General features: G+C 44.7%; 1 protein-coding gene across 1 annotated transcript; it reads right to left on the bottom strand.

The window, feature by feature from the left end:
• Positions 1–28202: 28202 nt before the first annotated feature.
• On the bottom strand, positions 28203–93174 carry LOC115078264 (receptor-interacting serine/threonine-protein kinase 3-like). The gene is made up of 8 exons (XM_029581073.1): positions 91812–93174; positions 77117–77438; positions 63728–63867; positions 50016–50065; positions 49734–49892; positions 34623–34723; positions 32753–32819; positions 28203–31075 (listed from the first exon to the last, which is right to left on the bottom strand). The coding sequence occupies exons 1-8, from the start codon at positions 92015–92017 to the stop codon at positions 30810–30812; spliced, it is 1311 nt and encodes a 436-aa protein (XP_029436933.1). The 5' UTR covers positions 92018–93174; the 3' UTR covers positions 28203–30809.
• Positions 93175–121333: the final 28159 nt, after the last annotated feature.

Genomic DNA, 121333 nt, shown 5'->3' with positions numbered 1-121333 from the left:
TCTAGACTCCTCTCCCAGGGCATGCTAGGAGCAGTATGCAGATGAACCTTCCAGTCTTCTTCTACTGCAAAGGGTGCAGGGTCTCTGGAAGCTGGGGCCATGGAATTCAATCCCTAGCTCGCTTGCTGTGACCTCTGGACTACTCTCCCTGGGGATGCTGGGAGCATTATGCAAATAAACCTTCCAGTCCTCTTCTACTGCAAAGGGTGCAGGGTCTCTGGAAGCTGGGGCCATGGAATTCAAACCCTGGATCCCTTGCAGTGACCTCTGGACTTCCGGGGGATGCTGGGAGCAGTATGCAGATGAGCCTTCCGGTCCTATTCTACTGCCCATCGCTAGGATTTTCAAAAGCATGTACATAAAATTTCCTGAAAGGTTTCTGCATACAAATTATTAGGTATAATTGCATTCAGGTCATTTTGGTGGGGTAATTCTCAAAGCTAATATATACACTTAAGTTTGCTTTAAAAAAAAATTGGTGTACCTTATGCGCATGTTTACCAACTTTCTAATGTGAACTGTCACAAAATTATTCCTTAATCTGTTTGCATTTACAGTATTTTTAAATGGTTTGACTAACAAATATAATCTTCTCCTGGATCTTTTCTATGGGAAGTGGGCTCACACACAATACCAGGGCTGAGTATTTCTTTATTCCTTTCAACCCAGCTGGCGATTCTCTGCCAGAAGGAAGGATTTACCTTCAGGGCCCAAGGTGTTACTTGACTTCTTAGTTCTTTTCTCTCCCATAATTAAGGTACACACAGTTGTGGTGTTCCAACATAACAGTCTTTTCTGAAGTACTTCTTCAATGAAACTAACTTACATCTGGTACATTTCATTGGTGTGGCATCTGTATTACATAAATGAAACACTGAGAAGGTGAACTGGAGCTTCCCTGGATCATTTCTGAGGTTACTTTTCTTCTCTCCTAGATTTTAGGACCTCCTTTGGGCAGAATGCTAAGGTTCCTCCTTTCTGCTAAGGATTCCCCTCTATACCTGGGCCCCACTGCTTGATCTGTGTTGTGTTTTCTTCTCTTCTCCTTTTCACTGTACCATGTTGGCATCTCCTCTGTTGTTTCCTCTGAGTGAGCAGTGGATGGGTAGACCTCTCTTCCTGTCCTCCCAAGTGTTGTGACTAGGCGCACACTCCTCCAAAAGATTTCTGCCGTCTTTGGCACTAGAAATGTGCACTTCAAAACCTTTTGTTTTGTTTACAGTTTTGTTTAATTTTTCTTTTTTTGTTTTTCTTATTTCATTGTTTTGTTTCCTCAAAATGAATTAAAAAAAAACAGAAAAAGACAAGCAAACAAAAAGGTCCCCCACCTCACCCACCAAACCTGCTTAAAGAACGACCCCTTCCCTGGCTCCAAGTACCCCTCCAATTTCCCTCCCACAGTCCTTACCCCACTGATTGGTCTTCAGGAGCAGGAGCGATTCCTAGTCACTCCTGCCCCACATCGCTGGCTTTTCAAAATGGCTGCCGACTGATCTGAGGCTGGTGCCATTAACCTGAAGTAAAAGTACCCTTGGCCTTTGCATCAGTGTGGGCACATTAGAAACTCCCCAAAATGTTCTATGGCTGTTTTATATATAACTTCAACATTGAGCTGGACTCAGGAATATCAGAGTCATTAGCTAAAAAATGCAGTCAGTGCTGAAAATAATTAAAAAAAAAATTTTTTTTGAAAACAGAAGTGTGATGTGATATTTGTAAAATAAGTTGAATAAAAGGATAAAAGTAAATAGGCTTAGGCATGAATGAAAATGAATGTGACTAAATAATAGAACTTTTTGTGTGTTGGTAAATGACAAATTAGCTTTTTCTTTATGAGAAATGCGTAATATGGGCAACTACCAGAAGTATCCGCATCGATGCAAAGATTCCTGGATATTTTTCCCATGGACTTGACACCTATTGTCAAAAGGAAAATATAAGCATACTTCCCCCTTGAAAACTGTCCTGGAAGAAAGTAACTACAGTGATCTGCACCTCCTTTTTCTGTGGTTACTTTGTCCCTTCAAAGCAATGTGTGTATATCCCTGTTGTTTCCCCTTCCCTCGCCTAACCCTAAGCTCATATACTTTTTGCCTCTGTAAACCACCGCTTATCTAGGTAAATTATTTCCGAAAATAACGTCGATAATGACAAAATCAAATGTCTGCAGATTGTAAGCAAATCATATGAAGAGGCTGATGTACTAAACAGTGAAAAATTTCATGCGCTCTTGGTGAAACAGCATGTGCTGTTTTCCTGCTGGGATGTTTATGCAAATAAGCCCAAGAGAAAAATCACATGCATAGTTTTTCTATAAGAAACTTTGCAAAAAAAAGTAACTGTACTTCCTTGAGCTGTAGTTATAGGTTTTGCGAACTCAGCCTTGCGAAGCAAATTTCATGTGCCAATAGTTAATGAGCTGCTTTACATAATTTAGTCTCACTAGAAATTGTAATTATACTCAAAATTTTACTGTTTCTGAAACTGAAAAGATTAGGAAAGTCCGTTTTTTGCGCTAAAGGAGAAAATAGAGTGCGCTATCGCAAACAGCACATACTCGGGTAGATTTTATAAATTTACGCGAGCCGCACCAGGCGCAAACAAAGGTATGCTGGATTTTATAAGATACGCGCGGCTACGCGCGTATCTTATAAAATCCGGGGTCGGCGCGCGCAAGGGGGAGCGGCCTCGGAGGGAACTTTCTTTCCACCCCCCCCCCTGCACCTTCCCCTCCCTAACCCCCCCCCCTGGCCCTATCTAAACCCCCCCCCTACCTTTGTTGGCAGATTTATGCCTCCCGAAAGCAGGTGTAAATCTGCGCGCGCCAGCGGGCTGCTGGTGCGCCATTACCCGACCCGGGGGCTGGTCCGGAGGCCTCGACCCCGCCCCCGGGCCGGCGCCATGCCCCCGGTCCCGCCCCGAACCGCCCCGGACACGCCCCAGACACACCCCCTCCCCACCCCTTTTACGAAGCCCCGGGACTTGCGCGCACCGGCGGCCTATGCAAAATAGGCGCGCCGGCACTCGAGTGCCCTGCGCGTGTAAATCCAGCCGGATTTACGCGCGCAGGGCTTTTAAAATCCGGCCCACTATGTGCCATTTTTACATGCAAAGCCACTTTGAAAAACATCTATCAATTAGTACATGGGCCTCAAATAAAAAATTTAAAAATGAAAGGAAATTTTTGAACTTTGGAGAGTGTGGGATACAATTGATTTTAAATAAATAATAATAGAAGGTTCTTTGCTTATGAAAAATGTATAATGGGTAACAAAGTGTAACTAGGGAAGTTGTGTAAAGCGACTGGCTAATGTTTGAATGGCTCCATGTTGAAAGGACCAAACTGGAAATTATGAAAAGCTGAAGAATAAAATGCATAGAACGAGAGAGACCAAATAGATACAATGGAAGCGCTAAACCAAACAGGACAGAGCCGAGAGAAAAGAAGAAAATTCCCTCACAGGAAATGATCTACTAAGCTTTTCTCACATAGACACAGAACAGCCTTAGTGGTTCAAATTTACCTTTCATTTCTAAAGTGATGGAAAAGATGGTATTTCAGCACATTCAAGATTATCTGGGAAAAATCAATACTTTTCAACCCAGACTATCAAGCTTTTGTCAAGGACGCAGTACCAATTCTGAGTTGCTTGCGATGATCAATGAAATTACATTCATTATCTCTTTAGATATCAGTGCAGCATTTGACCATTGATCACTTGATATTGATTCAATATTTATTTATTTATTTATTTTATTTATTTAAGTTTTTTTTATATACCAACATTCAAGACAGTAGTCCCATCATGCTGGTTCACAAGAAACAGGGGTGCAATAAACTTTACAATTTGAACAATGGTGCAGAAAAGCAGTTACATGTAACAGGGAATCAATAACTAGGAGTAAGAAGGAAAATGAAGATCAGATAATTATATATATATATATAATAACATTATTATTATTATTATTATTATTTATCAGAGCTGGGCTTTGATGGTACAGTTTTAGATTGCTTTAGATCATTTTTGACTGATCACACTCATTGAGTTAATTGGGTTGCCAAGCTCTCCGTAGTTAGACCTTTACTATAGGATTTCCCTTGCAGGGAAATCCTATAGTAAAGGTCTAACTACGTATAGTAAAGGTCTAACTACGTACTAATCCTATAGTAAAGGTCTAACTACTTTACGTATAGTAAAGGTATAGTAAATTTACTATAGGATTTCCCTTGCAGGGTTCAGTTTTGGCACCAATGTTTTTTCATTTATACCTCATCTTTTTGGTGATATTAATCCAAGGCCTTCAAGTTTTGCTAGGGGTTTTTTTTGTGGATGGCATTCAATTATTTATGCATAGGATGTTGTAAACTGCATTGAAAAATATATTTTTGGATTCTGCGGTATATAAGATTTTAAAATAAATAATAAATAAATAAATTAGTGGAGTATGTTGCTTTAACAGTAAAAAAAAAAATGTGAATAATTTTAATTCCTGATTAGATTCTGTTTCTTCTTGGCTTGTGACACAAACTAAAACAAATTGAATCCTCAAACATCTGATACACTTTGGGTGAGTAGCGGAAATGGTTCTCTCGCAATTCTTTCCTTCCATCTGAGGGTGAATATTAACCCTAAGGATGTAGTTTCTTGTCAAGTTATTTCGACTGTAGTTCATGCTTTGGACATCAGTTACAGCCTTTACTTGAGAAAAATGACCTTGAAATGATTGTTCACACCTTGATTTTATATTGGTTAAGGTCATTGTAATGTATCAGGATGTCACAGTTGCATCTCCTAAGCATCCAGGTACTAAAAAATGCCATTGCTACACTATTTGGGGAAAAACAAAAAAAGGATTACGTGACCCTCTTGTTGCTTGAACTTCACTGGCTCCCCATTTCTTAGATTCTGACTTTTGTGTTTACGTGCTTACATAAAGGTTGTCCTATGTATTTGTCAGGCTAACTGCTCCTTTATAAGACCGTACAAATGCTATATTCTTCATAATTAGGCCTGGTCTCCATCTGTAATCAAACCTGGTTATTTAGTGCTTTCCCTCTGGAATGCTCTTCCATTGGATCTCTGACAAGAGAATAATTATCCAAGGTTTCAGAAGGAAACCAAGGCTTGGCTTTTTAGACAAGCATTTGGTGTTTAAAAATTTAAGAAGATGTTTCTTCTCAGACTATTGCTATTCTATTCTTCATGAGATGATTTTATTACATGGCTTCATGTTACTGTTATTACTATTTTAATACAGTTACTGTTAGTTTATAGAAACATATAGAAACATAGAAATGACGGCAGAAGAAGACCAAATGGCCCATCCAGTCTGCCCAGCAAGCTTCCCTCATTTCTTCTCTCATACTTATCTGTTTCTCTTAGCTCTTGGTTCTAATTCCCTTCCACCCCCGCCATTAATGTAGAGAGCGGTGATGGAGCTGCATCCAAGTGAAATATCTAGCTTGATTAGTTAGAGGTAGTAGGGGTAGTAACCGCCGCAATAAGCAAGCTACACCCATGCTTATTTGTTTTTACCCAGATTATGTTATACAGCCCTTATTGGTTGTTTATCTTCTCCCCTGCCGTTGAAGCAGGGAGCTATGCTGGATATGCATCGAAAGTGAAGTATCAGGCACATTTGGTTTGGGGTAGTAACCGCCGTAACAAGCCAGCTACTCCCCGCTTTGTGAGTGTGAATCCTTTTTTCTTCTCCCCTGCCGTTGAAGTTATGCTGGATATGCGTGAAGTATCAGTTTTTCTTTCCCCTGCCGTTGAAGCAGGGAGCTATGCTGGAAATTCGTGATGTATCAGTCTTTCTCCCATGCCGTTGAAGCAGAGAGCCATGCTGGATATGCGTTGAGAGTGAAGTATCAGGTACATTTGGTTTGGGGTAGTAACCGCCGTAACAAGCCAGCTACTCCCCGCTTTGTGAGTGCGAACCCTCTTATTAGAAATCCAACAATACCATATCTATTCAAGGTTCTGGAAGGGAACCAAAACTTGCCTTTTTTGACAAGCAATGGGTGTTTAAAAATTTTGCATGATGCTTATTCTTTGAATATAATAATCTTCTTGATGAGATGTTTTATTGAATGGTTTTCATGTGACTGGTTTACTTTTGGTTATATCTCTGTCATGGTTTCGCTTGCTATGTAGTCTCCCTGTGCCAAGGTTCAGCCTGCTGTGAAGTCTTCCCTTCACCAGGGGTCCTCAGTGGGCCCTGCTCACTGCCTTGTCTGTTACCTCCTCTCTGTTCACATGAAGCTCCAGCCTATTTAACCCAGCCTGTCCAATACCCCAGTGCCTTCTCAGTAAGTCACCTCGGCTCCTTGATCTGGCCACTTCCTTGCTATCCTGCCTTGCCTTGTGGCCTACCCAGGCCTCCTGCCTTGCCTTGTGGTCTCTCTGGGCCTTCTGCCTTGCCTTGAAGCCTACCCAGGCCTCCTACCTTGCCTTGGGGCCTCTCCTTCCTTGCTCTGTGACCTCCCAGGTCTCCTTGCCTTGCTCTGTGGCCTCCCAGACCTATCTGCCTTTCCTTATGGCTTCCAGGCCTGCTAGGTTCTCCTAGCCAGTCTTGTGCTCTGTTGGGCTTCCCTTTTTATTGTTGCCTGTTTGTCCTGTTCTTGTCCAGTTTTGTCTTTGTCCAGTCCTTGTTCTGTCTTGCACCACCCTGTCCAGTTCTTTTGTCTGTTTCCCAGCCCTTGCCCTTATCCCTGGTTTAGCTCCGTCTGTGTCCAGCCCCTGCCTTCCCTCAATACCTGGTCCCAGCTTTCAGCCACTCCTTGGTTACAGTTCCCAGCCTATGCTCTGTATCTAATCCTAGTCAGTCCTAGTATTCAGTCTGTGTCTGTATCCATTCTCAGCCAGTCCCAATACTCCATCTGTGTCTGTATCCAGCCCAGCCAGTCTCAGTACTCAGTCTGTGTCTCTATCCAGCCCCAGCCAGTCCCAGTATTATGTCTGTATCTATTTCCAGCCCCAGCAAATCCTGCATCCAGTCCCAATTGTTGGGTTCGTGGCATATTGTGGACTCTTGGTCGAAGTGGAGATGACTCCTCCCACAGGGAGGGGCCCCGTGGGGACCCATAATGATTGGCTAGACTCTTAGTAAGCAGACACTGAGGAAAGAAAGCCTTATTGTACTGATGTAGATGAGGTTGAATCTTGCCCAAGGAATGGACAGTACTGTAGTCCAGCGAACACTCAGTAAGCTCAGACAGTCTTTGTAGTTGATGGTCTCACCCAGATGTAGCACAGGTCTGGTAGTGTCCCGCAGCGCGGGATAGGCCGTGAACCTGAAGGGTGGAATGAGGAGAGCTGGAGTGTAGAGGTAGTCACAGAGTAGCAGTGCTGATAGCTTCCTTCGGTAGCAGAATGCAGAAGGGACCCGAGGTCCGAGGTGCAGGATACCTTGAGCAGAATAGGACGAGGCGCGAGTACCTAGGAGTGCCGAGGGTTCCTGAAAGAAAGCAGACAAAACCCCCGAGGGGCAGGTGTCCTTAAGGTTAGGCAGGTTAACCCCAAAGGGTAGGTAAAAGCGAGGGGCCCCCGAGGAGCGGTTACCCAGAGCTTCAGTAGGAACGAGATACCCTGGAGGGTAGTGAGGAATCCAAGCGAGCAGCTTAAAAGTGGTCAGAGTAGCAAAACTGAAGTCCTTGCTAACTCGTTGAAATGGAGCGGAGTGGAGGTTTAAATACCCGGAGGTACTGACGTCATGCGGTGGGGCCGCCCCCGAGGTTCCCGCCATGACGTGGTTTAAGAATGCAGTCAGCGTGTGCGCGCATGCCCTTGAGGCCTCAGGAAGAAGCATGGCGGACGGGGACGCCCATGCTGGCTCGGAGACGCCGAGGGGTTCGGCAAACAGCAGCGGAGGCAGCCATCTTCCCTAGGAAGGAGGAGAAAGGCAAAAGAGAGGTGAGGCAGAGCGACCAACGGATGCCACACCAATCTGTCTAAGTCTGCATCCAGCTCCTGCCAGGTCCTCAGTTTGGGCTCAGCCTTCAGCCTGTCTCTATCCAGCTCCTGCCAAGCCCCAGTAGTAGCCCAGCCTCCAGCCGTGACCAGCCATTCTGTTCGCCAGGAGGCAAGTCCTGCCAGCCCCCAGAACCCACAGGCGCAACCTGTAGGGGAGGGTGGTGGCTAGGCAGAAGACCAGCTTCAGACCAGCCCTACAGCCCTGTGCCACTTCAGCAGGTGTATGTACTGCCTGACTCCAGCCCAGCACCCCATGACACTGTCTCTATGCAACGTTTTGTAAATCGCTTTGGTGTTTTCATTGGAAACGCTGTTAATCAAGTTAATCAACTAGAACTAGTATTGTCAGCACTATTTCTACCATGATGCTGGTAAGACTCTTGTGTGAGGCCGGGGGGGTGGTTTACCTTGCTCAGTTTAGTTCTCCTGCCATTTCTGCAAATGCATCTCCGTGCACGGCCTTTGTTATTCAACTTTTCATAACTCTTACATCAGGCGCACGGGGGGACTGCTGAAGTTGGTGGTGCACCATAAAACTATTACCCTGTGAGCACTACGTTCTTTGACGGAAAAAGCCTATGAATGTTATTGCTCACAGCAACCCAATTTTTAGATGGAAAATGAGCTAAAGCCATCCCTTAAAATAAGTGCCTAATCTACTAACAGCAGTTACAAAAAAATGCGAATGAAAAAAAATATGTTCTGCAAGAACATTCAAAACCATTTTCTGCATGCAAATTAATCAAGAGCACACTTCTGTTTAAAATAGAAATGAGAACGAGAGGACCATGATGCCATAAAAGCCAGCGATAAGTACCATAATTTTCCCAGCAAAAATTCAAGTTCCACAAGAACTGAACCTTTATAATACAGACAAACCCTTACCAAATACAAAATAGAAATGTGCCACCAAAAACTTTATTGGAAACCAGAAGCCCCACTGTTATATTATTCCTCGCAAAACATCAAGCAATAAAATCAAGAGATATAAAACATCATTCATAATATTAAAGCCATGATAATAAAAAGAATAAGTGTCAGGGGTCACGTGATGTGGTGAGCTGAGATAGATGTGTCTCTCTCGGCTCTAGGGGCCACGCTCCTTCAATAGTTGGTAATCTGACACCCTGAGCGATTTAAGCTGTCTCCTTACTCTCCTCTCCTAGCCTGGACTTATGTCAATAGTCCAATTTATGCAAAAATCGCCCACTGTTATGCCATCTAAGGCTGGAAGAAAAGAGAAAGATAAACAGCGCGGCACAGAAGCTAAGATGGTGACTGCAAAGGGAGGGCCTAGAATCAGGTCAGATGGCGGAGTCTCTGTTAGCAGATATTAAAGAAGTGATTCATGCGCCTCTTGTTGAAAAGGTAAGAAGCATTTCGGGGCAAATACACGACCTGAAAAAGCTCTTTCTGAACTTAACCCAAGACTGGAGCAAACAAAGGGTCATGTTTTTTACTCGAGGACAATATGCTTGTGCAGACGAATAAAGTTGCAAAATTGGAGAAAAGCATGTCAGACCAGGTTCTCCAGCCAGCCGCTTTTGGGACCTTGCATCGTTGAATTTCATCGGCTTTGCCACGGCAGGGGCGGATTTTAAAAGGGTTACGCGCGTAACCCCGAAAACCCGCTCCTGTGTGTGTGCCGAGCCTATTTTGCATAGGCCCGGCAACGCGCGCAAGCCCCGGGACGCGTGTATGTCCCGGGGCTTGAAGAAAGGGGCGGGGAATGGGCGGGACAGTCTAGGGGGGTGGGACCGAGGCTTCCGGCACAGCAGCCATGTCGGGGGATTGCGCGCCGGCACCTACGCCTGCCCAGAGGCAGGCATAAATAAAAAAAATTAAGGTGGGGGGGGTTTAGGTAGGGCTGGGGGGCGGGTTAGATAGGGGAAGGAAGGGGAAGGTGGGGGGGGGGGCAGAAGGAAAGTTCCCTCCGAGGCCGCTCCGATTTCAGAGCGGCCTCGGAGGGAACGGGGAAAGCCATCGGCTCCCCTAGGGCTCGGCGCGCGCGTGGGGGTGCACAAGTGTGCACCCCCTTGCGCGCGCCAACCCCAGATTTTATAACATGCGCGCGGCTGCGCATGTTATAAAATCAGGCATAGATTTGTGCGCGCCGGTTTGCACGCATAAATCTACGCCCGTACGAGGCTAATAAAATCTGGCCCGCATTGTATAAGAGGAAGCATGGCAGACTTCAAGACCTCCTGGCTTACTATTGATTTGACTCTTAGAAGGCCTGACTTGTTTCTTCTATGGAGTGTGTTGCTGGAACTGGTTCACTTCAGTTTTGTTTGCTAACTGTGGTTTGCTTCTTTAGTTGGGTTGGGTTGGCTTGTTTTTACAATGAGCTGTGGAATTACATATTTCAGGGGAGGTTAATTATGTCTGTGTTGTTGTGTTGTGGGAACATGGCACCTGCTCACATTAAGCATTGACCCTGCTCTCTGAGTTTCAGAGACAATTTCATTTTGGGGTGGGGGATTGGAATAGTGGATGGAGTGGGAGAGGTTAGTTTAGAGGCAGGGGAGGTTTTAGTTGAGTGTCAAGATAGTATTTCTCCTTTTCTTTTTTCTCTTCCCTTTGGGGGCAGACTAGTACAGGAGTACTAGTACTGGAGTGCAGGCTTCTATAGACCCAAATCTGAAGGGTTGCACAACATGGGTTGGGTAGTTTAATTTTCTTGGGTGCTTTTTTTTATGCAGGATTATTTCCTTTTTTCTGTTTCCAATGGGGAGTAATACACAGATAATTTCCTGGAATGTAGATGGGCTGGGCTCTCCTATTAAGCAGAAGAAGGTTTTTCAAGCTCTTAAACACATTAAAGTTAACAAAGATTGTCTCCAGGAGACTCATTTATCTGAGACAATAAGTAAGACATTGAAAAGGGAGTGGGCTTTAGCTTGTTACTATACTCCAGCCAAAGGGAAGGAAGGAAGGTAGGGTGGCAATTCTTATACATAAGAACACTACCCTTCAGTTGTTAAAGGAAATTAAAGAACTGGAAGGAGGGGGCGGATCCAAGATGGCTACCGGATGAGTGTGTGTGTGTTGAGCGTCCTCGTGAATTTCTAATAGAAATATTTTCCTGCAATTTTATTCCTCTAAAATGGGAAGGAAGCGTAAACCAAGGGCTTCTTACCCCGCAGAACCATTGGCGAGCGCTCCGACCGGCCCGATGGACGCCCATGTCACTCGCAGTGCCAGAGAACCGGGAGACCAGCCGTTGCAGAGTGGGGGAGGGGAAGTTGAGCTCCCCTCTCTGCCAGGCTCACTTTCACCTTTGAGTCCCGGTGAGAGGATTCCACCGATTAATCCAGCTGCCGGGAGAGAGGCGTTCTACCCTGGGGAAGGAATTTCCAACCTAAGTGTGCAGGGAATTTCTCCAGCGAGGCCGGGAGAAGCCCCGACGGCAGCTTCTAGCCCCATAGAAGTGCTGGGGCAAGTCGGTGAGGAAAATGACGCCACGAGAGGAGAAGTTACAGCTGCGACTGCTACTATTCCCGCAATAGAGATACCATCTCTGGTAAGACCGCATGTGTTTTCTTTTGAGACTTTGTGGGAAGCCATAAATGAGATGAGAACAAATGTTTTACAACAACTTATACCGGTAACAGAACAGATAAAAGGGCATGAAATGAAACTGGAAGTGCTTGAAAAGGCAAATGTGGAGTGGGACCAACAAACTGCAGCTATTCGAACTGAGATAAAAATAATTCAACAAACACAATCAATGTTGATGAGAGACAATAAGATTATTGTTTCAAAGATAGAAAATTTGGAAAACTATGCAAAGAGCCGGAATTTAAGATACATAAACTTTCCTCAATTACCTATGAGATCACCTAAGGAAGTTCTAAATAGATATATGATGGAAATACTGAAAATTCCAGAGGACCAAGTACCATCGGTTATAAAGATATTTTATTTGCTAAAAAAAGATGCAGTAATTCCAGAAGGAGAAGTTGAAAACATGGCACCTATTGTCGAGCGACCGTTGAATATAACTGCACTCCTAGAAACTTCAGATACGGAGATGGCTGTTCCTGCAACCTTAATTGTGACTTTTTCCTCAGAGATAGACAGGGAAAAGATTCTGAAATTAAGTATTAAACATAGAAATGTAAGATTTTTGGGGCTTATGGTCAGAGCCTTCCCTGATCTTTCTCGTGAAACACAAAGGAGAAGAAAGGCTTTTCTACTCCTGAGACCGCAGGTTTTGTTAATTGGGGCAAGATATTTCCTAAAATACCCTTGCAAGTGTGTGGTAAAACACTCACAAAATACATATGTTTTCTTTGATCCACCCCAGTTAACCCAATTCCTAGTTGGAAAGTCCCTGGTAACAGCTGAAACACCTCATGAAGAGGCTCTAAGTCCTCTTTAAAAATGTACTAGCACTGTATTATTTGGTAATACTTATTTAGTTAATTATATTTTCCTTGAGTTTGGATGATCCTCCCCCTCCATTTTGTGGATCTCAAGAGGAACCGTAAAAAGAATTTTTGTGGGACATGGTTTAGTTATGAAAAAAAATTGTATTTTGATACAGTTTGTATAATTGTACGGTTATCCTTTTTTCTGTACAAGATTTAAGTTCTTGAATTATTGTAAAAATTGCATAAATATAAAATAAAAAAAAAAAAAAAAAAAAAGAACTGGAAGGAAGATATTTGATTCTTATTGGGAAATTGAGGCACAAGATTGCCCCATTGTGCAATGTGTATGCGCCTAATGTGTACCATCATGCTTTTTTTTTTATATCATCACTTCCCAAGTGTTAACGCATTTACAAGGCTCCCTGATACTCGTGGGTGATTTTAATTGTGTACACGATTTTCAGTTAGAAAAATCATCTAACCCATGGGGATTAAGTGGGAGAACTTCTAAGGGTTCCACTTTCCTATGTAAGCAATTACAGCTGCTCGATGTATGGCGAGTCCTCCATCTGGAAATGAGGGAGTAAACGCGTCTCCCATGCTCATATGACAATGTCTAGAATTGATTATATCCTAATTTCCTCTGATCTTTTTGAGAGCGCTAATGAAGCAGATATTTGAGCTCTAGCAATCTCTGTTCACACTCCTATTTGGGTGGACCTTTTGCTATCGAACGAGGGCTCAATTTCGACATTGGAGGCTTCCCAGGCATTTAGGAGATGATAAAGAATCTCACACTTTCTTACTGAGTAGATGGGAAGACTTTGAAATGCACAATTGGCAACATAAGGATAATCCTACCTTGTTTTGGGAGACATGCAAGGTCGTTTTAAGGGGGGAGATTATAGCGTATTGTACTAGTAAGAATAAACAACTGAATAAAACCATACTGTATTTAGAAGGTAAAATGCAGGAGGCCACCAGGCACTCATGGGTTGCCTGACCCCACGTCACAAAGAGGGCTTCCATACTGCTCTTGAGAACTTCAACTCTTATCTCCATTTGAGAGCTCAGCGATCCCTACGCTTCTCAGAACATCATTTTTTCAGGTTGGGGATTAAGTCCGGTAAACTGCTAGCCAAACTAGTTAAACTTTAGAAAAGGAAAACCTTTATAGAAAGCATGAGATCTTATAACAGGAATCGGGTGACCAATAGCAAAGAGATTGGTGAAATGCTACAGAAATTTTATGTCAATTTATATTTGGAAGACAGAGTGGGAGCCCTAAGGAGGAAGATGCTTTTTTCAGGGGTATTAATTTGCCCCAAGCCTCGGAAGCGCAGCTGGAATTTTTAAATCACCCTCTTAGTAGTTTTGAAGTCATTAAGATGATTAAATCTAGTAAGGAAACCATATAAGGTACACAAAATGGGTGATATTTACCACTCTTTCAACACTAATGTAAACTATATATGCATCAAAAGAGAGAGCAGATCTTTATTATCAAAACTTTTACCAAATTACAAAACAAGTATGTCATAAAGGTCACTCACTCACACATTCACTCAATTAAAATCACAATAGAAGCCACAAAGAAGTAGCCCACCAGAATTTACATGATACAACTTTTACAAAATGTAAAAAGATATTTAGGATGCAACAAAAAACATGTATTTATACGTCCTGTGGTTATACGAAACCACTTACAACTCTATAAATGATTTCTCCTTCTGGTGCAATTACCTAATTGTTCCCTATGGTCAAATATACTAAATACATGTGTGCACCTATATTTAAAAGTACTTAAAAGATTGAAATTATCCTCATCTAGCACTCTTCACTGTGTGCTTATTCTTTCATCAAAATTTAGAGACAGTGCTTCATTTTTCACCACGGTATAACCCCTACAAGAGGCCCTTGTTTTTCTGTTACCAGCTTCATAAGAACATAAGAAAATGCCATACTGGGTCAGACCAAGGGTCCATCAAGCCCAGCATCCTGTTTCCAACAGTGGCCAATCCAGGCCAAAAGAACCTGGCAAGTACCCAAAAACTAAGTCTATTCCATGTTACCATTGCTAATGGCAGTGACTATTCTCTAAGTGAACTTAATAGCAGATAATGGACTTCTCCTCCAAGAACTTATCTAATCCTTTTTTAAACACAGCTATACTAACTGCACTAACCACATCCTCTGGCAACAAATTCCAGAGTTTAATTGTGCGTTGAGTAAAAATAACTTTCTCCGATTAGTTTTAAATGTGCCCCATGCTAACTTCATGGCGTGCCCCCTAGTCTTTCTACTATCCAAAAGAGTAAATAATCATTCACATCTACCCGTTCTAGACCTCTCATGATTTTAAACATCTCTATCATATCCCCCCTCAGCCGTCTCTTCTCCAAGCTGAAAAGTACTAACCTATTTAATCTTTCCTCATAGGGGAGCTGTTCCATTCCCCTTATCATTTTGGTAGCCCTTCTCTGTACCTTCTCCATCACAATTATATCTTTTTTGAGATGCGGCGACCAGAATTGTACACAGTATTCAAGGTGCGGTCTCACCATGGAGCGATACAGAGGCATTATGACATTTTCCGTTTTATTCACCATTCCCTTTCTAATAATTCCCAACATTCTGTTTGCTTTTTTGACTGCCGCAGCACACTGAACCGACGATTTCAAAGTGTTATCCACTATGACACCTAGATCTCTTTCTTGGGTTGTAGCACCTAATATGGAACCCAACATTGTGTAATTATAGCATGGGTTATTTTTCCCTATATGCATCACCTTGCACTTATCCATATTAAATTTCATCTGCCATTTGGATGCCCAACTTTCCAGTCTCACAAGGTCTTCCTGCAATTTATCACAATCTGCTTGTGATTTAACTACTCTGAACAATTTTGTGTCATCTGCAAATTTGATTATCTCACTCGTCGTATTTCTTTCCAGATCATTTATAAATATATTGAAAAGTAAGGGTCCCAATATAGATCCCTGAGGCACTCCACTGTCCACTTCCTTCCACTGAGAAAATTGTCCATTTAATCCTACTCTCTGTTTCCTGTCTTTTATCCAGTTTGCAATCCACAAAAGGACATCGCCACCTATACCATGACTTTTTACTTTTCCTAGAAGCCTCTCATGAGGAACTTTGTCAAACGCCTTCTGAAAATCCAAGTATACTACATCTACCGGTTCACCTTTATCCACATGTTTATTAACTCCTTCAAAAAAGTGAAGCAGATTTGTGAGGCAAGACTTGCCTTGGGTAAAGCCATGCTGACTTTGTTCCATTAAACCATGTCTTTCTATATGTTCTGTGATTTTGATGTTTAGAACACTTTCCACTATTTTTCCTGGCACTGAAGTCAGGCTAACCAGTCTGTAGTTTCCCAGATCGCCCCTGGAGCCCTTATTAATTATTGGGGTTACATTTGCTATCCTCCAGTCTTCAGGTACAATGGATGATTTTAATGATAGGTTACAAATTTTTACTAATAGGTCTGAAATTTCATTTTTCAGTTCCTTCAGAACTCTGGGGTGTATACCATCCGGTCCAGATAATTTACTACTCTTCAGTTTGTCAATCAGGCCTACCACATCTTCTAGGTTCACCGTGATTTGATTCAGTCCATCTGAATCATTACCCATGAAAACCTTCTCCATTACGGGTACCTCCCCAACATCCTCTTCAGTAAACACCGAAGCAAAGAAATCATTTAATCTTTCTGCGATGGCCTTATCTTCTCTAAGTGCCCCTTTAACCCCTCGATCATCTAACGGTCCAACTGACTCCCTCACAGGCTTTCTGCTTCGGATATATTTTAAAAAGTTTTTACTGTGAGTTTTTGCCTCTACAGCCAACTTCTTTCCAAATTCTCTCTTAGCCTGTTTTATCAATGTCTTACATTTAACTTGCCAACGTTTATGCTTTATCCTATTTTCTTCTGTTGGATCCTTCTTCCAATTTTTGAATGAAGATCTTTTGGCTAAAATAGCTTCTTTCTCCTCCCCTTTTAACCAAGTTTAAATATACAATCCTCATACAGACATAAAATGCCATTGATGTTTAAAATATTGTTGGGATGAGGAGGAAGTAATGTCACCGATGGTGGAGGCAGCCTAATTGTGGAGCTCCCCACTTCACCTGGCAAATCTGCCCGCATCCAAACATCCACAGACCACTTGCACCTAAATTTACCAGCTGATCATAAGGAGAAGTGGTGAACATGACCGCCATGCAAAAATCTGTCAATTTCCTTCAATTCTCATATTCCAAAGGAGAGATTGCGGAGGGCAGAGATGGAAGCGTGGATAGGCCTGAAGAATTCGCCACAGGCCCCGACTCTGCTGATAACATGCTCCCAGCCACTGATATGCCTTCTAGAGAAGAGTTTCGCGATTGGTTTTGCGAGTTACGTAAAGACCTGAAAAATAATAAAAAAGAACTGCTGGACAGAATGGTGGAAATTAAAGAAGAGATTGCGTCGCTGGGACATCAGGTGGACGAGACAGACACTCAATTAGATGGCCAGGAGGAAGCAAGCAAAGTGCTACTAAATACTTGCACCTTGCTTCAGGAAGATAATTCAACTTAAAAGAAAAGCTAGCAGACTTAGAAAATAGGACCCGGCGGAACAATCTGAGATTCTGAGGCTTTGCAGAATTGCCAGATAATAAGAACTGCGCTGAGACGGTGGTGAGATTTGCCAGCACCTACTTACTACTACTAATATTGAATCCGAGGTACCTGTATCTACTGTGAAACTTGATAGAGCTCATTGCGCACTGGGGCCGATTATAGCTAACCCCCTGAGGGACGTTTTCATCTGCTTTCACGACTACAGCATGAAAGAAAATTTGCGCAGGCAGTTCAGCAGCGCCCTAAGTGGGCCTGGGAAGCTCAGGAAATAGCTATATTTGCAGATTTGTCTCAAGTGACCCTCCCAAAGGCTTCAAGAAATGAAAGAAGTCACTTCCTTTTTACATAAAGAGGGCATAAAATATCAATGGTAATTTTGAGCTGTTTACTATTGACGGAGTTAACTCTAAAATCCACTCTTGTGCTGGTGCGCAGCCATCTTACAACTACGTGGATACACCCCTACCAAGCAAGCCATGAAACAAGACAAAAATCAGCTCCTTAAAAGCATACTCTTCAGTGTCTTCACTGTCTCTTACAGCAGGATACATCGCTGGTGCTTGCCTACCTAGGGTTTAGAGAAGGCTCCAGGTCTTTGATCCCGTGGTGAAAGCCCTTTGCCTCTAAAGGGTATCAGGCTCAACTATCTCTTTGTAACTTAACATGAGAAGGACTCTGGCAATGAGTGCACGGTGAGATATCCCCTCTGAAAGAAAACTCCTTAAGGCAAAGCCGGGAGGCCATACCAGAGCATGGAAAAAAATTAATTTTTACTCTGCAGCAGTTCTATCTAACTGAACCCTCTGAGTATTAAAATGGCTGAGCTAAATAAGACTGAGACATCTGGATGGCTCCTACCAATTATGCTCTAAGGAATGAGATAGTGGCATCTAGTGGCCAGACCGGGAGGGTCTGCCACAGGAAGTTTCTCAATACTGGCTCCAAAGAAAAAAGAAAAGGAAACATAAGTAAATACATAACAGACAATTGCAAATTAAGGGGGCACTTTTAAATAGTGCCCATTGTTGCAAAGTACATGGTTACTTTTTCTGCACTGATTTTTTATGGTAATTTTCAAAGAAAAACTGCCCAGGTCTGCTCCTGCCCACAGTGAGCCAGTCCCATCACATCACGTATACTTGCCTTAAAGTCAATCAGCTGTTGGAGGAGGTCAGAGGAGGCGGCGTGAAGGAGAGAAGCATGAAGCCACTGGTAACCCAGAGACTTAGGGGGTTGACCCAGAGAGGTGGCAATCTTGGTTAGCAGGGAGTATGTTTATTTCCTGGAACTAGCTCTTAGAATCACAGAATTCTTTAAAAGCTACGCATAACATAGCAACAGAAAAGTCTATATCATAAAGCACATCATTTTTTAATTGACTGATATTGTTAGAGCCCCTGGCTTGAGGACAAACACAAAAGAAGTCATCATGAAAGAATTTTGTAATCTTAAGGCACTGCTGCCCCCTGGTAGCCAGAGGGAGCACTGCAGATCTGGAACAGAAATGAAACTGGCAAGGATAATTGTACTGTACTCCTTAGCAGTGCTTTTCAATTTTTTTTTTTTATTTACACATACACACATAATCCACTCCCATCTCCCTCCAGATGGCAGGAAAGCGCAGTGCTTTTTTTTTTTTTTTACCTTACCTCCTTCACAGGCTTCACTCTGATGCACGAATGTGCGGTGGTGCCAGCAGGACCAACAAGGCTTAAGGAGAGCTGCAGGTTCGGACTTCAAATCCAAGTCAACAGAGAGCGATGCAGATACAAGCAAGAAGCATCGCCCTCAACCTCCTACCGGCCACGGAGGTTGGCTCCGCATCAAGAACTTTGCTGCAGCACACCGATGGAAGTACTGCTTTACTATATATATCCTGTAATGCCAGGAAATAAGAAAAGCTCATCTGTGGAGGCAATTGATATCCAGGCTTAGAGCTGGAGTTAAAAAAGTTTGTGAAGCTGCCAAATTCTTCCATGTTCAAACCAGTTGCCTAGCCGATGAGGCTAAGAAATGGGTAATGTAAGATTACAATCAAATTGCAGACTGGGCATGAGAAATGTTTCTTGCTTGCTCTCTGCCTGGTGAACTGGGCGCCTGGAGATAAATAGAAATGAAAATCCAGCAAGGCAAAAATCAGCCTCAAAAATTCAGGTTTCAGTTTCCAGTCAACTAAAAAATCCAGACAATCCCTCCAGGCCAGGATATAATCAGTGCACCAGTTCTAATTATAGGTGGAAAGTACAGTGATTATGGGATCATTATAGTCCAGCACATGGTGGAACTCAAGAAGTCCAGGATTTCATATCTATCAGGACTCTGTGTCCACTAATGAGTTGCATCACAAGACAAACTATAAAGGAGGAGGTCAAACTGGAGAGTCCCCTGTCAAGGTGGAAAACAGATTTACTGATTGATTTAATTGTTTGTTAATTTACTGCACTATCAACCTTACTATTGCTCTAGATAATATACAACTTAGAAATGAAGCATCATATACACGACATAACATATAGCCAATCTTACAACATCCAAAATTCAAGAATGCACCTTAACGGACGTTATACTATTACCAAATATTTCTTCCAGGCAGACAGACAGACAGCAAGGGGGAACTTTTCCTTCCAAAATGCTACCGACAACCTTCTTTCCAAGTGAAATAATTTTACAACAACCCGCCTATTTTAATGCTTCCCAACACACATAAGTCTGTAAATGCACTTTACTCATAAGTGAGCTTTTGAAAATTGCTATAATATATGCCACTGAATTATCGATAAACTTTAACTCTATTAAGTGCACTTAACGCAGGTAAACGCTTTTGAAAATTGCTAGGATAGTATGTTACATTTATATGTGTTAACCCCTTTGAAAATTCACCTGAATATGCACAAGGTTACACCTGCTCTTTGTAGCACATAACTTGTGTGGATTCATTTTCATACTAAAAGGATAACTTTAAAAGATCTCCTCACCGCCCCATACATGCATGTATATGGGCACGTGGAAATCTTACTATTTTATAATCTGCGCGTATCTGGTCTGTGCAGAGTATAACATATGCAAATATCTGCACTCCAACCTATGCGCATATGTTTCAGCATGTATAAATATTTGCAATGCATTGAAAGCACATATTTTCTCTACCTATTTTATAAACATACATGCATATACTTTACGCACAAAAAATATAGAACTTGTATGCATACTCACGGAAGTCAGTAAATTTTATGATATGCAGGCATACTTGAAATCACCAGTTTGCCAATACTTCCATCAATTCACCCAGTTCGTCTCCAGTTCACCAAGATCCTACTACTACTTCACCCTGAACTCCCCCAGTTCAACCCAAGACCTCCTACTCAAAAAGAGCAAACAATAGACAAGCCTAATATTAATTCCGCTAGTTAAATAGCAGGGGTGTAAACCTGCGCGAATACGTTGCTTAATCTCTTTTAAAATAGCAGCTTACGTGCAAAAGTCTTGGCCCTGCCGCAGAATGCTCCCAGACCACCTCTTTTTTTGCGTACGTAACTGTACACGCGACAGCGAAAATCCACCCGTATTTTCAATGTTTATAAAATAGCACACAGCAAGTACAGGGTGCTTACACATGTAAAGGCTACTTTTCCACGTGGAACCCCCTTTGAAAATCTGCTCAAAATTATCTAAATTTGAAAGTATGCATGTAAAACCCAGCTCCATTCCCTAGAATACCTATTCTTGTGTTCATAAAAGAATGTGCAAAACCCTTGCAAACTCCATGCAAATATATGAGGGGCTATTTACACACATAGACCCATGTTTTATGCACGTACATGGCTTTGAAAATTAACCCTTAATTGTGTAATTAACAACAGGTTAAGCCAACCAACCTATGGTCCCCCCCACTGGTTGGGAAAGAAATCTAAGGCAGAAAGGTGTTACAATACTTAATACAAGTAGATTGTATCGAGGCAAGATTCAGTATCTTAATAATTCTTTACAATTAAATCAATAAAGCCAAGATGTTATAATAAAATGCATCTCTTTTATGTTGGAGTGCTTCATAGGTAGCTGTTTGAATTAGATATGTATTGTATATAATAATTTTCTTGGAGGTCAATATTTGGATAAAATTTGAGATTTAACTGGACAAACTCCAGGATTTTAAAATTTCTGATGGATAACTGCCTCCAAGTTATCTGGCTAAGTAGTTAGCTGAATAAAATTTAGCCAGATAACTTGGATGTGTTCCAGGGTCATTTCAGGGCAGAATTAAATTAGCTGTATAAGTTATCTGGACATGCCATAGAGCAGTCTTAAAGACAGCCGGATTAACTTATCTGACTTTATGATAATTGGGTATGTTCAGTGGCATGGCCACACCGATGAATATCCCAACTAAGATAGCTGAATGACTTTATCCAGCTGATTTTGCTGGTCAGATTGTGCCTGAAATGGATCCCTTAGATGTAAAGAACGTAAGATATGCCAAACTGGGTCAGACCAAAGATCCATAAAGTCCAGCATCCTGACCTTAATAAGAGGCATACCCAGCAGGCTCCCAAAGAATAGCCTCAATCTTTCTTGCTTATAACCGGGATAAATAGTGGCTTTTCCAAATCTACAGAGCTAATAATGGTTTATGGCTTTCCCTCCAGGAACTTGTCTAAATTGATTTTAAAACCAGCTACTGCTTTCATCTAGGGCCAGATTTAAGATTTTGGCACCCATAGGCAGAGTGCCATGCTGATGTCCTTTTGAAGCTCTGCCAGCCCTGGTCTTAAAGCAAGGAGAAGCAGGCTCCTCTTTGTCCTTAATATTTTGGTTCCCTAAATCCAGGTCTGCTTTCACCACATCCTCTGGCAACAAATTCCACAGTTTAATAGTGTGCTGGGTGAAAAAAATACTTTCTACGATTTATTTTAAACATGCAACCTATTAATTTCATGCAATGAACTGTAGTTCTAGTACTATCTGAAAGGATAAAATAACCATTCCCTATTTACTCGTTTCACCATACTCAGGATTTTCTAGACTTCTCTCAGCCATCTCTTCTCTAAGATGAAGAGCCCTAATCTAGTTAACCTTTAACATTTCCATTCCCTTTATCATTTTGCTTGCCCTTCTCTGTTCCTTTTCTAGTTCCACTATCTCTTTTTTTGAGAACGGGTGACCAGAACTGCACACAATACTTAACACAGCATGAATCAAGGCATTATGATAATTTGTGTTTTATTTTCTATTCCTTTCCTAACAATACCTAACATTCTAATTTTTTTACTGCCACCACAGACCAAGCCAAGGATTTCAAAATAGTGCCCACAGTGATTCCAAGATGTTTTCCTGGTTAGTGATACCTAACATGAATCCCAGCATCATGTAGCTATAGTTTGCAGCACTAAGATATGCAACAGATTGAAAAGTGGTCAACATTTTGGCAGTGGAATTCGGTGCCAAGAAGGGCAAAGTCATGCATTTGGGTGCAGAAATCCAAAGAAGCTCTATGTGATAGGGAGTGAAGATTAATGTGCACGGACCAGGAAAGAGCCTTGGAGTGATAGTGTGTGATGATCGGGAGGCAGCAAAGCAATGTGACAAGGCAGTGGCTTAGGCTAAACGAATGCTGAGCTGCATAGAGAGAGGCATAGCCAGCAGGGAAAAAGGAGATGATACTGCCTCTGTACAGTTCCTTGGTGAGGACGCACCTAATGTAGTCAGTTCTGGAGACAACTCAAAAAGGATAGAGACAGGAGGGAAGCAGTCCAGAGAAAGGCAACCAAAATGGTGTGGGGTCTGCTTTGAAAGACTTATGAGATGAGACTGAAGGACCTATGTATTCCCTGGAGAAGAGGAGGGACAGGGGAGATAGGACACAGACTTTTAAATACCTGAAGGGTATTAATGATGCATGAGAATCAAACCTTTTCCAGGGGAATGAAAGCAGAACTAGGGGACATAATTTGAAACTCCAAGAGGGTGGACCCTCAGGGAACTTATTTCTTCACAGTAAGGGTGGTGGATGCATGGAATGCCCCCCCCAGAAGATGTAGAGAAGACAAGAATGGTCATGGAATTCAAAAGGGCATGAGATAAACACAGAGGATCCCTAATGGCTAAAGGATGGACATGAAGAAAAGAGGTAACCTGCAGAGAGCAGTAGTCACTAGGGATGTGAATCGTTTTTTGACGATTTAAAATATCGTCCGATATATTTTAAATCGTCAAAAATTGTTAGGGCCACGATACAATACCAATTCCCCCGATTTATCGTCAAAAAATCGTAAATCGGGGGAAGAGGGAGGGCAGGAAAACCGGCACACTAAAACCCCCTAAAACCCACCCCCCCCACCCTCCCGAACCCCCCCCAAATGCTTTAAATTACCTGGGGATCCAGCGGCAGTCCGGAACAGCGGCGGTCCGGAACGGCCCCCTCAATTGAATCGTGTTGTCTTCAGCCGGCGCCATTTTCCAAAATGGCGACTCAAAATGGCGGCGGCCATAGACCAACACGATTCGACTGCAGGAGGTCCTTCCGGACCCCCGCTGGACTTTTGGCAAGTCTTGTGGGGGTCAGGAGGCCCCCCCAAGCTGGCCAAAAGTTCCTGGGGGTCCAGCGGGGGTCCGGGAGCGATTTCCTGCCGCGAATCATTTTCCGTACGGAAAATGGCGCCGGCAGGAGATCGACTGCAGGAGGTCGTTCAGCGGGGGTTCCGGACCGCCGCTGAACGACCTCCTGCAGTCAATCTCCTGCCGGCGCCATTTTCCGTACGGAAAACGATTCGCGGCAGGAAATCGCTCCCAGACCCCCGCTGGACCCCCAGGAACTTTTGGCCAGCTTGGGGGGGCCTCCTGACCCCCACAAGACTTGCCAAAAGTCCAGCGGGGGTCCGGAAGGACCTCCTGCAGTCGAATCGTGTTGGTCTATGGCTGCCGCCATTTTGAGTCGCCATTTTGGAAAATGGCGCCGGCTGAAGACAACACGATTCAATTGAGGGGGCCGTTCCGGACCGCCGCTGTTCCGGACTGCCGCTGGATCCCCAGGTAATTTAAAGCATTTGGGGGGGGTTCGGGAGGGTGGGGGATTTAATTTAAAGGGTCGGGGTGGGTTTTAGGGGGTTTTAGTGTGCCGGCTCACGATTTTAACGATTTTCACGATACTTTACACACCCAAACGGCAACAATACGATTCCCTCCCCCTCCCAGCCGAAATCGATCGTTAAGACGATCGAGGACACGATTCACATCTCTAGTAGTCACACTCTTAAACGAAATAAAGAGGTAACCTCCATTTTATTGCCACTTCTTTTTAATATTTTTTTCTCTCTTGCTACCATTATTCAGAATCACAGCTTTCGGCCATCTTTCTATGCCAACAACATTCAAATCACTGCTTTTGTAAAAGACAGTTCAACAATTGCTTGGATCAAGTGGCAGACTGGCTCTGTGCTCATAAATTGAGGGTCAGTCCTTGAAAATCAGAAGCCTTGAAATTCTGAACCAGTCACTGGCTCCAATCCATGAGCATATATCCTTTAAGCTTACTGTGCACTGCCCTTGGTGTCCAACTGGACTCCAAACTGTCAAGAATTCCATAAATGTTGATCATTGCCCAAAAATCTTTTTTTCCACCACTATATTCACCGCCAGCGCCCTTATTTTGACCCTCCTGACTTGAAATTGCTGGCTCATGCCTTTATGTCATGTCAAAGAGGGATTATTGTAATTCTCTCCTCCCACAATATTAGCTTAGGTGGCTGCAACTATTACAAAATACAGCTGCCAAGGTTATTTTTGCTCTTAAAAAAAAATACAATTATTTGTCACCAGTACTTCAGTCGTTATATTGGTTACCTATCTTTTTTCGTATCAGATTCAAAATGCTTTATTTAACCTTTCGGGCTGTCCACTCTAATATGCTTCTATATCTGTCTAACCTTTTGATCCCATATTCCCCTTCTCACTCTCTGTGATCTTTGTAAGTCTCTTTCGTGAATGCCCTCTCTTTCGGTTATTAGATTGTGCTAGAGAAATTCTTTTTCTTACCAAGCCCCCTCTTGTGGAATAGTCTCCCTCCAGATATTTGAGCAGAACTCATTTTCCTAAAATTCAAAAAGCAGTCAAAACAAGGATTTTTTTTTACCAGGCATGTACTAATTAACAGCTAATGTGGCAGATCTTTTTCATTTACTCTAGCTCTATATTTTGTTTGTCCCTGGTTTTGTGCCTTGTCTTATTTGTTACATTTGTTGTTTGATAAGAACATAAGAAAATGCCATACTGATGACATTTATGACATATGTACTAATTGTATTATATGCATTACATTTCAACTGTATTTTATGTTTATTTTAAATCTAAATTGCTTGGGTATTGTTATGGTTTCAGCTGCTATGCAGCCTCCCCTCCACCAGGGGACCCTGAAAAGCATATCCTCCAGGTTGGCAAAACTCCTCACAAAATGAAAAAAGCATTTATTGGTGGGGTTTCTGGTTCCTTATATGGTGGAAGGTGGTAAGTTGATGATTACATTATAAAGCAAGACCATACGTTTAACTGCCAGGATGGTGGGTTATTAAATGGTCAAAATATGAAACTACCACTTTTCTACTTCACAAATTTTGTTTGGCTTATAAAAATATTTTTTGAACAGAAGTATCATACCTATTTTTTAGTTGACAGTGGGGATTAGAAAAGAGAGAGAGGCATCACCCTAGCTCCTGTTCCTGGGGTTGGGTCGGCAAACCTTCATTGGGAGGCTTAGGAGGTTCTACCACCTGAACTTGCGCCCCTTTTGGGCTGTCTGGGATGAAAAGACTGAGACCTACCAAAAGGCCAAGTCTTCTGAAAGGTCACTCCTCTATGGGGTCGGAAATGCTTGGATCCCCTAGCATGACCTCTCATGCTAAAGGAGTGTGGCGTCTGCTTCTTATCCTCTGGTAATCGAGGGACCGGTGATTTGCCCCACTTACTGGCCAGTTTCTGCAACTCACTCCCAAACAAGAGCGAGCCTTTAAAGGGGAATTTCATGAGGTACGTCTTGGAAGTCACATCAGCTGACCAATTTCTTAGTCATGACCGACGCCTGGCCGCCGTTATGGAAGCCACTTCTCTGGCTCAGGTGCGAACCAAATCGCAGCTGCATCTGCCAAGGTGGCAGCCGCTAGCTCCATAACTGCCCTAGAATTCACCCAAGTCATCAAACTCCTGAGAGAGAAGTAAACAAGAGCAAGCCATCAGGGAACAAGAAGCTATTTGCAAAGTCATTGTCACTGCTTCAAATGCCTGCTTAAAGATAGTTTCAGTTCTATCATGCACATTCTTCAAGATTGCTCCTCCCTCCTCGAGGATACTGCACATACAAGTGTATCCACCTTCCGAAAATGTAAACGCTCTCTCACCACCAGATCCAGAGAATACAGCCTTCCAAAACCTGGCCTCCTTTAAAATTAGCCTCTGGGGTGCCCCATTCAAGATCAATTAATTCTTGAATGGCCTCTATCACAGGAAAAAAAAACCAAGAGGCTTTACATGGAGAAACCAAAATGGGATTTTTCTTTGGTTCACTCATGAAATCTGCCCCAGGTACTCCCAGCATATTTAAGGTCTAGGAAATCAGGGCCGGCAGTTCATCTTTATGGAAGAGCCATAGCACAGTCCTATACAGTTCTATTCCCAGGGGAATTACTCCATCCTCTAGAGAGTAAGGATCAGCTTCATTATCCGTGCCATTCAGATCCCTATCGGGCAGACTCGCTGCCAATTTCGGTGTACTCCGGCCCTTAACAGTAGGTCCAAGTGAGATTCCTACCTGCGACTCTGCCCTGGGAGTTAAGAATTGCACCTGAAGGATTGTAATCCCTGGAAAATTTCTACCCATGAAAATGAAGGATCCATGCCAAAACCAGAGGATATCTGAGGTGTACTCATTGAGCTACCTTCCCCTGTTGACAAACCAGTCAAGGGAGTTCCAATATCAGGTGCCCCACCTGATGTGTCTTTACCCAGACCCAAATCTGGCTGGGAAGAACCAGGCACTGGCACAAGTTAGCAGCACTGGCACAAGTTAGCAGGCATCCAGGCAGAGATGTCCGAATATGACAGGCAGCGCAAAGGGAAAGGCACTTAGGCAGAGGTTGACAGAACGCTGGAGCAGCGACTGAAGGCATGTGTCCAGCTTTTGGGTTTTTTGTAGGCATCCAAAGATTCTAGGCGTCAAACCTGGGCATCCAAAAATTTAGACATTCAATACTTAGGAGTCCCAAACCCAAAGAACTTAAGCGCACAGCAAAAAACACCCAACCTGTATGCACAAGTAAGCGGACAGCCACTTGCAATGCTACTTAACTTGAATGCTTAACTGAGGCCTGACTAGGCATCCAAAAACTGGATGCACAAGCTGAACCGACAATCCTGAAGACGGCAGTCTAACACATAGACAAAACGCGTGAAAAGCCATTGAGGCCTTAAGAGCGGGGCCTAACCTATAGGCTGCACAACCTGCCAGGCTGCCCATGTCCCTTAACCTCCCATAGAGTGGGACGAACGTCATAACAGTGCGCCGAGCACGAAGACCACGGGAAGGAGGAAGCCCTGCCCCAAAAACTCTCCTTCTGTCTCTGTATTCTATTTATTTTTATAACTTACCTGAGCTCAGCCTTACCTAGCTGAGTACAAAGACAGTCTCCAGATGCGGGGGATGAGGGCATATGCCTTCACTGCTGTGCTCAGCTTCCTGCACCTGCTGCCTTTCAGCTGTGTGAAAAATCCAGCTACCGGACCAAGGCACACATCTGAGGGACCACAGAAATCACCTCAGGAATTCTCAACTGGGGGAGGACTATTTAGTATCACCACAAGAGAATGGGAAGAATTAATTTTCCTTATTTCTCCTTTTTTCAACTCAAAGCTCCCAGTTGGTGAGCTGCACATCTACCATCTGCCTTGTATTTATGTATTTTTCAATCTATTTCCAATATAATAATCACGTTTATATTATTCTTTGTAGATAAAACAACTTTAAATCTGATTTGGATGTTTCCCCAATAGTTTGTCATAAACACTGGGTTTGTGCTACAGCATATCTGGTTGTTTTACACATATCCCCTGAGGAAGCCTAGATAAGGTGAAACAAAGAGAATTTTATTTGTTGGGACTCATCTGACATATCGGCATAGTGAATCTCTCACACAGGAAAAGAATACAGGGAGACCAGTTTTTTTCATCATCAGCTTTAATAGTCACAACAGCACATGTACTTACATCAATAGGAAAAGTCGCCAAGGACTTACACATATCCCTTCAGCTTTCAAATGGATACATTTCAATAACTGACTTAACATATAAAAAACCAAGTATCTTTTACTTCTTGCTACCTGTTTAGAACACTGTCTAGAATACTGCATGATTGTACTGGAAGTAACACAATGTTTAAATGTGTATGATACATTATAATATATACATGGTAACTTTTTGGGTAATAGATCAGTTAGTAGTGCTCTGTGTGTGAGTATATATATGAGTATTATTTTTAAGTGTGTATATGAATGGTTAAGAATTGATGACATTCACCGAATGTAATTTCATTGTATCCTGATTGCTTTTTGACTTTGGAACATTTTAAAGTTTTTTGTAACCATTTATTAAAGATATTTATAATATATTTACTGTATTCTATGATTCCTTCATGTTTTAGATATTGTTTTTGGAATCTAGGTTTTCTACCTTTGATGGTTTGTACCTTATAATCTCCCAATCCTGCCGTTTGGAAGCTTAAGGGGACCAAATGTGTGAATCCCATGTCTATAGGTATTTGTCAGGTGCCTAAATCATTTTCTGATAAAATACCGGCTCTTCCAAAAGCTCCAGCTCCTAGATCACTGCCTTATCTCCCTTGTTACTGGAAATGCAATTCCTGCCAGTGCATGAGCCCACCATCTGAACTAGTCTGTTGTCATTACAGCCTTCCTAAATCCTGCAACCCCCTTTCAGAAATGTGAAAAATGCTGTGTGAATATAATCACTTTGAAGTAACATTTTCACTGTGCTGATACTAAACCAACTTCTAAGACACAAGATCCAGTTACTGCACAACTGACCATTGAAGAGGTAGGTCCCTTGTAACTTTAAAGCTAAGCTATATCTGTGTTAAAAACTTCTGGTGTCTTCTTTCCCACAAGGAGAAAGTAAAAATCAAGCCAGAATCTAGTCTGTGTTTAGACTAGATTCTGATGAACCTGATTTACAATCATTCAATGATCCTCTTAAAGGTAACCTCTCTCCTCAGAAGGCAGTGAAGAGAAATGCTGCAATCAAGTCCAAAAGGCCTATTCTATAAAGGAGGACTCTAGTACTGCTGATGACATTAGGACCAAGAGGGAAGCCTTGCAACCGAAACCTGTTTCCACCTTGGCTTCAGTTAACACAAGTTCACAGAACCCTCCATATTGCACAGAAGTTAATTCACAGTACCAGACACTGGAAAAGGAAAAGCAGTTTCACTCTGCTCCTAAGACACCTGCTTTGACTTTTTTCTAAAGGCAATCTCTCTTTGCAGAAGTCAGTGGAGTAGAAATAATACTTTTCTCTTTTAAGTTGATTGCAATATCATTCAGTTATAGGGGTACCTGTTTTAATGAATGATTCTTGCGTTTCTGCTTCTTCTAACACCAATCTAACCCTTGATTCTACCAAGTTAATGGTTACAACCTGTCTGTATTTCGTCTCCAGCTAAGGTTAACTTACCTTTAAAACCAGCATTTAAAAAGAGGATTTGGTAAGATCCAACTCAACTGCCACTGATTTTCCACTCCGTTAAAATACTGAAAGTCTTGCCCTCAGACCTGAAACTCCAGCTGTAGCTAATCGAAGGTTAACTGGAGCTCGAGCACCACAGAAAGCCATCCTGTTCATTTCCCCCCATATTAGACCCCATATTAGAGTGGGGTCATCTTGCTCTAAGTCTATGTGGAATGATCCCGTAAAGATTGCTTCAGTAGTGGAGGTTATTCCCAGCTCTGATCCTGTAGCAGCATCTGAGTCAGCTAAGGATAATTACCTGCTCAGAGCCTGTTCGTTTTCTATTTATTTATTTATTTATATAGTTTTATATACCGACATTAGATCAGTGATGTCACATCGGTTTATAGATAACGGAAAGGAAATAAGCAGGGGGGTACTTATTTCTTACTGTGAAACGTATTTCTAACCATGCAACGTAATGAAACTTAAATTCTTGAGTATTTCTAACGAGGCAACATGATAAAAAAATAAAAATATAATAAATATAACTTGATACGAATCTCTTCTAATGCAACTTAATGAGACTTGAGTTCTTATAACGAAAAGTAATGAACATAATCAGCATGCGACATGGGACTTGGAAGCAGAAAAATGTGTGTAACAAGGGTCGGACGGGAATATGATGCTAAAAAGAAAGGTGGGGGGGGGGGAGATAGGATCATTGGGGGAAGGCTTGTCGGAAGAGCCAGGTTTTTAGGGTGTTTTTTTGAAGAGCTGTGTTGAGGGTTCAGATCTTAGTTGTGCTGGAAAGTTGTTCCAAAGTGAGGGTCCGAGTATGGACAGTGCGCGTTCTCTTGTTACGCTTGGATGTGCTTCTTTTGGGGTGGGGATGCGGAGAAGACCAGTGTTAGAGGATCGGAGGTTTCGTTGCGGTGTGTGGTATCGTGCTTAACCAATTCAATTTGTCGTGGTGGAGTGACTTACGGATGAATGATAGGACTTTGTGTTGTATTCGGAAGATGATGGGGTAGCCAGTGTATGCAGGATGCTGTTCATAAACGGGGGACGCGGTAACTCCTGGTGGCAGTCACTCAGCCAGTTCTTGCAGAGACCGTACAAGGAATGGCTCTCTCTCCTCTAGCAGCTGATAGAATCTGGCTGCGCTAGCCTCTCCTTTACGTGTGACCGCGCTCAGGGTTCTTCGGTTCTTCTCTGCAGGGTCATCCTTGGACAGGATGAACTGCTGCTCTTGTCTAGTAATGATCTCTTCCTGAAGGAGGCATTTCAAGATAGGGTCTACGCTCTGGAGTTGGCTAACAATAGCCGCCCAGTGTTTTACAAGAAAAGGCCCTCCTGGAAAAACGAGAGAGGGAATAGGGGTTAGCATATCTTTATACTGTACGTAAGTTAAGAAAGTTTGGTGGGATTTTTTGCTAATTTACTTAAAAGAAAAATGCAATATATTACTTAAGAAGAATATCACATCACATAGCAGATTTCATGGATTAGCTCAAAGATAAGTGTATATCACAAATACTCAAAGTAGCACTCTTCACCATTTTAGCACCAAAAAGCACAATTTCAACGTCCTTCTGATGTCCCCATTCCCCCAATTTATTACTTGTACGTGGCTGGAAGCATGTAACAGCTGAGTTCACAAAGACATCCCGGGATTAGGAGCATAATATCAAAGGAACCTGCCTTGTCTTTCTAATACAGGATAGAAAGAGAGAACATGACAGCAGATAAAGACCATACAGCCATCCAGTCATATCTCCTCTTTCCCTCCTTTCTTCCAAGATATTTAGATCTTTAAGTCTGTCCCCATATGTTTTAAAATGAAGACCATTGGCCATGTTAGTAGCAGCATTCTATTCGATAAAGCCAATCCTTTTGAAAATAACCTCGATCCGGTAAGGGTGAGGTCATTTTCAAAAATTAAAAAGCACTAGAAAAGTCATGTATAGGCAAGAGTTTTACATTCTTCCTTGTTTAATTCTAGTCTAGATTGAAATTAATTTGCTTTTAGTTCAACACCCATGCAATTAATTGAGAAAGCATCCCTCTGAATAGTACAAGAACTCATAAGTGGTGGAAAGAAAGACAAGTGATAATTTTTAAAAGTTACACCATGATGATGAGATAGATTTAATTCCTTGATAAAATGTTACATAGGAGGAAAGGAGAGCTGTGGACAAGTTTGCTGCCTTTCATGATGTGTGGATACCATTTGTGAAGAAACTTCAAAAATGGTACGTTCCAGGGAAACATCTGACTCTGGAGAAGAAGCTGGTACTTTTTAGTCAGGATATGCCCAGCAAGTCCTCAGAATATGTCATCAAGATTTGGTGATGCTATGCTGTGCGCCAGCATCCTACTCCCAAATGTGATATCTTTTCAAAAATAATGGAACAGATTGGTGAGGTAAGACATGCCTTGGATAAATCCATGTTGGCTGTGTCCCATTAAACCATGTCTGTCTAATATGTTCACTAATTTTGAATTTTAGAATAATTTATAAGATTTTTCCTGGCACTGACATCAGGCTCACCTATTTATAGTTTCCCAGATCACCCTGGAACCCTTATGTTTAAACTGTTTAATAAATATCAACAATGTACATTCATTCCTTTGAAGCACAGTTGTTTCTTATGCACGCCAAAGGTGTGACAACAATCCTATAAAGCAGTATACATTTTAGCTTATAGTTCCCCCCTTTTTACTACTTTCCTTCCCTTCCCATTATGACTAATTCAAACGCAACATCTTCATTCCAATATCTGAAACATCTTAAAAGCAGCAGATACCGCGACTTCTTGAGCAATATCAGCAAGGATACCTCCCCACTTTCCTCCCCCTAACCTCTCACCCTGCAAGCCCTTTTTAAAGATTAGTATTACGTTGGCCACCCTCCATCCAAATGTCCCCCTACCAGTATTAACGGTTTTCTTTTAATCATGGCTGATGAGGATTAATCCAAAATATTTCCCACTGGAAATTGAGAAGAAAAATGACAACCAATGCACTTACTTGAGCCCGGTGGAGAATTCTCCATTTTGTACTGTGTAGAAGTAGAACGGGCTGTCATCTCACCCTCCTGAGACAAAGAAATAAAAATAAGTGCAACAAGAAAAGCAAGAAGGGGGCTGATCGATAGACATATATATACTATCGGTATAGACACATATACACACACACATATATAGATTATTAGATAATATACATATACTAGATAATAATATACATATACTACATATAATAATATACTACATATAATAATAATATACATATACTACATAATAACATACATATACTACATATATATACAAGCCGTTAAGCCTGTTAAAACGGGCTACATCCCTCTGTCTCTCACCTCCCCCTCATTCTCTCTCCCCTCCACCCCCTACCTCCCCTCCCTCTCACCCACTCCTCCCACTCCTCTCTCTCCTCTCCCTCTCACTCTCCCTCAGTCCCACTCCCTCCACTCCCTACCTCCCTCCCTCTCACCCACTCCTCCCACTCAGTCCCTCCCTCCCACTCAGTCTCACTCCCCTCCCTCCCCCCTCTCTCCCTCCCTCTCACTCTCCCTCAGTCCCACTCCCTCCCTCCCTCAGTCCCACTCCCTCCTCCCTCCTTCTCTCAGTCCCACTCACTCTCCCTCAGTCCCACTCCTTCCATCCCACTCCCTCCCCTCCCACTCCCTCTCTCTCCTCCCCTCTCACTCAGTCCCTCACTCTCTCTCCTCCCTCGCTGCCACCGCCGTTAAGCCGTTAAAAAGGGCTACATCCCTCTGTCTCTCACCTCCCCCTCATTCTCTCTCCCCCCCCCCCCCTACCTCCCACCCACTCCTCCCTCTCCTCTCACTCAGTCCCTCCCTCCCACTCAGTCTCACTCCCTCCCCCCTCTCTCCCTCCCTCCCCCCTCTCCCCCAGTCCCACTCCCTCCCCCTCTCCCTCAGTCCCACTCCCTCCCCCCCCTCCCTCTATGTCCCACTCTCCCTCAGTCCCACTCCCTCTCTATCTCCCTCCCCCCCTCACTCAGTCCCCCCCCTCTCCCTCCGTCCCACTCACTCAGTCCCCCCCCTCTCCCTCCGTCCCACTCACTCACTCCCCTCCCACTCACTCAGTCCCACTCCCTCTCTCCCTCTCACTCAGTCCCCACTCCCTCTCTCTCCTCCCCCCCCTCTCTGTCAGTCCCTCCTTCTCTCTCTCCTCCCTCGCTGCCGCCGCCGCCGCTGCCACCGGACGCCACCGCCACCCAACGCCGCCGCCGCTGGACGCCGCCACCCCGCCGCTACCACCCAACGCCGCCGCCGCTGGACGCCGCCGCCGCTACCACCGGACGCCGCCACCACCCAACGCCGCCGCCGCTGGATGCCGCCGCCGCTGGATGCCGCCATGCCGCTGCCACCCGCCGCCGCTACCACCGGACGCCGCCACCCAACGCCGCCGCCGCTGCCACTGGACGCCGCCACCCAACGCCGCCGCCGCTGCCACCGGACGCCGCCACCCAACGCCGCCGCCGCTACCACCGGACGCCGCCACCCAACGCCGCCGCTGCTACCACCGGACGCCGCCACCCAACGCCGCCGCCGCTGCCACCGGACGCCGCCACCCAACGCCGCTGCCGCTGCCACTGGACACCGCCATTGTTTTTTCTTTTTTTCTGACGCTGGCTCAGAGCGACGTGCTCGCCCGCACATGCGCGGTAGAGCTGGTCTCTACTGCGCATTTGCGGGCCGTCGGTCACAGGCCATTTATAAGGTAGATAGTATATTAGAAACAGGCTTTGGACAAAAATAATACGTGGGTACCTAAAACAGAATATCATACATACATACTCACACACACATACATACATACATATATATATATATATATCGATGGGATATGAATGTTACCTCAGCTGATAGCTTCTTCAGTCTATCCAACACGGTACATACTGCATCCTCTATTTCAACTGTATACACAGCAAAAATCTCCTGGGTTTTCAAAACACAATCTAACAAAAACAAACACAAAATCTTGATTTACTGGACTAGATGCAGTTTCTGCTGTTCTACTTAACATGTCTAATTATGCTGGATACTGCCAGTCTCTCTACCTTATTCAAGGTATGTCTCATTATACTAGAAATAGAAATAAAACAGAGTCCTATATAAGGTAAGTCTCTAGGCACTGAATATAGAAAACGTTTTTTCAAGGCTTGTGTAATACATCCACTACTGTCTCACTAAAAGCGTATTGTGCAGAATTCTTGATTATACTAATCTAGGAATATTGCATACTCTGGAAGTGAAGAAATGACTGAAGAAATTTACCATAATAAGAATGTGACTTCTCCGCTCCCATAGAATAGTCCCTGGGAAGGGCACCAGACCCATCAACAAAATATCCAAGCAAGATAAAAGATCAATTATTTATCTAAACAAAAAGGACCTGGGCATTTAACAGGAGACATCTGTTTCTCCATGGACATGTACGCAATACAACCACACAAGTGGGTAACATCAGCCTCCAGCGTCGAGACCGGCATGCTCTTCTTATATGGCTCAGAAACATCTAAATCTTTAACTGAGCATGTGCGGGTGTTCCCAACCAAACGTCATCGCTCCAAGCATCCTCAGTTTCTTCTTGTCCACTAAAGCTTCAAGACAGGCTACCGCTCTCTCTCTAACAAGATGACTTTGAGAAAAGGAGAAGTGCCGTTTAATCTCTGCGACAGAGGTCGCAAGATGTCTGTTCGGGACATCCATAAAATATGCCTAAGATGTTTCGAAACCAAACATGACTCCACAAATTGTAAGTCATGTGGTAGCACGTCACCTTGAGTGCATGTCTACCAGGAACTGAAACTGAGGTATGCGATAGAACATGACAAAGATGCCTCAAAAAAGAATAAGTCTAGAAAATGATTGAATTAGAAGAACAAAATGTCTAACCATTCGCATAACAAAAATTAACTGAGACCAAGTCACAAGCTAACAGAGAATCACCTTCGCATTCCTCTAGCTCAAAAGAAAAAAAGAAACGAAGTAGTTTGTGGGACAAAGAGTTGGCACCGTCAATTATCTAAGCAGACAGTTGCACCGAAATATACTGTGCTAAACCTGTCATCCCCAAAAGACTTAGCACCGAAGATATTGGTGCAGAAATCATCGGCCCCAAAGAAGCTCAGCACCAAGCCCATTGATCCATTAGGCAGTGCCAAAGCAATGGCACAAACCAAAATCCCCTGCACCTCTAAATTTTTTTGGAATATTAAATGACTAGCACTCCCAACTCCAAAATATATCCAGTACAAATTTTGTTAGAATTATTTTCCTACAGTTTCTCATCGCTAAATGTATAATTTCTTTTTGATAAAAAAAGCAAAAACTAAAACGAAGCATGTATCTACACTAGCCGATTCCGACTCAGAATCATCAGAAGGAGAAATCACTACAAAGAAATCAGATCATTCATATGAAATGGATTATGACTCTGATGGAAATATTCTCCTCCTTTTTCCACATCGAGACCAACTCACATTCTTAGAAGAATGTGGTCCGATTTTGTTAAAAAATACATGACCAGCCCAACAAAAGAGAAAAGGTGTACAATCCAAGGAGGCAACAAGAAATAATCAGTCCCACAACATATTTGGAAATGATGATGATTTAGATGTATCATTTGTAGTCACAATTTCTTCAGATCATTTAAGCTCTTCACTGGACTCCTTAGATAAATCCCCAGATCTACCACTGGCTCCTTCTCCTAATATTTGATGCAGTGTAATGCCTCCAGAATGGCCAAGGTCAACACATTCACACTTGAGGAAGAGCAAACCTCTTCTAGAGAGATGGAATTCTTACAGTTCATCAAGCCTAGGTGAATGAACAAAGCTGTACCCATGCTAGAGGCTTTCTTAGATCTACAAGATAGTAGATGGACCACACCTCAGACCATCGAACCAGCACCTAAACCACTGCCCATGAAATACGTGATAAAACAATGTCGTGGCCATACGAAAACTCAGCATTCACGTAAATCTTTTATTGGCGAGTTTGTGATGAAGAAATCTAAGAAAACAAAATTGTAATCTAGTACACCTTCCTGAGAAAGACCCTAGAACATTAGACAAAACAGGAAAGAAAGTTTTCCAGGCCTCAACTTTACAAGCAAGAATTGAGGCACACCAAATTCAAATGGTGCAGTTCATGTACAACACCTTAAAAGGTATGAACGAATATTCATCATACATACCAGATAAGGACAATTATAATCTATTGTCTAAAGATGCAGACAATTGTGTTAAGCACTTAACCAGGCCTGTATACGATGCCATCAAGAACATAAGACATGCCATACTGGGTCAGACCAAGGGTCCATCAAGCCCAGTATCCTGTTTCCAACAGTGGCCAATCCAGGCCATAGGAACCTGGCAATTACCCAAATATTAGACAGATCACAAGCTACTGTTGCTTATTAATTACCGTAATAGCAGTTAATGGATTTAACCTCTAGGAACTTATCCAAACCTTTTTTAAACCCAGTAACACTAACTGCAGTAACCACATCCTCTGGCAATGAATTCCAGAGTTTAACTATGCGCTGAGTGAACAAGAATTTTCTTCGATTTGTTTTAAATGAGCTACTTGCTAACTTCATAGAGAGCCCCCTGGTCCTTTTATTATGTGAGAGAGTAAATAACCGATTTACATTAACCTGTTCCTTTCAAGATTTTGCAGACCTCTATCATATCCCCCCGTTTAGTCGTCTCTTCTCCAATCTGAACAGCCCTAACTTCTTTAGCCTTTCCTCATAAGGCAGCCATTCCATGCCCCATATCATTTTGGTCGCCCTTTTCTGCACTTTCTCCAGTGCAGCTATATCCTTTTTGAGATGCAGTGACCAGAACTGACCACAGTATTCAAGGTGCAGTCTCACCATGGAGTGATACAGAGGCATTATGACATCCTCCATTTTATTTTCCATTCCCTTCCTAATAATTCCTAACATGCTGTTTGTTTTTTTGATCGCCACAGCACACTGAGCCAATGAGTCCAATGTATTATCCACTATGACACCTAGATCTCTTTCCTGGGTGGTAACTCTTAAGATAGAACTTAACATTGTGTAACTACACCAAGGGTTATTTTTCCCTACATACATCACTTTGCACTTGTCCACATTAAATTTCATCTGCCATTTGGGAGCCCATCTTCCAGTCTCACAAGGTCCTCCTGCAATTCATTACAATCTTTCTGTTTTGTGATCAAAATATCCAAAAAAGGTAATTGTTCTATATGAAAAGACAAACAGGTCGATACTGTAAGACCGCGGGAGAGCGGACGAACGCCCGCTCTCCCGGCGCGCGCACTGGCCCCTCGCCGGTGCGGGCGATTCAGTATTTAAATGAGGTGACGCGGGAAAAACGGGGAAAAGGAGGCGCTAGGGACACTAGCGCGTCCCTAGCGCCTCCTTTTTGTCAGGAGCGGCGGCTGTCAGCGGATTTGACAGCCGACGCTCAATTTTGCCGGCATCGGTTCTCGAGCCCGCTGACAGCCACGGGCTCGGAAACCGGACGCCGGCAAAATTGAGCGTCCGGTTTTCGGCCCGACAGCCGCGGGCCGAATTCAAATTTTATTATTTTTTTTTTTTTTACTTTTGGGGACCTCCGACTTAATATCGCCATGATATTAAGTCGGAGGGTGCACAGAAAAGCAGTTTTTACTGCTTTTCTGTGCACTTTCCTGGCGCCGGAAGAAATTAGCGCCGACCTTTGGGTCGGCGCTAATTTCTTAGAGTAAAATGTGCGGCTTGGCTGCACATTTTACTTACTGAATCGCGCGCGCATACCTAATAGGGCCATCAACATGCATTTGCATGTTGAGGGCGCTATTAGGTGCCGCGGGTGGGCCGCGTGTTTTCCTCCCCTTACTGAATAAGGGGTAAGGGAAAACACGCGTCCAGAGCAGGCTGACAGTGCGCTCCGACGGAGCACACTTTACTGTATCGACCTGATAGTAAATTACAGATGCAAATCCAACAAGTTAAGCCAAGTTAGAAAAAGGTATAATTGTTCAATAAACAACTTCCATAAGAAAAAAAAATATCATCAATATATCTAGACCATCTCACAAATTACAAACTTCCTTATTTAGAAAACCTACAGATTGCAATAACTTTTAAAGTTTTGACAGCTTTCACCCATATTCCTTATGATCAAGTTTACCTGTTGGACAATTCTTGCGCCTTCGGAGAATATGTTCTACCAAGGAGGATTACATCAAACATACTAATATACTTTGCCACAGATTTATACAACATGGTTATCCCATGCAAGTTTTAAGACCAGCCTTTAAGAGGGCATTGAATGCCCATAGACATTGGTTACTCAATCAACAGGCCAATAAAGAAAATAAAAAAAACCTAGTTTGTGTCATCCAGTTTTCTAATAAAGCACAGGGTTCAGTTTCCATTCTCTATAAACATTGGCATGTGTTACAACTTCACCTTATTATTTTTAAGGAGCCCTCCATATTCGCATATACTAGGGGAAAAAGCTTGAGAGATACACTTTGGTTAAATCTAACTATAATGTAACAGAGGGAAATCTTTCTCTACTATCATTAGGATATGATCCCTGTGGCCAATATACAGTATGTGGTACAACCAGTCATATTACATCTTGGCAGAATGCAAATTCCAGACAGATTTTTCAATTGAAAGGTCATACAAATTGTACATCCAAAAGTGTTATATATGCTATCCACTGTCCTTGCAACTTACTATATAATGGGCACACCTGCTCATTCATAGACAAGTTGTTTGTCTACGAAAAAGCTACAAGCTCCTATGGTCCATCACTGTTTAGATAAATCTCACTCTTTTTCAGATCTTGTCGAATGGGTCCTGTCTTATGGCAACTGCAGCCCCTGTAGAAAATATGCAGACACTATGGCTTGCTTAATCCATCTTGAGATGTTCGCCTTTGAGGCGGTCTCCCCCGTTATGTGTGCCACTTAACACAAACTATCAATTAAGAAATTCACTTGTCATCTTTAAATATTCTTTTATACCTCTCCTGACATCTTAGAACTTTAAAGATTGTAGGCCCCTGCAATCCTGCTCATCAAAAGATGCATTGTTTTAATGTTTTTATTATTGTTTTATACTGTACTTGGCATCTATCTTGTTATGGAGACTGTGGAATATAAAATATGCTTTATATTCCGCAGTCTCCATAACAAGATAGATGCCGAGTACAGTATAAAACAATAATAAAAACAATAATATATATATATATGCTGATTTCAATAGAATGCTGAAGTTACCTTATGTAATAGGTCTCAGCATTACAGAATCCTTATTAAACTTTAGAAAGGGAGTCTTGCAAGTCAAAGACTGCCATCCCGAAATGCATCTTGCTGAAGTAATTGACAATAAAAACACAGTTTTCTATGTCAAGGCCCTTCAAGTTGCTTATTCTAATGGCTCATAAGAAGGGCACTGTAAAGGGGTTATTGTGTACTCTGTTGTATGATTTGACGTATCCTGTTAATGTTACATTTCAAAAAGCAATAAACCAAGTTAAAAAAAAAAAAAAAGGGCTTGCTAATGCATTACTACGAAATTTGAATTCCAGAACAGTATCATAGACCACAATGTAGGATTAAGGCGTTACTCCTTGTCGAAGAGTGACACCTCCTTATGAGACAATATAGATGTCCCATTAAGCTTTCCCCTTAATGCAAAAAAAAAATAAAAAAAATCGTGGCAATTTGTACCTTTAAAGAATTCAAGGTCAAGACCTGTAAGAATGTCATAATATCTCCTATATGTAACACCACAGAGTTGTGTTCCACGGCCACGGCCCTCTTCCTGACCCAAGGCGGCGGGCCTCCGTGGCAGCATCGGGGATGCCGCGGGAGTCGGGTGCCTGTTGTTCCCCGCGCACCGGTGCAGGTCTCTGCAGTGGACGCCGGGTTGGGAGCCGTCCCTGCTCCTCCCTCGCGGCATCGGGCAGCTCTCCTCCATGGTCGGAAATCCAAGATGGTAGCCGCCATCTTAGGTGCGAGGCCGCACCTCTACTGGATTTAAAGGGACCTCGTCCCTTTCATTGCCTACACCCGTTTCCAATGCACCAGACCAGGGGAAGTGTATAAGGAGACTTCCTCTGCTCATTCCTTCACTTGGCAACTTCCTTGGTTGTTCGAGTCTGCTTGCTTTGGTGAGTCTTCTTGTGCTTTGGATCCTTGCTTCCTGTTTCATCTCTGTGATTCCTGGTATCTGACTTCGGATTGGCAAGCAGTGATTCCTGGTGTGTGACTTCGGATTGGCAAGCAGTGATTCCTGGTGTGTGACTTCGGACTGGCAAGCGGTGATCCCTCGGTGTGTGACCTCGGACTGGTAAGCGACGACCCTCTGGCGCTCGTCCTTGGACTTCTTCCGGACCATCGTCTCCAAGGGCCCACCTAAGTCCCAGCGGTCCGGGTCCCTACGGGCTCCTCCCGGGGGGACAGCAGGCTTCCAGTGGCAAAGACCCAGTTGGTTTCTCCGACGTCTCGACTCTTCGCCTTCTCCACAGTTGCCTCAGTCTTCAGTGCCGAGGGTCAGCCGGTCACATCTTCTGTTCTGCCTCGCCTCCCGACGGGGGAACCTCAGGATCCACCTGCTAAGGTATACCATCCTCCCGTTGGTCCAAGGGTTCACAAGCCTGATCATAACACATAGCAAACAGTTAATCTGTCTACAATATATTACAAAATCCTGTCATATCCCCAAGTAAATTCTCTTTGTGGAATTCTCTTTAAAACTGAATCTTGTTCTAATAACTGGTGGTTTGTATCCTTTCTTGGCTATTCTCGCCTGCTCAATAGCCATGCCATAAGCAAGAATGAAGATGGGTTTCCCATTACTACTTATCCCTGGTGAAGGAGACCCCCTATGCCTTGAAAATGCAATCGTCAATCCACAATCAATCAGTTTGCTTAGATCAGCATACCATGGTGTTCATGGCCATGCTGATGCCACTAGGACCTCATATACCTACTCTTTCCTGAGCTTCTTTATTACATGGCCTATTAACGGCCAAGGTGGAAAGAAAACAAAGCAACATTTCCCTTGGCCACTCCTGTATTCATAATCTTTTCATTGGCTGAAGAACCTTCTTGCCTTTGCATTCTTGTGGGTTGCTGTTAGAACCATCTATGGTTCACCCCATTTTTAAATTTTCTGCTTGCATGCCCAATGGCCTAGCACCTTGCCTTTGTATTTTGGCTGAAAAAAATCTATTTGTCCATTCTTCTGACCTGCAATGTGTAATGCTGAAAGCTGTAGCAGATTTTTCTCCAACCATGCAAATAGTAGCTGCGTTTCCTTTGAAACTCTTTGGCTCCGGGTACCCTCTTGTTTATTTATGAATGTTACTGAAGTTGCATTGTTGTATAGTACACTTACTGCTCCTCAACTAATCACTGACTGAAAATGGAGTAATGATAGCTTTATGATCTTTGACTCTGATTTTTGTACCCTGTACTCTATCACGTTGCTCAACCTTGAGCAAAACGATTCTGGCAAAAGGCACCCCAATCTTTTAAAATGGGCATCTGTTGTCTTAATATCCAATCTAGAAACTCTAGTGATATTCCCCCTCTGCAACATTCAGGGAGTTTGAACACCAACAAAAACCTTACATTCATTTTTAGGTGATTTTTTTTTTAATTATGCATGCAAATATAGCATACTATCATAGTAATTTACCTAACAACATATGAAATGCCTTACTGGGTCAGACCATCAAGCCCAGTATCCTGTTTCCAACAGTGGCCAATCCAAGTCACAAGTACCTGGCAAGTACCCAAACAATAAATAAATCCCATGCAACTAATGCTGGCAACAAGCAGTGGCTATTCCCTATTGATTAACAGCAATTTATGGACTTCTCCTAATGCGGGCAAATACTAGTGACAAATCAAAGGCATGTGTTATAGCAAATTCCATAAGCCTACTTCCATGGATAAAGTGCTTTTACATGAATAAAGCTCAGCATTAAACATATAAATGCTCTTGAGCATCAGGCCACTTGCATTAAACAGTTTTCTCTGTGACTCCAACCAAAGACAAAACATGAAAATGTAATTCTGAATTTAAAAGGAGCTCGAAATCAGATTGCTGACCCCATATTTTTAAATGGGTATTCAGTATTATAGTCTATTTTAATTTATTGCTCTGATAGGTCTAGCAAATTCAGATACATATGAAACCCAGAATTGGTCTGTAAGGGCCAATCCCCTTTTATTTATTTATTTGTTATAGCTTTTGGAATTTCAAAATATAATTAATATCCTTGCTTTTGCAATGAAGCAGGATATAACAGTATTGGCTTTATTAATTTGTTTAGTATTGCCATTATAGCAATTGTCTTCGCTGGTGATATACATGGAAAAGAAATACATGGAAAAGAAAAACATGAATGTATTGTAGAAACCAGTTCTAGAGCATATCAAAGATCTATTAGTCTCTGGTAATGTGGATCCACTTTTTGAAAAAACATTTGTTCTAGGTTTTCTGGCACCCTCTGTAAACTCTAATATTTAACCTATCCTCAGGAAGTCTTTATGTTTTGATTCATCTTGACGCAAGACTAGTCTTTCACATATCTCACCAAATTATCTTTCTTTGCAAGGCATTTGCAGAGATGCAATTTGAATCAGCAGCCTAAAGCATGAGTCATAGAAGTCTTCTAGCACCTAATATGCTAGAGTGGAGGAGTAGCCTAGTGGTTAGAGCAGTGGGCTATAAACCAGGAGATCAGGGTTTGAGTCCAAATGTCACTCCTTGTGACCTTGGCAAGTCACTTTACTCTCCATTGCCTAAGGTACAAACTTACGGGCTGATACAGTAAAAATGCGGGAGAGCAGGCGAGCGCCCGCTCTCCCAGCACGTGCACAGGCCACTCTCCTGTGCGCGCGATTCAGTATTTTATTAAAATTAGGCCCGGCGGTAGTGTCCCTAGCACCTCTTTTTTGACGGAAGCGGCAGCTGTCAGCGGGTTTGACAGCCGATGGTCAATTTTGCCGGCATCTGTTCTCGGAGCCCGCTGACAGCCACAGGTTCGGAAACCGGCAAATCCCCACAGGGCTCCTCCCAGTGGGTGGAGACATTTCTTGTCACGATCCACGGTTCACTAACAAGCCATATTACACAGTAACCACACAACATTGATCTATGTCCCTGTGGTCCTACAAGATACTATAACACACACACACACACACACACACGCGATCTTTCCACACAGCAAGATCCACGCAAGCACAGACCATTGCAAAAGATCCCACCAGAGATACAATAGACCAACACATACACGCATATGAACCTGAAGAAAGAAGATTCAATACAAGACTCCCATAAAGCCACAACCCTGAAGAATTCCTGCTATCACTATTTTCTAAAGTTAAAAATTATTTACCATAAAAAAGAAAAACCATTACCATCTGAAGCATAGTTTCCCCTAAAGATTCCAGAAGAAAATTTGCAGGCATTTAGATATTATATGCTCATTATATAATACATTGTGATAAATGTTTATTGTTATTATTACACTAAATTGCTGATGTAGCATCTTCTATAAACTCCTGTTTTAAGCAAAGCCTACTTCTTTACATTTTAAACCATCTGCTGCCATCTAGTGGCTGTTGAAATGTACACAGTCTAATTTTAAACATTTATAATCCCTTAACACAAGGTACTGAAGTTAAATAATAGTCATTGTGCATTTTATAAATACCTGCCTCTCATTCATTACACAGCTGCCACTACTGTAGTGGCCCCAACCATTCAACAAGTAGCACTGAGGATGCGCATCATTGGAAGTCAAGCTGGCAAGGGTCTCCCATCTGGGAGGGAGAACAATAAAGACCACAGAGAGAGAAAAACAGGGAAAAAAACAACAAAAAAGATATTAAGCAGAATATCAGCAGAATTTCTCAGATAGCAGAGTTGCTTACCTGTAACAGGTGTTCTCCCAGGACAGCAGGATGTAGTCCTCACATATGGGTGATGTCATCAGGCGGAGCCCTATTAAGGAACAGTGTTGTCAAAGTTTCTAGAAACTTTGACTGGCACACCGAGTACACTGAGCATACCCAGCATGCCTTGATCCCTGTGTCCACAGGGGTCTCCCTTCAGTCTTGTTTGTAGCAAAAAGCGTGAGCTAAAAAATAAAATAATAAACGTAAGCGGACCCAACTCCGCGGGGTGGCAGGTGGGTTTTGTGAGGACTACATCCTGCTGTCCTGGGAGAAACACCTGTTACAGGTAAGCAACTCTGCTTTCTCCCAGGACAAGCAGGATGGTAGTCCTCACATATGGGTGTTTAGCAAGCTACAGGCTGACTCATATTACAACAGGCCAATAGCAGACAACTCGTGCAGCAGGCATAATAATTGGGGTGCTATTGGCAATGATGAAGCTGCCTGAAATCACAGCAGGTGGTTGTAGAAGGAGTTGGGGATTATACTGGAACAAAGTTTTTCAAGACAGATTGGCCAAAGGCTGAGTTTTGACGGACTTCCTTATCTAAGCAGTAGAGGGCTGCGAATGTGTGATGAGAGCTCCATGGCGCAGCCTAGCAAATGGTACTGAGCGATAGTGTGCTACCAATGTTGCCATGACCCTTACAAAATGAGCCTGCACTCACCCCTGGAGAGGAAGGCCTGCTTCCTCATAGCAGAATTCGATACAGTCTGCTAGCCAGTTGGAGAGAGTTTGTTTGCCCACTGGAACTCGCAGCTTGTCTTTGTCAAAGAAGCAAAGAGTTGGGTGGATTTCCTATGGAGTGCAGCGCGGTCTAGATAGAATGCAAGTGCACGCTTACAGTCCAAGGTGTGCAACACCCTCTCACACTGGTGAGAGAGATGCCTTGGGAAAGAGTGGGCAGACTATAGACTGAGTAAGATGAGAGGCTGTGTCCACTTTAAGAAGAAATTTAGGGCGAATACGGAGGACCACTCGGTCACGGAGGAACCTAGTGTCGGGTGAGTATCCAACAAGGGCTTGTAACTCACTGACCCTTTTAGCAGAGGTGATGGCTATGAGGAAAATAATTTTCCATGTTGGAACTTTAATGTTATAGGAATGCAAAGGCTCGAACGGGGAATGCATGAGCCTTGTCGGCACTACATTGAGGCCCCATTCAGTAACCATAAAGGAGGCTTAAGTTGTAGAAAACCCATGATAAGCCGACTCATAAGGGGTTGAGCTGTTAACAGGGCATCTCCTGCTCCCTGGTGGTACGCTGAGATGGAACTGAGGTGTACCCGTGCGGAGGATGTCTGGGGACCAGAATCACAAAGGTATCCTAGATAGCCTAATAGAGATGGAGTGGGGCAGGGAAAAGGGCCAATACCTTTTTGTGCACACCATTTGGTAAATCTTGCCCATTTTGAATGGTAAGATTTACGTATAGAAGGTTGTCGTGAAGCTACAAGTACCTGAGAATATCAGTGAGTCTGTGTTATGAGACTGACCTGTGGGCAGGCGAATTGGTTCCTGGAGTGATAGGTTGAGATGTATGGGGAAGCATACTTGTCGAGGTCAGTATGGGGTTATGAGAATCATTGAAAACCTGTCCTGCTGTAGCTTCACGAGAGTTTTGGCTATGAGCGGTATCGGAAGAGACGGATAGAGGAGGCCTTTGTTGCAAGGGCGAGCAAAGGCGCCCATGGCTAATGCATTTCGATGCCTGTCTAGGGAGCAGAATCTGTCCACTCTGTGGTTCGATTCGGACTCAAGAGGTTGATGGTTGGTTGACCTGAGCGGTAGAAGATTTTGCTCGCTAGACATGAATTCAGAGACCACTTGTAGGGATGGAGACATCGATTGAGATGGTCTGTTAGTATGTTCGGTATGCCTGTTAGATAAGTGGCCCAGAGATGCATGGAGTGTGCAAGGGCCCAGAACTGTGCGGCTTCCTGGCAGAGCAGATAAGAGCCTGTGTGTCCCTGTTTGTTCGAGTACCACATTGCCACTATGTTGTCTGTCTGTATCCTACAGTATCTGAATGTAATCCACTTTGAAGCACTGAAAAAAGTGCAAAAAACGGAATATAAACCTAAATAAATAAAAAAAATATCCACAAAGTTTTGTGTGAGAGGCAGTGTTTGAAGGCATAAAGGGCATAAACGCATGGCTTGAAGCTCCAGGAAGTTGATCTGAGACTTTTCATGGAGCAGAGGTGGCACATTTTGGGTTTGGAGGGTGTTGATACGAGCTCTCCAACCCAAGTTGGATGCAATCGTGGCCAAGATCATCTGAGGATTTGGTACTGGATTGGTGATATAGATCAGAGACGAAAGTGGTTGAACGGCTTAGAGCTACTGAAATTTTAAAATCTGAGTTTTTCTCATGGCTAGTCTGGCCACAGGAGTGACGTGGATTGTGGAAACCATGTGGCCCAGCAATGAAAGAATTGATGGGTTGAGGCTATGTTGCATGCGCGCAGAGATGTGGACAATTTGATAGGATGTCTGCACGGTTGTTGGGCAGGAAGGCCGTTGCGACTGTAGTGCCCAGATCTGCTCCACATGGGATTTATGGTAGTTGATCAGAAATCCCAGCCAAAGTTAGTAGATTTATAGTGAGTCTTAGAGAATTTAGAGCTCCTTGTTTGGATTGACTCCTTATTAGGCAGTCATCCAAGTAAGGAAACGCGTGAATGCTGCTGTTCTTTGTAGATGAGCGGCAGTCACTGCTAGGCATTTGGTGAAATACACAAGTTGCCGAAGCTAGTTCGAAAGGCAGAACTTGACATTGAAAATGTTGACGACTCACTATGAAGCATATAGAAAGTCCAGAGAATAGAGGCAACCCCCTTGTTATAATTAGGAGAAGCTTGGTGCCGAGACACACCATTCTGAACTTTTCTTTCTGAAGAAATTTGTTGAGATTTCTGAGGTCCAGGATGGGCGGAGGTTGCCTGTTTTCTTTGAAAGTAGGAAATAGCGGGATTAAAATCCTTTGCCTTGTTGCATCCGGGGAACGGTATCCCGAGCCCTGGTCCTCAGTGGGATGGCCGTTCTGTTGTCTGGCAAGGTTAAAAAATCCAGGAGCCTGCTCGACTGGCAGAGCTGGTGTGATCTGGTCTCACACGGAAGCTTGAGCGGTAAAAGGTCCTTCTAGCATCCCTCTTTGCTGTGCAAGAAACGTAGAGAGCTGTCGCAGAGTCTCGTGGTGGTCTTGCAATTGAGCCACTGTCTGCTAGACCTTGTGCACGAAGAGATTATCTGCGATGCATGGCAGATCAGCTAGTTTATCTTGTACTTCGGGCCGTAAATCAGGGGCCATAAGCCAGGTTACTATTTAGTACGGAGTCCTGTTGCTGGCCACGGGAGGACGTTTTGATGCAACTACATGTTGCTCGAATTTCATGTGGATGGCAGAGAGGTTCCCTTGGTGTTGTGTCAAACATAGCTGGTAAATAGCAATATGTGATACCAATATGATTCTTAGAAGATGTTACGACCTAGAACCTCCCGAAAACGTCTGGTCCTGTTTAGTGACCAGGTCGAAAGGGATGGTTTCAGACACGTCCTGTATTTAGGTCTCAATGGGATCGGTGCAGAAGCGGGATTAGAGTGCCCATCGCCCGAGGATCCCAGGATAGGTATAGGGGTCCATGAAGGCTCAGAAGGACGAGTCGGCATCGATGACTTAGGCTGTCGTTGGTAGGTGCCACAATGAGGCGGTGCCACAACGGTGCGAATATTGATGACTCTGGTGTTAGTAGATTCCGGAAGGCATCGAGGACAGCCTGACGGATGAAGACATCCAGCTCCTCCTTGGAAGCTGGTATAGGTAGCGCAGCTACAGAGGGAGACAGGCTAGGCATTACTGGCACTTCCACATGAATCTGTGGTGGCTCAGTACCTGGCACCGGTGTCAGCGGGGAACGCCTCGGTGCCTCGGGTGCAGAGAAGCATAAAGACTCTTGTACCCAGGCCCGCTTAGCAACTGGCTCAATGGACATTGATGCCGGTGCGGTATTAGTGCCGGCACCGAACGAGGAACCATGTCGGTGCTGGCAACGATGTTTCCCTTGGTGCTCGGCCCGGTCATTCTCCAGCACCGAGGAAGCTGCCACCGATGTCCAGAATAGCGTCAGCGACAGATGGTTACCATGGCAGTAACGATGTTTCCCTCGATGCTCGGCCCGGTCATTCTCCAGCACCGAGGAAGATGCCCTTGCTGTCCCGGATGGCATTGGTGATGGATGGTCACCGTGCCTCTACTGCTCCTGGCATTGTTTATCACCCAAGGATTACATGGGGCTCTGGTTTAGAACCCGAAGTATGAAGCGTTTTCTTTAGTCGAGGGCATCGATGGAGGTATCGATGGCAGCTGCGATAGTATCGACGGCGGCATCGACAAATCATCGACAGCGGCATGGACAGCATCGGCGGTGGCCCTGGCAGCAACGGGAACCATGGGCCCGGAAGATCACAGCAAGGACACTTGCAGGCATCTTGGGGCGGACCGAGCGTGATAGACATAGGGAGCAAAGAGGGCCGCAATTCGGTTGGTTACCCGGGGGAACCGATAGTGAGGTGACAGGAACTGACCGGAAAACAGGGCATAGTACTCACCAAGCGTCATTGAAATGTACGCAAAGGGAGACCCGTGAAGGGAAATTATTTGTGAAGTAAAACTTCAAGTGTTTCCGTGAGGTAAAGTTGAGAAAAGTCTCACAGAGCTCCTAAACGCGAGGCAAACTGCAGTGCAGAAAAAAAAAAGAGACTAAAAGGAGACCCCTGTGAACACAGGGATCATGGCATGCTGGGCATGCTCAGGGTGCTCAGTGTTCCGTAATAGGGCTCCGCCTGATGACGTCACCCATATGAGAGGACTACAATCCTGCTTGTCCTGGGAGAAATGCAGAATATGGAAAGAATGAAGTGACATGAAACAGAAAAATACAGATCTGGAAATTTTAAAGGGAAGTCAATATAACCTTCGCTTCTGTATATTACCTTGAAAAGAAGGTCTGGCTGTTGGCACTCCTTCCCAACATGATACCATTAAATTTCTGGCTTCTGGCAGCATCTTTATGTCACCAAGCTGGTCCAGTACTCTTTCATCAGGCCGTTGTCCTTTAGGTATGAGATTCTGAATTCGTTCCGCACATGCACCTGAGGAAAAATGAGGGAAACTAAAAAGGATCAAAGAGAAAGGCAAGTGAGTTCAAAGACAGACAGACAAGCAGATGAAAAGATGGATGGATGGTATACAGCTTACAAAATTAAGGAACATACCTGGGTATGGTTCCTGGGCTGCAAGTACAGACCAAATTAAAATTCCATAACTGCAACAGAGTACAACATTAATTAATCAATTTAAAATATTTGTAGTCTGCCTATCTATAATTCTAAGCAAATAATAATACTACATTCATAATAAAATACAACATAAACATAACATTTCAAAAGCTCTCATCATTTCATAAGAACATAAGATATGGATACTAGGTCACACCAAGGGTCCATCAAGCCCAGTATCCTGTTTCCAACAGGGACCAATCCAAGTCACAAGTACCTGGCAAGAACCCAAACATTAGATAGATCACAAGCTACTATTGCTTATTAATTTCAGTCATAGTAGTTTATGGATTTATTCTCTGGGAACTTATCCAAACCTTTTTTTAAAACCCAGTTACACTAACTGCCGTAGCCACATCCTCTGGCAATGAATTCCAGAGCTTAACTATGCGTTGAGTGAAAAAGAATTTTCTTCGATTAGTTTTAAATGAGCTATTGCTAATTTCATGGAGCCCCTAATCCTTCTATTATCTGAGAGTGTAAATAACCGATTTACATTAACTTGTTCAAGTCCTTTCATAATTTTGCAGACTTCTATCATATCCCCCCTCAGTTGTCTCTTCTCCAAACTGAACAGCCCTAACTTCTTTAGCCTTTCCTCATAGGGAAGCCATTTCATGCCCCTTATTTTGGTCACCCTTCTCTGCACTTTCTCCAATGCAGCTATATCTTTTTTGAGATGCGGTGACCAGAACTGCACACAGTAAGCGCAGTTGTTTATCTGTAACAGGTGTTCTCCTAGGACAGCAGGATGTTAGTCCTCACATTGGGGTGACATCATCCGATGGAGCCTGGCACAGAAAACTTTTGTCAAAGTTTCTAGAAGCTTTGACCAGGACGCCACTATCCGCATGTTCAGGCGAAGTTCCGCTTCAGTCTCGTAACAGAGAAAAAACAATAAAAAAAATTAAAACAAACCGGGGTGGTGGGCAAGATTCCTGAGGACTAAAATCCTGCTGTCCTAGAAGAACACCTGTTACAGGTAAGCAACTGCTCTTTTCTCCTAGGACAAGCAGGATGGCAGTCCTCACACGTGGGTGAATACCAAGTTCCAGGCTGTCACCATTTACAGATGAGACCAACAAGTGCCGAACAAGGTGCCAACGAGCACAACAATAACTGCAGCTCTGTTGGTCAGCAGGGGACTGCCTGGCTCCAAGCAGGGGTACTAGGCAGGAAGAGTTAGGTGCAGGTCTGGAAAAGATTGCGCAGGACGGACTGGCCAAAGGCACTGTCCTGATGTCCATCTTTGTCTAAGCAGTAGTGAGCCGCAAAAGTGTGAAGAGAACTCCACGTTGCAGCACGGCAAATTTCAACGACGGGGACTGCTTACAGATAAGCCACCAATGTCACCATGGCCCGCACAGAGTGAGCTTTGATGCGGCCTGTCTGCTGAAGGCCCGCTTGCTCATAGCAGAAGGCGATGCAATCCGCCAGCCAGTTGGATAAAGTCTGTTTATCCACTGCCACCCCCAGCCTATTGGTGTCAAAGGACACAAAGAGCTGAGTAGACTGTCTGTGGCCGTCTGTGCAATCTAAATAGAAAGCCAAAGCCCTCTTGCAGACCAAAGTTTGAAGAGCCCGTTCCTCTGGATGGGAATGAGGCCTAGGACAGAAGGTGGGTAAAACAATGGGCTGATTGATGTGGAAATCAGTCACTACCTTAGGCAGGAACTTAGGGTGTGTATGCAAGGCCACACGATCATGAAAGAACCTTGCGCATGGTGGGTACGTAACCAAGGCCTGAAGCTCACTGACTCTATGAGCCGAAGTGATTGCCACTAGGAATATAACTTTCCAGGTGAGGAACTTCAGGTTGCAGGTACACAATGGCTTGAAGGGAAGACGCATGAGCCACGCCAGGACAATGTTAAGGTCCCAGGACGCAACAGGAGGCCAAAGAGGGGGCTTCAACTGGAGTAGGTCCTTAATAAAGCGACCTACTAAAGGCTGCACTGATATGGGTGTGGCAGCGACGCCTCGATGGTACGTACTAACAGCACGAAGATAAACCCTGACTGAGCTGGTTTGAAGCCCAGACTCGGAAAGGTGCCACAAGTAGTCCAACAGCCTGGGAAGGGGGCAGATGAATGGATCCAAGTCATGCTCCGCACACAAGGTGGAGTTTTCTCCATTTCAAACTGTAGGACTTCCTGGTGGAAGGCTGTCTAGATGCCATCAGCACCCGGGAGACATTGTCTGAGAGGGCCAGGGGCTGAAGAACTAAGCGCTCAACATCCACGCCATCAGGGCCAATGCCCGGAGGTTAAGATGGCGCAGGGTACCCTGGTTCTGAGTTATCAGATCGGGCGTGGTCCCTGATCGACAGATCCGGGAACCAGACCTGACGGGGCCTAAAAGGTACCACAAGGATCGTGGTCCCTCTGTCCTGTTGAAGCTTCAGCAGGGTCTTCAAGAGGAGCAGGAGAGGAGGATACGCTTACAACAGACCCCTCCCCCAGTGAAGGGAGAAAGTGTCGCAGGCCAGAAGTCCACTCCCCGGCAACAAGAGCTCATCTTGTAATTGTATGGGGAGAAGAAGAGGTCCACATCTGGGGTACCCCACCGATGAAAAAGTCTGGCCGCCAACTCCAGATTGAGGGACCATTCATGTGGCTGAAAAAAGAAGATCAGCTGGTCCGCCAGTACATTCAGAGTCCCAGGCAGGTACACTGTATGCAACACAATTCCCTGAGACAGGGCCCAGGCCCACCCCTGTACCACCTCGTGATAGAGAAGGGACAATCCTGTGCCTCCCTGTTTGTTGATATACCACATGGCAACCTGGTTGCCCATTTGGATCAGGACATCCTTGTGCAACAATTGGTCCCGGAAAGTCCAGAGGGCTTAATGGATTGCCTGAAGCTCTAAAATGTTTATTTGATAGCTGGCTTTGTGGGCGGTCCAGAGACCCTGCTTGTGGAAGCTGTTCATATGGGCTCCCCAGCCCTGAGGGGAGGCGGTGGTGAGGACCACTTGAGGAAGGACCACCTGGAAGGAAATGCCCCGCTCCAATTAGAGAGGTTTTCCCACCAGGACAGAAATACCCTCAGAGGTTCCGTGATTGAGGGACAGGCCTCGAGGTCCTGGGAGGCCTGTTGCCATTGCGAACACAAGATCCATTGTGCCCTCAGCATGCATAAGCAGGTGAGAGGGGTAACGTGGACAGATGCCGCCATGTGGTCCAACAAACAGAGCAGAAGGTGGGCAGTCACATGCCAGCTGCTGCAGACAAAGGCTGCCAACGAAGCAAGGGCAAGAGCCCAATCGCGGGGGAAAAACGCTTTTTCTTGCACCGTGTCCAGCCTGGCTCCTATGAAGTCCAACTGGTGAGACTGGCAGAGGTGAGACTTTGCGTAGTTGATCACAAACCCCAAGGATTGTAGAGTCTGCACTGTCAGGGCTAAAGCACTTAACACCCTGTGCGGGAATCGCTCTTGATCAACCAGTCATCCAGGTATGGGAAGACGTGCACCGCACAACACCAGAGATATGCAGCCACCACCGTTAGGCATTTGGTGAAGATGCATGGGACTGAGGCTAACCCAAAGGGCAGTTCTTTGTACTGGTAGCGAGTCTTCCCCACCACAAAGCGGAGGTATTTTCTGTGGTCGGGGAAGATGGCTATGTGAGCGTATGCCTCCTTGAGATCGAGGGAGTAGAGCCAGTCTCCTCTTTTGAGGAGGGATATCAGTGTGCCCAGAGAGACCATCTTGAACTTTTCTCTTAAGAGAAATTTGTTCAACGCCCTGAAGTCGAGGGTGGGGCGCAAGCCACCGTTCCTCTTGGGAATTAGGAAATACCTTGAATAGAACCCTTGGCCCTGCTGAGGGCGAGGACTGGACTCTACTGTGCTTGCTGTGAGAAGGGCAGAGAGCTCTGTCCTAAGTATTATCTGCTGGGCAGATGAATCCCATGATGGACATGGCAGAGAGGTCTCTCGGAAGCCATCTGAAATTGAGTCGGTACCCCTAACAGATTATGGTAAGGACCAATCGGTCCGAAGTGTTGCCCTCCCAGTGATGGGCAAAGCCAATGAGCCGGCCTCCCACTGGGAGATCTGGTGTCAGAGGCATGGTCAATTGGCTCATGCTCCCTCGCCGCCAGTCAAAACCCCGTAGCCGGGGCTTTCTGGGGCGCTGGTCGAGGTCTGGGTGCTCGCTGCTGATGAAAGCTTCCCCTGGAGCTAGTACGCGAGCTCAAGAAGCAGGAGGATAATATTTCCTCTGCCTGTAAAAGGACTTCTTAGAACAGGGCCTGGAAAATTTCCTGGCAGAAGAAGGGGGCATCAGAAGCGCCAGCAGAGAGATGCTGTAGGATTTCATGGTGGTCCTTTAATTGAGCCATTATGTCCCAGACCTTATCCCCAAAGAGGTTGTCCCCTGTACAGGGAACGTCTGCTAGCTTCTCTTGTACTTCGGGACGAAGGTCAGAAGCCCAGAGCCAAGCCAATTCTGCAGGCGCCAATGCCTACGGCGGCTATCTGGGCCACTGTCTCAAACACGTTGTAGGTGGATCTCACCTCATGTTTGCCAGCTTCTAGACCCTGCTGTGGCATGCTCTCTGCGAGGTCCTGGACCCGTTTCCACAGATTCCGGTTCTATTGGGTCATATACAACTGCTTGTCCTAGGAGAAAGAAGAAAAAGCAGTGACAATACCAGTGGGTGAAGGAAGAGGGGTTGGGAGAGAGGGAAGGAAACAAGGTAATGTTAGGAGAAACGGAAGAGAAGCTGTTGATGATGCCAGAAAAGTGAAGGGAGAGGGAAGAGATGGTGGTGGTGATGCCATATGGGTGGAAGGAGAGGGACGGTGATGATGCCAGGGTGTGGGGGAGAGACAAGTGAAGAGAAAGTGATGATGTCAGGGGGAAGGAAAAGAAGGTGATAATGCTATGAGGGTGTGGAGGAAAAGGAAAGTGATGAGGTGGTAGGGAAGAGGAAAGAAGGAAGGTAGGATAAGCTGATGATCCTAGGGGGTTGAAGGAAGAGAGGAGGTGGTGATGGTGCCAGGGGTGGGGAAAAGGAAAGAGAGTGATAGCAAGGAGTAGAGGGAAGGTGATGATACCAGAGGTGGGGTGACAGGGAAGAGAAGATGATTATAAAGGTGGTGGTGTGCTATGATGAAATGAACCCTATGCCGGGTGTGCCAGGACACAAAAAAGGTTGGGAATCACTGATTTAGATAACCGGATATCTTTGAATATTGGGCCCTCAATTTTTAAATGAGAACTTCCAGGTCATGTCAGTTTGAATTTCTAATTGGTATCATTTTTTATACTTCTACACTGCCAATAGACTGTTCAGTTGAGCTCAGGCTGTGTTCAATACCATCAGGCAATGAATCACGAGCAGGAATAACAAAGAATCCAAGACCAAATTGGAGAAGTACATGCAGATGCATTTTATGAGCCATATTTAATATATTAGTTGCTGATTCTGTTGTCTATTTCAAATGTATGTATAACTTAGCTGAAACTAAAAGCTAAACTATTTAAAGATTCCTGAAAGAGCAAAATGAACTGAAGCAACGGCTTCCCCTTTCTACTGTACATAAACTTTGCATAGCTCTTTAACAGTAATAAAACCATTGAGAAAGGCTGACTGCATAGCTCCAAGATAACATGGGAACTATGCTTGGCCAATGTGAACAAACTTCCTGCCCTGGCTCCCCAGCATTTTACGGTACTGAAGAATAAGCATCAGTCTCAGTTTACACAGAAATAACCAGCAAGCAAACAGGCTGATTAAAAAAAAAACAACAAAACCCCGCGGGAGAGCCGGCGCTCCGTGTTGAGTGCCCGCTCTCCTGCGCCTCTCCTGGGCGCACGATTCTGTATTTAAATTAGGGCCCGCGCTAATAAGGAGGTGCTAGGGACACTAGCGCGTCCCTAGCACCTCCTTATTAGCAGAAGCGGTGGCTGTCAGAGGGTCCAACAACCAATGCTTAATTTTACTGGCGTCAGTTTTCGAACCCGCTGATAGCGGGCAGATTTATTTTTTTTTAAGAAGTTTTTGTTCTTTTTTATTTTTGGGGCCTCCGACTGAAAGGAGTCAAACACATCCGACCACCCCTAAAGTGGCCGGTACCTCTTTGGAACTTCAACCTGGTCCTGGAGTTCTTAGCAGGAGCCTCGTTCAGACCCCTTCGAGGCCTGTCTCTCCAACTGTTAACATTGAAAACAGCCTTCCTTCTGGCAGTCTGCTCAGCCCGTCGTATATCCGAGCTACAAGCACTGTCCTGTCGTGAGCCGATCCTCAGGCTCACCCCTGGAACCATCCAGTTGCGCACGGTTCCCTCATTCCTCCCCAAAGTGGTGTCTTACTTCCACCTTAACCAAACCATCTCGTTTCCATCGCCAGATGAACATAAGAATTCGGAAGAGGCCAAAAGTCTACGCCACCTCAATATCGGCAGACTCCTCGCCAGATATCTGGAGTTGTCGGAATCCATATGAAAGACAGACCACCTATTCGTCCTTCACAGCGGGAAGAAGCAAGGGGAAGCAGCCTCGCGAGCAACCATAGCCCGCTGGATCAAGGAAGTCATCAAGGCAGCCTAGGTAGCAGCAGGCAAGCCGCCGCCTCTACAAATCAAGGCCCATTCTACTAGGGCCCAGGCAGTGTCCTGGGCAGAAACCAAGATGCTGTCACCCGCCGAGATCTGCAGGGCGGCGACATGGTCCTCCATTCACACCTTTTCCAGGTTTTACCACCTGGATGTTCAGGCTCGGGAGGACACAGCATTCGCAAAGGCAGTACTAAGTGGGTCACAGGCAGCCTCCCACCCGGTTCGGGAGTAGCTTTTATACATCCCATTGGTCCTGAGTCCATCTGCTACATGCTAGGAAATGGAGAAATTACTTACCTGATAATTTCGTTTTCCTTAGTGTAGACAGATAGACTTAGCATCCCACCCTCGGCTGCCGTTACTCATGAGAGCCTCGGGGAGACAGCTCCAAGAGCAAGAGCATCAAGGGTAAGCCATGCTTTCCTTCATCTAGGGCACCTACCCTACAGAGTGTCGACGTTTCCTGGTTGAGGGCACTGGCAGTCTCCAGCTATAGCCAATTCAACCAATTCAAGTTAATCAATTTAACCAATTTATAAAGTTAATCAAGTTATTCAAGTTATGAAGTTACACAAGTTATTCAAATTAGTCAGTCACACATATGTCCACAATGCTTTTCGAGGAGAATACTGAAGAGCTGCACTTCCTGCAGGGGTATATGTACTAGGGCTGAGTGCTTTTCTGTACACTTATCCAGTGCCATCTATGGTTAACGCCTGCCCTTACAGTATAAGGGGTAATAGACACGCATTGAAATCATGCGGCCAAACGAGTGCTCTACGGTGCGCTTGGCTGAGCACGCCGTACTAAATCAGCCTGATAGATTGATGCAATCTGGGGAGCTCGGCGCCTTTCTGTCCTGGCTCCCAGAACTCATGCACACCCTTTTCAACACATTAAGTTTGGCAAACTCAATAAGCCCAACACATTAACTTAAAGACATAACCTATACATGTTAAAATAGAACAACCAACCTAGCATTGCAAGAATAAAAAGATAATATGCTTCAGAAAAGCAACTATGAGTAGTTACAACCAGCAGGTTTGGCTGCAGTGAAAACAATACTTTCACAGCCTCCGCACCCGAGTTGCTGCCTTTTCTTTGACTCTTCTCTCTTGCACATATATAAAACTGGCGCACCACAGATAGATTTCTGTGAAATATGGTAGAAGATCTAAATTCTCAGGAAGAATCTTACCTATCAAATTTCATCCAAATCCATGCATGGAGAGAGTGTCCCTGATACATGCATAAAGAAGCACAACCAAAGAGACATAATAAATGAAATAGGAATATTTGAATGAAGAAATACATCTAAAAATATAGAGATTCATATTGAATAAGCCAGGAAGTGGGAAAGTTACCATAGTAACTGTACCTAGATAACTTTACTTGGAAATTCTGCAAAACATAAATGGATATACATTCCACTGAATATTCCAGGCCAAAAGTCAAAGTTACCCAGATAAATACCAGAGGGCTGTCCTAAAGTTATCTATTTATTTATTTAAAAGTGTTTTACAAATATAATTTTGTCAAAACTGTTTACAATAGCAAAAAATAAAACAAATTAATGGTAAGAAAAATAAAGAGAAAATAAAATTACAAAAAACTAGCAATTAAAATAAAGTTTATAAAATAAAAAAACACAATATTTAATATAAACCTCAAAGGTGTCAAGTGCCAGAAAGAAGCCACAGAGAGTATTACAATTCTAGGGAGAGAGGGGAAGGGAGAAGTAGGGGGGGGGGGGGGGGGGAAATGGGGAAGCAGGACAAAAAGTGGGTCTGTGAAAGGAAAGAAAAATGCTCTTTTTCTAGTAATGTCTAGTCTAGCTAGACGAATTGATGGAATATCTAGAAGGTTTTTTGACAGGGATCTTAAATGTCTTGCAGATTTATAAATGCAAAGTGTGGAACATAATCAGGTGGTTGAGGCAGTATATATAAGAGAATGAATTATAGTCAGGATTTTGTATTGAATTCTGAATTTGATTGGTATGACTAGCCTCACCTGGAAAACTTTATCTGAATATCAGTGCTACCTAGCTGAAGTTAAGCCCTGCTCCCCAATGCCCTATCAATACCTCTTTTTTATCTGGACAAATATCTGCAGGAAATGAGTCATCTGGATAAAATGTAATCAGAGAATGTGGGGGTATTTTTAAACACAAAAGAAGAAGAGGGTATAATGGTAAATATGATACTGTCTAAAAGAGGCAAAATGTCAGTCAAAAAGTCTTCACAAAGGTGCAGGGACATGAGACTGGGACCAGGTTAGATCGACACCATTTTGCAAAACGGCGCCAATCAGGCCCACTTGCAGATTTTCGTGGATTTTAAGTAATGGGGTGCGGAAGGAGAGTACCTCACTAGAACACGATTATTTTCTGAATTTGGCGGGGGGGCTATGGGAGTCCACTATACTTGATTTTTTGTTTTTTTATATTTAGGCTATTACAGTAAATCTTTTGTTCTCTGTATCCATCTGCTAGTAAGGGAGAAAAACCCATCTATCTGGACTGGTCTAATGAATGATAAGGAAAGTGGTTTGGCTTTCAATCCAGCAAGTTTGTGAACCAAATTTTCAGAGGTTGGAATAAAACTCAGATGTCTAAAATAGAAACATCGATGTGTTAAATGTCTAATACATTTTTAAAAGAAATTGAGCATCTAACCACAAATACCCCAAGCTAGACATCTAAAAATTGGATGTTTACCACTGTGGCCTTACAATGGATGTACTGTACTAATTTTCAAAGCTATACGCCAGTGATTCTAAAATCCAAGTTCAAATCCTCCACATAAGTCTGGCTCTCAAGATACAATGAATATTTATGAGGAATATCTACACATTTGATCTAAGAGACAGGTTAATTAGTGCATTTTGCTTAGCACTATCTCCCTAGCAGGGTCGGTGCAAGGGTATTAGGCAACCTAGGCAAACCTTACAGTGTGGCGCCCCCTCCCCATACACAATTTTAAATTATGCATTTATAACATATTTTACATGAAAAATGACATTCTGAGGTAAAATTAATATATACATTATTGTGATAATTTCATGCACTGTTGTGATGCCAATAAGAAAACTTTGCATCCTGGAATTCATACGGCATCATACCTATTATGATATATTTCAGTATGGTCCTCCCATATCAACACAGTACTATTTGCCAACAGTCAAAGAATAACAACCCCCACCTATGAAAAGAATACCACAAATATTACACCAGAATCTAAAATATCAATACACCTCCTATCAGGAAAACAGAACAGGCCAAGCTACTACAGATCCCTACAGAGAAACCACATGCTAAAAGAATGCTTCATCTCAGTCTTTGCATGCAGAACACAAATCCTCACCAAATACAGAATAAAGCCACATAAAGTATAAATAGAAATGTGCCGACAAAAACTGACTGTAAAACGCATCACACCAGACTCTATACAGTGTAACAATGGAAAAACAAAAATGTCACCATTCCTCGTGAAACAAATCAATAAAATCAAGATATATAAATCATTAAACATAATTATAAAATCATACAAATAAAATAATTTCAAAACAGTTGATGAATAGAATATCCAATAATTAAAGACTCATGCAAATTTTGAAAGCTTTACCAAACACCAATAAAATATTTCAAACAGCAGACACATCACATACTACCCAATAATTAAAATGGTAGTCAATCAAGAAAAATGAACTTAAAAAGCCCCCTTTACTTACCCTCTCCAGCAGTTCTCCTACTCCTTTCCCTTGCAGGCCACACCAGAAGCAGCAGTAGCTGCTGAAGCTGTCCTCACTGTCCTCTTCCTTAGGGACCACAACCAGTCTCTTCTCTCTCTCACACCAGTCACACCCTCAGGACCAGTTTCTGTCTCTCACACACCAATCATCTCCCCAACCAGTCTCTCTCTCTCTCTCACACACAAGCACACACATACCAGTCATCTCCCTGATCAGTTTCTCTCATACATACACACATCACCTATCTGGCCAGTCTCTCTCAATCACACAATGCTCTCGCTCTCTCTTACTTACACACAGGCTTTCAATCACACACATGCTCTCTCTATTTTACTTACACACAAGCTCTCAATCACACACATGCCCTCTCTCACAGCCACAAGCCAAAAACATTCTCCATCCCTCTTGCACACACACACACACACATTGACACACACAAGCACCCTCCCTGACTCACATATATACCACACACATACAGAAGCATCCTCCCTGTCTCACACATACACCACACACATACAGAAGCACCCTCCCTGTCTCACATACAGATTACACTCTCACAGAAGCACCTTGCTTTCAGACTTGCAGCATTTTTCACTTTTACTAAAAGTGAAAGTGATGCTCCCAACTGTTAAATAAGAAAACCACATTCCTATCAGAAGGCGAAATGACACCCTTCCTTCAGGTTCTGTCCTTCCAAGGGACAGCCACCCACACAGTACAGCTTCTCTTGTTTTACGCTTTCAGGCAATAAAGCAAGTGTCTTTCTTTAAACTATCAGTCGTATGATTATTCATGTGGGAGATATGGAACAGAAAGACATCCGTAGTCAGCTTCCCTTTTAAATGGGAAGATTCCAGTCTTCGTCATTTAAAAATATACATTTTCTAAAGGCTTAAAAAAAAAAAAAAAAGCAAAACTGTTTCAGATTGGAACTAATCTAGATTTCATGCTTAAATTATGCTTCCAAAAAAAAAAAAAAAAAAAACCCAAACCCCACCTGGCATCAGTATCTTAAATTTGTGATTTTGCTGAGATGAACATTTTAAATACTTTAATTTTTTTTTGCTTTAGTATTTGTCTCTACTCACTTTGTTAAATTTTATTTTCCAGAAGAGGGATGCTTAAAATTCAATAATTTCATCTTTCATCCAACTTTTCAAAAGTTGCGCTACCGGTGCCATTGGTTGGCCCCTGTCACATGGCAGGGGCTAAAGGTCACCGGCGCCATTTTGCTTAGAGGCAGCCGAGGGTCCCGGGAGCAGCAGATCGCTCCCGGGCCCTCCGCTGGACCACCAGGGGAGGCGTCGGGTGGCACTGGGGGGAGGCAAGGCGAGTCAGGGGCTGGCAGAATTCTGAAAGAGCACTTTTTGCCCTTTCAAAATTCTGCTGCCTGCCGCAGCGCCCCCTAAGTCTTGGCGACCTAGGCACAGGCCTAGCTCGCCTAGTGGTTCCTCTGGCCCTGCTCCCTAGTCAGGCCCTGCTTTTCCTTTAACAGGAGCGTGGTGTAAGAGTTTTAAATATTAATCTTTGTTTTGTCCTCATTATTTATTTGCCCTGGGAGCTTTGCTTCTTCTTGTAATATTTTGCATGTTTATGTAAACCGTTATGATGGAGAAACCAAATGACAGTATACAAAACACAATAAATAAATGAATGAATGAATGAATGAATGAAGACTCTGAAGTTAACATGCCAGTGGTATCTTGATCATGTATCATTCTGCCAGCCAAGATTTAAAAAGTTAATTTTGAAGCTTTGGTCCAAACGAGACTAAACCTTTCAAGCTGTGTAGTTGACAGAAAGAGAAATCCATTACAATGCGACAGAGTGTGTGACGCTACATGAGCAGGATACTGACAAAGGAACTGTAGAAAGCCAGCATTGATACGCAACTGATTTCATAAAGCTAGCCAGAAAGGCAGTCTGTGGGTTTACCAGAAGTATTTTCAGTTCTGAATGGGTAATTCACCCCCCCCTCCCCCTTGTCTCTTGTTCTTCAATTTTTGCTACACAGCCCTCTATCCAGCCCGCCTCAGCTGATTCCCCCTAGCCCCCCCCACCCTATCTCAGCTCCCTGCTAGAGTGCCCCAGTGACTGTTTTGTCACCAACCTGTTTACCAAGTTATTTAAGTTATATAAGATGTTATATTCATATTTGTATAAGTTACCAATTGGTCACCACTATGTATAAGTTGTTTATCCTGTAAACCGGAGTGAAGGCATCCCGCTATACTTCGGTATAAAAAAGCCTCGAAATAAATAAATAAATAAATAATTGCAGTGATGAAGTCTGCAAGCAAATTAATTCTAAGTATACTAGTTAGTTTTTCTGTTTAATCCATTTTACTTTTTCCCTTCTTGTTGTTCATATATTGAATCTTTTTATGCTCATTGTTCCTCTTGTTAATAAAAAACCTTTTAGTTTGTTAGCTCTGGGTCCAAGACCTATGGAGTAAGTTATCTCATTATTTTTGGTGTGTGCTCTGTAGGTGTCCTTTCTAGGAACTGTGTGATCTCAGGATTTTAGTGGGGTCACAGTGTCCCCAGAAAACATCAAGGGATTAATTGTGGACAGGGTACTTCCCCCAAAGGTAAACGGGAAGGTGGAAGGTTACATGAATAGAAGTTCATGCATGGGTACAGGTGAGGCCAAGTTTCGCGGTTCAAAAACCGCTGCCTCAGGGGCTTCAACACTCCACAGTTATGAAAAAATCTCAGTAGTGTATTTCTCATCCGATGTACAGTCAATTACTGTCAGCAATGCTTCTGCAAACAGCACTTCACTCCCTGTCTCTGCTGCTACAGATGTACAGTAATTGACTGTACATCGGATGAGAAATACACTACTGAGATTTTTTCATAACTGTGGAGTGTTGAAGCCCCTGAGGCAGCGGTTTTTGAACCGCGAAACTCGGCCTGAGTCGGGCGATTTTTGAACACGTCTCTGCTTAATAAACATTTGGAAAAAGATCAGGCATCTATTGTTTGTGTTTATCCTTACGGCTATCATAGATCGCCTACCTCTTTGTTTTCTTGGGTACAGGTGAGGCCTATCAGGACCCTTGAATGATCAAGGATTTAATCTGGCATTACGTGACAAAGAGGTTTAATTCTCCTAGTTTCGCTGAAGTCTAAACAGTTATGTTCTCATTGGGTTTAGAAGACATAATGTTAAACTCCTATCCCCACTCATTCTACAGGTTCACAATCTCAATTAAAAATCCAAGAAGAGACCATCCTCATTTCAAAGATCAAACTGTACTTATGATCTTAGCTAAAAAAGAGGCTGGAGATGACCAGCAGAAGAAGAAATAAGGAAGTTTCCTACCTGTATACATCAAAGGGTTCTTGTGGCTTGCTGTGGACGTCACTTAAAGCTTCTGGTGGCATATATGCACACGTGCCTCCAGTGACTGTCCCGGAAGAGGATGTAGCATCTCTGATCTTGGATAACCCAAAGTCTGTCACCTAATAAGAGACGAAGATAAGACCTTCACCCATCAAGAAGGATGGAAAGCAGAGTTGCTTACATGTAACAGGTGTTCTCCTAGGACACCACACGTGGGTGACATCATTAGATGCAGCCCAGCACGGAAAACGTATGTCAAAGTCTCTAGAACTTTGACTAGGCACACTGAGCATACCCAGCATGCCCTTTACCAAGCACCCTCGTGGGGTCCCTCTTCAGTCTCGTAACATAGAATTACGATAAGAATTAAAACAAAAAATTGGAGAAACTCAACTCTGCGGGTAGTGGGCAGGTTTTGTGAGGACTAAGATCCTGCTGTCATAGGAGAACACCTGTTACAGGTAAGCAATTCTGCTTTCTCCTGGGACAAGCAGGATGGTAGTCCTCATACATGGGTGAATCCCTAGCTACAGGCTACTTCCCAACACAAAAGGGGACCAACAAGTACCAACCAGGTGCCAATGGGTACAACCACAGTGTTGATGGTAACAGAGGGGGAGACAGCCTGAACCCAAACAGGCCCTAGGTTTGGAGAGTTGGGTTCTACATCTCAATCAGGTTCCAGAGGATAGACTGGCAAAACCTACTGTCACATCAGCCATCTCTATCCAGACAGCAGTGAGATGTGAGTGTGTGGAAAGAACTTGCAGATCTCCTCCATGGAAACTGCTCACAAGTGAGCCACCAATGCTGCCATGGCTCTGACAGAATAAGCCTTGACATGACCCCCAAGATGCAGTCCTGCCTGGGCATAACAGGAGGAGATGCAATATGCTAACCAATTAGATAGTGTCTGTTTGGCAACAGCAACTTCCAATCTATTCCTGTCAAAAGAAATGAAAAATTAGGTGAAATGTCTATAGGCTTCTGTCCGGTCCAGGTAGAAGGATAAGGTTCTCTTACAATCCAAACTGCAGTACTCGCTCACCTTGGAGAGAATGGGGCCTGGGAAAGAATGTTGGCAAAATGACTGACTGGTTAAGATCAAAATCCGTCACCATCTTTGGCAGGAATATAGGGTGCATATGCAAGACCACTCTGTCATGATAAAACTCGATATAAGGTGGATAAGTCATTAAGGCTTAGAGCTCGCTGACCCTGTGCACTGAAGTGACCGCCACCAAAATATGACCTTCGAGGTCAGGTACTTTAGGTCACAGGTATACAGCGGCTCTAAAGGAGCTTTCATCAGCTGAGCTAGCACCACTTTGAAGTCCCAAGACATAGCAAGAGGCCTTAGGGGAGGCTTCAACTGAAGCAGGCCCCGCATGAACTGTACATCTATAGGTTGTACAGAGATGGGCGTATCATCTACACCTTGGTGGTATGTGTCAACTGCACTCAGATTAACTCTAACAAGAATTGGTTTTAGGCCAGTCTCCTATAGGTGCAGAAGGTAATCAAGCAGTTTTTGTATGGGGCAGGAGAGAATATCTAGGGCCTTTTGCTCACACCACACGGAAAACATTCTCCACTTCAGTCTGTAGGACTTTCTAGTACGAGGCTTTCAAGAAGCTACCAGAACCCGAGTCACATCCTCAGAAAGATCAAGTGGCTGCAGAATCAACCTCTCAGCATCCAGGCTGTGAGCCACAGGGCCTGGAGGTTGGGATGCCGGAGCCTGCCCCGACCTTGCTGATGAGATCTGGGGAAGTCCCAAGACTGATCGGTTTCTGGAAGGACAACTCCCAAAGAGTAGAAACCAGATCTGTCTCGGCCAATGAGGGGCTATGAAGATCATAGTCCTTCGGTCCTGTTGAAGCTTCAGGAGAGTCTTTGTTACTGGAGGAAATCGGAGAATATGCATACAGAAGGGCCCTGCCCCAATGGCAGGCAAAGGCGTCAGCGGCTGGTTTGCCATCAGACCTGTACTGGGAGAAGAACTGAGTCACCTTCCTGTTGCAGGGGGAATGCGAACAGGTCCACATCTGGGTTTCCTCAGAGATAGAAGATTGGATTCGCCACCCCCTGGTCCAAGGACCACTCTTGGAGCCTGAAAGCTCGACACAGTCTGTCCGCTCCCACATTCTCCATTCCAGCCAGATACATGGCCCAGAGCACCATCCTGTGGGACAGAGCCCAGAACCAGATCTGGACTGCTTCCTGACACAGGAGGTATGATCCTGTGCCTCCCTGCTTGTTGACATACCACATGGCTACTTGGTTTTCTGTCTGGATTAGAACAATTTTGTTGGACAACCTATCTCTGAAAGCCCATACAGTGTACCTGATTGTCTGGAGCTCCAGGAAGTTGACTTGAGTTTGTGCTTCCTGGGCAGACCATAGGCCCTGGGTGTGGAGCCTGTCTACATAAGCACCCCACCCGAGGTTGGACGCATTCATGGTAAGGCGTAGTTTGGAAGGATATTCCCTGCTCCAAATTCGAGAGAACCCACCACCAGGACAAGCAGTCCCAGAAAGACAGAGTATTGTAGATGCAAGCTTGGAGGTCCTGGGTGGCCTGGCATCACTGGGATCTCAAGGTCCACTGGGCGCTCCGCATGTGTAAGCGTGCCAAGGGAATAACATGGACTGTTGCAGCCATGTGGCCCAACGCCTCAAAATGTGCCGTGCTGATACCTGGCTCTGTTGAATCACCTCCACTATGGACGCCAAAGTGAGTACCCTGGAGCGTGGCAGAAATGCTTTTGCCTGATCTGTGTCTGTCAGGGCTACAATGAAGTCCAAATAAGGTGATGAGCTGAGATGGGACTTCAGGTACTTGATAATAAATCCTAGTGATGCCAACACCCAGATGGTCAAGCACAGGGACCGTTCTGCCCCTGCCTAAGAGGTGCTCTTGACCAGTCAATCGTCCAGATAGGGGAAAATATGCACTCCCAGCCTGTGGAGGTGCGCCCCCACCACAGCCAGGCACTTTGTAAAGACACTTGGGGGCCAATGTTAGCTCGAACAGCAACACACTCTGCTGTTTTCCCACCACAAATCTGAGATACTTCCTGTGACCTGGAAAGGTCTCAATGTGAGTGTACATATCTTAAATCGAGAGAGCATAGCAGATCCTTTTTTACAGGAGGGGAATCAGGGTGCCCAGGGAAACCATCTTGAGCTTTTTTTTTTTTTTTTTTTTTTTAGAAACTTGTTCAAGGCCTTCAGGTCTAGGATAGGAGTACCCCTATTCTCTTTGGAATGAGGAAGTACCAGGAGTAGAATCCCTGCCCTCTTTGCCCTGGTGGGACAGACTTGACCGCTCTGGCAATTAAGAGGGCGGAGAGCTCCCTTAACAGTACCTCCTGATGTACTATGGGACCCCAAAACAGGCATGGAGGAGAATTAGGAAGGATACCCAATAGGTTAAATCAGTACCCTTGACAGACTATGAACAAAACCCACTGGTCTGAGGTTATACTGGGCCACCAGTTCTTGAAGAACTGTAGTCTGCCCCCAACCGGGGAGTCCAGCATCTCAGGTACATATGATCCAGTCAAAACCCCATCCTGGGATTTGGCTGGGGCACTAGCTGGGGCTTGGGAGCTCACTGCTGCCTGGGTTGGCCACGCGAGCTCGCCCTCTGGGAATGGAAGCAAGGAGCTGGAGGATAGTATTTCCTCTTGCAGTAGAAAGATTTCCTCTGCCCATGCCTCACTGACCTTCTGGCTGAGAAGGGCAGGTCTTAAATGCTGGCGGACAGTTGCTGGAGGGTCTCATGGTGATCCCGCAACTGAGCCACCGTATCCCTCATCTTATCTCCGAAGAAGTTCTCTCCAGTGCACATCAGGTCAGCAAGTCTTTCCTGTACCTCCAGCTGGAGAGGCCCACAGCCATGCCATTCTGTGGGTGCCGATTCCCGCTGTAGAGACCCTTGCTGCTGACTCGAAAACATTGTAGGTGGAGTGCACCTCATGTTTTCTGCACTCCAGGCCCTGACGCATCAGCGACAGAAAGGTGTCCTGCTGCTGTTGAGACAGCCACTTGGCCATCTCCTGCACCTGCGTCCAAAAATTGTGAGAATATTGGCGTTAAAAGCGCCAAGCCAGCAGGCACTGCTGAGGGGGAGAGCTGGCCACTATCTGGAAATTACCTGTTCACATCTGAGGTAAAAAAGACAAAAAAAATTGAAAAAAAAAGAAAAGAACAGTGCTGAAACTGGGAAGAGATGATGAATTTGAAAAGAATAAAAGGTCTGAGGGACCCGCCCCTCCCCCGATGTCATTGCTCACGGAACTGATCCGTTAAAAGCGCCAAGCTAGAAGGCGCCGCGCGAAGTGCGAAGGGGCGCGACGAAGGGGCGCAACAAAGGGGAACTCCCCTTTGTGCACCCCTTCGTGCATCCCCTAGTTTTAATATTCCCCTTGTTATCTTTATTCCCTTGTTAACAATTTCTACTTTATAATTTACATTTCTGACAAAGGTAATGTATGCTTTTAATATAATTTGTTGATTGTTCTATGAAATGCTCACAGGCGAAGTTATGTTTTTATTGTAAACCGGTGTGATTTGTATTTTATACAGGAATGTCGGTATATAAAAGTTAAAAAAATAAATAAATAAATATAGAATTTGTAGGAGACAATGTGGCAATGAGCTTAGCCCTCTGAAAAACCTTTCTGCCAAGGGCATCCAATGCTTCGTGATCTCGCCACGGGGGCGCCGAGGCATGGGTCCAAGAGCGCTTGGCCTTCTTGAGAGCAGATCTGACGACCAGAGATTGGTGTTCCAGTTGATGCTTTTCAAATTTGGCAGCCTGTTAGATAAGGTAAACCCCATCCGCCTTTCTGTTCACAGGAGGATCCAAAATCTTCAACAGCAACTCCTTAAAGATCTTATGCACTGGGACCCCCACGATCTCTTTAGGAGCATCCACAAACTGGAGCATCTCCGGCATCGTGTGTCTGGCGTCCTCCTCCATCAACTGCCGCTCCGTGCAGGCCACCCCCATGTTTCTGTCAAGGGTAGTAACTAGCGATGATCACCGCGCATTGGTCGGGGGGAGCATCTGTGCCCCACTGGGCATCAATGGCTTCCCAGAAACCGATGCCAGCTGGGTCGGTAACACACCAATAAGCACATTGAGATGCTCCAGCAGTAGTTCCAGCAGGGCGAGCACAGGCACTGACACCGTCGATGCCACTGGCTCGATGCCCTGCAGCGCCCGATCGACCATCAGCTGGATTCTGCACTCTAACTCCTCCTCAAAAGTTCCCGATGCCAACACAGACTGGGAAACTGAAGGGATGGCCAGATCTGCCTTGGAGCTTCGAGGTGGATTGGCACAGACTCCAGCAATGATGAAGGATAGGCATTCCTTGCTGCGGGGTCGCTTTGGGGGAATCATAGCAAGCGCCAGTGCGAACTTGAGCTTGGCACCGTGCATAGAGTGCGACCAGTACCAATGCTTCCTTAGCTTCCCTCAGTGCTCAGCCTGGTCTTTCTCCGGTGCTGAGGTCGAAGACAACGAACCCAATGTCCTTGACCTGGAAGAGACCCACAGGGGCCGGTCTCCAGTGCCCCTATCCACCAGCAGCATCGACGGCTCGGTGTCCATCGGTGTGGCTCCATGGTCCTTCAGCGTCGATGCCACCTATGCCGTTGTCTCGGACTTTCTCACCCTAAGAGATTTTCCATCTTATCGAGGTAAAAGCAACGTCCCTTCGAGGTCATTAGATCACACATGCGGCACCCCAAACATCATGCGATGCTCCCAGGCAGAGGACACACACCTCGTGTGGGTCCGTAATAGACATAGTCCTCAGGCACTGAGGGTATCAGCGAAAACTTGATGAGGCCACTACGAGACGAACTGAAAGGGACAAAACAACAACTGAGGCGGTGGGCAACTGCCGCCAGCAGGCACCAAGGTACTTCCACCTCAGGGGAATGGAGCGAAAGAAAACTTTGCAAACCGGCAAAAAAATCTGACTAGGGAGAAGAAGGGAACCGGAGAGGGACCCGCACCGAGAAAAAACATGAGAACCACCGAAAAGGATCAGTGAAAATGTTTCCAATACTTTTTTTTACTCAAAAGAACACGAACTCAAAAACACCAATGCGAAAGTTCCACAGAAATAAAGAAACTGAAGAGGGACTCCATGTGGACGCGCGGTATAGATCATGCTGGGCATGCTCTGTGTGCCTAGTCAAAGTTCTAGAAACTTTGACATAACTTTTCCATGCCGGGATCCATCCGATGATGTCACCTATTTGTGAGGACTACCATCGTGCTTGTCCTAGGAGAATCATAAACTCAAATTGTATACCACCTCTGTACTAGAATGTCTCCACAGAAAGAACATGGCTGAACAGGTTGAAAAAGAGGAATTCTGAGTCCAATCTTCTTTTGTCTAGCAGATATCTCTGCATGGTAATTCAGAAGAAAATGAGAACAAAAATTGTGCATTTGCACCCAATTATGCAGTCAGATGAAAATCCCACTTCTCCCACGGATGGCCCTTGTGACCTTAGACATCATTTTATCCTTAATTGCCTCAGGTGAAAACTAAGGAGGTAATTTTCAAAGGAGTTACAATATATACTACTTTATGTGTGTATCAATTTTCAAAAGTCCATTAACGTGTAAAATATTTTGACAATTAAACCCTATGTAGTAAATTTTCAAAGGAATTAAGCACAAACATTTTCAAAAGTCCACTTACACATGTAAAACCCAGTTTTAAGTGTAAATCCTTTGGAAAATAACCTCCTTAGATTCTTAACCCGCTGGCAAAGGGAAAGACATACTGTACCTAATTTGAAACCTGCTTTGGGTTCAGATTTGGAAAGGCAAATAATTAATTAAAAAATACAAATACAAGTAAAAGAAGCAATTTTCTCTCTCGTCTCAGTTCTAATCCCAATGCATTTCCTATAACAAAATGTTGCAAGCATGATTGTCTACTGGCAAAATGTTTCATAATTTGATCATTCAAGAAAAAAATCCCTACTGATTTTATGTCTCCTTACCCTGAAAAGACCACCTCTTATTTGGTTTCTTGGTTTTAAGTAAAAAGAAAAAAAAAATACTTGCAAGATCCACAGAAAGAGTATTATGGCAAAGATCACAAGGTCAACCTAGTTTGCATATTTTCCTTTCTTGTTTACCTATCCTTTCGCACACCTAGAAGAATAAAATAGCATACCCAGGAATAAAACCAAATTAGGAAGCAACAGAGACAAGAAACAAGCTAATTGGTTGACTTTAAAAGCCCTATATGTGCCAAAGCGGGGAGATATGCGCGTGACTCAGCCCACACTGTGCGGATTTTAAAAACTGCACAAGTACGCACTCAAAAATGTTTTTCACAAAGGGGCTAGGCCTGAACCATGAGGTCTGTGCACAAGCGTGTGCCGGGATCCCCTGCCCCTTAACTTTATGTCTGCTATGGACAGCATCTAAGTTGTAAAATAAAAAAAAATAGGGTAAGCAAGGTTTTAAGGGTCGCGGCTAATAGGGTAACAGGGAGGCGAGTTAGCTAGGGGGTTTAGAAGTGTTCTTCTTTACTGGAACGAACTGGGAAATGAGAAATTACTAATTACCCAATAAATTCCTTTTCTTTAGGACAGTGAATCCAGAACCAGTGGGTTAAGCACCTCTACCAGCAGATGGAGATGCAGCAAACTGACGTCACAGTACATATAGCCATGCAGTGACATCAACCTGCCAGTATTCTCTTCAAAAGCAACTGTGGACAGATTAGCAAAAAACGATTAAAAACAGACAACCAATACTGTACTAAAACAACAAGAACACTGAGTCAGACAAAGAATATATTAACACTTGTCTAGGGATTGGATTAACACTTACCAGTAATCCCTGGAAACTCATAGCCTTGCAGGACGAAAATAACACAATCATTTGACAGCCAACGGCAGGAAGATGGATTCATCTGCCTGTCGTAAAGAAAAGGAAATTATCAGGTAAATAGTAATTTCCAATTTCTTAGCATCCAGACAGATAAATCCAGAACCAGTGGGATGTACCCAAGCTACTCCTGAACAGGACGGGAGACTGCCTGCGGTCCCATCAAAACCGCATGTGCAAAGGCAGAGTCCTCCCGGGTCTGCAAATCCAGATGATAATACATGGAAAAGGAGTGTAAGGAGGACCAAGTAGCAGCTCGGCAAATGTCGATGGGAGACAACAATCTAACCCCCACCTATGAAACTGCCTGAGCCCTAGTGGAATGAGCCCTAACCTAAGTGGGCAAAGGCTTTTTAGCCGCCACATGCGCAGCTGTGACCACTTCCTTAATCCAGCGAGCTATTGTAGCCCTCGAAGCTGGTTCACCCTGTTTTCCTCCACCATGAGGATGACCAGGCGATCCGTCTTTCGGAAAGATTTTGAAACCTCCAGAAATCTCACGACATATTTCTTGACATCCAAGGGACGCAACAAGCAGTATTCCTCTGCATGTCTTTCCTTATCCAAGGACGGTAAGGAAATGGACTGATTCAATTGAAAATATGAGACAACTTTAGGCAAGAAGGAATAGCTCCCAGCATGACAAGGCCTGCAGCTCGGAAAGTCGACACTGCAGAACAAAGTGCCACTAGAAACATCGGCTTCAAGGTCAATAACCGCAAGGAAAGTCTATGCAGTGGTCGAAACACATGGCCAGCCATCCAACACCAGGTTAAGACTCCACAAAGGAACTGGAAACCATAAGGGAGGACAAAGACGTTTCACTCCCTCAAGAAAGGGGCCACATCAGGATGAGACAATAAAGATTCACCATTCACCTGGCCCCTGAAACAAGCAAGAGCCACTACCTGTATCTTCAAGGAATTAAAGGCCAACCCTTTATTTAACCCATCCTGCAAAACTTCCAAGATGAGCAGGATCTTAACTGAATGAGGAAGAACATTTCGATCTTCACACCAAGATTCAAACACTCGCCAAATCGCATATAGGCTAAGGAAGTGGAAAATTTACATGCTTGGAGCAAGGTGGCAATCACCACAGTAGAATATCCATGCTTCGACAAGTGAGCCCTCTCAAGGGCCATACTGTAAGACAAAACCGAGGTGGATCTTCATGAAGAACAGGTGCCTGCTGCAACAGGTTCCTGTGTGGCGGAAGACAAAGGGGAGTTTCTACCAGAAATCTTCGCATACCTGCATACTGTAGCCTTCTGGGCCAATCCAGTGCCACCAGAAGCACCATCTCGCTGTGATCTTCGATCTTTCAAACCATTCTTCCCAATATGTGCCATGATATTATCTATCATTATCATGATAGATAATCAGCTTAACTTCAAAAAATTTATAAGCACCACCACTAAAGACTGTTTCTATAAACTTCTTGTCCTGAGAAAATTGAAACCACTTCTCCACTTCAATGATTTTCGGATGGTTCTACAAGCCATTATACTAACAAAAATTGACTATTGCAACTCACTCCTTTTTGGCCTACCAACCTCATCCATCAAACCCCTCCAGATGATTCAAAACTCTGCAGCTAGAATCCTTACCAATACGAATAAAAGAGACCACATAACCCCCATACTAAAACTCCTCCACTGGCTGCCTATTAAGCAAAGGATTCTCTATAAAGTATACACAGCAATTCATAAATCTATTTACAATATATCCCCACTCCACTTAAGCACCCAACTACATTTTCACTCTTCAACTAGACCTATCAGAGGAGCTTATAAAGGCACACTCTATGTTCCTTCAACAATATCCTTACATCAGAAACGTACCATTTCTTTAGCAGGACCTGTCCAATGGAACATGCTCCCACCAGACATCCGCCTTGAGATCTGCTTTGCTTCCTTCAAAAAGAAAATTAAAACCTGGCTCTTTAGCCAAGCTTTTCCAGAACTTTGATTATTTTTACCTCCAGCTATCAAGATTTTCTCACCATCGCAATCCCTTTTGCAGATCACATTTATCTTAGACAATTACGCCTTATTTTATGATTTGATTTCTCAGAGACTTTGCAAGTTTATCAGTGTTATTATTCGAATCTGTTTTCCATGTTTTCCAAGTTCTATAACCTTGTTATATGTACCGCCTCTTGGCATAATTTTTATGTTTCAATGTAAACCGATGTGATCTGTATTTTAATACAGGAACACCGGTATATAAAAATCTAAAAATAAATAAATAAATAAATAGAGGGAAAGGCATACAACAGCTTATCTTCTGGCCAGACCTGCAGTACAGCATCGGTCATCAAGGACTTCAGATCTCTCCTGCGACTGAAGAATCGAGGAACCTTCGTATTACGAGAAGTAGCCAGCAGGTTTTGAAACGGAAGGCCCCAGTGATCCACTATCAACTGGAACCTCTTGTTCGACAATGCGTATTCTCCTGGGTCTAGTCTAATGAGAAAGTCTGCTCTTACATTGTCTTTTCCTGCAATGTGCAGGTTGCCGCGGTGTTGGAACACGGCCCGATGTGGTGAAGGAGGCGGGCCTTTTTTTGTTTTTTAAAAGCCCTTGGATGAAAACTGATATATCAAAAGATTGTTCTATCAATTTATTTACAATAAGACTGCTGAAAGTTTATTTTCTTCTTTTTTAATACAAATATCCAAAAAATGAATTTGATGTAAATCTGATTGCACAGTAAATTTTAAATGAGGCTCATAGAAACATAGAATTGATTGCAGAAATAGACCAAATGGCCCATCTAGTTTGCCCAGCATTAATTCGATTCACAGACCATAGTCTGGGCTCTCTCAGTCATTAGGGTTTCATTTCTCATCTCCTTACTCTTTTGAAGCAGATAGCTTTGTTAGGAAAATTTCTCAATGGAATTAGCATCAGCAAGTCTCCACCATGCTTGTGTGATTACCAGACTGCCCCTCATGTTGTATGTTATGCAAGGTTTTGTGTTTTTTGTTTTCCCAGACTGTATATTCTCACCCACTGTCATCTAATTGTTACTGCTAACACACTTGACTCTCCCAATTGTTACTATTAACCTCCAAGACTTTTAGATTTAGCTCATTAGGGATCCACAGAGTCTATTCCGCTCCCTAACGAAGTCCTTCATTGTCTTCTTCTTCACCAACTCCTCTGGAAGGGCATTCCAGGCATCCACCACCCGCTCCATGAATAAATAAATATTTCCTGACATTCAATTTGAGTTTTCCTCCCTGAAGTTTCATATAGTGACCCCTCATTCTCCTTATATCTTTGAAGTAGAAGAGGTTTGTCTTTAGTTGCGCATCGTTTATACCTTTCATGTACCTGAAGATCTGTATCATGTCCCCTCTGCACCTCCTCTCTTACAGAGCATAAATATTTAGGGCCTTCAGCCTGTCCTCGTAGGTCATATGATGGAGACCTCCCACCATTCTGGTCACCTTTTTCTGAACCACCTCCATCCTATCTCTGTCATCCTTGAGATACGGACTACAGAACTGAACACAATACTCCAGGATGGGCCTCACCAAGGACTTGTACAAGGGAATTATCACCTCTTTTTTCCTGCTAGATATTCCTTTCTATGCAGCCCAGCATTTGACTGGCTATAGCTATCATCTTGTCCAACTGTTTTCCAATCTTCAGATCACTAGACACCATGACCCCAAGGTCCCTCTCTTGCTCCATACACATCAGCCCTCGCCCCCCCCATAACATACAGTTCCTAAGGGCTGCTGCACCCCAGATGCATGACTACACTTTTTGGCACTGAACCTCAGCTGCCAAGTTTCAGGCCACTCCTCGAGCTCTCTTAAATCTTATCTCATTCTCTCCACCCCTTCTGGAGTGTCTACCCCAATATTTAAAAAGGGCTCCAGGGGCGATCCGGGAAACTACAGACTGGTTAGCCTGACTTCAGTGCCAGGAAAAATAGTGGAAAGTGTTCTAAGCATCAAAATCACAGAACATATAGAAAGACATGGTTTAATGGAACAAAGTCAGCATGGCTTTACCCAGGGCAAGTCTTGCCTCACAACTCTGCTTCACTTTTTTGAAGGAGTTAATAAACGTGGATAAAGTAGAACCGGTAGATGTATTGTACTTGGATTTTCAGAAGGCGTTTGACAAAGGTTCTCATGAGAGGCTTCTAGGAAAAGTAAAAAGTCATGGGATAGGTAGCAATGTCCTCTCGTGGATTACAAACTGGCTAAAAGATAGGAAACAGAGAGTAGGATTAAATGGACAATTTTCTCAGTGGAAGGGAGTGGACAGTGGAGTGCCTCAGGGATTTGTATTGGGACCCTTACTTTTCAATATATTTATAAATGATCTGGAAAGAAATACGACAAGTGAGGTAATCAAATTTGCAGATGACACAAAATTGATCAGAGTAGTTAAATCACAAGCAGATTGTGATAAATTGCAGGAAGACCTTGTGAGACTGGAAAATTGGGCATCCAAATGGCAGATGAAATTTAATGTTTATAAGTGCAAGGTGATGCATATAGGAAAAAATAACCCATGCCATAGTTACACAATGTTAGGTTCCATATTAGGTGCTACAACCCAAGAAAAGCAGGAGGAAAAGGCCAGAAATCTCACAGACTGTTTCCACTAATTGGTACCAGCAAGGCTGGAGTCATGGGGACCTCCCTGAGGATGAAGACCTGAGAGTGAAACAACCTGACAGGACAAAGAACTAACAAAACATTGACATGAACATCGGGCAAGTGGGCCTCAATTTGGAGGGGTCAGGGTAACTTAGGTTTAATTTATCTTGTTTTGACACAAAACTATGGTATTCTCATAGATTCCTACTAGGAACTAGTGTATGTTTCACCTATAAAAAACCAGCACTCACTGACATACATTGAATCACAGAGTAATGCTTCTCTGAAGAGGGAACTGCAACTGTTTCTCCCGAAGGTACCAGCATTGCTTATTGATATGCAATAAACTTAAATTTGTTTCTACTAAATTCGATGTGGTACCTTTGTGTTCATGGAGCAGTGCCTTTAAGCTGGTTTAGCGCTTAACAAGGGGTATATATATTTTGTGATGTCAGTTTGCACCATCTCCATCTGCTGGTAGGGTACATAACCCACTGGTTCTGGATTCATCTGTCTGGGTGCTAAGAGGTAATTTTGTTGGCGTGCGTCTAGTAAAATCGCCCCTATTTATGTGAGGCGGCATTAGCGTGCACATGCGCGCATCGATATGAAATCGTGCACAGATGTACATGTGAATAACCGATTTTAAAACACGTGCATATGTTTTAAAATTGTTGCGTCCATGGGCGCAAGCCAGCAAATGCACGCACATGTGGGCCCGCAAGCAGGTCTTAAAATGTACCTCCAAGTGATATCGTGAAAGCTAGTATTGCTGCTAAAAGGAAAAATTATGTTTCACTCACCTGAACTGTTAAGGACTTATTTAACAGCACATTCTTAGGCTTCAGGTCAAGATGAAGCAGAGCAGGCAGGAGCTCATGGTGAAGGTAGCTCATCCCTACAGCCACCTGGTGTAAAATCTGAAACCGGAGAGGCCAAGGAACAGGCTCTGGAGTCATCTTCTGAAACAAACTGTAAAGGGAGCCAATGGGCATATACTCCATAATGAGCCCAAATTGCTTGTATTCACCTTCCAACTTCTTGTACAAGCCAAGGAGGTGTAAGATGTAGGGATGGCTTGCCCTTTGCATCATTCGGGCCTCTTTGATTAGCTGCTTACTGAATCTAGCAAACACAGAAAATATTGAGAAATAGAAGGAAAGGGTAAGCAATAGAAATAAAAAATATACAGTGAACAAAGTGGTAAACTTATTTATAAAAATGTGTTAATCGCCTTCCAATTTTTACAATAATTTCCAAAGCAATGTATATACATTAAAAGCAATAAAACAATACAATAAACAAAGCACAGCAAAATATTTATTTAAAATCTTTTTTATACCGTCGCTAAGTTAAATACCATCGCAACGATTTACATGAAGGCACATAAATTAATGTAGGTGGATGCGTACTATAGTACATTCTAACAGGTGCCACAAAAGGTTCAGTTACAATATATCGTTAAAGACAATCAATTGTTTAGTGAAGTAGGTCATGACCAGGTGCTATTCACGGGTAAAAGGTACTATTCACGGGTAAAATTCATATTACAGTGTTTACAATTACGTTTGTTGTGATGTAGAGTTCATAGGCTATTATAAGGCACATTCTTGGAATAGTGCTGTGCGCCGGTGCTCTCCTGTCTATTCCTCTATGTTTTCTATTCCTATCTCTTTATAAAATGCTTGTTTAAAAAGCCATGTTTTTAAACTTTTCTTAAAGGTTTTGAGATCTTTGTAATCTGATCTCTAGGGGCATTGTGTTCCAAAGCGTGGGGCCTGCTAATAAGGCCCTTTCTCTCACTTGGGTTAGTCTCGCTGTTTTTACTGAGGGAATGGTTAAGAGTGCTTTATTTGCCAATCTAAGGTTTCTGTGTGGGACGTATACTCGTAACGCTGTGCTTAGCCAGTCTGATGTTTCATCATGTATTAGTTTATGTATTGTACATAGGGCTTTGTATTTAATTCTGTGTTCAATAGGTAGCCAATGTAATTCCGTCAGTGTTTCAGTTATAGGTCCCTCCTCCTTTTTCCGGTTAGTATTCTAGCTGCTGTGTTTTGAAGTATTTGAAGTGGCCTTATTGTTGTATTCAGGAGTCCTAGAAAAAGGGCGTTACGGTAGTCCGGGCTGGAGAAGACTAGTGCCTGAAGTACTGTTCTGAAATCAGCTAATGTTAGCAGTGGTTTTAGTTTTCTGAGTACCATGAGTTTTGCATGGCCCTCTTTTAGTTTTAGCGAAATGTGTTGTTTTAGATTGCTTTCTGGGATATAATATAATACCATACCAAATATAATACCATTCCACCTCTATGTTACCACCTGCCTGGCTCCAAGTGTCATACAGCATATTCATCATTACATCCATATTACCATCTATCTACTCCTTGTTACATATAGCAGATATATCACCACCTCCATATTACCTTGCCTACTCTTTATTTCTTATAGAAGGAAAGACACCACCTTCAAAATACCACCACCCATCTGCTCAGTCCCAAACTCCTTTAAAAATAAGGGATGTACCGTTTTGGCATCAGAAGGTTTAAGTCATCTATAAAACAAGAGGGCTCTAACACCTTGAGCCAGGTTTTTCACAGCCACAAGACCTAGTCACTTATCTTATTTAGAAGAGTTCTGATACCATCAGCTAATTTTATTTAGCAAATGGTGAAATTTCATCAGATCTGTTTCCTCTCTAATATACAGGGGAAAATCATTCCATAATAGTGGAGCTGACATAGAAAAAGACTGGTTGCAAAGTCTTATATGCTGAAATGCATTGTGCTCCTTTAAGTGGGAGAGGAAGGTTACTAAGGTTGATATACAAACCCTTCAGCTTTCATAGCAAAAAAAAGTGGACTAATTTTCAAGCTATCAGGCAGAGCAGCTTGATTTCATGGTAGACTGGCTACAACATCCATCTAAATTACCTTCCACTCAGAGGGAAAAATCTCTCATTGGTATTATTCTTATTTCTGAAAAAGCAAGTTTGCTTACTGTAAATGGTGTTTTCCGTAACTAGCAGGATGAATTAGCCATGCTGTCTGAGAGAGCCCCCTGGCGGCCCGGTGCAGGAATGTCTCTCATAGAACGTTGAAACTTCGCTCCTGCACACCTGCGCAGTGCCTTCCCGTGTGACTGACTCTCATCAGTTGATTAGATAGCAAAGAAAAAGGAGCATATAGAAAGGTAGACATAGAACAAGCAGAATAATAGAGACTGTCCAGGATGGAGGGTGGGGACACATGGCTAATACATCCTATTATCTACAGAAAACAGTATGCAAACTTGTTTTTTCCCCTCAGATACGCAGGCTGAATTAGCCATGCTGTCTGGGAGAATCTAGCTAGGGAGATGACGCACAGGATACTCAGTTTGAAAACAGTTTATATGTTTGGATCAACAGTTTATACGTCTGGATCTATGTAGGTTTATTTGTTCAGCATATCCCTGCAAAGTGTGGACAGTCTAAAGAATTAGTTACATGATGCAGAATCTCCTGCCCCATGATTGCATCAGACTTGGTATGGTGCTGAAGGCAATAGTGAGAAGTGAAGGTATGAAGTGAAGACTATGTCGCTGCCTTGCAAATGTCTTGAGCAGGCACCTGTTAAAGTTGGGCGATCAAAGCAGACATAGCCTTCAACTGATGAGCGTTGACCTTTGAAATCAAACACTCAGATTTGGTAGAATAGCAGAAGTGATGCATTGAGTCAGCTAATTTGCTAGTGCCTGTTTAGTCACTGGTAGGCCAGGAGCACTCGGGTTGAAGGATGGAAAGAGCTGAGAGTGTCATTTTGGAGTGTTAGTCCTTTGCTTATAGTAGGCTAATAATATTTCATAATCCAACGTGTGTAGCAGAGCTTCCCTACTGTTTGAATGCGGTTTAGTGAAGAAAGTTGGCAATGTTATAGATTGATTCAAATGAAATACCAAAACTACCTTTGGAAGGAATGATGGATGAGTTCATAAGGTGACTTTGTCATGATAGACCTGTAGGCAAGAATAGTTAACTAGCACCTAAAGTTCGCTGACTCGTCGAGCTGAGGTCATTGCTATGAGGAATAATACTTTCCATTTGAGAAATTTCAATGAAGATGTTTGCATTGGTTTGAAAGGTGGGAGCACTGGCACTTCCAAGACCACATTTAAATCCCAAGGAACGGCTGGCCTTGTGGTCGGTGGCCAGAGTCTCAAAGCACCCTTCATGAAACGAGATACGAGGAGGTGAGAGGATATGGAGGCTCCTTGTATGGAAGGATGGTATGCCACTATGGTGCTGAGGTGCACTCTTGAGGAAACAGCTAGACCAGAAGTGTACAGTGAATGTAGGTATTGAAGTAAATGTTCTGGTGAAGAATGAAATGATAGCTTGACTAGCGTTACTGACCTACACCAGTGGCGATATCTATGCCATTTAGCTGCATAATATTTCCTTGTCGATGGTTTTCTTGAAGAGCTAAGACTGTCTTTAATTTCCATCGGAATTGGAAGATGGCTTAGTACTTCCCTTTCAATCACCATGCTGTCAAGTGAAAGGAGTCTTGCATGAGGTGAAGCAGTCTTCCATCCTACTGTGTTAGAAGGACCGATCTGTTTGGAAGAAGTATTGATCATTTTATGGAGAGATGCATGAGGTACGCATACTAGGGCTGCCCGAGCCACACTGACGCTAAGAGGATTAGATCCGATTCGTCTGCAATACATTTCTGTATTACTCGAGTTATTACTGGGATTGGAAGGAATGCATACAATAGGTTCCCAGTCCACTTGAGCAGAAAAGCGTCTTGAGCTAGTCTTCGCTTGCTTGGATATAGAGAGCAGAACTTCTGTAGCTTCGTGATGTACTTGGTCGCAAAGAGATCTATGCGGGGGGTTGCCCATCTCTGGAATAGGGAGAATGCCACGTCCTGATGCAGCTCCCATTCATGGGGGTGAAAGATTCTGCTGAGGCCTGTTTTTGTTGAGCAGTGTTCTTTGGTGATTCCTTGACTGAGGTGGTTAAGATTGTTGTCTGAGATTGGTAGGTCGTTGTGGATAAGATGTGAACGGTCTACTACTCATTGCATAGAGTGCCTTTGCTTTTCGTGCGTTGACTGATGCGACGCTACACGCGAACGCTTAAAGAAGGAGAACACAATTCACCACCGACTCTTCTTGCGTCGAGCGAGAAGACGTGTCGTGCGTCGGACAACTGGGCTGTCTCTACTAGTTGGACACTTCATGTGTCGGGCATGTCTCCTGCGCTGACTGACTCTGTGAGTCGTGTGTTCTTTCCCAGTCCTTGCCGTGAGCCGTTACCTCCAACCCTGCTCAAGGGTTTTTTTAGAGGTACCTGGGTCTTTTGGACTTTTATCGCCGGAGCCCTTCACATTTTTTGTTAGTTCCTCAGAGCACTTACTTTTTGGCCGAGGTTCCAACGAAGATGATCTTCTAGTTGGGGAAGATTTCTTCTTCCTCCCTATTGGCAGCGACTGTGTCGATCCTTGGGTCGGGGCATATGACCCGGATGGGTCGCCCCTTAATTTCTTCCGCCCTCTGTCTTTGGGCGCACGGTGACATCCTCTCGCAGTCCCAGCAGGATATCTAGTCATGATCCGGCCCTAAGCAAATGTAGCAATAATTATATCCATCAGTGACCTACATAATTTTGCCACATTGGCAGAACTTAAATCCCGGTGTTTTCAAAGGTATGTTAGCACTTATGAGTGCTGTTTTGGAGTACACTAAAAAGTGTATAAAGTAGCTGAAGAGAAGAAAGTTAGGCGCGAATGAGAGGAGCACGACTATGAGCTGCCGCAAAGAAACGAAAAATGAACAGGGGAGGGGAATTGCGCGGGAAGAACCGCACAGGCGCACAGAGCTCAGCTCTGTATTCATTGAAAGGATTACGCATCAGTCCGCCCAGAAGGACGTCCAAAAGAGTATGGCTAATTCAGCCTGCTTATAGGAAAATTGGTTCTCACCTGCTAATTTTCGTTCCTGTAATACTGCAGATCATTCCAGACCAGTGGATTTATACCTCCCTACCAGCAGATGGAGGCAGAGAACAAAACCTTGAGGAACTGATACATAACCAAGAGTGCCACTTGCAGTCCCTCAGTATTAACCTGTATCCAAGCCAAAAGAAATATCACCCCCTAATAGCAGGGAGAACTAGAAATTAGGGTTGGAATACCACGAACTGAACAGTCAATGCTGTAATCAACTGTGGAACTCAACCAGATTAAAAATTCTCAATAGCAAAAAAATTTATTTATTTTTTTTTTTTTTACAAAATACATTAGAAACCCAATCAGGAGTTAGTCTTTCCGCAGCCATACAGGGGTGGGCCTCTGGAAAGATCTGCGGTATTACAGGATCGAAAATTAGCAGGTAATAACCAATTTTCCTTTCCTGGACATACCCAGATCATTCCAGACCAGTGGGATATACTAAAGCTCCCCTACACTGGGCAGGAACCCAAAAGACCCGCTCTAAGGACGCTTTCCCCAAAATTAGCCAATCCAGAGCACTGACATCCAGGCGATAATGCTTGGTAAAAGTATGGAGCAAGGCCCAGACAACTGCCCTAGAAATCTCCTGGGGAGAAAGCAACTGACATTCCACCCAAGAAGTCACTTGCGCCCACGTGGAATGCGCTTTAAGGCCAGTCGGGACAGAGTGACCCTTGCAAATATAGGCCGAAGAAATAGTGTCTTTTAACCAGCGAGCCATGGTAGCCTTCGACGCCCTTTCCCCTTTCTTCGCTCCACCGAACAAGACAAAAAGGTGGTTTGACCATCAGAAAGAATTAGTAACCTTCAGATAACACAACAAGACACGACGAACATCAAGGAGGTGAAGGTCCCTGCCCATCGTAGGATCCCGAGACCACTCCGGGAAGCCCGGTAATTCCACCATCTGATTAATATGAAAGGCTGAAACCACTTTAGGCAAAAAGGAAGGCAAAGTACGCAAGGACACCTTGTCATTGGAGAACCACAAGAAAGGGTCGTGACACGAAAGGGCCTGAAGCTCCGAAATTCGTCTGGTGGAGCAAATGGCCACTAAAAAGAACAACTTCAAAGTAAGATCCTTCAAAGTGGCCCAATGTAAAGGTTCAAAGGGTGCATCACAGATAGCCCACAATACTAAATTGAGATTCCATTCCGGGCAGACTTTTCTAACTGGAGGCTTTAGATGCTTCACCCCTTTCAGAAAACAAATGAGCTCCGGATGAGAGGCCAAAGGCTTGCCCTGGACCCTGCCTCAAAGGCAACCCAGAGCCGAAATCTGGGCCCGCAGCAAACCATAAGCCAGACCCTTGGATAAACCCTGCTGCAGGAAAGACAAAATGTGCGGAACGGAAGCCAACAGAGTATCCAAACCATGCTGTGTACACCAGGCCGCAACATCTTCCAAACCCCAACATAAACCAGGGAGGTAGCTGGCCGCCTAGCCTGGAGAATAGCAATCACCGGTTCCGAATATCCCTTCATGCACAAACGTCACTTCTCAAAATCCAGGTTACGAGACAAAAGTAATCCTCCTGATCCGAAAATATGGGATCTTGGCACAGTAAGCCTCGCAGATAAGACAATCAAAGAGAACTGTCCACCGCCACATGGACTAGATCTGCGAACCATGGACACCGTGGCCACTCGGGCGCTACTAGTACCATCATCCCTGGATGTTCTTCTATGTGTCGTAGCACCCGCCCTATGAACGGTCACGAGGGGGAAGACAAACAGTAGAATCCCCATCGGACTTACTAGGGCATCCAACCCCACTGCCCTGAGCTCCCTTCTGTGACTGAAAAACCACATTGTCTTCACATTGGCCCGCGTGACCATGAGATCCAGCTGAGGAGTTCCCCCATCTGGCACAAATGTGATTCCATGCCTCCGGGGAAACTCCCTGGGATCCAGCTGTTGACGGCTCAAGAAATCCGCCTGAACATTGTCGACTCCTGCAACATGGGAGGCTGCAATTCCTTTTAGGTAGCGTTCCACCCACCCAAAAAGCAGCTGTGCTTCTGATGCCACCACATGGCTCCTTGTTCCACCTTGGCAGTTGATGTAAGCTACTGAGAGCACCCGCACCGTGTTACCCTGGACCAGAGGCAGAAACACAACCAACACTCTGCGGACTGCTCTTGTGTCCAAACAATTGATAGACCAGGTCTGCTCCACCAACGACCACAGGCCCTGAGCCGAACGGCCCAGACACACCTCTCCCCATCCCTTGAGACTGGCATCCGTGGTCACCACCACCCAATCCGGGATCTCAAGATCCATTCCTCTCCCCAAATTGGTCTTTGACAGCCACCAATCCAGGCTGATCTTGGCCTCCTTCAAAAGGGGGAGCAGAAGAAAAAACTGCGCCAACACAGATTTCCACCAGATAACAGCATATGAGCAAAGGCCCACGGAACTAGGTCTAATGTCGAACCCATGGCACCCAAGACCTGCAGACAGTCCCAGACCTGTGGTACTGGTAGACACAGGAGACGAGAAACTTGTTCCTGCACCTTTCATACCCTGTCCACCGACAAGAACACGTGGCCGTTCAGGATGTCGAAACGGGCTCCTAGATACTTGAGAGACTGAGATGGAGCCAAGTGGCTCTTCGCCATGTTGATCACCCATCCCAAGTTGCTCAGAGTCTGCATCACTCGCTGCACTGAATGAGCGCAGTCCTCTTCCATCTTTGCACGGATGAGCTAATTGTCCAAGTACTGATGGACCAACACTCCTTCCTTCCTTAGGGCTGCGGCCATGACCACCATCACCTTTGTGAATGTTCGAGGGGCCGTAACTAGGCCAAAAGGGAGAGCCTGAAACTGAAAATGCTGACCCAGCACTTTGAAGCACAGAAACTTCTGATAGTCCTAATGGGAATGTGCAGATAGGCCTCGGTCAGATCCAAGGACGCCAGGAACTCGCCTTTGCAGACCGCCGCAATCACTGTATGCGGCATCTCCATTCTAAAGCGCGGCCCTCATAGACAAGTTCACCTTCTGTAAATCCAAGATGGGGCAGAAAATGCCCTCCTTTTTTGGAACCATGAAATAAATGGAGTACCTTCTCTGCCCCTGTTCATTGGGTGGCACCGGCACTTTGGCATCCAGGGCTATCAATCTTCGAAGAGTCCCCTCTACCGCTTCCTGTTTGTTTCGGGAAGAACAGTGCGACTCCAGGAAGGATTCTTAGGAAGGCCGCAAAAATTCTAAGGCATAACTGTCTTTCACTACCTCTAGAACCCACTGGTCGGAGGTTATTTTGACCCACTCCTCGTAAAAAAGGGACAGCCTACCCCCTACCACCATCAGAGAGGAATGGGCAGCCTAGCATCATTGGAACGGCTTGCCATCTCCGGCCCCCTGACCAGCACTACCTCTGGCGGATCTGCTAGAGCCCTGAAAGGACTGCTGGCAACCCAACAGCTGCTTGGAACCTGAAGAAGAGGCCCCTCTGCCTTACCGAAAACATCACGTCTCGCGAAAACGTGAACGAGATGAATAAGGCTGCTTACTGCCCTTTTTGTCTTCCAGCAGTCTAAAGCCCTTGGTTTCACCCAGGGACTTCATCGGTTGATCCACATCTTCTCCGAAAAGAAGCTTCCCCTTAAAAGGCAGATTACATAACTGAGTCTTGGACGACATGCCCAACCAGTTGCGCAGCCACAGGAGTCGTCGCGCAGCAACCACAGAGACCATACTCCTGGCCGCCGTGCATACGAGGTCATACAATAAATCTGCCACATAAGTCACTCCCGCTTCAAGGCGCGCCGCCTGATTTGGGGGGATATATTCCTGAGGATGTTGGCACCTGCAGTTTCTGAATCCAACATAAGCAGGTGCGTTGCATCAAGCTGGCACAAACGGATGCCCAGAGGCCCAAGGCGGACACCTCGAACATGCACTTCAAATGCCCTTCCAGCTTGCGATCCTGGACATCCTTCAATGCAGTCAATACCATTACCGGAAGGGTAGTCTTCTTGGTCACCTCCGCATCCACCAGATGTGTTTTCAGACAATCCAAAAGCTTGTCAACAAGGAATATAGCTTGGACAACACTCTCCCCACCTTCAAGCCCTCTTCTGGGGAATCCCACTCCCAGCTAATAAGCTTTTGAATCTTCTTCAGAATGGGAAAAGCACTAGGAGGACCCCACAGAACATAAAGAACTGGGTTGACGCCCTTGCCGTCCAACTCCTCTGGATCCACCTTGACCTCCAGCTCATCCAACACCTGGGGAAAGAGAGGGCACAATTCCTCCATTTTAAATAGGCGAACTAGACAAGGGTCATCACCATCTACCCCAGAAGCATCCACAGAATCCAGGTCACCCTCGATAGCATCAAAGCCAGGACTCAAACCACCATCCGGGTCTACCTCCGGGTTCTCCAGCTCCCTGGGGACAGGGGCCAGATGAGAGATCCGCGATCCACAATGCTTAACTGCATGGCCCAGAGACACTGCAGACCCTAAGTGTGGTCTCTTGGATGACCCAGAGGACGTCTCCCTAGTTCTCAGAGAACCTGCCTTCCGAGTCAGGAAGGCGTCGTGAATCAGCAAAATAAATTCCGGGGGAAAGCCTCCCGAACCCAAGGCCTCCTCAGGGCTACTGAATGGAGACTCCTTCCCTTCCTCCCCGCATCCCTGCGCCGCAAGGAAAGGAGGAGGTGATTCAGCATCGCCGCAATCTCCTGCAGAAGCAGCAGGTAGGGAACACTCCCCCCCCCTTGACCCCTGCCGTGGACCCCCCTGATCAGGAGGCCCTCCTGAGCTTGGGCCCCTTGGAAGAGAGCCCCTCCCTCCCCCGAGGCTCAACCTGTGCACAGGGAGAGTGGACTCAGGCAGGTAGATCGGGTCCCACAGGCCTTGCAGGCTGCTCCCCGCAGTTTTTCTGCCATCCCGGCAGAAAATTCAATTGCCCCATTAAGCAGCCGCCGGGAATCGCTGTCGCGGAGCAACTAGAGCGCAGGAGAAAGGCTGAGATGGGCAGGCAGAGCACAAGAAACACGGGTCTACAGAAAAAACGCAGCATGCTGAAACTGCAATTCCCCCATAGAGAGAAGGCTCCTGCATCTGCCCACACTGCTCCCACTCCCTTACCTGCCCCAATAGCTCCGGAGGCCAGCTGCCCCCGATACAGCTCCCCAGGCCGATTATCCCGGACTGGAAACTCTTCACAGTCTCTGCAGAAGCAAATACAGGGTTTTTGGGGGGTTTTTTTAGCTTTACCCACAAAGAGAAAGAAGCAAAAACCCCCAGTGGGGATACTTCCTTGGAGAGTCCAGCGGCAGGCAGGGGACCCTGAGGCACCAAGAGTGAGCCAGTCCCCTGGCTATCAGAGGCCCCGGAAACAGCGAGCTGAAACAGCCAGGGATATCCCGGCTCGATCCGAGGGATAGCCCGCCAATCGGAATCTGACACCTCGGGGAGCTGCACCACTTCACAATCTTCCCGGTCAGTCAGGACTGCAAGTTTGCACCCTCTACCATCTGCTGGAGACAGAGAAATACTGACGGACTGCAGGTGGCACTCTCGGTTATGAAGCTGTGCCTCAAGGTTTTGTTCTCTGCCTCCATCTGCTAGCAGGGAGGTATAAACCCACTGGTCTGGAATGATCTGGGTATGTCCAGGAACTATAGAAAATACAAAAATATAAGAAATTCACATTCCCAAAGATGGCATATTCAAATTGCTAAAAAATTTTTTTTTTTTTACTTTTGTTGTCTGATCTTTGTATTTTTCTAATCAGTTTGTCCCAGTCTTTTGTTTCCCACTTTTCCCTTGTCGGTCATTTTCTAATTTCTTTTCAGGGACTCTTCTCCTATTGTCTTCTTCCTTTCCTCCCTCCCTCAAAAACACACACACACACACAGGCTCATGCTTTCTCTCACAGACTCCCTCACACATACAAGCTCTCATATGCTCTTCAACCCCCCAACCCCCACACAAGCTCTCACACTCCTCCCCCAAGCTCCAATTCTAATCTACACACACACACATTCAAGCACCCATTCTAATCTAGACACACACACACATTCAAGCTCCCATTCTAATCTACACACACACACACGTTCAAGCTCCCATTCTAATCTACACACACACACACACACACACACACGTTCAAGCTCCCATTCTAATCTACACACACACACACACACACACGTTCAAGCTCCCATTCTAATCTACACACACACACACACACACACGTTCAAGCTCCCATTCTAATCTACACACACACACACACACACACACGTTCAAGCTCCCATTCTAATCTACACACACACACACACCTAATCTACACACACACACACGTTCAAGCTCCCATTCTAATCTACACACACACACACAAACACACGTTCAAGCTCCCATTCTAATCTACACACACACACACACACACACGTTCAAGCTCCCATTCTAATCTACACACACACACACACACGTTCAAGCTCCCATTCTAATCTACACACACACACACACACGTTCAAGCTCCCATTCTAATCTACACACACACACTCAAGCTCCCATTCTAATCTACACACACACACTCAAGCTCCCATTCTAATCTAGACACACACACATTCAAGCTCCCATTCTAATCTAGACACACACACATTCAAGCTCCCATTCTAATCTAGACACACACACATTCAAGCACCCATTCTAATCTAGACACACACACATTCAAGCACCCATTCTAATCTAGACACACACACATTCAAGCACCCATTCTAATCTAGACACACACACATTCAAGCACCCATTCTAATCTAGACACACACACATTCAAGCACCCATTCTAATCTAGACACACACACATTCAAGCACCCATTCTAATCTAGACACACACACATTCAAGCACCCATTCTAATCTACACACACACACACTCAAGCTCCCATTCTAATCTACACACACACACGTTCAAGCTCCCATTCTAATCTAGACACACACACGTTCAAGCTCCCATTCTAATCTAGACACACACATTCAAGCTCCCATTCTAATCTACACACACACACACACACACATTCACGCTCCCATTCTAATCTACACACACATTCAGGCTCCCATTTAATCTACACACACACACAAACACACACATTCAGGCTCCCATTTGATCTACACACACACACACACACACACACACACATTCAAGCTCCCATTTGATCTACACACACACACACTCAAGCTCCCATTTAATCTACACACACACACACTCAAGCTCCCATTTAATCTACACACACACACTCAAGCTCCCATTTAATCTATACACACACACACATTTTCAAGCTCCCACCTACACACACACACACACAAGCTCCCACCTACACACACACACACAAGCTCCCACCTACACACACACACACAAGCTCCCACCTACACACACACACACACAAGCTCCCACCTAACACACACACACACACACAAGCTCCCACCTAACACACACACATTCAAGCTCCCACCTAACACACACACATTCAAGCTCCCTACACACACACACACTCAAGCTCCCACCTACACACACACACACACTCAAGCTTCCACCTACACACACACACTCAAGCTTCCACCTACACACACACACACACACACTCAAGCTTCCACCTACACACACACACACATTCAAGCTCCCATTTAATCTACACACACACATTCAAGCTCCCATTCTCACTCACACACACACCTGGGCCTTTCCATTAGGCACAGCCAAAGTCCTACTTTCACCGCCACGGGGATGGGACCCCGCGATGACCATGCTACTCCCGCCCTCCTTTGAGTTGTCGCAGGTATGTGATCCCGCGGCAGCCTTGCTTCTTTCCAAGGCCCTCCTCTTTGCCACCATGCAGATGGGATCCCATGGCAACCTTGCTTCTTCCAAGGCCCTTCTTTTTGCTGTCGCAGGGATGGGACTCACAAAAGCATTATTGGTTGGGTGGGCCATGGCTCACCCATGGCTACACTACTGCCTCTCCCCCACATGCTATCAACATTGCCTCTACCGCATCCCCGGCCATGGCCAAACTGGGGATCTTCCACATGGCACTGTGCAGCACTTGTCAACTGAGCCACTGGGCCAGTCACTCCTTTTTCTTTTCACATTGTTATTGGAGAGGTGATGTATCTTATTTTGCTCTATTTTTTTTTTTTTACTTCTTTTCCTGTAGTTTTACTTTGATCTCTCCTCTCATATCCCCTTCATTCATGCACTATCCTCACCATCCATGCACTCTTTCCCCTTTTCCCTCCTCTCGGCACACTAGTAGTGATATGGAGCTGCTCTGAACCACAGTATATTGGGCTTGGGCCAATATACTGTGGTTCAGAGCAGCTGATGGCAACAATTTTGGCTGATGGCAACAGTTTTGGCTCAAACCCTAGCAATGGTGGTTTCTCAGCCTAAGCATCAGCCCTGACATCAACAGCAGTTTCTTATGGCCAGGCTGGGTCCCTGACATCAGCATCTCTTCTGCCCATGCCTGGCCCCAGCACTTAATTTTAAGCACCCAGCCATCCAGAATGTCTCCAGCCCTGCTGGGACAAATTCCAGTTGCTTGGTTACCTGGGAGCCTAAATTTCAGCACCTGACACCTTCTGCTGGCCTGGCTTAGGCTGAGAGGAGAAACTACTGCTATAGTCGGGTCAGAGTTCAGCCCAAGCTAGGTGAAGGAGCTACTACCACTGGGCAGCAGAAGAGGAGAGACTGAGGAGAAAAGAGTGTGCAAAATAATGTGCAAAAAATAAAAACAAAATAAGAAACATAGAAATGAAATGAAATGACGGCAGAAGGAGACCAAATGGCCCATCTAGTCTGCCCCGCAAATTTTCTCTCTCATACTTATCTGTTTCTCTTAGCTCTTGGTTCTATTTCCCTTCCACCCCCACCTTTAATGTAGAGAGCAGTGATGGAGCTGCATCCAAGTGAAATATCTAGCTTGATTAGTTAGGGGTAGAAGCCGCCGCAATAAGCAATCTGCACCCATGTTTATTTGTTTTACCCAGACTGTTATACAGCCCTTATTGGTTGATTTTCTTCTCCCATGCCGTTGAAGCAGAGAGCTATGCTGGATATGCATCGAAAGTGAAGTATCAGGCACATTTGGTTTGGGGTAGTAACCGCCGTAACAAGCCAGCTACTCCCTGCTTTGCGAGTGCGAACCCTCTTTTCTGGATGTGTGAAGTATCAGTTTTTCTTCTCCCCTGCCGTTGAATCAGAGAACTATGCTGTATATGCATTGAAAGTGAAGTATCAGGCTTATTTGATTTGGGGTAGTAACCGCCGTAACAAGCCAGCTACTCCAAGTTAAACCAAAGAAAAAAAAACTACATTTTTTTCCTGGTTCTTACCTTTTCCAAAAACGTTCCACCCCGGTCTTTCTTATTTCTAGAGTGTGACACTAATAAAAGTCTCCCCCTCCCTGTACCCCCCACCCCCCCGAAAAAAAAACATTTTTGTAGCATGAGGGTTGACAGAGCTTGTGTCATGGAAAAGGATTACTTACTCTCCTGCTCCCCGGATGATTTTCACAGCGACCTCCTTGTCAAACCTTGGACACTTTGCTCTGTAAATATCCCCAAAGCCGCCCCTCTGGATCATTCTCAAATCCTTTAACTCATCTGGCTCCAGAGTAAGGAGCTGCTGTTGCTGTATTGGCCCCTGACCATCTTTCTCCAGCTGAACTGCTTGCTGGACCTTCTTGTCCATCATCCCCCCTCTGGACAATTTCCTTCTCTATCTGCCTTTGCCGAGCCACAACCTCTTTCTCCAGGCGGCGCCTAGTTGCCTCCTGAATCCGCAGCTGCTCTCTGAGCTTCTTTTCCTCCAAATCGAGAAGGTACCGATGCTCCTCTAGCACCTCCTTCTCAGTTTCCACAACTTCCAGCTCAGCCTAAAGCTCGTCGTGCTTTTCACCACCAGAGCTCCTCTCCTCCATGGCAATACGCCTTCTCTTACAGTTGCACAGCCATCAAAAGTGTCACAGAGCACACTTTTATAGAGGTAACAAATGTTTAGAGATGCCAGCCTTTTGCACTGCTAGGATTCCCTTCACCAGGCAACATCACACGACTCCATTTAACAGACTTAAGTCAATCAGGGGAAGCTATTTTGACAAGGGCATGTGGGCTATTGCTGTTCAATTTGATCCAGTTGTTGCATTCTTTACAGAAAAAGAAGGAACTGCTTTCACTTGCAATCATCCTTAATTCCACAATAGCAGCTGTAATACTGGTCACTTTCCACTATGCACTATTCAAAGACATGACTGCAGGAAGTGCATTAACATGTCACTTTTCCCAAGGACATCAATAACCTTCCCGTCAGATCACCCCACGACAAGCCTGTTGCAAAATATTATGATTATAATCTATACATAATAATGACCAGTTTTCTTCCTGATTTGGTAACTGAATTATCCCTCTCCATCCAGACTCATTTCAACCAAAAATAAGTGAACCCCGAAGTAAAACTTTGAATCCGCTTAGAGGAAAGGAATTCAAATAATGTCTTTCAAGGGAGAATGATAGAGAAAGTGAAACCTAGAATGAATCTAGCGCCTGGTTTACTGAGGTTTCTCTCCCATTTCCCCACGGGGGCACAAGTTCAGCAAATTAGGCTGAAATAGAGAACATCTGCCCCTTCCTCTTAAAAAAAAAAAAAACCGAGCAGAACACTGGTCCCTTTTGCTGAGAGACATTCAGCTAACTTCCCGACACGCCATTCAACTGCGCGAAGTGCCACTGTTGCCCCCACCCGCAAACTTCGTGCACCTGCCAACACCAAACGTGGTCCCTTCAACGACCCCGCTCCCTCCTATGTGCCACCCACCCTCCAACCAACCCCCATGCAGAGGCAAAGTTCCTACGAAGACTGCACGCGAATCAACTGCACCGCTGTTGCGCATGCGTCCGCAGGCTCCGCGCGCGCCGAACTTGTACCCCCTGCCCACTTCCTCGTCTCTCAGTGTCGCGCGCGCCGAGATAACGGGATCACGTGCCGCACAAGAAGGCGCGTGCTCAAACCACCTTCATTGATTGTAGAACTAGAAGTAGTTGCCTGTGCGTTGCGTGCGTGAGGCAGCGGGGGCTACGTCCTAGGATGTGCAAATATAAGGAAGCTAGGGAGGGTGGGAGCGGTTGTAGTGTGTACCAGAGCGCTTCAAAATCAGTTTCTGGTGTTACTTGTATAAAATGGTGTGGAGTTTTTTTTCCCCCCAGCTATATGAATGGATCAGGAAAAGGGCATTTTGCAGTTGCTAGGCTAGATTTCTGTTGCCATGCATACAATTTGAAAATGTGGATTTACTTAGCGAGCTTTATTTACAGTCATTTGCTAATAATTGTGAGAGCCCTGCCAGTCTTGGAGCCCTGGCACAATATAGTACCCTTATTTTTATTGTTCCCCATTCTTTTAGCAAGTCAGGATCTCTGTCCTAATCTAGAGGTCTAATGAGGTGGCACACGGGGCGAATACCTCATTGGCACCCTCCCCAAATATATAATTTTAAAATTCCCTAAATATCAATAAAATATTTCAAAACAGCAGACATAAAATAACAGCCAATAATTAAAATTAAGGATTTTAAAAATCTCCTGCCCTCCATATGTGTCATCCTAAGATTGTTGTAGACTGGGGGCACACGTGTGGGTGCGCGCACACACACAATTTGCTCCCTCTCCTACACACACATACATGGTGAAAGACAGAGGGAGCATGTGTGTGTGAGAGACACACTTTATCAGTTCCTCTCACATACAGACATGCTTCCTCCATCTCACATGCTTCCTTTGTCTCTCACAAATGTACATATGCAGACAAAAATTGAACTGGAAACCACAACAAGCCAAATTCTGTAAGCAGTGCAACAATGGCAAAGCAGAAAATCCCCAAAACAATACAATCAAGAAATATAAATCAATTAGAATAGTATAACTATACTAAAAAATATACATTTCAAAACTGCTGATGGAATAGCATAATATTCAATAATTAGAAGCTCCTGTACACATTTTTTTAAATTTCCTAAGCCAAGAAAATATTTCATAATAGCAGACATCAAATAATACCCAGTAATTAAAATTAATAAGGATTTTAAAAAATCCCCGGCTCACCATACCTGTCACCCTGAGATTGTCGTGAACTTGGGGTACACACACACACAGAGACACAAATAAAATATGCTCCCTCTGTCTCACACACACATACAAGCTTGGTGAGAGACAAAGGTTACTTGAGTGTGTGTGTGAGACAGACACACACATTTCTTCCTTCTCTTTTTCTCATACACATATATGCTTCCTCTGTCTCAACCCCACCCCTGCCCATACACAGGCACCTTCTCATATAGACACGCTCATATATATACATGGGCACACACGCTCATATACGCTCACCTCATATACACACTCAGGCAACCTCTTATGCACACGCACACACACTCTCTCATAAACTGGCATCTATTGTCACAGGGCCAGGCTCCCTCTCACACATGGTTTGGCGCTCTTCTTCAGCTGCTGCTGGCTTCCAGTTACCACCAGCGCCACCGCAGGGCCTCGCCTTCTGCCACTGGCCTCTTCCACAGGATCCCACCAGCACGTCATTTATCAGCACTGCCCCAGGACCTGCCTGCTGGCGGCAACGTCACCTGAGCCCCTGTTGTCACCCAGGGCAGACCGCCCCCTTGCCCCCTTAGTTCGCCACTGGCCTAAAGGTAGGATTTACTAGAATGACATAGAATATAACATGACAGAAGTTAAAAACCAGAAGGCCCATCTAGTTTACCCAATTCCTAGTGCAATGCCATAGACCCCAGTTCTTTTCATATTATCCATTTCTATTATTATTTTAGGATATGATTTTATTTTATTATATATCAATAGAAAGAGTAGTTTTATAACAGCCTGCTTGCAAAAAGTGAATGCAGACCATAAGTCTGGTATGAAAATTAGCAGGCACATGCGTAGCCCTGCACGGCCTATATGCACATGTTTATGCCTGCTTGGAGTCAGGCGTAAATGTGTATGCATACATTTACACACATACTTTTTGGAAATCAAATGTAAGTTCATAAAAGGTTTCCCTATCCTAATTCTGCCCGTGAGATCACCTCTTTCAAGAACACATAAAATTACACACGAAATCGCTTCCACACGCATAGGCCTCCAAGGTAACTTTCCAAAAGCCCATTTACGTGCGTAAATGCTTTTGAAAATTTCATCCTAACAGGTGAATTTTCAAAGGAGTTGCATATGTAAATGTAAATAACTTTTGGAAATTGCTATAATAATAGCAATTTCCAAAAGTCATTGCTATTGCTTTCCAAAAGTCATTGCTATAATAATAGCAATTTCCAAAAGTCATTTACCTGCCTTAAGTGCTCTTAATACAGGTAAAACCTATTGGCATTTATACCACTGAATACAGGACAAGTTATCCAGCTAGCTTCAACTTACTGAATATAACCCCCCCACACACACACACAATTATCAAATTTAAAAACCATGTAGGTTGATTTTAAAAGCATGCCTCAAGCAACAATGTCACAAGTATGTGGGCCGTGCAAGAGCAATGCAGATTTTAGAAAGCTACAAAATATGTATTGTATGTATCTGCACATGAGTGAGGAATAAGGGGGCGGGGCATGGGCATTCTGGGGTGGGGTTAAGACACACGTAAACTCAGAATATCAAACTAGAGACTTCGGTGCACGTCGGCTTGTTAACCGCGTAAATTTACTGCTGCTCCAGCTGAGAAGCAAGCCTGAAGCTCTCGGGTTTTAGGGCTTACAGGACAGGGTTGAGGGTTTGGGTCAACTGGGGGACTCGCAGGGTGAAGAACCAGAGAGGTCTGGAAGACCACAATATTAGCTGGCCAAACTGGTGGACTAATGGGAAAAAACTGGGTTATTCCTCATGCTAAGCATGTTTTAAAATTTGCTGACATACATGTATGTTACGACTGTCGCTGCCCGACATATCCACTCCGCCCTCCTTACCTCTTTGGCGACTCCTTCCGCGGTTGATGGGCGTCTGCCTGCAGTCCTCTCCAGCGTCCCCGGTTCGGCTTGGGTGCTGCATCCCGCCATGTTGTTCAGCTGCCACAGGGCGCGCGTGCCGCACGGCCCTGCTTCTTATTCCTTCTTTGGCGCGAACCTCAGGGGCGTCCCCCTGTGATGACATCATGCATCCCGGATACAAAAGCCTACTCTACTTGCTAGCTAATCGAGTTAGCAAGGTGAAGGTAACTCCTTACGGATGGGATTCGCTGTCTGTACCTAGTTACTCTGCCTCTCCTTAATTGGACTTACTCTATCGGGGTACCCGCTCCTCGGGGGCCTCTCTCTTTTCTTTCAGGTCGCTGTCTGGAACCAGTACTCGCTCCTCGAGGGCCCATGTTCCCGGACTCGCTGCCTGAGCTCACTTCTGCTTGGAAGAACCCGCTGCCTACACCATCAGTGAATTACCATCTCGACTCTCTCAGAGCTGTTCTCTAGAACCAGGTACTCGCTCCTCGAGGGCCTGCCTCTATTCCAGCTTCTGTGTTACCTTCCGGGAGAGAGCGCTGTGTGAGTAATCTACCAACGAGGCTCCTTAACAGAACCCTGTGTATGCTCCACTGTTCTCACTATCTCAATTTCTCTCCACTACAGCACAGCCATTGAGGCTGCGGAACTACAAGCCCAGGCGGGCTTCATCTCTACTCACTACTGCCACCTCTGGTGGCTTCTCAACTCTGTTTAATAAAAGATAATTCCGTGTTGTGTGTCCTAAAGCTGAGCCTGATCTGTGGCCCCTCACGGGACTTCCCCCTGTGGGCGTGGTCATCTGCCACAGTGTCCAAGGGTCCACCCAAAACCTTACAAACAATAACAACGTAAAAGCCAACCTGGTCCTACTGAAGACACACACGCTAGCTGTGCCTGAATAACCTCTTCAAATTTGGAGCATACTTACGAGCGGTTGGTGCATTTTAAAACATATGCACATCAGTGCGCGCACAATTAAAAATTCTAGCATCTTTGCTTGTGCACCAATATGTGCATGTATGGGCGCACTCGCTTTAAAATCGACCTCATAGATTTTAAGAGACACCTACTAAATATACTTAAAAACCCTACATTTAACTCTTAAATTTAGGTATCCCATCACTTTAATCAGCCTTCAAGACTTTATCAATACAACAAATTAAGAAGCAGATAGAAGCCAGCAGTGAGATGGAGGCTATCCAGTCTTTTACACTGAGTGCCAAAGGTATGATTATCTACCTGTTGGTGAGAGGTTGCATGTGTACACCCGATGCAAAGGGCTCCTGGCTCTCAGAGAACGAATCTGATCGCTGAAAGCCAAAGTGAAAGACCTGAAGGAACTAAGGCAGACAGAGAGAGATATATAGAGGAGACCTTCAAGGTCATAGTAGAGCAGTTTCAACTCAAGTCTGGCAGCTCTTGTGCTGCTTTGGATGAGGAAGATCCCCTGGCAGGAGACAATCACCTTGGTGTGGCAGAAAGTGATCCTGTAGCTAGAAGCTGTCCTCCAGATGATGCTTTTTCCTCTCATTCTGAGGATGTGTCTTCAAAAGTCAGTGCCCATGAGAGAAAGATTAGGACAGCTGATGTAATGGATGATTGGCTTATTAGGGAAGGAGATGGCTAGTTGGCTGATGGGTATAAGAATCGCCGGTGACTCACCTGCCTAGTGCAAAGGTAGGGGACCTCATGCACCACCTAGATAAGATTTTAGAGAGTGCTGGAGAAAAGCCAGCTGTCATGGTACTTGTGGGTACCAATGACATAGAAAGGTGCAGGAGAGAGATTCTGGAGGCTAAATTTAGGCTGCTAGGAAATTGAAATCCAGACCCTCCAGGGCTGCATTCTCAGAAATGCTCCCCATTCCACTTAGAGGACCCCAGTGGCAGGCTGAGCTCCATAATCTCAATGCATGGATGAGATGATGGTTACAGAGAAGAAGGTATTAGGTTTGTTAAGAACTGAAGAACATTCTGTGGAAGGAGGTGTTTATTACGACTGAATAGGTTCCATTTTAACCAGCGTGGCATGAAGCTGCTGGCACTAACCTTTAAAAAAGAGTTAGAGCACCTTTTAAACTAAAACATGGGGAAAGCTGACTGTCACTCAGCAGTGCATGGTTCAGAAGGCAGTATCTTCCTCTGAATGATGTAAGCTAGAAAGCCCTGACAGAGAGGTGCTTATAAAAGCTGAAAAATTCCGATGTATTTAAGTACAGAGCACATAGATTAAAATGACTCCAAACTGCCAGTTTCATCTGATAATAAGCAGGTTGTGGGTACACATAAAATAGAAATACAAATAAAATGACTTTATCTGTATGCAAATGCCAGACATTAGAATGTATGGCGCTAAAGGAAGATATAGACATACTAAGCATAGACCTTGTGGAAGGAGGATAACCAATGGGCCACTGTGATACGATGGTATAAACTATATTGACATAGCAGGGATGGCAAAACTGGTGGAGGGATGGCACTATATGTTAAGTATAGCATAGAGTCAATTAAGCAGGATAAAAGTATTGCAGAAAAAAACTGCACTGGAAACTTTATACATAGAAATTCCAAGGGTAAATGGAAGGAGTATAGTAGTGGGTATATACTACTGCCTGCCTGACCAGGATAAGGAAACAGACTGCAACATGCTAACTGAGAATAGACTGACCAGTAAAATTGGCAACACAATAATAGAAAAATTCAATTACTCGAATATTGATTGGGTAAATGTTACATCAGGACATGCAAGGGAGGTAAAGTTCCTAGATGCTATTAATGACTGCTTCAGGCAGCAGTTGCACATGGAACCAATGACAGAGGGAACTACATTAGCCTGGTGCAAGAGATAATGATCATAATGTAATAAAATTTGACATAATCACTGGAGGGCAAATACTGAGGAAAACTATGTAGTAGTAAATTTCGTTAGAAAAAAACCTGAAAGGAGCCATTCACAAGGTTAAAAACATTCAGGAGGTGTGGATACTGTTTAAAATTATCATACTTGAGGCCTAGACAAAATGTAGTCCATGCATTAAAAAAGGTTGAAGAAAAAACAAATGACTGCCAGCACAGTTTAATAGTGAGGTGATAGGGTGTTGTGAACCTGCCCGCGAGGAGCGCAGGCAGGTCCCCTACGTCCCGCAGCCAGTCGGGCCGCTGACGCTACTCCTTCCAATGCGGCACAGGAGCCGCGTTCTTCTGCCCTACGCGGCAGGGCTCAGTGCCGGGAGCCTCATTCCAAAGTGGCTGGATCGCCGCTGCCACTCCCGGGGTCCTAGGACGGTGGGAAGCCATCCTTGTCATGCCGGGGTCTTCAGCCGGCAGGGAAGCCGTCCCTGCCTGTGGCTGCTGCTGCCCAGGTCCTTGCTCGACAGGGAGGTCATCCCTGCCGGTGCCTGCAGCCCTCTTGCACTTCCTGCAGCCTGCACTTCATGGCAGGGCTGCTCCTACAGCCTGCCTTGCTTGCTCCTCGGGTCTTCTCTGTGGCTGAGGACGCCACCAACACATCCTGCTCTCTTCTCCTGGATCTCCATAGGCACGGGCGCGTGCCTCTCTTCTCCTCTTCAAGGGCCAACCAGGTGTGGCCCCCTGCTGGCTCCTCCCTGGGCGTTGTCCTCTTCAGCCCTAGAAAAGGGCCCAGCGTCCATTCCAGCTTGCCTTCGCAAGTAGTTAGATGCTCCTGGATGTTCCTGTCCTTCGCTCCAGGAGTCTTCTCTGTTCCAGTCGTCTTCAAGGTCCTATGTTCTTCGTTTCCTGTCGGAGCGCCATGTCTCGTTTTGAAGTCCGTGATCCATTCCTGATGTCCGTGTTCCAATCCAGATGTCCGTCTTCTGATGTCTGTGATCCAGTCCTGATGTTCATCTCCTGTTCGTGATCCAGTCCTGATGTCCGTCTCCTGTCCCTGATGTCTCTGATCCAGTCCCGATGTCCTGAACCCCAGGTTCCTCGTCTCCACCTTTCCTGGCGTGTCATGTCATGGTCCGTGACCAGTCCCACAGGTGGGCTGAGTAGGGTGCTTCATGGTACATTGCCTTCTTCACTATCACAGCTCAAGCCTCCAGAGGGAATCCCTTGCTTGAAGCCAAGCCGTGTCTTGGTCCTGTGTCCCTTGCTTGAAGCCAAGTCATATTTTGGTCCTGTGTCTTGAACTTTGCTCACCCTCGGATACCTTGTGCCTGCACCGTCCATACCTAAGACTCTGTTTGAACCTGCTCCATTGCAGCATGGTCCACGACCAGCCACTGGCGGCTGTGTAGGGCGCGCCTCAGTGCAGGCCTCTTCAGTATCTTTGTCATGTTCCAGTATCAGCTTCCATCATCTCGTCTAGAGGCTCTTCGAGTCCAGCATGGTCCACAACCAGTCCCGTGGGTGGACTGTGTAGGGCGCGCTGCGTCGCAGTCTCAACCCAGTACCTTACTCAACTCTTCTGAATACCTTGTGCATCCAAGTACCTTGTTCCTGAGTCTTCATCTGTGCACCCAAGTACCTTGTTCCTGAGTTTTCATCTGTGCACCCAAGTACCTCGTTCCTGAGTCTTCATCTGAATCTCTATGTTCTGGTCTTTGCTGCCCTGATCTCCATCCGGCCTGCCGCTTCTTGCCGTTACCCAGCGGCAGGTCCGAAAGGGCTTGGAACGGTCGGAGGACTGTTCATTAAGACCACCATTGCATTGCTGGTCTTCCGAAGTGTACAGGTCCGGAGGAGGGTCAGTAACTTCAGTCATTTGTCTTCAGTCCAGCCTCGCTCCTGACCAGCCCATGCTCGGGTATGCCTCACCTGCCGTGGCACCTCTTCGGAGTTCCTCTGGGGTCGAGCCGTGGTCCAAGAACACACAATCCCCTGGAAAGCGGAACCGCTCTCCTAGCGCTTCCTAAGAGATGCGAAGCCCTCTGAGCCTTCCCATGCTCAAGGTCTCCATCTCCATAACACAGGGGCAATTAAAGTCAAAAGAGCATCATTCAAAAACTGAAAAGCAGACCCAAATGAGGAGAATAAGGAAGAGCATAAGCACTTTCAAGTTAGATGTGAAAAAGTAATTAATCAGGCTAAGAGAAGATTTGAAAAGAAGCTTGCCATATATGTAAAAATATATAATATAATTGTTTTCAAGTACATTTGAAGCAAAAAGCCTGTCAGTTGAACTGCTAGAAAACCGAGCAGTAAAAGGGGTGGTTAGGAAGGACAAGGAAATAGAAAAACGAAATGAATTCTTTGCCTCTGTCTTTACTGACGAGAATGTTGAAATCATATCCACACCAGAAACATTTTTTATGGTGATGACTGAGCGACTAGATGGGATCACTGTGAAAGTGGAGGACATAATAACTCAAATTGACAGACTAAAGAATAACAAATCACTGGGACCGGATGGTATTCACCCCAGAGTTCTGAAGGAACTAAAAAATGAAATCGCAGACCTAGTTGTGGTGATTTGCAACCTATCATTTAAAACAGAAGACTGGAGGGTTGTCAATGTGACGCCAATTTTTAAAAAGGGCTCCAGGGTGATCCAGGAAACTATAGATCGGTAAGCCTTACATCGGTGCCGAGTAAAATAGTCGAAACTATTTTTTAAAACAAAATTACTGACAACATAAATAGACATGGTTTAATGGGTTAGAGTCAACATGGTTTTTGGAAAGGTAAGTCTTTCCTTATCAGATTACTAGATTTTTTTGAAGGTGTAAATAAACTTGCAAACCATGAGCCAGTCGATATAGTGTATTTGGATTTTCAGAAGGTATTTGACAAAGGTCCTCATGAGAGATTCCTCACAAAATTGGAAGATATGGGGATTGGAGGCAGTGTCCTATTGTGGATTGGTAACTGGATAAAAGACAGGAAACAGAGGGTAGGACTAAATGGCAGTTTTCCGAATGGAGAAAGGTCGTGGCGTGCCCTAGGAGTCTGTATTGGGACCTGTACTAATTAACATATTCATAAATGATCTGGAGAAAGGAACAAAGAGAGAAGTGACCATATTTGCAGATGACACAAAATTGTTTTGAGTCAGCAACAGATTGTGAAGAACTGCAGAAGGACCTTGTGAGACCAGGAGACTGGGCTTCTAAATGGCAGAGGCAATTTATTGTGGAGACCTGCAAAGTAATGCACGTAGGCAAAAACAATCCCAACTCAAGAACATGAATCTGGGTTCGTATTAGGAGTTACCACCAAGGAAAATAACCTCGGAATCCTTATAGACAATACTTTGAAATATTTGGCTTAGTGCTGGTGGGCGATCAACAAGGCAAGTAGAATGTTAGGAAGTATTTGGAAAGGAAAAGAAAACAAAACTGAGAATTGGAAAGACAGAGGATGAAGCAAAGCAGCTAGCAGAGGAAATGAGCATTTCCTTCTTCACCAGTCGAACTGAAGACTTCTTACTGCACCAGGACGTGGATCTAGTCTGTATCAACATCCCTCCACCTTTGACACGGCAAATTTCTGTTAAAGCTTTAGGTATGGTATTCACATCTTCCAATTCAAAGAATGCATTGTAAATATTGTCATAAAGTCACTAAGGGGGGCAATTTTCAAGATTTTACACCAGTAAATGCATGTTTCTGTGTGAAAATGTGGTTTGCAAAATCACCCCTCCTCCTTTTTAATGTAGGTAAAAGTGGGCACACTTTTACAGTGCATGTACTTTTTTTAACCTGCTAGAAAAAGTAGGTGGGATTAGGTTGGGGAGGGAAAGTATGCAGGGATTTCATTCGACACAGGGATTTTGCACCTGCTTCAAAGTAGGCGCAATTTACTCTGGTTCAAAGTATCTGTTCCCTTATTAGCCTTTTATTTTCAAAGCAAACCTTTATACCACAGGCAGCCCCTTAAAATTAGCTTTTCTTAATGTCTTCCTGATTCTGTATGTTTCATTTGCTGGTTGTATATTTATATAGGTATACCTTAGAACTGAATTAAAAAAAAAAAGGGCATGTATAGCTTACACTGTATATTTTCTAGACTCATGATATCCATCAGTGACTGCTTGTGATGAAAACTAGAGAACAAAATCTAGCCATTCACACGAAGGAACAGGGTAGTTTGTTTTTTTTAAACAAAGTTTGTATTGCCTAAATTTTAACAGCTGTCATAATATCTACAGTACAAAAACAGTTTTTCAGCATGTTTAGCTTTCTTTGAAATGGGAGTGCTATTTGGAGAAGCGATTCTTAAAACCAAAATCACTGGCCATGTTGATAGACATGGGAAGAGTCAGAATGGTTTTAGCAAAGGGAAGTCTTGCCTTACCAATCTATGGGATTTTTTCTATATTGGGATATTCAGAAGACATTTGATAAAGTTCCTCATGAGAGAAGACTCGTGGAAATTAGTGTCATGGGATGAGGTAATGTCCTATTATGGATTACTAACTGGTTACTAGACAAGAAAGAGGGTAGGATTAAAGGATCAGCTTTACAAATGGAGAAGGGTTGTTAGTGAAGTACCACAGGGATTGGTACTTGAACCTGATGAGGGAAAGGAAGCAGCAGTTGCGGTGAACAGATTTTCAGATGACACAAGATTATTCAACTGTTAAAACAGTGGATTGAAAGGTACTGCACAGGGACCTTGTGAGAGTAGGAGACTGGGCAACTGAATTGCAGAAGAAACTTAATGTGGAAAAGTGCAAAGTGATGCACATAGGGAGTAAAAATACCACTACAAGTACACAATGCTGGGTTATGTATTGGGTGTCATCACTCAGGAAAAGGACCCTGGAGTCCTTGTGGACAATATATTGAAATCCTCAGCACAGTGTCTGGTGATGGTCAAAAAGGCAAATAAAATGTTAGGAATTCATTGGAAAGGAATAGAGTCTCCATTTTGTTCTATCATAATGCCTTTGTATGGATCCAGGATGAAAATTGAACCTTGAGTATTGTCTGCAGTTCTGGTCACCCTATCTAAAAAAAATCCCATAGCAGAATTAGAAAAGATATAGAGGGTGGCAAGAAAGAGACATGATAGAAGTTTATAAAATCACGAATGGGGTAGAACGAGTAAGTAAAGAGCTATTATTTTCCCTTTCAAAAACTAGTAAAACAAGGGGATACTTCATGAAACTATCAACCAGCAACTTTAAAACAAATCATAGAAAGTGCTTTTTTATGCAGCACATGATCAAGCTGTGGCATCTGTTGCTAGAGGATGTGGTCAAGGAAATTAGCATAGCAGAGATTAAGAGGAATTATTAGGAAGCGAATGATTAATAAAACGGAAAATGTCATAATGCCTCTATATCGCTCCATGGTGAGACCGCACCTTGAATTCTGTGTACAATTCTGGTCGCCGCATCTCAAAAAAGATATAGTTGCGATGGAGAAGGTACAGAGAAGGGCGACCAAAATGATAAAGGGGATGGAACAGCTCCCCTATGAGGAAAGGCTGAAGAGGTTAGGGCTGTTCAGCTTGGGGAAGAGACGGCTGAGGGGGGATATGATAGAGATCTTTAAGATCATGAGAGGTCTTGAACGAGTAGATGTGAATCGATTACACTTTCGAATAATAGAAGGACTAGGGGGCATTCCATGAAGTTAGCAAGTAGCACATTTAAGACTAATCGGTGAAAATTCTTTTTCACTCAACGCACAATAAAGTTCTGGAATTTGTTGCCAGAGGATGTGGTTAGTGCAGTTAGTGTAGCTGGGTTCAAAAAAGATTTGGATAAGTTCTTGGAGGAGAAGTCCATTAACTGCTATTAATCAAGTTTACTTAGGGAATAGCCACTGCTATTAATTGCATCAGTAGCATGGGATCTTCTTAGTGTTTGGGTAATTGCTGGGTTCTTGTGGCCTGGTTTGGCCTCTCTTTTATTTTATTTTATTTAATTTAAAAATCGTTTGTATACCGCTTTTACAAAAATATTTGATCAAAATGGTTCACAACTAAACAAACATAATTTAAAAACAATAAAAGTAAATAAATAAAATCTAAAAATAACTGTCAACAAAATAACATATTATCAACTCAAAGGACATTAACATAAGTGCCTTAATAAACTGCAATCAAAAAGTTAGATAAACCAAAGGAGGGGAGGGGAAAAGGAGGGAAACAGGATGCTGGGCTTGATGGACCCTTAATATCATAATATTCCATGGTGTGACCGCACCTTGGGGCACATTTTTAAAAAGTACGCCCACGCGACCAGCGCAAACAAGAGTATGCTGCATTTTAATAGATATGCGTGTAACCACGCGTATCTTTTAAAATCCGGGGTCGGCGCGCGCAGGCTGCCGATTTTGCTCAGCCTTGTGCGCGCCGAGCCACCCAGCCTGCCTCCGTTCCCTCCGAGGCCGCTCCGAAATCAGAGCGGCCTCGGAGGGAACTTTCCTTCCATCCCCCTGCACCTTCCCCTCCCTTCTCCTACCTAACCCACCCCCCAGCCCTATCTAAACCCCCCTACCTTTGTTTGAAAAGTTACGCCTGCCTGAGGCGTTAAGTCTTGCTGCGCATCAAGGGCTCACTAAACAATAAAAAATCCTGTTTTCTGTGGTTCCTCCTACTTTTAGTATCATCGCGATACTAAGTAGGAGGAACCACAGAAAGTAGCAACATGAAAAAAAAGTCTTGACGGCGGCCAGCTTAGGAAAACGAAGCTCAATTTACCAGCGTCTGTTTTCCTAACCTGTGGCTGTGCGCACAGCCACATCTCCTGGGCACCTGAAGCCAAAGATGCACTGGGGATGCACAATTGATCCCTAGCGCGTCCTTTTTAGCATGGCACCTCATTACCATCCTGCATTGGATGCCCAGGAGACATGGCTAGGTGCACGTTAATAAAACGGGTGCCCAGTTTGGACACACATATTTTTACATGCAGCTTATTGCATCGGCCCCTGAGATTCCAGGGATTGAGACAAAAAATCCACTTCTATACAAGTTTGACCAGGTGTTCTACTCCTTGAGGTTAATACTGACATGGTCGATAACAAAACAGGTGAAAGATTCAAAAGCATAAACGTGATGAACAGAATGCTGGACAATTGTCCGTTTTCTTCAACCAGATGCAGAAACCATGTTCAGCAATCCAAATACATTTTATTTATTTATTTTTATTTAAAGGCTTTTGTATACCGATTGCCGTTTGCACATGGTATCGGTTTACAAGGAAATACTGTACAAATAGGGGGATTGCATAGAAAAAACAGTACAATTGGTGGGTTACAATGAAACAGTGCAAATAGAGAGGCGCATTACAGATACAAGCATCTTATCAGTTAATAATTAACTTAGCGATTATAATATGGGGCATAAAAGTTATTTGGACAAAATGATATCCTATAAGTATAGTATAAGTAAGAACTTGAGTACTATGTACAAATCAATGCTTTACCAAGAACTATGTGCAACTCAACGGATTACCTGGAACATTGAGCTTATTATAAAGGGTTATAAACAACGCAGCGGTTGGGAATAAATAAGACAGCTAGGGGAAAAATTAAGACAGCAAAATAAAGAAGAGAGAAAATGAGGTTCAGGAGAGTATAACAGGAAGTGAGGGTGGGGCGGGAGAAGAAAGCTAGTTAAATCAAATACTAGATCTTGTGCGTACATAACCAAGCTAGTCCCATAATTACTAAAGAGATGTAACTGATAATAATGTCTGGTCAGAGTATGTACAAAAGACATCATGTCAAGCGTCATCGAACAAGTGGAGCAGTGGCCATATTTAAAATGACCCCAGTGTCTCTGTCCAGTTAAGATCTGAAGCAATGTCAAAAGATAAATGTAATCAAGAAGATTTCTGTTTCATGTATATGCCTTCCTGATGATATGATGTTTGAAACATGGATGTAACAAAACAAGTTACCAATGAATAGGAAGAGTACATGCAATCTGGGAAATGCATTTAGAGAAGTCTTCAGATACAGTGGCTACGTTTGATTGGAGTAACAGTTCTTAACTCAGAAATAGAGCTCATTTGTAGGTGCATGCAGGCAACACAAGGGATATTCTCACCCAGTATCTCTTCCTGCCCCACCCTAAACCCCACCAATGCTGGATGTGTCCAGTAAGACTCTATTGCCTTGAGGGTTTGGAGTGGAAGGATGCAGGTAGGGGCTTCCGGATGGGGTGAAGGGTAAGAGGGGCCAGGAGCCAGGCCCCTGAATTTAATATTGGGGAGAGTTCCTCAGGTTCATATGGTCTTTATTATGCTTTAATTATTTTGGGAGTTGAGGGCAGGATCATGCACTAGGCACATGTTTTTGAATTATTATAAAGTACAGGGAAACGGGCCTGCTGTATAGCTTTTATTTTTTTCTTAACTGGCTATATTTGAATGTACATTATAGCCATATTGGTTTTATAAACTTACCCTACTATTACTACATAACATTCCTATAGCGCTACTTGACGTTCACATCGCTGTACAAACAACAGCACACAAGAGACATTCCCTGCTCAATAGAGCTTACAATTTAATCAAGACAAACATATAGGTCAACAGACAATTGTTAATGAGGCTAAAGGTGAACCAGCAGGCTTAAAATGTAAAGGCAGGCTCAAAAAGATTGATTTTTAGAGGGCATTTAAACAAGGTTAGCGAGGTCTATTCCAAGCACATAGTACAGCCAGTGGAAAGTACAGGATCGGGAAATGGTGATAGAGGAGAAAGGCATAGATAGGAGCGACTTGTCTGATAAGCAGAGTGGACAAGGAGGGGTGTAGAGAGAAATAAAAGAGGAGGGGTATTGAGGAGCTGTAGAGAGAAGGCACTTGTAGGTAAGTAAGAGGAGTTTGAACTTTATGCAGGAACAGATATAGGGAGCCAATGCAGTAACTTCAGAAGAGGGATTATATGGGTGTTGCGACTTTTGACGAAAGATAAGCTGTATTTAGGATGGAATGAAGTGGAGCAAGATGGCTCGCTGGGAGAGCTATGAGGAGTAGATTGCAATAGTCTAAATAAGAGGAGATAAGAGAGTTGATCTGGTAGTGTGTTCAGAAAGAAAGGGACAGATTTTGGTGATTTTGCAGAGAAAGAAACAGCACGTTTTAGCAGAGTTTTGGATATGTGTAGAGAAGGGGTTATGGGCTGAGGGGACCAGGAAGATGACCATGTTATCCACAGAAATAGAGAAAAGAGGAAGAGGGGATGTGGGCTTGGGGGGGGAGATAAGAAGCTCAGTCTTAGCCATGTTGAATTCAAGGTGACAGTGAGACATCGAGCCAGCAATGTCAGACAAGCAGGCTGAAATCTTGGATTGGATTTCTTATGACATTTCTGGTGTAGAGAGATAAATTTGAGAGTCATCTGCATAAAAATAGTATTGAAAGTCATGAGAGGAATTCAAAGTATTAATTAATTATTTAACTGATTTCTGATCCACACAATCCAAAGTACTTGGCAGCTTACAATTGACAGGAAGAAGAGACATGGACCCAGGACAGAGCCCTGAGGGACACCGATTGATAGTGGAATGACAGTAGAGGAGGAGTCACCAGAGGAAACACTAAAAGTGTGATGGGAGAGGAAAGAAGAGAACCACGACAGGACAGAGTCCCGAAATCCAAGTGAGGACAGAGTTTCAAAGAATAGGTGGTGATCAACAGGGTCAAAAGCAGCAGATAGGTCAAGGAGGGTAAGGACAGAGTAAAGGCCTTTGGCTTCAGCCATAAGCAGGTCATTGGAGACTTTGGCAAGGGCTGTTTCATTTGAATGCAGATGGTGAAAACCAGACTGGAATGGATCAAGTATGGCTTGAGATGTAAGAAAGTCAAGACAGTCGTGGTGAACAGTAGTTTGCGGGGCTAAAGGGAGAAAGGAGATGGGACGATAGTTGGCAGGACAGATAGGCTCCAGTGAGGGTTTTTAAAGAAGAGGATGATCACAGCACATTTGAAGGCAGGTAGCAGTAGAGAGTGATAGATTGAAGATGTGACATACAGGAGGGATGATTGCAGCGGAGATCTGAGGAACTGAATGAGAATAGGGCCAGAGCAACAAGCAGTGAATTTGGAGGAGGAGAGAAGATGGACAGTTTCCTCCACTGTGACTTCAGGAAAGGAGGAGAGAGTGGAGGAGGCCAGGGGAAGGGAAGAGGAAAGAAGTAGGGGAGAGGCAGGTGAAGGTGACCTGGTTGAGAACTCAAGACTAATTTTGTGACTCTTGTCATGGAAGTAGTCAGCCATAGTCTGGGCAGAGAGGGAAGTGGGGGAGGGAGATGAGGGAATAACTTTACCCATTTACATGTTACAGGACCGGGCCGTGCCCCAGTCCCTCCTCCTACCTTGGGGCCGGCTCGGCCCGCACGCAGTGCTCCCCGGCCGCGTAGGCCCAATCTTTTGCCTGCTGAGGCTCTCCCTCGAGCAGGGAGACGCTGCCGACCCGACACGCTGGGCTCCGCCCCCTAGGCGCGCGCGGGGGGGCTCGACTCTTAAAGGGGCCAGCGCGGGAAATTCGAGGACGGCCTCCGGGAGACGTCACATGCTGCAGGGTATTTAAACCCTGCAGCTCGATCAAGCCTTTGCCTTGCAATGAGGTTCTTCAGCTTGTCTGACTCTTAGTTGCTGCTACAGTCCTTGGATTGCTTCTGACTCCTGGATTCTGACCCGGCTTGCTTCCTGACTCGTCTTCAGCTTCCGCCCTTTTGGCTTTGGTATCGATGTCCGACTTCTGGCTTCCGACCCGGCTCCGTTCCACGACTTCGTCTCCAGCTTCTGTTCCTGATGTGGTATTGACTTCTGACCTCTGGCTTCCGACCCGGCTCCGTCCACGACTCTGTCTTCTGCTTTCATCCCTGGCTTTGGTTTGGATCTCGGACTTCTGGCTTCTGACCCGGCTTCGCTCCTGGACTCCGACTTCAGCTTCTTCCTCACCTCAGGTACCCGGTACTTGCTGGCCCAGAGGATTCTCCTAATTCCCAGCGGCTTGGGCTCTCACGGGCTCCTCCCGGGGGAGCCGCGGGCTTCCGAGGGTGAAGACTCTTCAGCTACCTGGGCCCAGCCTTCGTCCATCCCTTCAGCCGCTGCTCGGATCCTTGGTCGCATAGGATCCCACCTAAATCCAAGAGGTCCGGGTCCCTACGGGCTCCTCCTGGGGTGACCTCGGACTTCCAGTGGTGAAGTCTCTTCCGAGTCTCTTCCGTGCCGCCTCCTGGCTGGGACGCTTGCTGTGGTCTTCCATAGTGTACCATCCACTGTCCCAACCGGCCCAAGGGTCCACGACCGTAACATTACATTCAGCAGCAAGCTGAATATATGGTTAAAGTTACTTGACTAACTTTAGTGTGTATATTCAGCAGCATGGCTAACATTTTCCAGGTAAAGTTACCCAGAGTCTTGTCCCACTGAATGTTCAGCTAAAGTCATCTGGGTTGTTTTAACCCGAAAACTTTACTGAATATGGACCTTTTAGAGAAAATTGTTACTAAGACTTTACTGATTGTTGAGTTCCCTAACACTATATACCAATTCGAAAGACTATTCAAGTAACACAGTGGGTTATAATTGATATTTTTGTCCTCTATTGTAAGGGAATGCAGAGCTGATTAAACCTATGCTAAATTTAGGGAGCACGTGTATGCATTAAGCCACAAGAATAGTGACAGAATGGTAGACAAACCAGTACAATAGTTTTGTCTCTGCTATCACAGAATTAATTCATTTTAATTTCTTAGAACACAGTGGGAGTAACATTAGGCTACCTGCATTTAAAAGCAAGTCAGAAAAACAGACATGTATAGCTGGGTACAGAAGGGTTTATTTTAGTTATTAGTTATCTATTTTAAGTCAGCATTGTCATAGAGATCCAGGTCTTCATGGTTCCAATCCATGTAGGACAAATATTGAAGAGACTAATGTGGGAGCCATGCTGAATCATCTAAGTTACATGGGCTTGAATGCATGTATCTTTCTGATCAGCTGTAAACATTTAGTTGAAAAAGAGAGCTCTGTTTATGATTTTAAAAAGAAAGGGTTTATAAGCTGGTTAAAAAAAATAAAAAAGGTTAAACAGTTAAAGAATTAAAGAAACACACAGGTATGGCGCTGTGCCAACGGCCCTGGCCCCCACCACTCTATTGAGTTTGCCAGCATAATTTCACTGCGTTAGGTTTTCTGGCTTGGTTTCAGGGGTATGCCAGTCTATGCCTCTGCTCCCGGTGAGAGTTAATATGCATGCACATGCACCATAATGCTCACCCAAAGTTTTTACAATTATATATATATGTATGTATGTATATATACAATTAAAATAATACTAGATTCAAGGGTGAAGTTCCAGATCAAATAATCTCAAAGAAAGAAGGTTAAAAACATTTAACACAAGACTTTCGGGGATCCAAGATGGCTGCCGTTGAGTAGTGTGTGGGAGCGTCAGCGTCCTTTTTTCCTTGTTTGAAGGTTTTTGCCTTTGCTAATGCCCCACTCTGCTTGGAAATGAAGGGCCATGGAGAGGACTTACCCCGCAGTCCCCTCGCATACCCTCTTTTCGGGGCCTATGGACGCCCATGTCCAACGCGGGAGTCAATCAGATGTATTGTCTGTGGGGGAAAAGGCTAAAGTGGAGTTAGCGGCCTCTCACTCGGACCTATCGATATCTCTGTCCCCGATCTTTAGGGCTCCACCGGCAAACCCAGCTGCAGCCAGAGATTGAGACGAGCCTTCGGAGGGGGCATATGCTGAAGATTCTGATGTCCTGCAATTCCATGTGGGGTCGGGACGCCCCGAAGACTCTGGAGGAGAAGTTGGAGAAGGTCCTGGTCTGGGTATAGCTGGCTCACTGAAGGAGGATAGTGTCCAGAATCAGGCTGAGTATGTTTCTACCCCAGTCTCAAGACCACTGTGTAAATTTTCATTGCCTACCCCGGTAAGACCTTCGATTCTATTTGGGAGGCAATAATGAATTTGGGATCTTCTCTGACTATGCAATTTGATCCAGTAGTTGACAGAGTCAATAGTATTGAAAATAGAGTCATCTTGCTAGAAAGCTCTGAAGTAACCCTTTCTAAAGAAATGGTGGAAATGAAACAGGAGATGAAGCCAACTCAGGAATCATTAATTAAAGAGAGCCAACTACTGCAAAATAAACTTGAGAACTTGGAAAATGTAATGCGTGGGAAAACCCAATGGGCTATCATTGCCCATGTTGTCGGAGTTCCCTGTTTACTTCCACCATAGAGCACCAACAGGCGATCAGACTTCCGAACAGCTTTAATCATCTCCAAGTACCACAGTGAAGCTTGATGACCAAGGAACGCAAAAGACGGTACTCAGCTTCATCTCTATCCCTGTCCAAGGCAGGCAGGGAAATGGATTGACTCAAATGAAACTCCAAAACCACTTTTAGCAAAAATGTAAGGCACTGTCCAAAGTTGAACCGCACCTGGAGTCATACAGAGAAAAGACTCACAGCAGGAGAGAACCTGCAGCTCCAAGACTTGACATGCCAAACAGATTGCTACCAGAAAAGCTGTCTTCAAGGTAAGCAGCCGCAAAAATACACAGTGGTCGAAAAGTGAGTCCCGCCAAGAACTCAAGGACCAAGTTAGGTCCTGCAAAGGCACCGGAAGCTGTAACGGGGAGCAAAGATTCTTAACTCCCTGCAAGAAAAGGGACACGTCTAGATGGAAAGACAAAGGCCCTCTATTGACTCTTCCCCTATAACAAGCCAGGGTTGCAACTTGAACCTTCAAGGTGTTAAGGGCCAAACCCTTAAGCAAGCCATCCTGTAAAAATTCCAAAATCAAAGGAATATACACCTTGAGTGGTTGAGTACCTCACTCAGAACACCAGGCCTCGCCTTCCAAACTCTAACATAGAGTAAAGGAGAAGAAAATTTCCAGGCCCGAAGTACAGTGGAAATTACGGCAGGCAAATAACCCCGCTTCAATAACTGAGTACTTTCAATAACCAAACCATAAGACAGAATCGACACAGATCCTTGTGTAGAATGGGTCCCTGATATAACAGATCCATCCAAGATGGTATCCTGATGGGACTGTCCATCAGAAGTCTCTGGAGATCGGCATACCATGGCCTTCAAGCCTAATCCAAAGACGCTAAAAGGATGGTGTTGATTTGACTTGCAATCTTCTGGACCAGCCTACCTATAAAAGATCAGGGCAGAAACGCATTCAGCAGGACGCCGTGTGGCCACTCATAAATGAAAGTGTCTATGCCCATTGCTTTTGGGTTCCACCTGCGACTGAAGAAGCGTGGAACATTCACATTGTTGAAGGTCGCAAACAGTCTAGATCCGGTAGGCCCTAGCGGTCTACCAGGAGCTGAAAGGCCTTGCTTGCCAGTTCCCATTCTTCTGGGTCCAAGTTTTTTCTGCTGAGGTAATTGGATCTGAAATTGTCCTTTCTGGCAATGTGAGAGACGGATATGCCTAGGAGATGTTGCTCCGCCTACACCATGAGTGCATCTACCTCCTCTGACACCTGTTGACTCTTGGTTCCACCCTGATGATTGATGTAAGTCACCGTCATCACATTGTCGGATATTATCCAGACTTCCTGAGCCTCTAGCCACTCGGTGAACCGCAGGCACACTAACTGAACCGCACGTGCTTCCAGTTTGTTGATGCTCGACTGCATTCCAGAGCCCTTATATCACCAATTCTTGATACTGAGCCTCCCAACCCCAGAGGCTCGCATCTGTTGTGAGTACCAACCAATCTGGCATCTTCAGGGACATCCCCTTCCTGAGATGATCCGCCTGTAATCACCAGTCCAACTGGGACCACACCTCTAATGGGAGGAACAGCCTCATCGCATAGTTTTGCAACTGTGGACTCCATCGGGAAAACAACACATGCTGAAGAGGGCATATATATGCCCTCACCCAGGGAGCAATGGAGAAATTACTTACCTGATAATTTAGTTTTCCTTAGTCTAGACAGATGGATTCAGGACCAGTGGGTTGTGCTCCCCTGCCAGCAGATGGAGACGGAGCAAGCTGACATCACAGTATATATACTCCTGCAGTGACCCCAGCCTGCCAGTATTCTCTTCAAAAGCAACTGTGGACAGACTAACAAAAAACTTGATTAGAAACAGGCAACCATAACTGTACTCAATCAACAAGAAACACTGAACTCACGTAAGAATCTAGATACCCCAATCTAGGGACTGGAGGAACACTTACCAGTAATCCCTTGGGATCCAGAGCCCCACAGGAGGACTATTGACACATGCATGCAGCAGCCGAGGGCAGGAAGCTGAGTCCATCTGTCTACACTAAGGAAAATGAAATTATCAGGTAAGTAATTTCTCCATTTCCTAGCGTGTATACAGATGGACTCAGAACCAGTGGGATGTACCAAAGCTACTCCCTAATAGGGTGGGAGGCTGCCTGCAGTACAGTCAACACTGCACGTGCAAAGGATGCGTCCTTCTGGGCCTGCACATACTGATGATAAAATCTGAAAAGTGTGTAAGAAGGACCACATCACAGCTCGGCAGATATCGACAGGAGACAACAATCTAATCTCCGCTCATGACACTGCCTGAGCCCTAGTGGAATGATCCCGAACCTGAGTAGGCAACAACTTCTTAGCATCCACGTATGCGGCCGTGGCCACCTCCTTGATCCAATGAGTTATTGTAGCCCGCGAAGCTGGAGCGTCCTGCTTACGTCCGCCATGGAGGACAAACAGGTGATACGTCTTCTGGAAAGGTTCAGAAACCTCCAGATACTGCACGACAATCTCTTGACATCCAAGGGGCACAGGATTCAACACCCAGCCTAGTTCCTGTAGCAAGGAAACCACCCTGCTGGAAGTGCAAAGTCTGACGTCAGCATCCGGGTCCACGGCCAGGTTCCCGCCACGGGCCCTTTAAAAGAGATACTGATGCACGTGCATGCACCTAGGGAGGGGTGTAGTGCTGCTGGCGACGTCTCTCCGCGAACCCTGTGGAGAGGCCCAACGGATGGAGGCATCCTGGCTGGAGGTCCCTGGAAGTGGAGGAGAGCCGGAGGCGCTGGCGGGAGTCCGAGGTTGGAGCCGGCGGCCCACTGCCACAAGCAACAGGGAGCTGGAGCCTGGAAGTCGCTTAGAAAGGTGAGAGGGCCGCACCGCGGGGCTGCTGCGGGCGGCGAGCGTTAACAGCCTGGGGCAGGCAAGCGTATATGTGCTTCCACCCCTCAGCTCCTACCCTGATCCCCTGTGCTCTCTCCCTTTACTGATTCCCACTCCTCCTTCCCTCTCCCGTCCAACCTGGATGGCAGGAGGAGAGCCCATGCTTGCATTTCAGTCATTTTTCTGCCCTTAAGGGGATTTCCTCCCTTGGCAGCTGCTCTTTTCGACAACCCTTAGTTAGGGCCCTATTTCTAATCAAGTCTGCTACAGTTAAAGCTGTTTTACTGTGATTTAAAGTGACTTCATATTTCATAGTGTTTTGTAAGACTTAATATTGCAAAAGTGGTTTATACATCAAATAGAATTTAAAAAATAATCCGTTGTGATAACTTTTTTTTTAATTGCATTTTAAACACATTTATCTGTCAGCATGTGAAAGAAACAATGGATGCATAAGCCGCACAGTTACAAAACATTAACCAGCATTAGAAATATAATAATCTAATACCCCCAGTTAGCCTACAAAAGAAAGGAGATTCAAAGAAATAGCGAGGCGCACAAAGGTTAAAAAGAAAACGTATCCTTCCTCAGCGTTTGGGCGGGTCAATCCCAATGAGTGGGTTATGCATCTCTGCCCGCGGATAGAGGTGGAGCAAAAGCTGACATCACGTCCATATGGTTCTGCCCCCAACATCAGCCCGCCGGTATTCTCCGTCTCCAGCAGATGGTGGACATGCATCCTTTGTGTCCAGAGTTCTACGTTGCTTGCTACACCCTCCAATTGCCACCAGCTGTCATTCAAGTTTGACAGTGACGCCTCTGGACGTGGACTCCTAAGGCTTTGGCCTTTTCTTTGCTCAAGCACCTTCAGTCGATCCTCATTCTACGGTGCTTGGGTTCCCGTACTGGGACCAATCCAGGATAGAACTACGCCAGCTGCTGGCTGCTGTCTCTGGGCTGAACTATCTGCCTTGTCGTTCAATCCCGAAGCCCACCTAAGTCCTGCCGGCCCTGGCATCCAAAGGCTCAACCCAAGGAGAATGTGGGCTGGTATAGGTGAAGCTCCAGTGGCCTCCAGCTTCAGCCCACTCCACCTGCTGACGGTGGGGACCCATAGGCCCTCGCCTGCGGGTTGCGTCAACTCCACCTCAGTCCAAGAATCCACCTCTGGCGCAACACAGGCATTAAAATACCTAGTTACAGTCCTGCATAAGAATATGGCTTGCAGCCATCTTTAGAGCTAGTTATGGTGAGGGCTGAGCCATTACATAGCAAGTTTGTTACAATAAAATCATGCTTTATGTGGAAAGAGATTTATCAGACTTGCAGGGAACCAGGTGGTGTTATAATGAATGTGAGCAGAAGAGAATGACTCCCTCTCTTCTACGCTAAATTGATAAATTATTGAAATCGCAGCTTCCTACGTGATTAGGTGATATGTTCAGGTTATTTTGGGGGGGACTGCTGTATTTCTGTGGACGTTTTTCCATAAGGAGTCCATTGACTCGTTTCATTAAGGCCAGCAAGCAGACATGGAATCTGAATCTTCAGAGGGATAGCCGTGTTAGTCTGGTGTGGCAAAAATGACAAGAGGCGGGTGACACCTTATATACGAACCAGTTTATTTGGGGCAGGAGCTTTCGAAGACAGAGTCCACTTCGTCAGATACTTACCTTGGATAATGTCCAGTACCCTCACAATTACATTTCTTTATAGACTCAAAAAAAAAGTCAGAACATGTTATGGTCTAAGTCCTGTGGGTTTGAGAATGAGGCTGGAATTGAGTTATTTATAAAATGTATTGTCCGCTGTATCCTTTGTTCTGTGCGAAGTGGACTCTGTTCTCGAAAGCTCCTGCCTCGATAAATCAGTTAGTCTACAAGATGCCACCCCGCCTCGTGTCATTTATAGTATCTGAATGATATTTGGCTTCTACAGACCTGGCCTGAATTTAAACTCGCACCATTTTAATTTATAGCAGCCTCCTGAATCATGCAGTTCCCTACTATGCTGGCTACTGATACCTGAAGCTGTGTTGAATGTTTTGTGCTAGGTTGCTTGATCATTATGGCAACATGGCGGATGAGGAGCATAACAAGCAGTGTATTATAGATGTGCCTGCAAATCAAGCCACGATTTAAAGCAAGCTCTGAAAGGGAGCACCCCAATTGATTTTGTAATTGGAGCAGTTTCAGACTGAATCCAGTCGTACCAGGTCTAGAACAAACCCACTGCCTGTAACAACATGGCATTAACCCTAGAGAAAATCTACAAAGTTTATCTAGTTATCCAACCCAAATAGTTGGAATTGCAAATATTTTCCTTATTTTGTAGTTCTGTCTTTCGCCAGTAGAGGACAGCAGAGCCCTAGCTATTCAAGCAGTTCAGTCTCCTGATTGCCTGGAAGCAAAAGTAGCTGAAACTGGCCTTGTACTTACACTGAAATCTGTGTGATTCTGTAGCAGGCCTGGAAAACTGAAGCTGATTTATCTGGTGAAATTCCAAACCCCATTCTTGCGGCCTGGCTCTGCGCAGCTCCCCGAGTTGCCGCTTTAAAATGTTGGCATATCCCATTTTATAACAGCAGAAAAATGTCAATGCCTTGTTGGCAGTTCAAAGAAGCAGGACACTCGGAAGGACTGCAGATAATATTCCTTGGGGCCTTCAGCAGGCTGGGATAGAGAACGCAAAACTTTATTCCATTCTCTGTCATGCTTTTCCTGTTACGGTATTTCCTATAAATATTGGCCATCGGCTCACTTTGTTTTTATTTTCTCCTCGAGGAGCCAGAGCAAGATAACAGAAGGGTAAATTGTAAGGCCTTGGCAAGACCCAGTGGCCACTCTTTTAGCTTTCCGCAAGCCAGCTCAAAGAGAACCTCTATTATCCCCCTAAACTGGGGGAAATGTACCATCTGTTGCAGGCCTTGAAAACAGCACATTGTTCTCTCGCACACGTCTCTCCGTCTGCTAGTCCCATGTAAACCATACAAAACATTACGCTCACGGAAGGCCTTTGTTGTCACTACATGGCCCTCGATGCGTCCTTTGAAGCAGAGATGTTGTTGCACAGTTCCACGGAAATCCTATGAAATGTGCATTGTCAGTACGTGCCTGCCCCGCCACAGGGCATGACGACGTCCAGAGAGAGAGAGAGGGGGAAGTTTACCCCTGGGATGGAGAGGAGTAAGGAGTGCTTTCAGGATGTTTCCTGAGAACCACTGGAACTGGGGAAGCCGCATAAGCTTGGCTCAGAGATTGAATAAGATCATGTCAAATCCTTTTTTTTTTTTTTTTGCTTCAGTCCTAGTAGCTGTTCTGTTTTGCCTGCCAGCTTGCAGGTTGCGCCTGGTCATGAGGAAGCTTTCAGGCTAGGGGACATTTTGGGGGTGCTTTGCCAATTATATTCAGATGTTGTGAAGTCCAGTATGGGTACTCATCAAGGACCAAGAAACTGACTCATGAGTGGTAGTGGGGCTGTGGATATTTAGTTAATTTTACTATTGAAGGGACATCTGGCTGGAAGAAACTTTTCTTTTGATCACTAGTAATTATTTTTATGAAATGAGTTGTGAAGACTTACTCTGTATTGTTATGAAGCAGCATACATGAGATTCTGATTAGTATCTAAAATATGTGATTGTCTTTTGGTATTTTAAAGCAAAAAGGCCACATTTGGCACAGTGCAGACATTTTTTTTTTTTTGAAAGCAGAGACCTAGCTATAGCACACCCACCAGCTGGGAGGACCTGTTGGGTGGTTTTTGCTTCCTGCCAGCAGGGGTCTTCGGTGGGCCTTGCCAGCTGCCTAGTCCTCCTAGTACTATGGCCTGCTGCTGAGGCACTCTGGTTGGTCCAGCTCAATGACCTGTACCTCCTGCTGGCGGCCATGGGGTTCTTGCATCACCGTATGCTCTCTGCCAGAGCTTGGGGCTATCTTGCTCTCGGTCACGGTCTTGTCTTGATCCTTGTGCTTCCAGGCTCTGGTCCTTCCGGCCCTAATTTGAGGCCTGCATATTCTGGTGTCCTTGTCTTGCTTGAGTCTAGTTTCTTGAGCCTGCTATCTTATCCTAGCCTTGTTTCTGGTATCTAGTGCCCTGTTGTTGTCTTACTCTGTTCTTGTTTAGCCCTAGTTTTGTTTTGTGTTCCTGAATCCTGTCTTGTCTTAGCGGGTGCCTTCTTGTGTCTAAGCTCCTGCAGCAGTCTTGCCTGCGCCTGGGGTGTGCTCACTCCCGCTGTGCTGCGCACCTCCTGCAGACTACCAGCACTGGGGGGCTCAACTCGAGGGGGAAGGTGGCAGGTATAGGCAAGAAGACTTCCTGAATCCTGTTCTGCCTCCAGCCCGCCACATCTGGATCCAGCCTCACTCCTGCTCCCGGAATCATACACCGGCAGTATGCCCTGATATCAGCAGGCCCTTGAAACACGTGTTTCTCCGCTATGGATAAGAACCTTGGAAAGCACAAACAGGCCACTCTTATGTTTCTATAAGATGTATTGAAAATATATAGGCATCTAGTTCAAACCAGCTTGTTTGCAGGGATCCAAGGCAGTACTGGGTTTTCTTAGCGCTCTGCTTAACTTTGACGAGAAGGCACAGATGCTGGAACCAAGTACTTTTCCCCCCCATTTCAATCTGCAAGGAGAACGTCTGGTAGAGGTGCCAGCCAGCCCTTCTCAAAATTCTCTGCATTTTGCTTTTACCTCTGCAGAACTTACCAGGGCTCTCTTCTGCTTCCTGTTTGCCTTCCTCGGGCCTTTCTGCCTGGCCCTACGCACTAGACAGCTGGGCTACGTCAGGGGAGCTAAGAGCAGGCACAGCTGCCAGAGGCACGGTGCCAAGGGGGCGATCCCCGTTCTCTGCCTCTTCGCACGCCACTGACTTGCAGGGATGTTACGATTTTGCTAGTGAGCGTTCATAGTTGCTCCTTTTTATCTGAATCTGTGGCATTTTGACCTCTTTATATTTTGATATTTAGGGTGGATTGGGGAGGTGCCATGGTGATTGGGGTTAACTTAGATGAGCCACTATGTGTCTAGGTGTGGGGCCATGTGGCGGGCAGAGATCAGCCCATTCCAGGTACTTGGGCTATGGGGAAATTATTCAACAGCAGCCCCTGGCAGGTTACATCCACTAAGCCTGGACATGAACTCACCCAGGTTCCTTTAATTAGTCATCGAGATGGAAAAACAATCCCCGATTTTGGTCATACTAGTTAATGGTCTGTAAAATTTAACAATGAGCAAAGAGGAAAGGCTGCCGATCTTGGCTCTTCACTAACACATATTCATTGTAATAAAAACTTGGCTTCACTGGGAGGAAAAGAGGGAAGTAGAAGTGTTGCTAGCACATTTTCACTCCGCAAGTGATAAATGGCATATCCTGCAGGCTTTTCTTGACTATAAATTAGATTTTTCTCTGTTTAACAGAGACGCGGTGAGGCGGAGTGTACTACTGTCACTGGGTGGGGGGAGAGGTACAAACCCCAGAGAATCACTGGCAGTACAGCAGCCTCCCACTAGATGGCGCCTGAGAACGACTGGTGGGAACCACAGAGGAAGGGGAGCATCCTCTGAAGCCAAAGAAGTCTGGAAAATGTGGGCTGAGTCATTCCCTACAGGTGCAGGCAGTCAGGACCCTGGGCAAACAGCTAAAAAAAAAAGATTTGTTTGTCGGGAGGGGAAGCAGAGGAGCAGAAGCCTCCTGATCAGAAGGCGAGCACGCTTCCAAAAGCGAAACGTCCAAGGAGGAGTTGCGGCGGCAGGGAACGCCATGCGGTGCACTTTGTGACATCAGACGAGAGGGCAGCATGGAGGGAGGCTCAGCAAACTGTTGCTGGTGCTCTGGGCTTCTGTGCACGACAGAAAGGGGACTGGAGCAATGTTAAATCGGTTCCTCCCTAAGGATCTATTTAAGAATTATTTGGCTGAGATTCTTCAATTTCCAGCAGAAGCGCTTCCTGTCATA

The sequence above is a fragment of the Rhinatrema bivittatum genome, chromosome 16 (genome assembly GCF_901001135.1).
Source record: "Rhinatrema bivittatum chromosome 16, aRhiBiv1.1, whole genome shotgun sequence".
Classification (NCBI taxonomy): Eukaryota; Metazoa; Chordata; class Amphibia; order Gymnophiona; family Rhinatrematidae; genus Rhinatrema; species Rhinatrema bivittatum.
This window is presented reverse-complemented; position numbering and strand designations above follow the sequence as displayed.

Bases quoted from the DNA above. Each gene is read 5' to 3' on its own strand.
- LOC115078264 (XM_029581073.1), bottom strand. From the start codon at position 92,017: ATGATGGACAAGAAGGTCCAGCAAGCAGTTCAGCTGGAGAAAGATGGT. The intron at 63,868-77,116 runs GTGAGTGAAACA...GTCTCTTATTAG, and splicing joins ATAAGTCCTTAACAGTTCAG to GTGACAGACTTTGGGTTATC. The intron at 34,724-49,733 runs GTAATATACAGA...TGTTTTTGTTAG, and splicing joins AGCCAGACCTTCTTTTCAAG to ATTGTGTTTTGAAAACCCAG.